General features: G+C 43.8%; 2 protein-coding genes and 1 non-coding gene across 4 annotated transcripts; 2 read left to right on the top strand and 1 right to left on the bottom strand.

The window, feature by feature from the left end:
* Positions 1-16,112: 16,112 nt before the first annotated feature.
* Positions 16,113-108,667, top strand: KAT2B (lysine acetyltransferase 2B). Its single transcript, XM_074371760.1, has 18 exons — positions 16,113-16,421; positions 48,973-49,099; positions 63,559-63,704; positions 68,160-68,252; positions 69,661-69,842; positions 75,621-75,812; positions 80,656-80,762; positions 84,892-85,017; positions 87,315-87,451; positions 90,115-90,323; positions 91,445-91,571; positions 97,547-97,657; positions 99,939-100,082; positions 104,541-104,655; positions 105,474-105,510; positions 105,759-105,822; positions 105,921-106,005; positions 106,588-108,667. Exons 1-18 carry the CDS (start codon positions 16,128-16,130, stop codon positions 106,779-106,781), a joined length of 2,490 nt encoding a protein of 829 aa, XP_074227861.1. The 5' UTR covers positions 16,113-16,127; the 3' UTR covers positions 106,782-108,667.
* LOC123618217 (U6 spliceosomal RNA) lies at positions 39,637-39,743 on the top strand. The gene has a single exon (XR_006726622.1). It is a non-coding gene; the product is annotated as a U6 spliceosomal RNA (small nuclear RNA).
* Positions 108,668-116,663: 7,996 nt separating the features above from the next.
* On the bottom strand, positions 116,664-129,859 carry SGO1 (shugoshin 1). Of its 2 annotated transcripts, none has more exons than XM_074371738.1 (8): positions 129,680-129,859; positions 127,377-127,525; positions 127,097-127,293; positions 123,212-123,288; positions 121,354-121,412; positions 120,019-120,834; positions 117,808-117,997; positions 116,664-117,616 (listed from the first exon to the last, which is right to left on the bottom strand). In XM_074371738.1, exons 2-8 carry the CDS (start codon positions 127,516-127,518, stop codon positions 117,499-117,501), a joined length of 1,599 nt encoding a protein of 532 aa, XP_074227839.1. In that variant the 5' UTR covers positions 127,519-127,525; positions 129,680-129,859; the 3' UTR covers positions 116,664-117,498. The 2 variants fall into 2 exon arrangements, with proteins under 2 accessions (XP_074227839.1, XP_010957890.2); XM_010959588.3 differs by lacking the exon at positions 129,680-129,859 and adding an exon at positions 129,375-129,662.
* Positions 129,860-132,648: the final 2,789 nt, after the last annotated feature.

The following is a 132,648-nucleotide window of genomic DNA, read 5'->3' as shown; positions in this document are numbered from 1 at the left end:
TTACCTGCACACACACACACATCTGTAAATACATATGCAGACACATACACAGGTTTAAAAAGCAACTTAAAGGAGAGAGTGGGCAGGAGACATGGTGTCAAGCTATTGAAGAGTCCAAAGCCTTTAATATTGCTGAGGTATCATTGTGTCCACAAAAATGATAACTTGTACTCAGTCTGCCCAAATAAGGAAAAAGAATGAAGTAACCTGATAAGGTGGAGGATTGCATAATGTACAAAAATTAATTTGAAATACAAAAGAAAACAGAATCCATTGGATATTACAAGAAAATAATTTAATTAGAAATAAACCCCAAAAAAGTATGAGGGAAAAACATTCATATGAAAAAATGTTTAAACTCTGCCAAGAATATTAAAGAAAACACGAATAAAGGTGAAGACTCATTTACGTTTTGGATTGGAAAACTCAATATTGTGTAAATGTCACCATAAAAAGGGGGAAAGCAAACCATCTCAGGGGAGAAGATATTTACAACACATGTAATTGACAAAGTACTTAAATCTAGAATATGTAAAAATATAAATAATATGAACAAATCGATAAGAGAAAGACAAACATTCCCTTCTGCCCCAAAGACATAAGACTTGAGGGACATGTCACAAGGGGAAATATAAGTAATGAACATGAAAAATTACCTCACCTCAGCACTTACCAAGAAGATGCAGGTTTAAATCATAATGAATTCATGCTTCACATCTACCACACTGGTGCAGTGCACTGCTCTCACCCTCCCATACAGGACCCTAGACAGAATCCTCACCATGACGGGCCCGTCGAGGACATGAAGCCACACCACAACTATGAGAAGCCTTGCTGAGGGCGACGGAGGGAAAGTTACTCACCTGCCGACGAGTCTACAACATGGAAATGGCTCCTCAGATCAACCTTTTTTTTTTAATTGAAGTACAGTCAGTTTACAATGTTGTGTCAATTTCTGGTGTACAGCACTTAATAGTTCAGTCATGCATACACATACATATATTCCTTTCCATATTCTTTTCCATTATAGGTTATTACAGGATATTGAATATAGTTTCCTGTGCTGTACAGTAGGACCTTGTTGTTTATCTATTTTATATATGGTAGTGTGTATCTGAAAATCTCGAACTCCTTTCCCCTTGGGTAATTCATCCCTTCCCACCCCCTTAGTTTGTTTTCTATGTCTGTGAGTCCGTTTCTGTTTTGCTTTTGCACCGCAAAGGAAATCGTAAACAAACCAAGAAGACAACCTATGGAATGGGAGGAAATATTTGCAAATGATGCAAGCAACCAGGGCTTAATTTCCAGAATATGCAAACAGCTCATACAACTCAATAACAAAAAACAACCCAAGCCAAAAATGGGCAGAAGACCCAAACAAGCAACTCTCTAATGAAGACATACAAGTGGCCGATAGGCACCTGGAAAAGTGCTCAATATCACTAATTATCAGAGAAATGCAGATCAAAACTACAGTGAGGTATCACCTCACACCAGTCAGAATGGCCGTCATTCAAAAGTCCACAAAAAAAGATCGACTTCTCGATGTGAAAGAATTTGGCAGCTCTTGGCAGGGATGCTGAGGCCGATGGAGAGAAGGCCCATATGAAAACCCTTTTCCAGTTGTCTCTGCCTCTTCTTCTTCCAACTCCATTTTCTCTTAACTTTCTTACAATAAACTCAATCACATATTTTTTTAAAAATGGATAAATTGAACTTCATCAAAATTAAACTCTGCTCTGCAAAAGATATTAACAGAATGAAAAGACAATCCACAATTTGGGAGAAAACATTTGCAAAATACTACATATCTGACAAATAATTGATATTTTAAACATATACGAAGAAGTCTTTAAAACTCAACAACAAAACCCCAGTCTAAAAATGAGCATAAGATCTAAACAGACACGTCACCAAAGAAAATATACATACAGCAATTGAGCATATGAAATGGTGCTCAGTATCATATGTCACTAGAGAACTGCAAATGGAAACAACAGTAAGATACCACTACCTACCTATTAGAATGGCCAGAGTCCAAAGACCAACAACGGCAAATGCTGGAGAAGGTGTGGAGCAACAGAACCCTCACTCATCGCTAGGGGGAATGCAAAATGGTACAGCCCTTTGGAAGATGGCTTGGCAGTTTCTTACAAAACTAAACATATATTTACCATACAACTCAGCCATTACGTTCCTCGATAGTTACCAAAATGAGCAGAAAATTTAACGTCCACACAAAAACCTGCACATGGATGTTTACAGCAGCTTTACTCGTAATTGTCAAAACTTGGAAGCAACCAAGATGTTCTTCAGTTGGTGAATGGATAAATAAACTTGGTCCATCCAGACAACGGAATATTATGCAGCGATTAAAAGAAATGAGCTATCAAGCCAGGAACGGACATGGGTGGATCTTAAATGCATATTACTAGGTGAAAGATGCCAGTCCAAAAAGGCTACATACGTAATGTGTGATCTGGCTACATAACATTCTGGAAAAGACAAAACTATGGAGATGCTAAAAGGATCAGTGGTTCCTAGGTGTTGGGGGGTGGGAGAGATAAATGAGGGAGTTTTGAAAGCAGTAAAGCTATCCTGCATGATGCTGTCATGGTGGATGCATGTCACTATACATTTGTCAGAGCTCACAGAATGCACAACAGAATGAACTTTAATGTAATCTGTGGGCTTAGTTAATAATAATGTATCAGTACCATCTCCTCCGTTGTAACAAATGTCCCACACTAGCGCAAGATGTCCATCCTGTAGAGGGAAGGGGGTGAAAGGGCATGTGGGAAATCTTTGTAATTTCTGCTCAGTTTTTCTGTAACCCTAAAACTACTTTAAAAATAAATTTTCTTAATTTAAAATATATGTGTGTGTGTACATAGAAACATTGTAGGAAAATGCCTTTCTGAAAGTGTGTCCAATGATTTTTATTTTCTGAATTTGTCTCTAAATCAACAGTAAAGCTTGTAGGAAATTAGAAGATTGACTCTCTCGGGAAGGGAGGGAAGAATTCCTTTACTATAAGATGCTACGTCAACTATTCATTTCATATGTTGAGCTCCTACAGGACAGAAAGGCCAGTGGTGGTTCTGTACACTTGAGGAGCTCAGTGTCACGGGGAAGAGACACGCAGATGCATTACTGGATAATAACCATGCCAGTGCTTATTTCTAAGCTTTCCATCCACCTTGTCTCACATCCACACAACCCTGCAAACAGGCACCAGTGACCCATTTTACAGACATGGGCCCTGAAGTTCTGGACGGTGAGTTACCTTGCCCGTGGACTGAGCAGCCGAGTTGGGAATCAAGGCAAGTGTGTCAACCAGCGAAACGGGTGACTTCTCTCTGATGCCAGTGACGGAGAGAACATCGAAGGAGAGGATGACAAGGGGTTCACTTTGTGCAGGATGTCGGTGTCTCAAGAGTTTGAAGTTCAAATACATTTGCAAGTCTTCTCTCCCACTTCCACTCTGCGTTTCTTGCCCTTCTCCCACTGGAGTAAATCCTTTGTCTTGTCACTCTCCCTTTTGAAGGCCGATGACTCCATGGAGCTCCATGGAAAGGTGGCCAGGAAAGAAAATACTGAAAGTCAACCTCTGTCTCTGCCCTGGTTCAGCGCCAACGGCCCGTCAAATTCAAGTTTCCTAGATGTTCCACGGCTCGGATCGTGAAAGTGGAGGCAGCAGGCACCCGCCTGTGCGCGAGAGAGTTATATTTAGCCGTCCTTTCGGAGCTGTCTCTTTGGATATCAGAGATTCTGGTACAGCCTGTTACTGTTTGTGGCCTCCCGGGCCCGAGGCAGAGAAAATGGGGTGGGTGGTTTGCTGACAGTTTTTATAAATACTCAGTATTTATTTAATGGCAGAAGCACACAGAGAGAGAACACACAGAGCATTAGGGGAAAAGAACACAGCTCAGCTCCATTCATCCGCTGGGCCCCGGACCAAGCCCTTCTCGTTTGCTGGGAGGCTGTGCCTCTGGAGTCAGCTGCAGCCCTGTGTCTGGGGAATCACCTGCCCGCCTGCCGGAGGAGGAAGGAAGGAAGGAAGGAAGGAAGGAAGGAAGAAAGGAAGGAAGGAAGGAAGGAACAGGGAACAATGAAGCCCTTGTTAAAAGCCAAGTTTTGGGGGGTTTGGTTTTATTTTTTTTAGCTGATTTTCTAAGCATGTCACTCCTCCGCTTAAACCCTTTCAGTCACTGGCCGCTGCTTTTAGGATAAAGGGCAAAAACCCTGATGCCACAGACGAGGCTCTGGGGAGCCAGTCAGCCCCAGACCCATCTCTCCCCACCGTCCCGCTTTAAAGATCCTCCAGCACGTCCGCCCTCTGCCCACCTGCAGCCTGTCCATGCCGTTCCCTCCACCTTGTGTGCTTTTCCTTCCTTGTCACTCAGTTAATTCTGACTCCCTTTTAGTGTCTCAGCTGAAACATCACTTCCACAAGCTGAACTTGAGCATCACTGGAAAAGTGCTTCCCAGTGCCTCACACAACTCCTCCATCCTTGTCAAACACCTTCACCACTCCTTGTACTTTCCCTCTGCTTGAGTTTCTAATGATCCATTTGTGGGATTATTTAATTAACATCTGTCTCTCCAGTCCTGCTGCCTTGTTTGCCATTTTAACCCCAGAGCCAAGGCCTAGACTTAGAATAACTCAATACGCCTGCCATCTGGGAAGGGTCCCATAAATATGTGTTAGAGAAATGAAAGAATGAAATAACTGTTTAAACACTTAAATATTTAGCTTTGTATAAAGGGAGTGAGAAAGACCCTGATTCTTTCCCTTCTTCCTCAGTCCAGGGCAGTGCCTCAGTCCAAAGATACGTGTCCCAAAGCTGACCCACAGAGGGGAGACTGCAGTAGCAGAAATTCTTAGATTCTGCTGGCAACGTGGCCACCAGGCAGCCTTCCCCTCTACAGCTGTGCCGTCCAGTACGGTAACCACTAACCGCATGTGCTATTCAAATTTAACAAGTTAAAGTGAAATAAAATTAAAATTTTAGTTCATCAGTGTCATCGGCCACGTTTTTACACGCTCAATGGCCGCATGTGGCCGGCTGCTACCATATTGGACGGTGCCAGTGCAGACCATGTTCATGATCACGGTGCTGCTCTGAAATAAAACACTCCCTCTTCTGCACAGACGAGATGAGGTCGGGGAGAGACTCTGCACCCGTTACTGTCATTGTGTGACACGCAATCTGGCTGAAGTACCTTCATCTATAGACGGGACTCCTAAGTGCTTCCCCTTAGGATTTCCAAAAAGACTAAAGTTGTTATAACACCTGTTCAGGCCCTAAGTCAGCTCGCAGTTAACAGTGGCCACCCTCGTCCTGGGCTGAAACTTAAAGTGGTTCAAAGCAGGAGAGACTCGGGTGCAAATTATTTAACTTCTCTGAGCCCCAAGGTCCTCACCTCTAAGCTGGGGATAAGAGCTTTAATATCCTGGTAAGGATTAGATAGGATATTTTGCAAAAAAAAAAAAAAAAAAAGGGTTAGCACGTTGCCTGGCATGTAGAAAGTACCCCCAGACTGTTCATTATTCCTGTTTTATTACTGTCGAGTGCTATGACAAATTTGATTTTCTCAGGCACCAACTCAGGAATTGGATTCCAGCTGTTAAAACACTCCAGGTGTGTGTCTAAAGACGTGCAGTCGTGGCCGGCAGTGCTAACTTCCTGAAGCTTTCATTTGGTTTGCTGAGGGCTGGCAGCCCAACCGGTAAGTCAAATTATTAGTAAGAGGCTGTTAGATTCCCTTTGGTCACATCCACATTTCTGAGATGCCCAAGGCTTCTGGGTAGGCCAAGAAGTGCCTGACATATGCTGTAGGTCAGAATTCTGCAAAAAGAATTGGTCATCTTAAACAACTGAGCTTTGATCTCATTTCTCTCTTCCTCAGCTGAATTCTTCTCTGTCAGTTCTGCTGGCTCTGTTTTCTTCCAAACTTTAGACTCGTTTCCATAAGGCAACCAAATTCCGAACAGGATCTGTATGTTTGTATTTACAAAGTGGAGGGTGGGAAAAGGAGCCAGGGAAAGGGTGCTGAATCTGGTATCAAGCTAAAACCAAGAGAGGAAAAGTGTGGGTGGCCGGAAAGGGGTCCCTAATATTTACTGAATACCCATCATTTGCCAGATAATGTTCTAAGCACATTTTTCTCCTGGACTTTCTTTTTTCTTCCTTTTTCTTTATTTTTTTTAATCCAAAATGATACACAACTACTTGGTCAAAATGTAATTGTTCTCAAAGTGTGCAAATTTTAAATGTATTTTCATCCCCAAAATGTGAATGACATGAATGTGATACAAATTTTTAAAATTCCGATTTCTTACATTTTTAAAAAGGTCATCTTTCTTCTACAATATACAAAACCTATCACAATTCAAAGGCAAAATGACATTGTAGTTAACTGCTAGCATAGTTTTAGTCAAAGATATTAAAATAAGCTGAATGTCTTATTAGCTTTTTAGAAAATTCAACGCCATCTTCCGAAATAATTTTATAAAACCATTCACGGTTTTCGCATTCAATGTGCACCTCTTTGCCAATGAAAAAAATCTATGTCGTGTTTCCCATATGCAGTGTTTAGATCTACATACACACAAATTTAAGGGAAAGATGAATCCTTTAATTTTACAAAATATTCCTCAAACATTGTGCAGTGTCAGTGAATACTGTGCTAATTTATGAGGCTCTTCAGAACCATGAATTGAAACACAAAGAGAAGCAAGGAACCGGCTGCCTGACACTCTGGGAAACAGTCCTTGGTTATGCAAGAATCTTTTGCATTCATGCTTAGAAGGAGGATTTGACAAGTTAATTAATTTGTCTTTTCTCTTACCTAAGCATTCCTGCCACTCAGATCCTTCCCGCCCTCCCAAACTGTGCCTCATTCACATGCAAAACCTCACGCTGCTCCAAGGCGGGTGCCTTCTGCTTCCAAGATCTAGGACAAGAGATGGGAGGAAATGAGTCTCCCGAGGGCTCCATCCTGTTAGGTAGAAGGTAAAGTCTAGGTTTACAGGTTTGCCCTGTCTGGAGCTCAGACCAAGTGACAAGTGACAGAGAAGTCCCCGCCCCCACTTTGCCACTGAGTGTTTGTGACAGGAGGGATTCTGTGGGGCCCAGAGTAGGGGCTCCTTTTGCCTGAGGCTAAGGGTTATCCTGCTTTAAGAACTAATTAAAGAGCACACACTCTTTAATGGGGTATAAGGCGGTTCTTTTAAACAATACTAGGGTGAACTCTCAGTAAAGATAAAAGAGCTGGAAGGTCATGCTATAAGGCACTCCTTCTGCTCCAAATATTTAACATAATAGTTTAGAAATAAAACACAAAGGGAAAGTTTAATAAGACCGTGCCCATGACCGCTGCTACCTGAACCTACACTCAGCAATTGATTGAATTGCAACAGAGACATCAACGTGAGAGATCAGAACAATAAAACTCAGCGCACAGGAGAGGATCTTTATAAACACGGTAGGCAAAGAGTTTTGAAGTGGGACACAAAAGCACTAAACACAAGACAAAACACTGACAAATCAGACCCATAAAAGTAAGAGCTTCTGTTCATCCGAGGACACTATTAAGAGAGTGAAAGGGGAAGCCACAGACGGAGAGAAGAGGTTTGCAACAGATACATCCATGGAAGAATTCAAATCCAACTCTATGTTAAAAATCTACCACGAGTCAATTTAAAAAAGACAAACTAATTTCGACACGGGTAAAAGACTTGAACAGACATCAGTTTCACAAATGAGGATATCCTAAACGCCAATACGCAAATGAAAATGTGCTCAACGTGATCACACGTGTTGTAAATGCTAGTTAAAACAACAAAGAAATACTGTGGGGGCGGGGACGGTACAGCTCAGTGGTAGAGCGCATGCCTAGTATGCGTGAGGTCCTGGGTTCCATCTCCAGTACCTCCATTAAAAAAAAAAAAACAGAACAGGCAAGACTAATCTAGGGTACTGACTGGAAGAGGGCAAAGGAAGCCTTCTTAGGTGTTCGGAATATTCTGTATCTCTATCTGCATGGTGGCTGGCCAAGTATTTGCATATATAAAAATACACTGAGCTAGACAATTAAAATTAGGGCATCTACTACACGCACTTACCTTAAAAAGAAAAAAAGTCTACTTAAAAAAACAGAATATTCCAAAACAGAAAGACAAATGGCTAGAAGCAGCTGAAGATACAAATGTGCTGGTCTCTCTTTCCCTTTTCATTCTTTCCTTCTTCCTTTTGATGTGGAAAAAAAATGCCAATGTTTAATTTTTAAAATTGACATCAAATACCATTTAAATGTAGAAGAGGTCATTTTTCTTTACAGGCTTTTAAAAAATATGAAATTCATCCTGACTAGATAGAACATATTTGTTTCAAATGTTTCACCTCCTAGAGATTTAAGGCCTTCCCTCAACAGAAGGTTGACTGAGTAGCGGTTTAGGTCCTCTTTGAGAGAACTGCTCAAAGGTATGTTCAGCAAGAAAAAAAGCAAATCTAGATTGAGGGAATACAGCTCAAGAAACAATGATCATGGGCGTTGTTAAAATATATTAGTGAAAATATGTGAAGTGTGTTAATTAACTATTCACTGCATGTTAGGGACTGAATCATACCCACTGCCCCCCTATGCTGAAGGCCTAAACCCCGTACCCCAGACGTGATCATACTTGGAGATCGGACCCTTAAAGAGGCAATTAGGTTAAATGAGGTCAGTTGGGTGGGCCTTCATCCCATCTGACTGGTGTCCTTATAAGAAAAGGAGATTAAGACGCAGACACAGAGGGAAGGCCACGTGAAGACGGCGGAGGGAAACGGCATCTACAAGCCAAGGAGCGAAGCCTCAGGAGCAGCCAGTCCTGTCCACACCTTGACCTTGGGCTTCCGGCCTTCGGAACTGTGAGGAAAGAGATTTCTGCGGCGTCAGCCTCCCAGTTTGTGGTGCTTTGTTATGGCAGCCTAGCAAACAGCAAATATTCAAGCAGTTACATAAGCTGCTCTTTGTCGTAAAAACGTAGATTGGATATTCTGGGCAACGGGAAGAAGAGGGATGGGGGTGTTCGGTGGGGAGAGCGTGAGAAGGTGCTCATGTCCTGCTTGGCTTCCAGCTGTGTCGGAGGAAGCAGTGCTCTTTCCCAGAACACTGAACCTTGGCGCAGGTGAGCAGGTGTGACGAGGCTGAAAATCCTTGAATATCTACACTCCGGCCCCTTACAGTAAAGTTTCCCCTAACGCTTCTCTGCGGGGTTTATTCCGTAAATGTTAAAAGAAAACATGAACAGGGAAGATACAGACTGCAGTTCTGGGGAGGCAGGCACTTGGCAAATGAGATAAGGAGAGTTAGGCGTGAGGAGCTTTTAAACTGATAATCTCTCTCTCTCTGGCAAATGAACACATGAAGGAAATGGGGTTCGTGAATAGACATTCAGTCACTCCCTGAATTTTTCTGTATGTCTGAAACATAACAAAATATTTTATAACATTGTATACATTTTTGTGCTTCGGAAGGATATCCTGTTACCATGCTTCACAACTTTTTTGTTTTGTTTTGTTTTGTTTTCACCCAAAATGGTTGCTGATGTATAACAACTATTTTATAAAGTGAAACACTCTGCTCTGGGCTTTTTATTCTTCTTACCATTGAAGTGTAGTTGATTTACAATGTCGTGTCATTCAGGTGGACAGCAGAGTGATTCAGCTCTACACACATTTATATATTCCTTGTCATAGTCTTCTTTATTATATTGTAGTTCAAACTACCGAACATAGTTCTCTGTGCTGTACAGTATAAAACATACTGAGTTTTGATTTTAGACCCAGAGGGTCAGCCACAGTGTGTTTGGCCAGCCAGGACTTAAGGTTAAGGAATTGAAGGAGCAGGTGTGCCCTTTGTAAAGAGACCCTAAACTAGAAAACTTGCCCTGATAAAATGTTTTCCTTAATCTGTGAAATTACGTGTATGACATTTTTATAAAGTTAGGGAATTAGAATCCCTCTTATGTTAATTTTTTTCTTTTTAGTATTTATTTTTTATTTGTTCTATGCACTTTATATATTTTTTTCTTTTTTGTTTTGTTTTCTCTTAGTTTATTTAATTTTTTTTATTTTTCATTTTATTAAAAATTTTTTTTAACACCTTTATGGTGGTATGATTCCTGTACAGTAAACTACACATATTTCAGATGTACAATTTGGTGAATTTTGATAGATGTATGCACCAGTGAAACCACCATCTGAAGTTTATTTTAAGCAGTTATATGGCACTAACAAGAGTAAAATTTATAATATTCAGATTGTCACAGAAAATCTAGGTCATACCAAAGTTTGGTTTTTTGGAAATTTCACTTTCTCATATAATTTTCAAGTGGCTTAAAGAGATAGATGCTCACATACTGCTTCAGAAAAGCAGTCAGCCATTTATCCCGCGTTCAGAAGAAGACTTTTTCTTTTACTTACTTTGTACCTTCCTTGTAAACGGTCCTTAGGCCTAAACAACAAGCATATGTGTTAGTAACTGTAAATAGAAAACAACAGAGAAAAGCTTTCTCTCTTTCCAAGGGCAGTGCTCAGCCAAACCCATTTAGACCTAATCATATTAGATATGAAAACTGTTATTAAGAACAACTAAAAATAAAAAAATGAACAAAATACCACTAATGGTATTTGGGGGCATAGTTCTAAAGCCTCACACTGGAAATCATAATTTAACTGCAAAAAAATGCTTGAAAACTAGGGAAGGAGAGTTTATGTCTCCCCATCCCAGGATTCATCTCATAATTGCTTTCCAGTACTTTTTCCTTAGAAGGCTAGATTTTATTTTAGAGGTTATTAAAATAAATGTCCAGTGAGCACAACCACTTTCTCTAGTGAGAAGCTAGCTCAAGGAGCTCCGCCCTAAGGCATCTGCCTCACCTGTCTTTATTTTATGCTTCCGTTGAGACGCTGTCTCTAAAAGCAGGTGGCTGTGCTGTGAAGGATGGCAGCCACTGACCACACGCTGGGCTAAGCCTGTTCTGATACCGCCTGGTCCAGCCTCGGTGCTGCGAGACTGGGCCCTCACTGGGGACACTTTCAATCCACCTGTGGGCTTCAGGGTGCCGGCACTTTACAGAAGCTGTGTAGGCTGGGTAGGAAGGAATAGGAAGGAATATGGCAAAACGGTACTGGATGTTGGAGTAGCAATAGATGGTCCCAAACTTTCCTTTCTTAGATGAGAAGGTATCACTGAGCAAGAGACACTTCATGAAACAGGGGCCAGCCATGCTGCTGAGGGGAGGGTGTCAGGCAAGACAGAAAATGCAAAGGCTGGTGCAGAAAAGAGCTTCCTGAGTTAGGCTGGAGTATACCACCCACCTGGGAGAAGGGCCCGAGAGGTGGGCCTGGCCAATCAGGTTATGGGGTTGAGATTTTTTTTTTTTTAATTGAAGTACCGTCAGTTACAATGTGTCAATTTCTGGTGTACAGCACAATGGCCCAGTCATGCAGATACAAGGTTATTACAAGATATTGAACATAGTTTCCTGTGCTATACGAAGAAACTTTTAAAAAAATCTATTTTTATATGTAATGGCTAACATTTGCAGATCTCAAACTCCCAAATTTATCCCTTCCCATCCCCTTACCCTGGTAACCCTAAGATTGTTTACTATGTCTACGAGTCTGTTTGTATTTTGTAGATGAGTTCATAGTGTCCTTTTTTTTTTTTTGTCCTTTTTTCTTCTCTTAGATTCCACGTATGAGTGATATCATATATTTTTCTTTCTCTTTCTGGCTTACTTCACTTAGAATGATGATTTCCAGGTCCATCCATGTTGCTGCAAATGGCATTATTTTATTCTTTTTTATGGCTGAATAGTAATCCATTGTATAAATATATCATGGAGATTATACTTTAAATGTTATGAGATGCCATTGAAGGGTTTTGAGCAGCGGGTTGTGGGATGAGGTTTGCATTTACAGTTTTAAAAGTCTGTATCATGGAGAGGGGATGGTGGCAGAGTGAGGGTGGAGCCCAGTTCGGAAGCTGTGGTTGGCAGCCTGGGCAAGAGGTGATGGCCATGGAGACAGATGTGAGCAGACTGAAGATGGAATTTACAGGTAGAAATGACTACTAGTATTTATTGAGAACTTTTTTTGAGGGAGGAATTGGGAATATAAAAATGAGAAAAGTAAGTCTGACTCTCAAGGGAGCCCAGTGAAAGGCAAGCACATTTAGGAGTTGGCTGTGTATCTTTCTACCTCTTTCTCTTGCTTTTGCTTCTTCTTTAAAATTGAAGTTTAGTTGATTTACAATGATGTGTTAGTTTCTGATGTACAGCATAGTGATTCTTTTTCAGTATAGGTTATTACAAGCTATTGAATATAGTTCCCTGTGCTATAAACTAGGACCTTGTTGTTCATTTATTTTATGTATAGTAGTGTGTATCTGCAAATCCCAAACTCCCAGTTTATCCCTTGCATGCTTTTGCATTTTATATGCACTGATTGAACATATACAAAATTGTGCTTATACGTCAGTGTGTGTTTGCTTTTAACACAGACAGTATTATACTGTATAGGGTTCATTCAACAGTATTTCCTGGAGACCTGCCTATGCTCTTACATTTGTGTAAAGGCCATTCTTTGTAGCAGCCTCATACTATTCTATAGCATTAATATGCCAGAAGTAACCTTGGTGGGGCAATGGGGAGCACACCTGCTCCCTCAGTCTCTACTCACCAAGACCTTTCTAATTGTGGTTTTCTTATTTCAGCAAGTGGTGTCAACCTGAATAAAGAACTAAAGTGAGGCAAGCTGGAACTACCAGAAATTGAGTTTATTCGGGAATAGCCTAGGAATTGCCATCTGGGGAAATGCGGACCACAGCAAGCTACAGGTAGGCGTGTTGAGGGTGTGTGTGGGCTGTATTCAGGGGCAGGGAGTGCAGACAAGGGGGGGGGGATCTGGCTGGAATCCAAGCAGTGAGTTCATTGGCTTGAGGATGGGGAGAGACTCCTGTCGGTTGTTCATGGGGCAGGAGGGAAGTCAGGGTCTTCTGTAAACCAGCCTTTACGACTAATTGGTCTCTCAGCTCTTCAGTTCCAAGTTCCGTTCTTCTCAGGGAATTTGCATGAGATTCTCTATTTCATATCCTCTGGTTCCATTTTTGATCACAGTTGTGAATACTCTGTCAGTGAAAACACTGCTTTTTATTTTCTTGATGTTCGCTTTGTAAAAGGACTGCGCACGAGAGCTTACTAAATGCTCACAGCAGTCTGATTGTGCAGAGGCAGCCAGCCTCCTGAATCCTTTGCCCTTGAAATGTCCCTGCCTGGTGCTCAGAACACACTTTGAATAGGCCTTGAAATGGTGGGCCTTCAGCCTAAGGCAGTATGTCATCTGGGTTCTCTGAGCAGGGAAATAATGAAAAATCATGCTCAGTTTATGTCACAAGCCATTCGCCATTCAGACAGTGATGGCTTTCAGGGCAGACTGAAATGAGGTTGTTTTCTTCTGCCTCAAAACATCCTGGAAATAGTCTGCCTCCTGAAATCCAGGGACAGCTTGGGAGACAGAGGTGATGGGTAGGTTAATATTGAAGCTGGGTTTCCCTCTGCCCCCATCATTTTATGCTCTGTTTTTGTTGTTGTTTGTTTGTTAGTTTTTAATGGAGGTACTGGGGATTGAACCCAAGACCTCATGCATCGTCTACCACTGAGCTATACCTTCCCTCCCCTATTTTATGATGAAAATTTCAAACATACAGAAAAATTTACAAACTGCACAGTAAACACTTCTATACCTGCTACCTAGATTCAATTATTAACATTTCACTCGAGTTGCTTTATAGTATATCTGTTCATCTGCCAATTTGCCTGTTCACAGCTGCATCAATTCATCTTTTTTTTTCTTTTTCTGCTCCAGGCACATTGCATATATCAGGACACGGCACCCTTAACCTTTCAGCATGAGCACCATCGACTAGATGTTACTATTTATATATTTTTTAATATATGAGGAAACTGACATCCAGTGAAATACACAAACCTCAAGGAGAGGATGAGTTTGACAAATGCCTGCACGTGGAACCCAAACCCCTATCTATATCTGCTGACATCATGTTGGACTTTGCTCATGGGATCTCAGCTGTTAAGACTCCCATTCTGCTTTAGTGAGAATTGCAAAAAAGAAAGAAAAAAAAAATTGGTAAACCCCTCGGTAGAGCCAGAGGGACTAAGGGTGATAAAGTGAAGCACATCAAGATAAGAAAGGAAGCCCCAAGTAACTGCCCGAAGGAAACTGAGAGTCTGTGATGGCGAACCTTGAAACTGGACTCAAGCTGGGAGAGGCTATTTCCTTGTATGCTAACGTCACTGTTGGGATCTACAAACTTAAACAAAAAAGTTCACTTTTACATACCATTCTGCATTAAAAGTCAAAAGAGGGGGGTGGGTGTAGCTCAGTAGTGGAGTGCATGCTTAGCATGCACAAGTTTCTGGGTTCAATCCCCAGTACCTCCATTAAAAAATAATGTAGATTTTAAAAAGTCAAAAGAACATAAGAGAATCTAGAAAAGGGATAGAGAAAATTAACCGGAACAAAATGGGACGGGAAGGGGAATGTTTTCAGAGAAAAGCACATTCCTGAGGGCATTTCTAGCCGGAGTTGAGGGTGAGCTAGACAGCATGCAAAAAATTTGATAATACGCACATTATGATCCATATTATGTAAAAATTATGACCCATATGACAAAAGCAGGGCACTTGTGAAGGGTCCTGAGATAGAGCGCTGGGCTGTAAAACCTGCTTTAGACAGGCAGATCAAAGGTGCACAACTTTCAAATGATAAACAGAGACGTGCCTTCTAAACACCCCCCTCCTCGTCATCAACAATGAAAAAGACAGTTTTCAACAGTTTCAACAAAGTTGAAAACGCTGAGTTGAGTTTTTTGTTTTGTTTTTAAGTTTGAGGCCAAAATCAACACATTCTTTTGGACGCGGCTTAATTTTTTTCATGGTTAATATGCATGCTGGTGATATCAATTTTGAAAACTATGGAACGTTATAGGAAAGAAAGAAGCAAGGTTGTAATTCCACCCTGCAGAGATGAGCCCGATGGACAAACTTTTACCACTGCGCGTAGTTTTCATTCTGACAGGGGTTTTCGGACAACCGTTCTTTTACCAGCCAGCACTTTCAAACAAATGACAAAAAATATTGATCAACAGTCTTTCCCTTTCTCTGGCAGATGGGATTCAGAAATTGCTTAGAGGGAGAAAGCGTTCTTAATTAAAAGAAAGACGTTGGACCGAAAAGTATCTAAAAAGAGAAACAGAAAACATCACGCCTTTATTTCGGCGAATTAGCAACAAAGAAAAGGATTAGCATGGACGGGTACTTTTCAAAAATATTTTTTTTTCCTCTGGCTCCCGCTAGGGTGGAGGAAGTTGTCTTGGTTCCAAGAGACGGTGGAATAGAGGGGGGAACCAATGATGGGAGCCTCGCCCCGCGCCCCGCGCCCCCACCCTCGGCGGGGTCGGCGTTGGGTGGGGGCTGCGGAGACGGAGGCGGCCAGCAGGTGCCTGGGCTCCGGCCCCTACCCCCACCCCTCCCCCTCCCTGTCCCCCTCCTCCCGGGCTTGGCCTCGCCCCCTGGCGGGCGAGCGCCGGGTGCTGGGCGCGGGGTGGGGGGCGCACGCCCCGCGGGCAGCGGGAAACAGCCGGGGTGGGGGGCCCAGCCCGGCCCCGGAGAGAGGCCGGCCCCCGCCGCCCGCACCCCGGGAACATGTCCGCGGCCCGGGCGCGGAGAGGGGCCCCGGGGAGCAGAGCCCGGGGAGGGCGGGTGCCGTGGCGGCGGCGGCCGCGGAGCCGCTAGTCCCCTCCCTCCTGGGGGAGCAGCTGCCGCCGCCGCCGCCGCCGCCGCCGCCGTCAGCGCGCGGGCCGCGGCCGGAGCGAGCCGGGCGGGCGGGCGGCGCGCGGGGGAGGGCGGGGGCGGGGAGGGGGGTGGGCGCAGGGGCGGGAGGGCGCGGGGGGAGGGTCTCGCGCTCCCGGCGACCAGAGCCCGAGAGGGAGACCCTGGCGGCGGCCGCGGCGCCTGACACTCGGCGCCTCCTGCCGTGCTCCGGGGCGGCATGTCCGAGGCTGGCGGGGCCGGGCCGGGCGGCGGCGGCGGCGCGGGGGCCGGGCTCGGGGCGCTGCCCCCACCGCCCCCCGCGCCGCCGCCCGCGCCCCCGCAGGGCTCCCCGGGCGCCGCGGCCGCCGGGGGCTCGGGCGCCTGCGGACCGGCTACGGCGGTGGCGGCGGCGGGCACGGCCGAAGGACCGGGAGGCGGCGGCTCGGCCCGGATCGCCGTGAAGAAGGCGCAGCTGCGCTCCGCTCCGCGGGCCAAGAAACTGGAGAAACTCGGAGTGTACTCTGCCTGCAAGGTACGCGCTCGGCGCCCGGACCGCCCGGGGGACCGCGGCCCGGCCCGCGGGACCCCCGCCCCCTCCCCCTTCCGCCCCCGCCTCCCGCCAGGGGCCCAGGCACCGCGGAAGTGCCGCTGTCGCCCGCGCCCAATTAGCTGCTCTCAGACCAGAGTCCTGCCGGGTGGGAAGAAGGGATCGCCAGGACCGAGAGCCTTTCATTCCTCCTCCTTGGAAGGAGTTGCCTCTGCGTCCGCGCTCCTAGGCTGCCCTGGGGCTTTGTTGCTCTGTAGGAGCTCGCCAGAGGCGCCTTCCAGGGAGCAGAGGTGGGCTCACTGAGTGGCGAGCGCCTCAGGGCCAAGGAAACGTCTTTTGGGGGACCTCAGCGCCCCCGTTCCGCCCTCCTCTCCCGGTGATCCATTGGGCAGATCTGGAAGGAGCGAGGCTGGACTAGGATCCCGGACTCCCGGCGCTTTGGGAGCGCGAGGGGGCGGAGCGCGCCGGGTGGGAGGGTGGGCGCAGCCCGAAGCAAGGGTCCTGGAGCTCCGGGCGCCCTCGTCTGTGGGCGGAGGCGTTTCGGCGCGCGGTGACGGCCCCGTCATTATTGTATTATTACTTGTTTAGTTACAACGCTGTCCCAGCCTCTCGGGGTGTAAACAGGATTTGGCAAGGTGACAGCCCAGCGCGGCGGGCACTCCTGCTCAGTTTGAGGACACTGGTTTCTTGCCATCCCCTCTCCATCCCAGTTCTGGGCACCCCGTCGCCTCTCAGCTGCAGCTCCAGATGTGGGCACCGTGCTGCCGGGGTGGGAGGATTGCCCGAGGCCGCGGGGCAGGCTGGCCCTGCGCTGTCAGCAGCGGCTTTGTTTTGACAGGGTGACAGCTGAGGGGGGCGGGGACTTGGCCTTGTCAGCTCCTGCGGCCTGTGGCTGAGGCGGGGAAGAGACACACTCACACACTCACACCCTCCCCTGTGTTCCTCCCGCCCGCCTGCCGCAAACAGGGTCAAGTTCCCAGATTCCAGATTCCCACAACCCAGCTGCAGTTGGCCACGTCTGAATTTTGGTGTAAAGATGATTAATCCTGCTAGAACCTCTCTCCCCGGTGATGCTGTTTTTAGTATTTACGTGAGCTTCTCAACCGCAGTGGAATGTCTGTACTTAACCTTTTCCCACCCCATTCACATCCTCTTGTGTCTGTGGAACACCTACTCTCTATCCTGCACTGGCTCAACAGACATTTGTGGAATGAACGTAGGATCTAGCCCAGTGCTTCTCAAACTTTCACGTGTTTGGGAATCATCTGGGGAGCTGGTTAAATGCTGATTCCGAACCAGTAGGTCTGGGAGGGGGCTGAGATTCTGCGTTTCTAACTAACTCTCAGGTGGTGTGATGCTAGTCCATTGACCACACTCTAAGTTGCAAGACCCTTGTTCAGATGTGGACGATATAGCGTTAAGGCTCCTTTGAATTCCACCAAGAAAACTGAAACTTTGCCATCCAGTTGCTGTTTCTGAAGAAAGAATGAAAAAATAAAGTGGGGATTGTGCTTCTAACCTAGCGCTTTGCATTGGGTCCCCATCATAAACAGCTTTTCTCCTTGCTGCCTGTTGCTGCCTTAAGGTGTGAAAACTTCCCTGAAGTTTTGGTCCTATCTGAAACTTTCCATGAGCGTTTGTGCCCTGAATTGATATTTCTGATCCTTTCAAATTTCCACTAGGGAAATGTAGCACCTTTTGTAAAGTCTGTGACTCCCTTATTAAAGGTCCGTCTTCCTGACCCGGGAGACTCTGAAAGTGTCAGTTTCTATTTCCTCATTCATTCAGTAAGTACTTAGAGGGGTCCCAACTGGGTACCAGGCACCGTGCTGGGTGCTGGGGCTGTGATGCCCAGAATCTGTCCCTCTGGGGCTACTGACCACAGGTGTGCATGCACTTGCATGCATGTGTTGAAGGCCTGGGGAGGTGGGCAGTGAACCGGTCACAATGAAGTTCAAAGAGACTGCTTTCTTAGTGTGGTTTTGGAACTCAGGACAGGGCATTCATGGGCTGGAGCACGGGTTGAGGGAGGAATGGCTTCCTGGAGGAAGTGTCAGTGGGTGCTAAGGATTCTCAGCCATGCAGGGTGGGGTGAGCTGGAGCTCCTTGTGGTGGAGAAACTGAAAGCAGTTATGAAAGCTTGGAGCTGCGCCAGCAGGAGCTAGAGTCCATTGGCTGAGGCCACTAGGATGGTGGTGGTGTGTGTGTGTGTGTGTGGTGTGACCCAGAGGAATCCAGGAATCTTAACAATATCTCAGATTTGCTTTTTTTTTTTTTTTGGGGGGGGGCTATACTTGATTGAGTATGAGCAGGTGCAGGAGAGCAGAATCTGTGTTTCCTTCTCAGCTCGTCTCTCCCCTTCACGTAAGAAAGCCCAGAAGGACAGATGCCTCTGCCTTTTGTCACTGACTGGCCACTCGGCCAGTTGGAGAGCACAGCAAGGTTACGGAGCGAGGAAAGAGTCGAGGTACTTTACTGGGGGCGATTGAGAGAAAACAGGTCCCAGACCTGAAAAAAGGCCTTTCAACTTCACAAACGAAACAGAACAAGAAGGGAGCCAGTTCACAGCCTGGGTGGTGCGCCACGCCCCGGAGAGAAGTTAAAAAAAAAAAAAAAGAAACAAACAAACTTGTTTTGCAGGATCCCAGGTAGAGCTCTTTGAACTCTGTTCTGGCAAAGGTTGCTTCAGTGTCACTTTGTTCCTGCGACACAGCCAGAGTGGTCATTAAAAATGTGGATCTGACGGTGTTAGGCCCCTGCTTGGGACCCTTCAGTTTTCTTTACAGGGGTCCACAAGTCCCTGCGTGGCCTGACCACTGCTGTCTCTGGCCCCTTTTCAGGGCCTTGCATGCTTGGTTCCCTTCTACCTCAGGGACTTTGCACATACACTTTGCATATTCACTAGGACTAAAAGCTCTCACTTCACTTTCAAATGAACTCAGATCTTCCTGCAAATCTCAGACTCCTTGCATTTCCTCTACAGCCCTGGCCAGCTTTCCCATGATAAATTCCCTGAACCTCTCTGTATCTGCTTTTTATTCTTGGTGCTTTTATCATGATTTTTAATTGTGTGATTATTTGATATGCATTTGTCACTCTGAGTTGGTTCTAGGTACTGTGGTTACTGACTGGATGGGTGAACTAGAGAAGAGAACACTGAAGAAAATGATTAACTGTCAGAATAGCAGTAGTGAAATTGTAGCCTGACCACTTCTTGACAACTGGGCAGAGGGGTTTATTTTTCCACACAGGGCATTTCCAGGTCTCATGCAGATGTGCCCGGGACTGGAGTTTTAGTGTTATAAAAGGAGCCCCGAGTGAGTTATGAGTAGCCTAAATTTGTATCTCCTTGCACTAAACCATTGACTGACTCTTCCTAGTGAAATAGGCCATTTCTACATGAGTCGGGGAGTAGCGGCCCCTTCTGAATCTGGACTAACCTGAGTTCATATTCAGGTTCAGCTGTGTGACCTTGGACAAGGACTTTACCTCAGCCTCCATTTCCTTGTCTGTAAAGTAGGACTGATGCCGCCCCCTGCCGCCTCCAGCTTAATGGTGAGGATTTTAAATGGGCGCCTGTGTACAAGGCATCCAGCGGGGTGTCTGGTCCCTGGCAAGTCCTCCCAGCAGCTCAGAGAAGGGGATGCACTGTCAACGTGGATGTCAGGAAAGGACACAGAGCTTAGTCTCCAATTCCAGCTCTGCCACCTGCGTGACCCGGGGCGGTAATCACTTAGTTTTTCCTCTGAGCCTTGACTACTTTATCTCTGAGATAGAGACTGTAACTTCACCCTTGACGTTAAAAGAGAAAAGGTCCCCTTAGAGTTCCTGGAACCTGAAAGTGTGGGGTGGATGCTGGTGAAACGAAATTGCCTGATGCTCTACTTGTCTGTCAGAGTCAGGGGCCACAGAGCATCCATGGGGAACCCGGTTGCTTCGATTCTGGGCTGAGTGCCATCCTTAGAGACTGAAAAGGGCAAAGGGCTACACAATTATTTAGAAAATAATGGTTTAGAGATAGACTCACAGACACAAGAAAACAAACTGTAGTTACTGGGAGGAAAGGTGAGGGAGGGATAGATTAGGAGTTTGGGATTAACAGATACACATTCCTATATATAAAACAGATAAACAACAAGGACCTATTATAGAGCACAGGGAACTATATCCAATAACTGGTTATAAACTCTAGTGGAAAAGAATCTGGAAAATTATACATACATATTTGTATATATATAGATACAGGAAACTATATTCAATTTCTTGTAATGAGCTGTAATGGAAAAGGATCTGAAGAAACATATCTATATATATGTATGTGCATGTATAACAATCAGTTTGCTGTACACCTGAAACTAACATTGTAAATCGGCTACACTTCAATAAAATGTAAGAATTAAAAAAAATAATGGTTTATAATCTCAAAGTGACACGTGGCTGTAGAATATGCAGAGCAGTGGCAGAGGCACCAATGCAAGAGGAAAAGTGACCGCCCTTGGCCGGAGGCTGGTGGATGGGGCACCCAAACAAGCCTTAAAGTGAGGGAGAGTCCCGAACGCCTTTGTTTGTATTTGTCAGTCTCTCCTCCGGGGAGAGCAGATTACTTTTCAACTATTAGCAGCGGGAAGAGCAGTGGCTCTTACTCAGGAGCTGTTTTGCCCCCCAGGGGATATTTGGCAATGTCTGAAGACATTCTTGGACATTGTAATTGGGGGGAGGGGGTGCTACCGGCAACTAGTGAATAGAAGCCAGGGATGCTGCTAAAACCGCCCCCTCCACCCCCGTGCACAGGACAGCCCCACACAACAAAGAATCATCTGGCCCCAGAAGACAATAGTGCCGAAGCTGAGAAACTGCCCTAGAGGAAAGTCGTATTGCCCCATAATACCGTAAATACATTCCAGCATAGGAAAAATGAATGCTTTTCCTGTTAGTTTGAATAACTCTCCAAAGCTGAAAAATCTTGCTTTGTTTTTAAAAACCTTTATTATGGTAAAATGGATAGATCATCAAACTCACTGTAAGTGTGCAGTCAGGTGCTGTTGAGTAAATGTATCAGTTCATAACCACAGTCCAGTTCTTCTTCCTTTTTTTTTTTTTTTAAAGTCCTGGGGATTGAACCAAAGACCTCATGCCTGCTAGGCACACACTCTACCACTGAGCTCTACCCTCCCCTCATCGCAGTCCAGTTTTATAACTTCCATCCCCACCAAAGACTGGTCGTTCCCACCCCCACCACCTTGGGCACTTTTACGGTGATAGTTTGTATCAACTGATTATTGGTTTGCAAATAGAAACCAATTAAAAGTATCTTTTTGGAAACTCTTTGATATAAGTAGTATTGTTACAGCAAAGCTTAACACGGAGAAGGGGGTAGATAAAATGTTTTTTAAAAATCAGACTCTAGCTGCATAAATCTATTGCATACAATGATTTCATGTGTGGTAACTTCTCAAAGGTGGTGTCATGGAGCCAAGCACACAGGAAAAATGATTCGTTTGGCAGGCACGGTACAAAAAGCTTGAGAGAAAGATGACCAAATTTAATTCTATTTCCTCCTAAACTTTCAAGGAAGATGGAAATCAAGCCTTCAGACTGCAATTTGCAGTTTGATGTAATTGAGAAAAGCAAGTTTATAGGGGAAACAGCACAGAATCTGTAGAGCACTGTTTTGTTTTGAGAAGCTTGTGCTTGCAAATTGCATTTTGTGATTCAGCGCTGGTGGGTTTTGGTTGTTGTGGCTGTTTTTGTTTGTTTGTTTTTTAACCACTCAGTATATTTAAACCTGGTTACCTGTCTGCACCGGCTGGATTTAATTGTGTCTATCAGGCAAAGCCAAAACTCTGACCCATCATAGAGGACATTGAGGGTAAAATACAGTTTCGTGAGAGGTACCTTGGAACAGTCAGAACATCTGCTTCTCAGATGAAAGCTCTGGATACTCAGGGCAGTGCCAATAAAACTTGCATTTCCAAGGCTCGGTGGCTTCTGTTTGAGTTGTTTGTTTCTCCGCCAGAGGAAGGCAGCAGTTTAGGAATGGTGTCAATGGTTTCCTGCTCGTGATGGTTTCCTCCTCATCTGATTCGAACAGATGCCACCTGCCACCCATGGCATGAGTGCAGGCCTGCTGACCACCTGGCACCTGGACAAAACCCTGGAAGATCATCCCCCACCACCACCCTGTGCCCCCGGGCAGCCCCTGAACTGCCTTGTCTTCCAGTTTCCTCACTGTGGAAGTGGGAGGCAAGGTCCCACCTCCCCTACGTGTTGTGAAGATGAACGCGTCTGGCATATGTGAGAGTTCTTAGAATGCAGGCATCACACAGACGGCGGTTTTAGTTTGAAACGCTTTCCACTGGCATCAGCAGTTCTGTTGCGGTGTTTTGCTACCAGTCATCTGAGTCTTCTACCTGGGGTAAGAGACAGGTGAGGAAGGTCATTTTCCTAGCAGGAAGCTGAGACCCAGAGAAGTTAAATTAAGCAGCTTCCTCCAGCTGCAGGGCTGACTCGGCGGAAGGTGCCCCCAGAGGCTCTGTCCCCAGTGCGCTGTTGGCACCCTCTTCCCGGACTTTCCCATGGGGTGGAAGGGACGCCGCTCTTCCAGATGCTTCACAGAGGGGACCTCGTTTGTCTCAGGCAGTCTTCTGCTCCCGTTTGATGTTTATGGTGCTCCTATTGAGAGGTATGTTCAAAGGCTTTTCTAGTTCACTGAAAACTGTGCAGGCCATAAAGCAAACAAAATAAGTGTGCTTTATGACTGGCCCAGGACAGACAGATGCATGCCCCTGATTGTTTTAAAGCTGACAATTGCGGATGGTCACTGTGCTGGCCCAACAGAATTCCCTGCTGAAAGGAGATGAAAGAGATACCTACTCAGGCTGTCCAAGGTGCCAGACGTACTAGAGATGTAAGGAATGGGCCCTCCTGGATGTTCAGGGGTCCCCACTCAGTTCTGTGTAAGACTACATACCCAACAGTATTTCAGCACAATCCAGAGGAAAGTCTTTTTAAAAAATCTTTTAATTGATGAGTTGTTTTTTTAATTTTATTTTTTATTGAAGTGTAGTTGATTTACAATGTTAGTTTCAGGTGTACAACAAAGTGATTCAGATACACACACACACACACACATATGTGTATATGTATACACACACATATATTTTCAGATTCTTTCCCATTATAGGTTATTCTAAGAAATTGAGTATAGTTCCCTGTGCTACACAGTAGGTCCTTGTTGTTTATCTATGTTATATATAGTAATGTCTGTCTGTTAATTCCAAACTCCTAATTTATCCCTCCCCTCTTTCCCCTTTGATAACCATGGTTTGTTTTCTGTGTCCATGAGTCTATTTCTGGTTTATAAATGAAAATTTGTATCTTTTTTTAGATTCCACATATAAGTGATATCATATGATACTTGTCTTTCTCAGTCTGACTTACTTAACTTGATATGGTCATCTCTAGGTCCATCCATGTTGCTTCAAATCACATTATTTCATTCCTTTTTGTGGCCGAGTAGTATTCCATTGCATAAATACACCACAGCTTCTTTATCCAGTCATCTGTTGGTGGACATTTAGGTTGTTTCCATGTCTTGGTTATTGTAAATAGTGCTGCTATGAACATTGAGGTGTATGTAAGTCATTTTTTTAAACTTTTAATTTTACTATGCAGATGGGAAATTGCTCATGTCATCAGTACATATGATGATTTTGGATGAGTTTTTACATATGCACACATCCCTGCAACGGCCATCCAGATAAAGCTATGGAGCGTTTCTGGCACCTCACAGGCCTCCTTGTGCCCCCTCCCCACCCCTGGTAACCCTCATTCTGATCTTTATTACTAGAGATTAGTGTTGCCTCTCTTAAACGTCACACAAATGCAGTCACATGGGATGAACGCCTTTCCCTCTGGTTTCTGTCGCTCTGTGGTGTCTGAGCTACACGTGTGTATTGCTGCAGATAGCTGCAGTTTGTAAACACACATTTTTAAAGACCTTTATTGTTGTGTAGTTCCTGTACAATAAACTACACATATTTTGAATGTACAATTTGATGAATTTTGGTAGATGTTTACACCCATGAAGCCACCACCACAATCAAGACAGCTAACATCTCCATCACTCCCCAAGAGATGCAAATTTCAAACTCCCAATTTATCCCTTCCCGCCCCTGTTACCCCTTGGTAACCATAAGTTTGTTCTCTATGTTTATGAGTCTGTTTCTGTTTTGTAGATAACTTCATTTGTGTCCTTTTTTTTAGATTTCATATGTAAGTGATATCATATGGTATCTTTCTTTCTCTTTCTGACTTACTTCACTTAGAATGACATTCTCCAGGTCCATCCATGTTGCTGCAAATGGTATTATTTTATTCTTTTTTTAATGGCTGAGTAGTATTCCATTGTATAAATATACCACAGCTTCTTTATCCAGTCATCCATCAGTGGACACTTAGGTTGCTTCCATGTCTTGGCTGTTGTAAATAGTGCTGCTGTGAACATTGGGGTGCATGTAAAGACACATGTTTTTAAGCGAAAACAACAAATTCAACATTGTTAACCATTTTCAGAATGGAAGTCATTGGTTGTGGACACCCTTCTAAGATGAATGTTAATTAGGCTTTTGAAAGAAAAGATGAAGATCTGATCTTCGGGTGTGCTGTGCAGGCACATGGGCAGGAAATCCAGGAGGTGTGCTGGCTGAGCTGGTAGAGGAGGTTTGGAATGGAGGAGAGGTGGGCTGTTGGGGGTCTGTGATGTCACAGCCACGGAATGGCCAGCCTGCATGGTTCCTTCTCCCCGGAGTCTGTCTCGGTGAGCCCTCACTGGTAAATATTCATGCTAAGTCCTGCTGGCACCCTCCCTTGGTTCTGGAAGATGACTTGAGTTATACAGTGTGTCCTGTAAGCCACGCAGAGCCGTGCATGGTGGGGGCTGTGGGGGGTCCCTGGAAGGCTGGCACGTGAAGCCCAGGTGCGCACCGGCACCTCTGTGTTATTGGCCCAGGGGATGGAGACATGGGACAAAGAATGCTCTGGTTCGTCTTCACACGATCTCTTCAACTGTGGGCTGAGGCCCCTATGGGCCACCTTCTCCCTAGGAGTGGCAGTGAGGGACACAGATTACTATGCAGCCTACAGTTTTTGCATGACAACTCATCCTTGAAAACTCATATTAAATATATAAGAGAAGCTTACTATTTAGTGCAGTCGTGTGGACCCTTCACTGAGAAAGCCATCGGTCCTGTGATTGATGGAGCTGGCGATGGGAGCTTCACCCGTTTTACTTGCGTGTGTGTGGGCATGGGGGGGGGGTCCTGTTATACCCCTGCCCTTTATTTATTCTCCTAACATTTGTTTCCACGGGGTGCTTTAGAAGGTTTCTGCTCTGATAGCTCCTGTCCAGACTCCATATGACAATTCATCGCCAGGTTATAGTTGAAATAGAATTGCATCCTTTATAATGTTGAATTGCTTTCTTTGCTGGCATCTGATTGCCTGTGGTGCCCCCGGCACTGCACACTTTTCTTCCCTGGGTATTGGTGTGGCTCGTTGTCAAAACCCATTCCCGTCTGTTCTCAAATGCCAGGTTCTCAGAGAAAAGCCTTCCCGACCCAGCCCCGCCCGGCCCTTTGCCCCAGTGAAAGTGACCGTCCCCCGTCGGTCTGTCATCTTCCCTGGTTTTGCTTTCTTTTACTGCAATTTATTTTCAAATTTCCTGTCAGTTTCCTTTATGACAAGAGAAGTTCTGTGAAGCAAGGAGTTTGGTCCATTCCGTATCCCCGGTCCGCGGACCACACCTCGCACATGGTAGAGTTGAGTGAATGGGTGATTTCACATTCACAGCCTTCGTGAGGTTGGAGGAGAGGAAATTTTGTTTTAAAGACAAGGAAACTGGGCCCCAGAGAGGTTTAGCAACTTGCCCACAGCCGTGCGGACGGCAGCAGGGCGGCCCCCATCAGGGCTGGAATGGCGTCTCCTGACACTCAGCTCACGGGCACCTGATGACACATGGTGTTTGTCTGATGGCCTGGACTTCAGCTCAAGACGGAGCAAGGAGAAGCCACACCCGCTTTTGATTCTCCTCTGAGTGGATGAGGTGAACTTCTCTGACCCCATTTCCTCTTCAGCAAATTTAAATTCACACAAGGGGGTTGTGAGTATTGGAAGACCAGTGGGGTTATGGAGGGGGAAAAGGCCCCTCCATATATTCTAAACATCCAGATTATGTTGGTGATCTAGAAGAGAAAAAAAAAATTCAATCGCCTGTAAAGTTCTGTTTTCTAACAAGTTTCTATTTTTTGTGGCTTTGCTGTGCACTTAAACAAAAGCTCCACTAGGCTTTATTTAATTTGTTCTTCTGTTTGTACCCTGAGGCCCAGACACGGGGCTTATTATTTTTTTAATCAGGAGACAAATGCATTTATTTTGGAAAAAAGTGTGAATAACATCTCCAGTGATCCACGTGGAAGGTACACCCCCTGACCTCAGCAGGGGCTCTTGGTCCCCTCTTCTGTGACCCCAGGGTGGGCCACCCCCCAACTGGGGACGTCTCCATCAGTTCTACACCATCCTAAGCGGTCCCCGTGCATTGCGAGCTCTCGGCCCAGCTTCGGTGTTGTGCAGGAGATTCCAGAAGTCCAGGGGTGCAACCTGACTAATGTCCTAGTGACTGATGGCGACCGCCCCAGCCTGCCTCTGCTCTAATGAGCTAGTGTTGAAACTGGCTGGCAGGATGCCAGGGAGGCCAAGGTCAGTGTCCTCTGAAACAGCGAAGTGAGTCACATCATCTAGGACCAGCACACACTCACAGGACCACCTGACTCAGCCCACCTCTGAGGGAAGGTGTCTGCTGGTGCTGGCTAGGTGCCTGTGCCCAGCTCTGTCCTCGGTGTGTGGCGAGTGACCAAAGGGCGTGACAGCCACCAGGAGCCCCTCATCTCGAGGGGGAGACAGACACAAAGGGAAAGAAAGATGAATGTGAATAATCAGGCACAGTTAGTCCGTGCGGAGAGAGAACCTATGCAAGTAAGTCCGTGCAAAGAGAAACCCATCCCAAGCTGGGGCGGGTGGGGCGGGGAGTGGGCCCAGCCCAGCTGGGGTGAGCAGGATGCAGTGGAGTGGAGAAGTGAGCAAGGCATGGGGTGGCTGGGAACGTGGACCCGGGCAGCACAGGACCCGCATCTGAATACGACGCGCCGCTTTCTTGCTGGGAGGCGGCGGGGACGCGGTGCCCTTCACCAGCCCCGGGTCCCGTGGCTGTGCAGTGGAGGGAGGAATGCTGCCAGCTCTCTTATTCATTCAACAAATTGTTCCTGCACGTGCCAAGCGTTGACTTAGATCTGGGGACACAGTGACAGATGGGCCCTCGCCCTGGTAGAGCTTGCTTCCCGGTAGCAGAAGCAGACAGCAGAAAGTGGTAGGTGCCACACGCACAGAGGATGAGGACAAAGCCACCAAGGAGGGGGTGCCTGGGGATCTCCTTCAGGTGCAGCCTGAGAGGGTCTCTGCAGAGGAGAGGCGTCCTGGGTGAGCGTCACGACAGGAGGCCAGCTGTGAGTGGGGAGCCGGGGGGAGAAGGGCAAAGACTCTGGGTCCAGAAAGGGCCACCTGGTGGCCCCGGTGGCTAGATGGTGAGGGTGGGAGACGAGTGAGTGTAGGTGAGGTAGGAGAGGTAGATGGGGCTAGGTGAAGTGATCCCGTCTCCACTTCTGGGCAGTTCAAACAAATGCCCATCAGGACCCAGAACATTTTCGTCACCCTAGAAACTTCCCTCCTGCTCCTTGCCATTCAAATCCGCCCTGCCGTCCCCCCCACCCCCGCCCCACGAGGCAACCACGGTTCTACTTTATGTCACCACGGGTTAGTTTTGATGTTCTAGAGTTTCTTATAAATGACACACAGTCTGCATGCTTCTGTTTTTTTTTTTTTTATTTGTAACTTTTTAATTTATTTTTTTAAAAATTGAAGTATAGTTGATTTACAGTATTAGTTTCAGGGGTACAGCATAGTGATTTAGTATTTTTGCAGACTATATTCCATTGTACGTTATTACAAGATAATGCCTATAATTCCCTGCACTATACTGTGAATCCTTGTTACTTATCTACTTTATACATGTAGTTTGTATCTGTTAATCCCATACCCCTAGTTTGCCCCTCCCCCTTCCCTCTCCACTTTTTTTAATCCACTTTTTTTTTTTTACTGAAGTGTAGTTGATTTACACTGTTGTGTTAATTTCTGGTGCACAGCGTAGTGATTCATTTATACGAGTGTGTGTATATATATTTATGTATTCCTTTTCATTATAGGTTATTACAAAGTATTGAATACAGTTCCCTGTACTGTATGGTAGGACCTTGTTGTTTATCTATTTTATATATAGTAGTGTGTATCCGCAAACCCCAAACCTTCTTCCCTTTGGTAACCACAAGTTTGTTTCCTATGTCTGTGCACACTGTTCTTTTTTCACTCATCTTGGTAATTTTGGGATCCATCCACGGCGTTGCATGCATCAGAAGTTTATTTCTTTTTATTACCGAGAAATACTCTGCTGTATGGCTGAACCACATTTTGTTTACCTGTCTACTTGTTGATGGGTACCTGGGCTGTTTCCAGTCGATTCAGAGAAGACCTGTATTTTCAAGCACCCCTTCTGGCTGCTCTGAGAGGAATAAAGTGGACAAGAAGAGGACCAGCTGAAGTGATTGCCGTGTAGATACGAGCGGATGGTGGCTTGGAGGAGGGTGTGTCAGGGGAGGGGGTGAGGAGGAGAGAGTATGACGAGTGCAGAGGCAGCGGGATTTGATTTTATTGCTGAGTTGGTGATTCCGGCATGTGAACAAAAGACACACGTGAACGTAATGTCTGGGTTGCTGGCCTGAGCAGCTGAAAGGATGGTCATTCCATTTACCAGGAGGGGCGAGACCCAGGGAGGAGCACACTGGGGTGGGTGGGAATCCCAAGTTCTTTTACAGATGTGTTAAATTAGGTACGTCTCTTAGTGGTCAGGTGCTGTCTTGATGATAAAGTGAGATAATCCATTTAGCAGTTGGGTAGGGAATCTGGAACATTCTACATGCTCGGTAAATGGTAGCAACCATTACACTTAAAAGCTGTGCTAAGCCATCATCGTTGGTCTTAAGAAAGAGACCAGCCAAACTGAAGAAGAAGGAAAAACGAGGAAATGATCATAGCAGGAAGTGGAATCGATCCACTGGGTAAAGAAGAAAACAGTTGTAGAAGGTCTTGAACTTCGGGTCGAAAACTTGGAACTGAATCCCACTTACTGACAGCGAGTCTCTGCGCTTCAGGAAGGAGGAGACACGCGGTGTCTCGGAGCGAGGAGTGTTAGGTTTTGGGCTTGAGTGCTTGCTCCTTGGCAGCTGGGTGAATTCGGACAAGCCACAGCCCTTCCCTGAGCGCTGAATCACGGGTCCTCTGGGTTATCGGGTGGGGAGACAGGGCGATGCAGGCGAACACTGCCTCAGAAAGTAGCCGGCAGAAATGTTTGACGGTGTTAAGCGGCAGTTCAGGGTCCAGCCCTGTGTGCGGTGGGTGTTACATGGAGGGTGGGGGTGGGAATGTATCAAAGGGGTGGGCTTCTAACTGGCTATTAAGGGCCTGGCCGAGGGCCTGGGCAGTGGGAAAGCAGAAGGTATGAATCTGGGAAAGACTTCGCAAGGAGAATCACATGGCCTCGGGTGAGGGCTTCAAAGGCAGATGGATGGATTGCGTTCGGGAGCTGGGGGACGGCTAACTAGCGCCGAGGTGACGAACAGGGCAGTTGAGAGGGGGTGTTCACCTTAATGTGAAACCTCCCGGGCTGAGATGCCCGGTGCAGACACTTGGAAACGTGGGCTGGACCTTCTGCTCTGCAGGTGGGGCTTGTTCCTTGGATCTGGGTGTCATCAGCCCAGATAATGACTGAGACCGGGAGCTTCCGAGGAAGCGGCTTATTTTGCTCATCCTGGTGGGGCCAAGACGGCAGGCGGAGGAGTGAGAGATTCCGTCGTCACCGGGTGGCCCGGCTGCTGGGGGCCAGCCAGCCAGCGTGAGGAATCTCTGCTGTGCTGGAGGCTGGGCCGAGGCTTTGGCAAGTTCACCAGTTTGGGGAGGTGGGGAGGTGTATGAAAAAATTCCAGGAATTGTCAGGGCTCCAGGGTTCTGGGCACCAGTTTCTTGCCTCTGGCGTCTCTCAGGACCTCTCGAGGCCCTTCCAGGGGTGATGCATGTTTGGGTTTGGGCCTGGAGAGGTGACTCAGACGTAATGACGGGTCTGGCCCAGCCCTGGGTCATTTGGTGGTGCTGGAGTCATTCTGGCACCTTCTGAGGTAATGCCTGAGGGACCTGGGCCTTGGGGTCAGCCAAACCTGATTATTAAGCGTGAAGAGCACAGTTCCTTATTCAAACCCAGCTCAGGCCCGGGGACGTCTTGCAGACCCGGGTGCCTCCTGCCCAGGGCTTTCTGTTGGTGTGGTGTTGGGGCGAGTCCTGGAGGGCCCGGGAGAGCCTTGTTTGAACCGGGTGTTTGCACCTGGTTGTCTCGCTCTGGGTCGCCCCTCATGGCGTGATTTCTGTTCCCCTGCACCCTCGACACTCTCTTCAGCATTTGATTTTGTGGTTCCTTGTGGCTTTCCCCACCAAAATGGGACTCTTAATTAAGGTCTTCAGAGCTGCTCCTGCTACTGAATTACCTCACCGGTTATCCATTCTCCGCTTCCAACCCAGTTTCCCTCTTGGCTCCAGGAGGATTTGGTCTCCTGAGGGAGGAATCCCCACTCCCACTTAATTCGTTTCACTGGTGCCCAAAATTCCCCAGTTCAAAACTCCCAGTGTCCGGTCAGAGCCCCATGGTGTCCGCTGGCCTTCCGTGGGCACCTGTGGAGCCAGGAGGATGGCCACACGGTGAAGAGAGCAAAATGGTTCATGTCCCAGAAAGGATTATTTTTTTCCTTCAGATCGTTGCGGCTCTGAGTGAGGTCCTCACCTGGGGACTTGTTAGAAATGCAGACTCTCAGGCCCCACCCCGGACCCACTGATTCTGAATCTGCACTTTAACAGGCTTTCCTCGGTCGTTCGGGAGCAGGTTAAAGTTGGAGCAGCGCTGCTCTGGTTCCTGGGAGCTTTACCCAGACTGCTTCCAAAGGGTTCACTGTCAGAGAGGAAATTTATAAGGACCACGGCTCAAAACAGCGGACTCCAGGTGTGGCTGCTGTTTGAAAATAGGATTAAAAGAATTTTTTTTTTCCAGAGTGACACAGGCATGCAGTTAAGAGCCAAATTCAGACAGCCCACAGTGGTAGCAAATAAGCTCTCACTCCTATCCCCTCCACCCCCTGTTTCACTCCTCCCTCCCCGGTAATCATTTCCAGAAAATTTTCATCCACCCCGAGGCTGCATCTTGGATTCTATACTAGAATTCAATCAGAGAGGGGGACTAGATTCACTACAAAAATCCATTTTCTTTTTTAAAAATTTATTTTCATTTTTCATTGTTTTTAGGGGGAGGTAATTAGGTTTATTTTTATTTATTTATTTAATGGAGGTACTGGGGATGGAACCTTGTGTGTGCTAAGCAGGCGCTCTCCCACTGAGCTATGCCCTCCCCTCCTCACCTGCCAAAAAAACCCATTTTTGATTCCGATTAGGCTTGAGTGGATTTGGGAGCCAGCCAGGCAGCTGCGTGTGAGCAGGTCAAGGTGTGAGTGAGGTTCCCCGAAAGGAGCACCAGCAGCACGGCTTTATTATTAGCAAGTTTTAATTGTTTCAAGCTCTCCACTAATTTTAAAAACAGGGCGACCCACTTAATGACCGACTTAGTTCTGTCACTTGCTGTTTCCCCTTTGCTGGGACAGATTCTGACAGTGGGGGTGCGGCCACCCAGGTGCTGCCACTTCTGTCGCTTTCTTGGGTCAGAAGGGGCAGAGATGGCGACACCCACGTGCTAGTCTTCCATTAGTTGTGATATAGCTTATTAAGCCTCTTTAATTTGTACTTGAGAAAATAAGCCTCCATTCTGGCACGTGCTGTGGGGAGACTTCGCAGAAGTTCCCTATTTGAAGTGATAATTTGCTGGCAAGGTCTTGCCCTTTTCAGAAACAATTTTATTGAGCTGTAATGTGCGTGCTGTAAATTCCTCTGGTTGTAAGTGTGCGATTCAGTGATTTTTAGGAAGCTGAGTTGTACGGTCATCACCAAGAACCCAATTTTAGGAGGCTTTTCATCACCCCAAAAGGGTCCTCATGTCTGTTTGTACTCAACCCTGTTTCACCCCCTGCCCCAGACCACGAATCTACTTTCTACGTCTATGAACTTGCCTTTTCTGGACATTTTTATAAAGAGATTATGCAATATGTGGTCTTTTATGACTAGCTTCTTACGCTTAATGATTTTGAGGTTCATCCACTTGGTAGCTTGTATCAGCATTTCGTTCTTTTTTTTTGCTGCCGAATAATATTCCAATCTATGGAAATGCCCCATTTTGTTTATGAATTCACCAGTTGATGGCCTTTTGGGTTCCTTCCACTTTTTGGCTACTATGAATAATGTTACGGTGGATATGTGCGTGCAAGTCTTTGTGAGATTTATGTTTTCATTTCTGTCAGGTAGATGCCTGGGAGTGGGTTTGTTGGGTCAGGTGGTAAACTGACGCTTAACTTTGAAAAAAAATTATTATTGTTTTGAGTGGTAGAATACGCATCACATGAAATGTATTATCTTAACCATCTTTCAGTGTGCAGGTCAGCGACACTGAGAAATTCATGTTTCGTGCAGCCATCACCGTGGTCTGCGGTCCTCTTTTCATTCTGCAAAACTGAAGCTCTACACCACGCACTGGATGACAACACTGCGTTCCTCCGTGCACTCAGCCCCTGCCAAACCTCTGTTCTTCTTTCTGTCTCTAAGATTTGGCTACTTTCCACTCTGTTGATTGTGTTTGTTGACGCACAGAAGTTTTAAATATTGCTGAAGTCCACTTTATGCATTTTTTGTTGTGGTTGCCTACGCTTTTGGTGTTCTACCCAGGAAATCATTGCCAAATCGAACGCCGTGAAGTTTCCCCCTACGTTTTCTTCTCAGAGTTTCGTAGTTTCAGGTTTTATGTTTAGGTCTTTGATCCAGTCGAAGTCAGTTTTTCTGTATGGTATGAGGTAAGGCTCCAACAGTTTCATTCAGCTGCATGTGAACATCCAGTTTTTCTAGCATTGTTTGTCGAAAGACTGCCTTTTCCCACTGGATGGTCTTGGCACCCCTGTTGAGAATCACTAGACCATATACGTGAGGCTTTATTTTTAGATTGTCTCTTGGTCTCTATTTAACTTCTTAAGAAACTGCCAAGCCATTTTCCAAAGTGAGTGCACTGTTTTACAGTCCCCTCCAAGGATATGTGCAGATTCCTGTTTCTTCATATCCTTGGCAGTGTTTATTATCTGCCTTTTTGATTACCGCCATCTGCGTGGGTGTGAAGTTATATCTCATTACGGTGTTAGATCCTGACCTTTAAACATTCTGCCTTTGTCCGGCCTGGAACAGAGAGGTGGTAAAACAGAGTGAGCCCCCTCCTCCACAGCCACAGGACCAGCTACCTGCCTGAACACACTCAGTGCTCCTGCAGGTAGACGGAATAAGCTCAGGCAAATGTCTGAACGTCTGGGAGCCTCAGTTTTCTGTGCTGAATAATGGGCGTAATCCCTTTCGCATACAGGGGGAGCTTGGAACATGTATACAAGCGCCTTTTTTGTTTTTGATGGTTAACGAGTGTTGGATTCACAGTTTTACTCCATACATTTCCCATCAGGGTTGTTTTTTTTGTTTGTTTGTTTGTTTTTTTGCCCTGGGGCATCCCTGTCACTGATTTAAGTTTTCCAGCCAATGTGACTTTCCAGCATTTTAAGCCCGACCGAATCCTGCTGGACAGCTTGGCTGTCTGTCTCCTGCTCCACTGAATGTCACCCAGATATCTTCACACCCATCTCACTTGTCAACACCGTGCGACCTGGGGGCACCCTGCTCCCCAGGCTGCCTGTCAGGTGGGTCACCATCCCTTGTTGATCCAGTTTTGCTTCCTTCTCATCCTCCATCCCGGCTTCTGTGGACTCTCACAAAATCTGATGTGTTCTCTTGACCTCTTACCCTGGATCCTATTGGGGCAAAACTATTTTTTTTTTTTTTAATTTTAGGGAGGAGGTAATTAGGTTTATTTATTTTTGGAGGAAGGGCTGGGGAGGGACAAAACTATTTTTATCCCAGGCCTGTTGAAACCAGAAGGTGGCCTTTTCTCTGTGGGCTCCCGCGAGGTGACCTCACCCTGCCCTAGGGGGCCGGCTGCTGTGGTAATTGGCCTGGCAGCGAGCTCCCTAAGAGGTTGTCCTTTAGCTGATACTTTGTTGAGGCTGCAAGCCAGCCCCCTTGGGATTTCCCTGAGCTAGCAGCCGTCTTGTCTAACTAAGGAGAGACATGGGCAAGGTGTCTGGAAAGGAGACCTCTTATCTCAAAGAGCAGTAACTGGGCCTGAACATCTGGAAGGCCCAGGCAGAGGGCGGGGGGTGGGGGGGAGTGGCAGCTCGGGACACTTGCCAGAAAATGCTTTGCTGGCCATCGAGGATAGCATTCGAGGGTTTTTTGAAAGGACTCAATGTGTCCTATTTAGTGAATCGGGCAGTACGTCCCATGCATATTAAAAATGTTGTGCACTTAAGTTTCCAAGTATCCCCCGATATTTGTACACACGTAGGAAGCACTTGTCATATTCTACCAGAATGAAAAGTCCTGAAACAAGTGAGCAAAAGTCAGGAGGCTTCCAGATCTTTCAATGGGGTATTGCTTTAATCAGTTAGAACCACTTAAGAAATATTGGGACTGTTCTGTGCCTAAGCTGTTAGGGTCCACAGTGAAGTCGTGGGTGTTAGGGGTGGATTCCCTTCAAAGTCTAGGGCAGCAATGTCCAACAGAAATAGAATGTGAACCCCCACATGTGACTTCCATTTCCTAATAGCCACATGTGTAAACTTCCTGGGGATGCTGTGAACAAATGGTCACACACAGGGTGGGTCCAGTGACAGGAAGTTCCTTTAGTTCTGTTTTGGAGGCCAGAGATCTGAAATCAAGGTGTCAGCAGAGCCATGCTCCCTCTGAAGGCTCTGTAAAGAATCCTTCCTTGCCTCTTCGTAGCATCCGGTGGCTCCTGGCATCCTTGGCGCCCCTGGTCTTGTTGATGCTCCGTATCTCCGCATACGTCTCCCTGTGTCATCTTCCGTGTGTCTGTCACTCCACATTCCCTCTCTCCTTTCTCTTACAGAAATACCTGTTACTGGTTTTAGGGCCCAGGCTAAACCAGGATAATTTCATTTCAAGATCCTGAAGTAGTCAGAGCTGTTTCCAAATAAGGCCCCACTGTGACGTTCCAGATGGGCATAAACTTTGGGGGACACTGCTCAGCCCACCGCGCTACACTAAACAAAATGAGAAAGACCAACAGCTAAATTTCTTCAGTTTAAATGTTCTAGTTAACCTCATATCCTAAAATATGATTATAGCATGTAATCGATATAAAATAATTCTTAATGAGATACATACATATTTTTTGATGGTTAGCTTTTTCTAGCAATAAATTTTTTTATGATTGTCTTTTTTATTGAAGTGTAGTTTTTTTTATAATTAGTTTTTTTTTTTTAATTTCTTTACTTTAATGGAGGCACTGGGGATTGAACCCAGGACCCCATGTATGCTAAGCACACGCTCTACCACTGAGCTCTACCCTACCCCCTACTGAAGTATTTAGTATCTGCTAATCCCAAACTCCCAATTTATCTCTCCCCCCCACCTCTTTGCCCTTTGGTAGCCATAGTTTGTTTTCTGTGTCTGTGAGTCTGTTTCTGGTTTGTAAATAAGATCATTTATATCCTTTTTTTTTTTTTTGGATTCCACATAAAAGTGATACCATTTGATATTTGTCTTTTTTGTCTGACTGACTTCACTTAATATGATCATCTCCAGATCCATCAGTTAATGAGATATTTTAACCTTTTTTTCCCCTTGGCACTAAGTCTTTGAAATTCAGCACACTTATGGCGCATCTCAGCCTGGACCCCCCGAAGGGCTGGGCAGCCCCCGCGGCTGACCTCCGCGTCCTGGCCCGCGCAGCCGGGGCGCTGTGCGGCGGGCTTCAGCGCTTCACCTTCTGTTTTCACCCTCTCCCCTTTCTTCTCTCCCTCCCTTCATCCTCCTCTTAGTTTCCATGGAATTTTCTGTTTATTTGGAAGAAGTCTCGGTCAGTTCTGAACAAAAGAAATACAAGCCTACTTTGTAGAAGCTCCTGGGTTCCCAGGACTCAGTGGGAGAGGCAGAGTTAGCCAGTTTCGAAAGAAAAGTCCTGTGCTCAGTTCCATTTTTAAGCATCAGGGTTTATCGGTGTACAGTTTATTAAGCGTTTCTGTCACAAGTGGCTTAAATACGTGTGGCTAATATTTGGGACACAGCATTTTTTATTGAGCAGGGGGCATAAGGGACTGTTATTACTCATCTCCCTGCCGGGAGATTTGTGACCCATCCATCTCTCAGCCCCCTGGGAACACGGCATTATGCTCCCATGTTAAGACAAGAAGAGGCATAAATTTTTCTTTCGGCCAATTGCTCTAAGCCCGTTGTGATAATGGAGGCAGGATTTATATCTCTCAAAATCAGTATTGTCTTCTCCAAGAATTGCAGGCTTGTTCTTTTTTGGCTTGGACTTCGGTGAGGGGAGGAGGCTGGTTTATAAGCAGCCCCACAGGGGACCAGTTTTGGCTCCTTGAGTTCTTAAGTGTGGTTTGTGATAAGGATGTGGTTTCCACCCTCCCTCCCCCAGCTGATGCGTGCTGAGCCTCTGTTACTGTCGTTGGAATTTCTCTGGAACTCTGTTTTCCCCAGTGAGGAATCAGCATTAGAGAGAATTAGCAAGCAACCCATGAATATGAGTACCAGAGAGGAAAACAAAGTTCAGAGTGAATGTCCCTTCCCTTCCCCAACTTTTGCACCGCCCTCCCATAAATGTATATCTATCTTGTTCCTCTGTACACCCACATTCATGTATATTTAAATTGATTATTCATTTATTTAAAAAAAATACATTCAATGATGCTAGGTATTATTCTATGGTTTGCCTTTTCTTCTATTCACCAGGACCTAGAGAGTTTCTGTGTCAGCACAGATAGTTGAGATTTGCAAAATACTAACTACTATATATAAAATAGATTTTTAAAAACCCCAGGTTTCTTTTGTATAGCACAGGGAACTATAGTAAATATCTTGCAACTTATAATGAAAAAGAATATGGAAACAAATATATGTATGTATCTGCACGACTGGGACATTGTGCTGTACACCAGAAATGGACACATTGTAACAGACTGTACTTCAATTAAAAAAAAAAGAGTGAAAAAAACCTCTTTTTTTTAATTGAAGTGTAATTGATGTACAGTGTTATGTAAGTTACAGGTGTACAATATAGTGATTCACAATTTTTCAGGTTATACTCTGTTTATAGTTATTGTAAAATATTGCCTGTATTGCTTGCACAATACATCCTTGTAGCTTATTTTATACCTAATAGTTTGTATCTCTTAATCCCCTACCCCTCTGTTGCCGCTCCCTGCTGGTAACCACTAGTTTGTTCTCTAAATCCGTGAGTCTGCTGCTTTTTATTATATTCACTAGTTTGTCATTCTTTTTTAGATTCCACATGTAAGTGATACCATACAGTATTTGTCTTTCTCTGCTTGACTTATTTGACTTAGCATAATAATCCATTCATGTTGCTGCAAATGGCAAAATTTCATTTTTTATGGCTGAGTGATATTCCATTGTCCTTATATACCACATCTTTATCCGTTTATCTGTTGACAGGCACTTAGGTTGCTTCCATATCTTGGCTATTGTAAGTTAGCCTGTAACAATCTATATAATTTAATAAGTTTCTTCTCTTGTGGATCAAATGTTAGATGACCTATGTATGTATTTGCTGTATATAAGATGACATATATATTTATATTTTGCTTTAATAAACAGCAGACAAATGTCATTGAGCACATGTGAATTATTTCTGTAAGAGAGTTTCCCAGTAGTGCATTCGGGCCAAAGGGCAGGAACATTTCAACTTGTCTTCTGAAAGGCTGCACCAGTGTCCCCTCCCATACGTGTGTACCAGTTGCATGCATGTTTCCTCACATCCTGGTTACTTTAGATATTAACAATGTCAACCTTTTATTTTTATTTTTTGCCATCATAATTACTGTGAGGAAATATCTCACAGGGCTTTTAATTTTTCATTTCTCCATTACCAGCTATGCTGACCACTTTGTATAGGTTTATTTGCTATTAACATATATTTTTCTTTCACTTAGGTTTGCTGTTTTCTTTCTGTCAAACCTTTTTATTGTTCTGTAGATGATCTTTTTATGTTCTGGATCTTAATACTTTGATAAATGCATTGTAAGTGTATATTCTCTCAACTGATCTGACTTAACAAAATTCATAGATTAATTGGAAGAGAATTGATATTTTTACAATATTGAGTCTTCCTTGAGAATTGATAGTTTTGCAATATTGAGTATTCCAAGAATAATGCATATTTCTTCATTTATTGGTCTTCAGTAGACAGTTGTAGTTTTCTGTTTATGGGTCTTACTCATCTTGAAGATTTATTCCTAAGTATTTGATGGCTCTTGCTATTAAGATTTTTTTCCTATTACATTTTCCAAGTGGTTATTTCTGATATAAAATCTGTGTGTTGTATGTTGATCTTATATCCAGCCAATTTATTGTTTTTTTTTTTTTTTAGTTTTGATAATCTCTAAGCATTGCCTGCCAATTTTCATGGTTTTTGTGTACTGATAGTACAGTGTTGAACTCTGGGCGTATTCAGGGCTTCCTTGTTTTGGTAACTTTAACAGGAACAGTTTCTTGTCTCTGTTCAGTATAATGTTTATTTTCAAGTTAAGATAATTTTCTTCTGGAGGGAGAGTGTAGCTCAAGTGGTAGAGTGCATGCTTAGCACACACAAGGTCCTAGGTTCAATCCCCAGTACCTCCTCTAAAAATAAATAAATAAATAAGTGAACCTGATTACCCCCCAAGAAAACTTTTTTTTAAAAATTAATTAAAAAAAGATAATTTTCTTCTGTGCCAAATTTGCTATTTAAAAAAAAACATCTGAAATTGTGCTTGCTTTGGCAGCACATATACTAAAATTGAAGCGATACAGAGAAGGTTAGCATGGCTCCTGCGCAAGGATGACATGCAAGTTTGTGAATCGTTCTGTATTTAAAAAAAAAAAAAAATCAGAAATTGATGCTGAGTATTATGAAAAGTTTTTTTGGGCATCAACTGTAATTCTTTCATCTTCCTTTAATTTCTTAACATAATCAATTTGTTTCAAATATCTATCTATGCATTCCTATAACAAGCTTTAGTTATTATGTACCAATCAAGATGCATGATTTTATTGGTGCAGCCACTATGGAGGACAGTATGGAGGTTCGTTAAAAAACTAAAAATAGACTTACCATGTGATCCAGCAATCCCACTCCTGGGCATATACCTGGAGAATAATACAATTCAAAAAGACACATACACCCCAATGTTCACAGCAGCACTATTTACAATAGTCAAGACATGGAAACAATCCAAATATCCATCAACAGATGACTGGATAAAGAAGACATGGTACATATATATGATAGAACACTACTCAGCCATAAAAAAGAACAAAATAATGCCATTTGCAGCAACATGGGTGGACCTGAAGATCGTCATTCTAAGTGAAGTGGGCTGGAAAAAGAAAGAAAAAAGCCATATATCACTTACAGGTGAAATCTAAAAAAAAAATAATAAAAATAAGGACACAAATGAATTACTTATTATTAATAACTTAGATGATTGATTTCTTGAATATGTGTAAGCACATCTAACTGTCCTTTATGATTGAATCCCCGCATTCTGTTGATTTTTATTTTGTGGTTGGCTTTATTCCTTTGGTAACTTATGTAAGTTTAAAAAGCTAAAGCTCTAATCTGTTCTTAGAAACAATGATCAGTACATATATATAAACTAAAAAAAAATGCAGTATATTGTACATATGTATTTACATACAATATATTGTACACGTGCAGTCAAATTGTAACAATTCTACCTAATAAAACTGGAAAAGAAAAAAAAAGATGCATGATTTTGATTGTGTACTGTTGAATTTGATTGACAAATATTTTATTTCTGTTTTTGTGAGGTTGAGCTGGTGACTTTTTCCATGCTTTTTGCTCTCTGTATGTTGTGTTAGTGTCAGGGTTATACTAAATTCATAGAATGATATGAGAGTTTTTAAAAAAATTCTTTTTCTAATGCGTTGCACTTTGGCACAGTCTACAATACATAGGAACGAACTGGTCTCCTGCTGGCTAATATGGTAGCCACTAGCCACAAATGACTTGAGCACCTGCCACCATTTGAATTGAGATGTACCATGTCAGACATCGCTTGGAGTTTTGAAGACTTAGCATAAAAAAAATTTGTAAAATGCCATATTCATAATGTTTTTATACCAATTCACATGTTGAGATGATAATATTTTAGACATTATAGGCAATATATATATTACTTAAATTAGTTTTACCTACTTCTTTTACTTTTTAAAATGTGGCTACTGGAAAATTTTAAATTTTTTCTGTGGTTCACATATTTATGTTGGACAGCCCTTGAGAGTAACTAGAACTTTCCCATAAAACCATCTGGACCTGGGTCCTTTTTTAGGAGTAGATCTTTGACTACTTTTTTCTTCTAGGGTTTTTAGAAAATTTACTACTTATTAAATCAGGGTTGATAATTTATGTTTTCCAAGGAACTCACTGGGTTTCCTCTAGTTTATCAAATTGATTGGCATAAAGTTCTACAGAGTACTTATTTAGCTATAAAATAAATCTGTAGTTTTATCTCCTTTTTTTTTTTTTTTTTTGCTATGCTCTCCCAACCTCCTTGATTAGACTTGCCAAGAGTTTGTTTAATGTTTTCTTTCAAAAACCAACCATGGTTATACTGGTTAGGTGTATGATTTTGCTCATTATTGATTTCCTTAAAAATTTTTTACCTTAATTTCTTTCATCTGTTTTCCTTGAGTGTGTTACTTTCCCCCCTAGATTATTGAGTTGAATGGTTAGTTTATTTATTTTTAATCTTTCTGTTTTTTCCACAAGTTCATTGAAGGATCTATGTTTTCCTTTAACTGTGGCCTTAACCATGTCCCATGGACTTTGATACACGGTGCTTTTGCTGAAGGATTGTGTACATGAAACCTGGCCATTTCTCTCTCTTCGCATCCAGTCAGTTATGAAAATGTCCCCTGCGATCACCCAGTGAGCATTTTGAGTAATTTCCATCATTCTCACGTATCGTGGGAATGGAGCTGATTTGTTCTGTGAGGAGCATGACTTTTCATTTGTAAACGGTCCAGTCTTGTTCAGTCAGAGCTGTGGCCAATTTCACAGTGACTGGGGCCAGTATCCTCTGGCTGCTTTCATTGGTTGCATACTCTTCAAGTCCTTGCTTTAAAGTATTAACCGTCATAGTTCATCATGGCTTATAAAGCTCTTGTCCCATCTCCTCCTTCACCCGACATGCACTCCTGGCATATTATCATCTTCTTTATTACCACCTCCATTCGTTCAGTGCCTCCTGCATTAATTACTTAGTGCCCCCAACAGTTTTGTGAGAGAGATATTTTTATACTCATTATATAGGTTTATACTCATTATATAGATTTTTATACTCATTATAGAGATTTTCTTTCATTTTTCAGTTTAATTAGGTAAAATTGATACAACTTGACCGCACATTTACAATATTGCATGTAAATACATATATACAATATACGGCACATATTTTTTAAAATGTACATATACGTACTGTTCGTTGTTTCTAAGAACAGTTTAGGGCTTTAGCTTTTTAAACTTAAGTAGCTATCAAAGGAATAAAGCCAACTAACACAATAAGAATCAACAGAATGCAGTCATCCAGGCATAAAGGACAGTCAGATGTGCTTACACATATTCAAGAAATCAGTCAGCTAAGTTATAAATATTAAGTAGTTCACTTGTGTCATTTTTTTAGATTCCACATGTGAGTGGTATCATGTGGCATTTTTCTCTTTCTAACTACATCGCTTAGAATGACGATCTTCAGGTCCATCCATGTTGCTGCAAATGGCATTATTTTATTCTGTATTTATTTATATATATACCACATTTTCTTTATCCAGTCATGTGTTGATGGACATTTGAGTTATTTCCATGTCTTGGCTATTGTCAGTAATGCTGCTATGAACACTGAGGTGCATGTCTTTTTGAACTTATTTTTCTCTGGTTATATGCCCAGGAGTGGGACTGATGGATCATATGGTAAGTCTGTTTTTAGTTTTTTAAGGAATCTCCATACTGTCCTCCTTAGTGGCTGCACCAATTTACATTCCCACCAACAGTGAAGGAGGGTTCCCTTTTCTCCACACCCTCTCCAGCATTTATCGTTTGTAGACTTTTTAATGATGGCCATTCTGGCTAGTGTGAGGTGATACCTCATTATATAGATACTATTATACTCATTATATATATAATCATTATAGAGAGTACATTTTATATTCTGTATTTTTGTACTCATATAGGTATTTCTATACTCATCATACTCATTATATTTTACTCATATAGTTATTTTATACTCATAGATTTTTTAATACCCATTATGCATTCATTATATTTTATACTTATTATATAGATATTTTTTCACATACTCATTTTATACTCATTATATTTTATACTCATGATATATTTTTATATTCCTCATATAGATTGGGAAGCTAAGGGAGATTAAGTGATTTGCCCCGGGTTCATACAGTTAGTAAATTTTGGAGCTAAGACTTGAAACCGCATTTATTCAACTGCAAGGCCCACCTCCGTGAGCACGACTTGATGCTGAGTACTGTCCCCTGCAGCCTTTCTCCCCACTTCCAGCTAAGACGAAACACTTTGCTGACAGTGAGTTGGCCTCCTTTCCTTCCCCCGTGGCTTCTGTGGGCTGATTCAGGGAAGGGTGCTGAGCAGTGGGAGAGGAAGGGAGCCTCCCTTGCAGGAGGCCGGACAGGACCCCTCCCCAGAGTCTCCGGCCAGCCTCTCGTGATGGAGGAGTGTGTCAACCCTCCGTCCCTGCCCCTGCGCCCTTCTCTCCATCCAGCTCTCTCCACGCCTGCAGAGTCTGAGGGAGGCAGTATATCCTGAAAGGACTTTCTAGTTCTCAGGCTTTGCTGCAGGAAGATCCAGTCTCTTCCTACCAGGTTATCTGAGGAAATTTCCAGGCATCTGTTTGCTCAGCAGATCTTGAGGAAGAATAGGTATGCGTTTCCTCTGTGATTCAGTCCCAAAGTCTTATCTGTTTTAGGCTAATGGATCTCAACCTTTTGTTTTTAATTTAGGTTTGAGTTTCAAGGTAAATATTATGACATAAGAAAAGTAAGGGTTCTATTTGTGATGTGTTTGTTTATGTTGGTAATTCTATTTTACTTTTTTATTTTTATTGTTTTTATTGAAGTATAGTTGATTTACAGTGCTGTGGTAGCTTCTGCTGTAACAGCACAATGATTCAGTTATACATAAATATGTATTTCATATTCTTTTTCATTATAGGTTATTACAAGATATTGAATATAGCTCCCTGTGCTATACAGTAGGTCCTTGTTGTTTATCTGTTTTATATACAGTAGTTTGTATCTGCTAATCCCAAACTCCTAATTTATCCCTCCCCACTCCCTTTCCCCCCTGGTAACCATAAATTTGTTTTCTGTGTCTCTGAGTCTGTTTCTGTTTTGTAAATAAGTTCATTTGTATCATTTTTTTAGATTCCGCATATAAGTAACATCATATGATGTTTGTCTTTCTCTTACTTACTTTACTTAGTATGATCATCTCTAGGTCCATCCATGTTTCTGCAAATGCTGGTGATTTTAGAATCTTAAACAATACACGTTCTTCTGTCCCCCTCACCGACATCCTAGAAAATTGTGACACGGAGGAGGAGTAGACCAACCCCCACCCCCCGTTCCGCCTCAGTCTCTCCGCATTGCTGCTCTCGTGCTGCATGAAAATGGTCTGGAGGAAGCAGGTACCTGTGTGTTTAACTGTACAGGAGGCGGGAGGTGAGAGGTGTGCTCAGAACAAGTGCACGTGCTATTTCCTCTTGACTGAGCTGCCCTCCCCTCCCCACTCGAAGGGCACATGTCTGCAGAGATCTCTCTGACGTGCCCCTATAAGCATTGTCTTTTCAATGGATCCATTACTAGTATCCCTTCCTTTGAGATCAGAGATGCTCTACCTCGGCTACACGTTGGAAACAGTTGCTAAAAGTACTGGTGTGTGGGTCTTATCCCCTGAGCTTCCGATTTCAGTGGTCTGGGCTCAGGGGTGGGCCTCAGGCTTCAAGGAGTTCTCCAGTCACGCCAGGTGCCTCTAAGGTTGAGGACCCCCGGGGTGGACTTTTCATTTCTGCAGAGGTTTCTTGTGTCCTCAGCATCCAGTCCCGTGAGTGACACGCAGCGGGGGCTCTGTGTCTGAGAGTGAGTAGACGGTGCCCCAGAGAGTGGGAAAGGCTGGCGTTTTATCTGCTCCTTCCCCTCTCCTCCCTGGGCTTTCTTCCACCCCCCCACCCCCGCCAGAGGCAGGGAAAACACACCTCATTCGCCTTGTCTTCTGAGATAATCCAGTCCTAACACCGTCTGTGTGAGAAGCCTCGGGGTGGTCCCGGCAGCCACACGTACCTCTGAACCGGACAGTGACGTTTCGTCCAGGTTGGTGGCTCTCTTAGGAGAAGTGGAGGATGCGGGCCAGCAATTGCTTTTGGATCGATTCTCAGCAAGCTGGCTTCCGAAGCTCCCTTGTAAGGAGGAACTTTGTGCTTAACTAGGTCACCGTCTCTCTGAGAATCTGGAGTGACAGATGCTGGCTCTGGTGGGTTTGATTCTGGTCCATGCAGAGTTCCTGCCAGTTTTGCTTCCTGCCCGGAGCCAGCCAGCCAGCCTGCCAAAGAAGGAGACTTGGGCTGCGGTTCCAAGTTTGCCCAGATGCAAAATCCATCCTGGTGGTCAGAAGCTAAAGTGTTTCCTGAGGCAAATGAGGACAGCCTCCCAAGTCACGCGGTTCCTTGGGGTTTTGAACCTCAGTCATTATCCAGCTGCCCCCAAGTTGTGGAGTAAATCTGGGTCCTTCTGAGGTTATGAAACCCTTGGCTAGACAACTTGGCAACTTTATGATAATTCAAGGAGCGCTCTCTGCGCTCTCGGTGGGCCTTGGTGGAGGTGTGGCATTCCTTTCCACCCAGGTGTCAGAGAGATGCATCCGTTCTGGGTTGTATTAATGATTGTGTTTCCCTGTGTACCAGAACACGTTGTGGTTCCTGGACTGGACGTTAAAAGGAGGAGGAAAAAGGATGATTTGCTCATGTAAATTAGAGACCGAAACCTGGATGGAATTTTTTTTCCTCAAAGATTGCTGTTAAAGAAAACAAGGAAGTAAGGGTGGTTTACCCTAATGCCTAAAGGAAAAAGTGAGAGAGAGAAAGGAATGAGTTTGGAGACATCCTGTCTTGCCCTGGTGATCTGTCTCTGTCCCTGTTTCAAGCCTGGGGGATCCTGTCTGAGAGGAGGAGGAGAGATCAGGGAACCAGGAGAAAGGCCTTATCATTGCCTGGCTGCCTTGTAGGATAGCCACCACTCCCATCCCCCCTCGCCTTCTCCAGCTCTTCCCCTTGCTCCCCGGGCTCTAGCCTCGCTGGCTGTGGCTCTCTGTGGAGCGCACCGGCCACGCCCTCACCGTTGTCTAGGCTGTTCCCTCTGCCTGGGATGCTCTTCCACCAGATCGCTAAGTGGTCCAGCCTTTGCTTTGATGCCGGCTTCTCAGAAAGGCCTGGTTAGAACTGCACGTTCGATCTCCCTCTCCCCCGAACTCCCCTGTGCCCGTCTCTCCATCTTGCTTTTCGGGTGCAGTCACCGCCTCGTGTACTGTATGATGTGCTTATTTGTGTTGCCTGTTTGCCCCGTCCCCGCCACCCCAGTGTCAGCTCCGCGAGGACAGACGGGATCTTGCTTCGTTTCCTTTTACACCCAGCAGAAGTCGCTGGCAGAGCGTGGCCCTCAGCACGTGCTGTGGCGTGAGTGACTCGGCGTGCGTAGTAATTCTTTGGCCGAGAATGTAGCTCTCCGAACTCGGAGTGTTCTGGCGGGCGCTGCTTTCTCCTTGGAGGTTGGGCCTGCTGTACTCGGCTGGGAATCTTCTGTTGTCACTTTCCTTTCTCTAACCAGAGGCCTCTTTGGAAAGGGTCTGCCCAACTGCTCAGGGCCGCTGGAGGCTGGGAGCTCTCCCACCGCCGGGAGAGGAGTGGCCCTCGCGGGCTGGTTCCCTCCACTCCTGCAGAGATGGTAGGGATGCTTTCTTGGGAGCGAGTCCTCAAGAACATGGCCTCTGAGGCCTTTCCAGTCTCTGAAGAGGTGGGTGACTCACTGCAGAGAATGTCAGGGCCCAGCTGAGCCTAGTAGCAGAGCAGTGGGGGTGGCAGCTGGTCCTGCCTGATGCCTGGCCACGCGAGAGGCTCACCGGAGCTACTCCGGGGGGCTGCTCTGCTGGGGTTGCTGACACGGGGCCCTTCCCCTGGCCCATCCGTGTCCATCTTGTGATGACATGTGAGGAGCAGTCAGGTGGGGCTTGCCAGAGTCACTGGGCCCGCTGAAAGGGTTTATGATCAAAAGCCTTCTTCCACCTTGACCTTTTCTTCTTTCACCTTCATCTTTGACCCTTCTTGCCTTGCCAATTATTCTTTCTTTTCTTTTCTTTCTTTTTTTTTTAAATTATTTTTTAATTGGAGGTACTGGGGATTGAACCCAGGACCTCGTGCATGCTAAGCATGTGCTCTACCACTGAGGTCTCCCCTCCCCACTATTCTTTCCTTTCTTACTCTCCTAGACATGTGTACCCTTCGGAAACTGTTCTGTCTTGGAGAATTGTCTGTATGATGTCAAGGCAGCAGGCATTCTGGAATTTTCTGTAAATCAGACTTCCATTAACTGCAGCCATCTGGTCCACGAGGACGTGGAGTGTGGGGACATCTAAAGCAGGGAGAAAAGATGTCTCAGGGAGAAAAAGACCGAATGCAAAGCTCAGGAACAAAAATCTATACAGTTTGTTTAAAGGCCAGTGCTGTCCAGTTGAAGTGTAATGGGAACCACGTGGGTAATTTTGAATGTCCTGGCAGCCACATTAAAAAAGGGAACAGAAACAGGTCCAATGAATTTTAGTGTCTTTTATTTAACTCCGTGTATCTAAAATATTGAGATTTCAACATGTAATGAATGTGAAAATTATTAATGAGATTTTTTTTTACACCAATCTAACTCTGGTGTGTGTTTTACACCTACCATGCATTTCAGTTTGCACAAACCATATTTCAGGTGCTCAATGGCCACATGTGACTTGTGACTCCCGTATTGGACAGTGTCCCTAGAAGTCTCTTACCGCGAATGAATCAGCCTGTGTTTCTTCTTATTCTAATGATTAATTTTATGGTTTTCCAGCCATAGCAGATTTGAAGCAGTATATAGATGGAGAGAGGGGTGGAGTGGTAAAGGATAGCAGGGTATGGGCAGAAGAATTCTAAGTGGCTGGAGTCACTCAGTGCAAGCCTGCTAGCCTCCCACCCCTGCTGACCCCCAAGTCCCCAGTATGGTAGCTTGGCAGGATCACTGGGAACAATTGATATCTTTCCATGCTTGTCCTCTACTTCATAACCCACGTCATCACAAAAAGGCTAGATTTGTATTCAAATTTGTGTTCTCTAAGAAGGTAGGGAAGTGTGAAGTATATGTGGAAAAAGTTAAGATTCTGTCAAGTGTTGGTAAAATAATAGTACTGGGAATTTGGGAGGTACACAGGGCTCCCAGACTGTGATGAGCTCTCTCCACTGCCACAGAGGGCTTGGAGGAGCCCCCAAGTGTGGGCTTCAACTCGGCTCAAGTCCCTGAGATTGCTGGCTTCTTCAGTTCCACGGGGCAGGGCTGCAGCTGGCGTCTTGGGGCCTGTGAGGCTCAGCTGTGACCTGGGCCCCAGCTCTGTTGCAGGGACTTCAGGGGTCTCGCTTGTCCCTTTGGGAAGCTTAATGGATGGGCTCCCTTGGGATCCACCACTCCATGGATGCTTGCTGGGGGCAGTGGTACCAAAGTGGGTGGGTCTGCTCTCTGTGCTGCCGTACGCAGCTTCCAGCCAGCAGAAAACAAACCAGTACCAAAACCCCAAATGCCCAAGTCGCACATCCGCTTTGCCTTTTGTCTGTGTTTGTTTCTCGTGGATGTGTAGAACACGGTTAATGCAGGAGCGGGGAGGGTAGCTGTCATGTAACTAGTGTGTACGGTTCGTGTGTAAAACATTCAGACCACTGCTGCCTATTACCTAATTCTCTTTCTCTCTTTGTTCATTTTGCAGGCTGAGGAATCTTGTAAGTGTAATGGCTGGAAAAACCCCAACCCGTCTCCCACGCCCCCCAGAGCTGATCTGCAGCAGATAATCGTCAGTCTGACGGAATCCTGCCGGAGCTGTAGCCATGCCCTGGGTGAGTTCCTAAACTTTCACGGAAACTCTATGTCCTTGTTGCCTGAAAATTGTAACTTACTGAATTCCATGGCTTGACCAAACTTGTGCGCTTTCCCTCTATATGAGGCCACAACAAAAGAGACTTTTTTTTTTCCTTTTTTAGGGGGCAGAGGGGAAAGTAATTAGGTTTGTTTACTTATTTAATTTATTTATTTATTCGTGTTTTTTTTTTTTTTAACGGAGGCACTGGGGATTGAACCCAGGACCTCTTGCATGCTCAACAAGAGCTCTACCACTGAGCCGTACCCTCCCCGCCAAGAGAGTCTCGTGACTTTGCCAGGAAGGCTTCACGTGAGAGGCAAAGCCTGCGCTGTTTGCATGGATTCCTCATCTGTCTCCTCCCCATTTTCCCCAAGAACGTGGTTGCGTGGGGCTGCGGGGAGAAGGAACTGCCTAATAAGATGCAGCGCGGCAACTGAGCTGGTCAGAGTAACACTGAACACGTCCTGATTCATTCTGAGTCTCGTTAGCATTATGAGTCTCTGATTCCCTGAACTTTCTGGGAGTGCTTCGTCTTATCTTCACATTTTTTTTTTTTTTTTAGTTTCCTGTGTCTGGTAGCTCTTGTCTTCCTTGGGGCTGTGTTTGGTAAATATTTACTTGTGTTTTCCCTTTCAGCTTTATCTGTCCCTGCTAGATAATCATTGTCAGCCTGGTGAGATAGACTCAGTGGGAAGGTGCTAGTGTGTTCTGTGTCCCAATACTCCCCTTAGGATAAAACATGTTTTTAAATTGTATTTTACTGGAGTGGATAAAAGTTACTGGGTAATTAGTGTTGCCTAGAAATGAAAATTCCAGGTCACGAGGGATCTTGGAACATTGTACTTCCTTTTTTTTTTTTTTTTTCTTTCCTGCCTTCAGTTATCCAGTCTGTAAATATGAAAAAACATGAAAGCAGGAAAGAATTCAAGAGCAAGCCATAGGAAAGTGAAAGCGAGTTTATTTAGGGAGACGCACATTCCCTCGGCAGAACACAGCCTGTCTGAGCAGGGAGAGCGGCCCCGGGGTGCGGGGGTGGTGGGTTTGCGGGCTGGGCAATTTCACAGGCAAGTGGGAGGATTATTTAGCTGTTTTGTGTAAGGGGCGGGGATTCCTAGGAATTGGGCCCCTACTCAGTTTTTGGCCTTTTATGGTCAGTCTGGGAGCTGTCAAGGCACCAGTGGGTGTGTCACCTAACAGCTAATGTACTGCAGTGAGCACATAATGAGGTTCAAGGTCCACTGAAGTCGAATCTTCCGCCATCTTGGGCCTACTTGGCTCTGACCCGTTTATGTCGTATCCTTGATGGCTGTGTCATTCTTCTGATGGCTGTGCCCTGCCCCCGCCCTCCTGTCTCACGTGAGCCTTGCCCACCGGCCCTTTGGAAGCGGGTGGCTTCTGTTAGCCATCGTCTCTCTCTCAGGCTTCCTGTGTGTATGAGAAGGTCGCAGCATCAGCCTCCCTTAGCCTGGTGCTCCGTCTAGTTTGAAGTGTTAATTCTGTCCTCAGCTGGAGAGGATTTCAGTACTTATAGAGCAAAAAAAAAGTAGGCAGTGTGATCTTCTCAGGAAGTTACTGCACTCGAGTGACCTTCCGAGAAAAGGAAATAGAGAACATTGATCTCACAAAAGAAATAAACACACCGATGATTACATCACTGTGTTGATTTGTCTGGTGTCTCAGCGAACGTCCGTTCTGATTTCTGAAGCTGCCAGAAGGAAAGGGCAAAGGAAAGATGCCAGAAGTCACAGAGCCATCTTTGCTCATAAGGTGCCTTTTCACAACTGGTCGCTGAGTGGTGCCCTTTAGAATTGCTTCGGGAAATATGACGTAATAAAGATCTGCTCCGACTGGGCTTGACCTGTGCTTGGTACGATTGGGAAATCCTATTATCCTATAGCAATTAACGTTGAAGAACAGAATCTTCTTCCTTAGTTAGCTGAGCAGATTGTCCCCATTCTGAGCTTGTAAACACACATGAATGCCCAAAGGCAGAAAAAGCCTTTCTCAAGGAAAAGCCAGCTTAGTTCCCTTTTAAATTTCTTAACAAGCTATGAATACAAATACCCTTATTTGACAATATATAACCAGGAATGGAAAGAAAAGGGACATATCCCTTGACCTGACGAATCTGAGCCACAAATTTCACCGAAATATAAATTAAGATGTGCCTTCAGTTTGAACTAAAAGGACAGCTATTATAGCCTTATGCATGATATTAAAAAACTAGAAAAAGCGGGGAGGGTATAGCTCAGTGGTGGAGTGCATGCTTAGCATGCACGAGGCCCTGGGTTCAATCCCCAGTACCTCCATTAAAAATAAATAATAAATAAACCTAATTATCCCCCCATCAAATAAAAAAAAATAAAAAACTAGAAGCAACCTAAATATCCCAGTGTAGGAGATAATTGGTTGAATTATGAAAACCTATACTATAATATTTAGTATGGCTATTAAAATGTATTTTCCATCATCTTAACATGGATAGAACGGAAAGACATTCTTAGCACATTATTAATGAAAAAAACCAGGTCAGAAAGCAGCTCAATCGGAGGTTTTATAATTTAGGACCAAATGACAAGATCCACCAGCCCATGTTCAAATCGCAGCCAGGAGCTGTGAGCTGGGGCTATTATTTAATATTATTGAATATATTAGATTAAATGTAATGTATTATTATTGGGGCATATTACTGAATCTGCCTGGACCTCCAGTTTTCCAGCTCTGAAATGGAGTTAATAGTAGTATTTACCTCACAGGAGTGCTGTGAGAATTAAATGAATTAAGGCAGATGAAAATTTTTGCCTTTTTCTTGGCCGATTAACTGCATCCTTATTAGCTCCTGTTAGCATAGCGTTCCAGGACTCTCAGGGTTCTTCACTTCCAATGACAGACGTGAGCTCTGCCTAATTTACGTGAGGAAACAGTGTTTCTGAGGGTCGTGGGAGCTTCCACAAGCTGCAAACGAAGGGAAACCCGGCATCAGCCTGGTCCTGGGATCCCGGTGGCAGGAGTTTGTAGACCTTCTGTCTAGGACACTGGGTGGTCCAGCTCCAGCTCCCTCGGTCCCTGGGAGTGTTGGCTCAGGATTTAAATCCTCACAGGAGGGGCCCTGATGAGCGCAGTTATCTGTCACTCGTCTGACCTTGAGTTTCCCTCTCCAAGAACCAGCTGGAGGGCTGCCAACACAGAAACGGCACCACACATGTAACCTCATTTCGTTGGTGCAGGTAATGAAACGTATGCTGTACTACATACGAACAGGAGAAGGTCTGGAAGGATGTATGCTGAGCTGCTGACGGGAATTTTCTCAGGATACTGGGGTTACGGGCACTTTCAAAATATTTCCCCCCTTTTCCTTCCTTCCTTCTCTGTCTTCAAGTCTGCTTCCTTAAAACTGAAATGTCTGCACATTTTCAAGTGATCTTAGGGTTATCGCCGGAATGCGATAGTTTATTTCTTGGTCTTAGTGTCAGGGCTCTAGGACACATTTTCCTGTGATTATGTCTCCCTCCTCTACCCTTAAAAAATAATTTTTTATTGTGGAAAATTTCACACATACATAAAGGTAGGAAGCATCGTTTAATAAACAGCCTTGTATCCACCACCCAGCCTTGACAATGGTTCACGTCTAATTTCCTTCCCCTGCTTTTTTTTTTTTTGCCCAAGTATTTTAAGCAAGTTTCAGACATCTTTTCTTATTCATACAGATTGCTGCTTAAATCTTACCAACAAAATAGAGGTTGGGGGAGTTCTGTTAAGCATCAGGCAAGCTTGGATTCTCAAAAACGTTTCAGTTTGTGGACTTTGTGCCTCCTCCCAGTCCCTGCTCCGAGCATGGTGATTTTAGTCTCCAGCGGTCATACACGTGTGTCAATCTATGTAACACGCCAGGACTTGTCAAAACAGAACATTCAGGCCTATCGATTGAGAATGGTGTCTGTTCTGTTGATTTGCCCTGGGTAGCCTTTGGCCCAGCCAGGCACAGTCTTTTGACAGTGAGCTCCGGTTTCACGTGGTCTCCTGACAGCTACTCCCATCTGGCTGTCCTTGGCCCGCCATCATTTGATACTCCTCTGTGTCTCCTGGTGTGAAACACAGGGCTGAGTGTCATCAAATGGAAAGAACATTCCGCTGCAAGCTGGGAGATAAGAATTCCAGGCCCGGCTCAGCGGTTTACAGGTCCCTTCACTGTTTTGCCGTCCATTCATATCTTCATCCGCAGAATGAAACTGTTCTCCTGGACCTCTGCTGTCCAATACCATAGCCACTCGCTGAGTTTGGTAATGAGCACTTGAATGGTAGTGAATCCAAACTGAGATGAGCTGTAGCTGTGAAATATAGGCCAGACTTTGAAAGCTTAGTGTGAAAAAAGAAGCTAGTGATTACATGTTGAAATGATACTCGGGGTGTATTGGGTTAATGAAATATTATTATTTTTTAAGTAATTATTTTTATTGAAGTACAGTCAGTTACAATGTATCAGTCTCTGGTGCACAGCATAACGTCCCAGTCTTGCATACACATACATATATTTGTTTTCATATTCTTTATGAAATATATTATTAAAATTAACTTTACACTGTTTCTTTTTTCAGTGTTGCTACTAGGAAGCTTAAAATTACGTGTGTGGCCTCCATTATATTTCTTTTCTTTTTTTTTGAATCACTATGTTCTTTTTTTTAAACTTTTTTTATTGAATTCTAGTCATTTTACAATGTGTCAAATTCCAATGTAGAGCACAGTTTTTCAGTTATACATGAACATACACATACATTCATTGTTACATTCTCTTTCACTGTGAGCCACCACGAGATCCTGTATATAGTTCCCTGTGCTACACAGTACAATCTTGTTTATCTGCTCTACATTTTGAAATCTAAGGCTGTCCCTTCCCACCTCCCCATCCCCCTGGCAACCACAAGTTTGTATTCTATGTCTATGAGTCTGTTTCTGTTTTGTATTTATGTTTGTTTTTTTTTTTTTTTTTAAGATTCTGCATATGAGCCATCTCATATGGTATTTTTCTTTCTCTTTCTGGCTTAACTTCACTTAGAATGACATTTTCCAGGAACATCCATGTTGCTGCAGATGGCATTATGTTGTTGGTTTTTGTGGCCGAATAGTATTCCATTGTATAAACATACCACCTCTTCTTTATCCAGTCATCTGTTGATGGACCTCCATTATATTTCTGTTGGAGCGTGCTGGCCCAGAATGTTCTAGTCCATTGTCTGAAATCATTTGATATTTGGCACTGGTATAATCGAGTTCAGTTTACAAAAATTTGACAAAATGTCCTGCAGTGGGCCCCACACACTCCTCCTTACTTTAGTTTTAATTAAAATTCCTTATTTGGGGACTGCTTGTTGGAATGGTGATCTGCTTCTGTGACCAGGACGGGAGGAAACACACCGTTGTGATCAAAACACAGTTGGAATTTTTGTTGTCATTTTGCCCCTGTTTTGAACTATGATGGAACATACTGATTATTAAATTTGAATAGTGAATATATATTTTTTTAGTTTGATGTAAGTTTCTGATTATTTTTCAGTGTCATCATTTTTTTTTTCCTGATACACACACCTATTTAAACATTACAGAAGTGGAAACTGGTGTTCCTTTATTACTATGGTTGCCTCCGCTTACCTACTTATTTACAGTAGAAATTTTCCAAGGAAAGTAAAGACCAGCATGAACAATGACCCCAGATCCCATGCTTAGCATGCACTGGTCCTAGGTTCAATCCCCGCACCTCCAAAAAAAAAAAAAAAATTAAACAATGACCCCAGTATGAAGTATGAAGGGCCTTACCAGTGCTTTTCTCACGGACAGCTGACCCAGCACCTCTCCTCCGGCCTTGGACACGTGCACAGCCCTCCCATAGTCCGTCACGCCTGGTCCCCATTTACACGTGTCCCCTGCAGATGCCACAGGCCGTAGCTCTGGGGCCGGCCAGCACGCGGGCACAGCCGCCTGGGTCAAGTCTGCGTATTCCTCTTGGCTGGGGGACCTGTGTCTTCCTCCATCTTTTCTACTCTGATGTCAGAGCCAGGAGCTGTGAGGCTGGGACATCAGAAATTAAGGGGATAAACCTGGTGGTATTTTTCCTGCTGACTTGGGGTAAATTCTTACATTTCCTTGCTCTCCTCGGGTCTTGAAGCCCTGTTGCTTTTCTCTGAGCGCACCTCCTGCTGGCACAGCCCGAATCAGGCCACTCCCCTGTGTGCTGTGGTACCCTGCAGCGGCACCTGGAGTCCCCATCCCCACTCGTGTGCACCTGGCTTCCCGAGAAGGTGCTTGTGGTCCAACCTGACCCTGTTCTCCTCTTCCACCCTCTGGGCATCTAATCATTCTCAGGACGGAGTCTGTCTTCAGCTGAGTGTGCGGGTGGCTCTGGCCTCTGTCCCTGGCCTTCCCCCCTCCGCCTGTGTTGCATTTTGCTCCCCGGGCTGCTCCAGCATCTCTGAGGGTCCCTCACACTTTCTCCCACCCCTGCCTTGGATATGGAGGCCACAGCTCCTGCAGGGCCTCTGCTGCTTTCCCCACGGGGGGAGCCCTGCCCACCCCCAAGGCCTGACCATGCCAGCCCGTGGTGCAGCGAATAAAGACCCCCTCGGAGCTGCGTCGCAGGGTTTCTGCTTGTATCATCTAGTTATTTGTATCCGCGTTGGTTTTCTGTACTGGACTGAGATGTAGGGCTGACTTTTCCTCTGGTTCCTAGTATGTCTGGCATCTTGGGCTTAATTGGATTGGGAGGTGTTCATTGAATTTGGTAACACTGACAAAACAGCTGGTTGCATTTATTTATTTGAAAGCTTTTGTGGTGTTCGATCGGGACCTCATGTAGGTGCCGTTGATGGTGTTCTGCCCAACATAGGCGCCACCGGCCATGTGTGACCGGCGAGCACACTGGAAGTGTGGCTGCACGAACTGAAATGCGTTGCCAGTGGAAAATGCATACTGCTCTTGAAGCCTTAATATAATGAAAGAAAGTAAAATATTGTTTATACTGAGTACATATTAAGTGACTGATCTGGTATATATTAGTTTAAATAAAATTAGTTAATTAAAATTAACTTCACCTACTTCGTTAACAATGTTTTTTATTGAGGTGTAGTCGGTTTATAATGTAGTGTTAGTTTCTGGTGTACAGCATAGTGGGTCAGTTATACATATATACACACATATATTCCTTTTCATGTTCTTTTTCGTTATAAGCTATTTCAAGCTATTACATATAGTTCCCTGTGCTGTACAGTAGGACCTTGTTTATCTGCTTTACATAGAGTAATGTGTATCTGCAAATCCTGATTCACCTGTTTCATTTTACCTTTTAAAAGTGGCTACTAGACTATTTAAATGTATCCATGTGGCTCACATTATATTTCTGTTGGACTGAACTCCCTGAAGGGTTCTTAATCTTAAACGACCCTTTCTCTCCAGTCCATGTCTCAGATCACTAACGATGAGACCGCTTATAAATGATCAGCCTTTTGCACATAATCAACTTAAAAGGTGTCATGGAGGGACTTCTTTTGACCTTTTCTGGCCTTGACCTCAAATTCCCATGAGCAGAGAATACTAAAAAGACAGCTGTAGGATTTGAACCGCATACAGACCCTTCTTGGCGGGGGGGCCCTTTGCTTCTTCCTGGTGTCTGTGGCCCACCCAGCTGCTGCCTGTTGGCCCGCGGGGCACAGAGGACCAGCCTGGAGCCGTGCAGCCAGAGCTCAGTGAGTGAAGGTCATGGCCCACAGAGACAGCGTGCCTCCTGTTCCCAGCGAGGCCGCCGCTGCGCCATGATTCTTGGCAGCAGGTGTTGGCAGGTCGCTCTGGCACCCTGGGTGTTTGCAGGTCTGACGCAGCACTGCTCAGTGGCAGGATCCGCCCCGCTGGAGATGTAGGCCAGCAGAGCCTCCCTGCCCTTGATGCACACCCGCCCCCCACCCCGTCCCCGCCCCGCTGTCCGCACGTGGTGGCTGACCCCCAGAAGTGTGCTTTTCCCGCAAGTCAGGGGTTGGCCATTCTCGGTAATTCTTTCAGTGCTTTGCACCAGGCTCTTGGAAGGTGATTTGAAGTGAAAGCAGAGTCCTTCACCTTTGATGATCAAATTCCAAGTGGAAAAAAGGTTTTTTAAAAGACTTTATTTGGACGTAATTTCTACCTTACGGAAAAGTCTTGAGGATAGTAACAAGGAACAGCCCGTGTGTCTTTTGCCCAAATGTACCAATTGGTAACATTTTGCCCTGTTTGCTTTGTTATTTATTCTCCTATGTGCCCCCCACCAGACTGATACCATATATGCGCGTCTGTGTGTGTATTTGTATGTGTTATACTTTTTTCCTGGACTGTATGAGAATCGGTTACATTTATGTTGTGGCTTTTCCCTCCTAAATACTTAAGTATTAACTTTTCTAAAAATAAGGATATTCTTTTACATAACCTCAGTCTAGTTACCGACTTCAGTACATTTTAACGTTGATGTAATGCTTAATCTGCTGTTTGTATTCCAGCTTTATTATTAGTTGACCTCAGAATGTCTTTTAGGGCATAGTTTCCTCTCCACTAAGCATCCAGTCTAGAGTCACATACGTATTTAATTGTCATATGAAAGGAAGACACAGTTTGTCTGCTCTCCTCACACCTACTGCTTCCAGACGCTTCTGACACCAGACGTGTGGAGTTTCCACACCGAGCAATCCTCCAGCTCTCCAGCGGACACCGACTGGGCGGCCTACGATTTAGCTCAAGTCTGCCACTATCTGCCTGTAGTTAGTGCAAACCCCACAGGGTGAGGGCTCGGTCTGCACCCTGCCCCCGCAATGCCAATTCCAAGTTCAAGTTATCATTCACACTTCTGATTGACTTGCTGCAAATCAGAGATTCCTATGACCCCTCCTTGGGTTAGATGATTTCCTACAGTGGCTCACGGAGCTCAGGAAAACAGGTAACATTCTAGACTTCGAGTTTGTTATAAAAGGATGCAGGTGACGAAAGGCCAGATGCGCGGAAGACATACGTAGAGTGGGGTTGGGGAGGAACATAGGGGCTTCTCTGCTCTCTCTGAGCAAGTCACCCTCCTGGTACCTCCAAGGGTTCACCAACCAGGAAGCTCTGCAAACCCCTTCAGTTAAGGTTTTTACGGAGGCCTCATTATGTAGGCATGGTGGTCAAATCATTGGCTGTTAGTGATCAGCTCCACCTCCAGACCTGCTCCCCTCCCAGGGGTGGAGAGGATGGACTCACCTGTTTGGTTTCCTTGGCAACCAGTCTCCATCCTCAGGGCTTTCCACGAGTCCATTCACTTAGGTGTGGTTGAAAGGGGCTTGTTGTGAGTAACAGCAGACACTCCTGTCACCTTTATTGCTGTCATTACTGATGAGATGCCAAAGGTTTTAGGGAGCATTGTGCTAGCAAAGGGGACGAAGGCCAAATACATGTTTCTTATAAATCACAGCACCACAGCATCATGGCAGGCCTCTGTAGTCTCCTCTGCTCTGGCACAATTCCTCTACCTTTTTGTTTTGTGTGTTTTTTTTCAGTCTTTTATGATATTGACGTTTTGGTGGAGGACTGTTTTATATTTTAAATGTTCCGGGAGAACATCCATTTTCGTCATCTTTTGGTTGTATGGGGAAGACCTCTTTGCAAGCCAGGCCTTGAAGAAATGCCAAACATAGATTCGGCTTTCTAAAAAATTTACAGGTCGCGTCTAACCAAACCCAAACCCCAGCAAACCAAAACCCCAGCAAAATCCAGGAGCATTTGCAAAGAGGAGGACAGACAGAGGTCTCTTTCAAGGCAGGAAGGAAAAGACCCACCTCCTAAAAAAGCAGGCAGAAGATGTGAATAGGCGGGGCACAAAAGAGCAAATGCAAGTGGACGGTAACGGGGAAAACAAACAACTCTAGGGTGTCCGGTGAATGCAGACTGAAACAGTGGGAACCCTGTTTAATTTCCAAAAGGCTGATTAAATGACTGAGTATGATTCTCTGCTGCTGGCGAGAGTGGGGAAGGAAGTCTTCTCTCGCAGGGCTGGTACTGTGGACACTGATGCAAACTTTATTGGAGCAGGCGGATTCGGGAGCATGTATCACAGCTTTAAATAGCACTGATTCAGTGTTTAGTGTTACGAGTCCTGTGGCAGGTTCACTGCTGTAGATTTGTGCTTTGGAGTTTACAGATTTTTATTTTATTTTCTTTAATAGTATGCCTCCCAGCTGGTAAATAATAGAGGCATATCTCTTCAAGAAAATATATTTTTAGTTAATTGAAGGGAACTTATTTGCATCAAAAAGATTTCTTTGGAAAAGATTAAGCAAATAATTTTTTTTTCAATAGTAAGTGGCTCTTTTGGGTTAAATATGAGTTCAGTAAATAGCTTTGCAGTTAGAGTGAAGTGTGTCTGCTTGTCAATGTATCTTGGGAAGGACTATGGGCTTCTGAGTGAGTCCTGTCTAATTCCCATCAGCCACCCCGAAGAGTCAGAAGTCATCTTGGGTTTGGTAGAAATGGGGTTGCTTGAGGAAAGTCGGGGGCTGTTTTGGTCTGAAGGCTTGAGATCCCGATGACCATAGTGGGAGCCGGGGGAGAGGGGTGACAATGAGGAAGCTCTGCTGAGTCCCGTGGCTGGCCCCCCATGGAGGGTGAAGGACAGTAAAGGAGTGAGTGGCTGGCTCCTTGGCAAGAGGAGGTCAAAATTTTGAGGATGGCCATGAGGATTGCAGTCTGCAAGTCAAATCTGCCATGAGGGTGGGGCTGCTGGTTGTTGGGGCGGGAGGCACTGAGGCTGGGTGTGGGGATGGCTTGAGCTGGAGGGGAGGTTGGCTGGTGATGTGGATTTGGTGAGAGGGGAAAGCTGAGCGCTGGGCGCTCAGAGGCTGAAAAGGAGTCTTGGTGAAGGGCCCAGAGTCGCAGAGTCGGAGAACATGGCAGGTCCGGGTGACAAGTGTGTTTACAGTGAGCACCACTGTCCTTGTCCCCTCTCATTTCAGGGGAGCTTCTCTGTCATGACAACCTGTCCAGACCTTCTCTTTTCCCTTCTCAAGCAGATAGTCCACTCTATTTTCATCCCATCTCCCCCCACCACCGATTCTGTCATTCATTCTAGGACGTTTAACCCTTTCCATGCAGTACCATCCTTCTGCCTCAGTGTACCCCCTTTCACCCCAGCCCCACCCGTCCTTTATTCTGGGGGAGATTCCTCCCCTCTTCTGCGGTAAGTCCTGCCCCATTTGTCCAGCAGAGCCTGACCCTTCCTCCCTCTGGGAAGGTGCTGCTTCATTTACACGCCCCCTCCAGCTCCTCGGTCCCCTGGACGCTGGGTCACACACAGAGCTTGGAGGAGAGAGGGCAGATTCCCTTATGGGCAGCATCAGAGGGAAACTAATCTCCTTAAGTCTCGTTTCTTAAGCATTTTAATTTTCACCTAGTCTCCTCTCCAGAATATGCCAGAAGATGGTTCTAAACACGGGTCTTCCAACCATGGAACCCCAGCCAGGGGAGGGGATGCTGGACCCCTGCCCCACCTCCACCACCCCATTCTGAAAATAGGAGCTTCCAACCTCTTTCTGGTTGAACACTCTGGTGTTTCAACCAGAGCAACTCTTTCTAATTCTGCTGACAGGATTCCTCTGGGCAAAGTGTTGGTGGCTTAAAGAAAGTGAACCACCAGTTTCAAAAATAAATCATGGCATGTGCTGGTGCAAATTAAAGACATTGTATGTTAGCACCTTAATTAACCTCTTTCACATTATGGAGAATCAGAAGGAATTTATACTCTGTTGTAGACTGATCGCTTTCATAGCTTATCACTGGAAAGAGATTAAAACATGGCAAGGCAAAAATAGTCTTAAATAAAATTGTTTCTGGAAATAACTGACATAAATATTTGTGACCAAGTTGTCTCCAGAATAAGGCCCATCTCCCAGAGGCTGCAGACTGACCTCACGAAATATTTTGTCTCCTTAAAAAAAAAGAAGGTGACTCTGCAAATGTTCCACCTAAAAGGGCATTTTTCAGAAAGTGATGGAGCCGTGGGTTGTGTAGCCAAGTAGAAAGTAGTAGCTCTGAATTACTTTTTGTATTTCTGTAATGTAACAATTCAGTGTGGGCATTGCCAAGTGGAGCTGTACCCACAGTGCCTAAGGCAGACCTCTCAGAGTCTCCTTCCCCTCCGTACCTTGTAGAAACGGCCTCTTGGGGTGCACGTGCATGCGCATCGCCAGTGGCCCATGACTTGGGCCCTTCCCCCTGCCTTTCCCTTACTTTTCTGCATTAGAAAAGGATGAAGCAGGGTAGGGGCTGCATATAGCTCAGTGGTAGAGTGTGTGCTTAGCATGCACGAGGTCCTGGGTTCAATCCATTAAATAAACAAGGGAACAAACCTAATCACCCCACCCAAAAAATACCAAAACAAAAAAATTTTTTTTAATAAAAAATTTTAAGGTAGGCATGAAAGGTGGGCGGCCTCTGCTCCTCTGACTTGACCCCTTTAGTCTGGCTTCCTGGTGGACACGTGGAAGGCCCACCCTCTTGGTATGTAATCCTCTTAACTCCCTGGAATGATGCGATGCCTTAGTGTGAGCTCCTACAGAAACAGAATCCAAGACAAGGATCTGGGTGCAAGTCCTGGTTCATTTGGGATGAAGGTAGGGGAGCGGAGAAGTGAGACAGGGAGGAGGAGGGGGCCAGTAAGGGGTGCGTTACTAAGCCAGTTCCCCCTGAGGGCGATGGGTGTGGAACTCTGCGGGGGGATATAGAGACTTACCCCAGAGTTACTCCCCTGAGAGGGGGATGAACTGGGGTCACGTCTTCCTTCCATCTTTGGTTGAAGGCTGTTCTTGACGGTGTGGCTGGCAGCAGATTACAGTGATGGGGGAGATGGAGCTGCTCGTGGGGGTGGAAGCAGCAGGTGTGCTCCCAGGTGGGGAGCGAAGGGGACCTGGGAGGGGACCGGCAGGGCTCTCTCTCCCAGGCCTTTGAGTGAGCTTCGTGGTTTGATGACAGAGGCACGGTGGTCTCTGGTGTGGACTGCCCCACGCCTGACACCTGGATTGTCCCTTGAGCACCTTTAGTTCCATCGCCCCTTAAAAAGGCAAGGGAAAGCCCGTCACCCTTCTCCCCAGTTTAGTCTTTGTTTAGAAACCGTCCCCAGCACCTCTCCCTGCAGGTGGTTTCAGCCCCCGCTCCGAGGGCCACCCCTGAGAGGCTCACTCTCGGAGCTGGCGCTGTCCCCGCACAGGAGCAGTGGTGAGAAACCAGGGCCGCGGCCCCGCCCAGGCGCAGGGCTCCTGGTTCGCTGTCGGGTGCCCCAGGCAGGGAGCCCTTAGTGGTGAGTCAGCTGATCATCCCGGACTTGTGGGTGTGGGCACCTTGGAATGCGGGTCAGGCGTTCTTTGCTTCCAGACCCGGCTCTGCCTTACTGGCTGGGTGGCACTAAAGGAAACAATGTTCCATCTCTCTGAGCCTCAGTTTCCTGAACATTAAAATGGGATTACTGAGACCTACTTCATGGCATTTGTTGAGGATAAAATGGGTTAACCTCGAAATGGACTGGAATTGGGTAGAAGAGGGGGTGGGGGAGTAGAAAGGAGGAGGCCGGTGGTGACGCCACCTACCCTCAGTGAGACCACAGGCTAAAGGGCGGAAGAGTAGGTTTGGGGGCGTGATTGTGGAGGATGTTGAATGTCAAACTCACACAGACCTCGGGGCTTTGCTGCAGAGACGGGGTGGTGTCCACACTGCGTCTCAGTAGGGCTGAGGAAAAGGGCTTCATTCAGTCTTGACTGATACGGGATGTTCTCAGCCGACGGGACCACTCCCAGGGCTTAGAACCACACCTTTGGGGGGCTTGATTTTTGTGTCCCTTTGAACCCCCAGCCCTCAAATCCTGACTGCACCTCGAGGACCCTCTTGGTGTGGTGGAGAATCAGCTTACATGGAAAGTTACTATAAGAATTTAACACTCTCATGTCTAGACATGGTGCCAACAAGTTCCAGATCTCAAAACCATACATTCGCCACTAGTGGTGGAGGCAGGCTTGTGCTTGACAAGGTGGTAGCCTCTTAGTCATGAGTCAATTTTGAGAGAACACCTCAGTCTTCCAGGGGTTCCACAAATTCCTCTATGTGCAATGAAATCCAGTGGATCACATTCCAGAAGGTTCCTGAGAGGGAACTTCCCATTTTTATTTTAATTAAAATTAAAAAAAAATCTTTTCGTGGTTTTTTTTTTTTTTTTTGGGAGGGGGGAAGGTAATTAGGTTTATTTATTTTAGCAGAGGTGCTGGGGATTGAACCCAGGACCTTGTGCATGCTAAGCATGCGCTCTACCACTGAGCTACACGCTCCCCCAAGAACCTCCCACTTTTATAACAGAGACTGTCCTTGGTGTCACCAGTTTCTCACATGTGTCCCTTCACTCTTTGTCTGCAGCGGCTCACGTTTCCCACCTGGAGAACGTGTCTGAGGAAGAAATGAACAGACTCCTGGGAATAGTGTTGGACGTGGAATATCTCTTCACCTGCGTCCACAAGGAAGAAGATGCGGATACCAAACAGGTGTATTTCTACCTATTCAAGGTGAGACCTGAACGTTCTGAAAGGCTCTCCTTCTTCCTCTCACGGTTCATCTGTGCGCATCTGCCGCCCGCCAGCTCAGGTGGGAAGGCGCTCAGCCTCAGGTTTGCTGAAGCGCGTGCTTCCTCGTGCAGGGCTCTCTACAAAGACCCACAGTCCTCTGAGCATGTCACTCTCCTTGAGAGCCTTCGTGCTTGTATGCTGAGTTGAGTATCTTTATTTGCGTGTGCTTATCGATTTCTTGGCAGCCAGCCATCCGTCCAAGGACCACCTACTGTGCACTTGCTCTGTGCATGGTGCTCGTGTAGGTGTGAGGGATGGATTGGGGGCAAGAGAGGGTCCTCGCCCTTGTGGAGTTAACATTTCAGTAGAAGAGGCAGACCATCAACAAGTCAATAGTATATTTGCAGATGGTGATAAGTGCCTTGAAGAGAAACAAAGTAGCATAAGTGGAGTCACAATGGCAGGCATGGGGGAGGGTGTGGCGACATGGTCACAGGAAGGACAGTTAGGGAAGGCCTCTCGGAGGAGGTGACAGTTAAGAGTCAGGAGCGGAAAGGGCTGGGGGAAGCGCCTTCCAGGCAGTAGGAAGAAGGAGCGTGCAGCTTGGGTGCTGAGTGAGCGGGACTGGTTGCAGGAGTGGTAGGGGGTCCCTCATGGGGGGCTGGGGCAGCAGGGGGGGCGCAGAGGGGACGTGATTGGAGGGGTGGCGCCAATGCCTGGGCTCTTCCACTTCCAGGGGCGGGATCAAGAATTTCCAAATTGGTTCTGGCGTCTCACCGCTGTTCTCTGTGTCTTGTTGACACCAGTCACCTTATCTTGCTGCCGTGGCCCCATCATGGCTCTGCCTCAGCTCTGTGTGCACCCGGCCCCTCCCTTCCAAAGACAGAGGTCTCCCCATGTTTCTGATTATGGCCAGGACGGACAGATGTTGGGGAGAAAAACAGGTGGTGGGGACAGATAGGAAAAATTCAGGTTGCCAAAAATACACTCATAAAAGAGACTGATAGATGGAATAATTAAAAAACAAAGCAAAATAAAATGAACACAACGTTGTAAATTAACTATACTTAAACAAACAAAAATAATCTACTTTTTAAGTTCAGATATGTCCCATGTAATATTTAGGACAAACTGGTGTAATATTAGGAGCATCTTACACTAACAATTATTTATCTGAAATTCAAATTTGCACTGTCTGTATTTTATCTGGAAACTCTATTTAGTGCATTCATCTATTAAAAAAACAACCCTGCTACTGAGGGCACAGTTGATTATGTTGTGTTGTGTGACCCCTATAAGGATCTTTAAAAACAAAAACAAAACCCAAAACCCTCCACTCAGGGCTTACAGCCAGGAGGAGCCTGCATCTCCAAATGGGTGCTGTGTTTCATCTTGTAATGATGAGGAGAGAGACATTTTCCTTTGTGTTTCCCCTTTTGCTTTGGCTGCTAGGAATCTCAGGGCAAATTTGATACGAATTCCTATAGCTTTTTTTTTTTGGTGGGGGGTTGGGTGGTCTGAATTGACTTGATAGATGATTTTCCCTTTTCCCCTTTTATTAACTTTTTTTTGTGTGTGTGCTAATGGGGGTTTTGGGGTTGATAGGGAACAGGAGTGGGAGAGAGAATACTGTTTTTAAATTTTGAGGTCATGGGGGGAAATTAACACTAAAATGGCAAATGGTGGGGGAGGGGAGAGAGAGAGGGGGAGAACACACAGCTGAGTCCCCCATGCCGTGAGCAGGCGCTCAGCTACTCCAGGTGACAACTTTTGACATGACTGTGGGGCCTGAGTCACCTGGATTAAACCCTGGCAGGTTCATAGTGTTTGGAGCTTCTTTGGGAAAAGATCTCAGTTGGAGAGAAGCAACATCTGCATGGCTGCAGCTTTTGTTTGTCTTGGAACCCCGCTCCCTGGCAGGCGGTCCCCCACCGCCCTGTTGGAAGGGAAGGTGGTACTAAGGTTTCCATCCTGTTGGCCTCCTCTCAGTCCTGTTTATAACCCAGCGGCAGGCCAGAAAACAGTGCTGCACTTTGAAGTTCATTTTCTCTCTCTCTGTCTCACTTCCCTCATATTTAACAATGCAAGTATATTTGCTCCCGGGGACAAAATCCAAAATATTCAGCCTTCTCCCCTCGCCTCCCCCTTCCAGAATCATTCTTCAGGGCAAATACATTCTCAATCATCTGTTTCTTAGCTTATGAAAAGCAGTTCCTGTGTCTCATGTCTCAGTGATGAAATTAAATGAAAATGTACTTACCCATTTTAGCGGCATTTTAGAAACTTCCTCTTTTGAGGTTGAAAGTAAACTCAGTGAAAAGCTGCTTGTTAAATAAAGGCTCCTGTGTCCTGGTGCTGAGCCCAGCTCTCTGGGTTCCAGTCCTGCCTTCAACACTGAGTGACTGTGACCTCGGGCAAGTCATTCTTTCTCAGTGTCCTTACCTGTGAAATACAGACAAGGATAGCAGCTTCCTCAAAAGGTCAGTAGGAGGATTAAGGAGATAAAGCGTATAAAGAACTGCCCAGGGTGGGAGGGGATAGCTCAGTGGTAGAATGTGTGCTTAGCATGTACGAGGTCCAGGATTCAAACCCCAGCACCTCCATTAAATAAATAAACAGCCTAATTACCTTCCCCCTACCCCCCAAAAAAGTAACAAAACAAAACAAAACAAAACTGCCCAGAGTGCCTGGCAAAAGTAAGGATGCACGTGCTTGCTGCTATTAACATTTTCGTTTACACCCACTTATCCCGGCTCCATCCTTGTAGATGAAGAAGCCGAGATTCAGCCTCTCCCCGGTCCACCCATTTAACCACCCCCAGCTGAAACCCACCTTGGGTCAAATTCCCAAATGGTCTTGTTTTAACCAGGCAAAGAAAGTAGGCAGCCAGAATTATTTGTGTCTAATTTTCTTTTGTTTTTGATGGAGGCACTGGGGATTGAACCCAGGACCTCGTGCCTGCTAAGCATGTGCTCCACCACTGAGCTATTTCCTCCCCCTGTATTTAAATTTTATGATCAATCTTTTCTTTATATGCACCTCTAGAAGGGACTGAGGCCCTTGTAAGACCTGGCCCTGTGGGGGACATGGGGTGATCCTCAACCTTGGGGTTCATCTGTTTCCATTAACTTTTGGGAGAAATGTTGCTGTGTTTTGTTCCTATTGACAAGGCAATCAGTGGAGAAAGGACGGAAAGATGTAATGAAATAAATGCACTGTTATATATCATAACTGGCCCACGTGTAAGGGTCACAGAAATTCATGCAAAGGTTGAAAGTAAAGAATTTCAGTTATCAGTCCATCAACAGATGACTTGATAGAGAACTGTGGTATATACACATACATGCAATGGAATACTACTCAGCCATAAAAAGAACAAAATAATGCCATTTGTGGCAACATGAATGAACCTGGAGATTATCATTCTGAGTGAAGTAAGTCAGAGAGAGAAAGGAAAATACCATATGATCTCACTTGTATATGGAATCTATAAAAAAGATGAATGAACTTATTTACCAAACAGAAACAGACTCAGACATAGAAAACAAACTTACAGTTACCAGAGGGTAGAGTGGGTGGGAAGGGATAAATTGGGAGTTTGAAATTTGCACCTCTTGGGGAGTGATGGAGATGTTAGCTGTCTTGATTGTGGTGGCTTCATGGGTATATGCATCTATCAAAGTTCATCAAATTGTACATCTGAAATATGTGTAGTTTACAGAAATTATACCACAATAAAGTTGTTTAAAAATTAAAAAAAAAGAATTTCAGCATCAAATTTATTTTCAAATCCGGTGTTGATCCGTGGTTCAGTGTTCCCTTTTCTTGCTGGTATTTGCTCTTTGAGGGCCTTACGTTCCAGTGGCAGGGACTAAGAGCAGTGTTTTATTTTGTGGGCACGGAGATGCCAGAAGGCTTGGCCTGCATTCTGTGATGGAGAGCCGATGGAAAAAGACCTCAGCAGCGAGTGTTGCCAGTTGAGAACCTTGCAGGATTCCTTCCTGGGCCCTGGATTACGCCCATGACACACAGCTGCGGCACAGGCAGCTCCCTGTCCCCCGGCCTTGTTTGTGCGGGATGGACCTTGGCCTTTCACGGGCTTCAGTAAGACCCTTCAGGGTGTGAGCACCCCGCGGCAGCCTGGATGGGCATGTTCAGAGCCTGCGCGGTGTCCCTGGGCCCCCGGCCCAGCCGAATCCTGGAACAGAGAGGACAAGGGAGAGTCCTTAGGAGAGAGGTGGCTGTGGCCACTGCTGGGTGCTCTGGGCTGCCCAGAACATGCGGGTGGCCGGCTCCTCACAGCTCTGGTTGTGGGCATGAAGGCCAGTTGGGTTATCTGATAGTCACCCATTTTACTGATTTAAGGATTTATTTCCTTGTAACTAAGATAAATAGAATGCAATGACTTTCCTTCAAGGCTCTGTGTGTGTGTGACACTGATTGATTTTTTTGCAGCTCTTGAGAAAGTCTATTTTACAAAGAGGAAAACCTGTGGTTGAAGGCTCTTTGGAGAAGAAGCCCCCGTTTGAAAAACCTAGTATTGAACAGGTAAAGAGATAAAAGAGCAGCCCCCCCCCACCTTTTTTTTCAATTACTTTAAGGCTGAACAAACCTCATCTTTCTTCCATCCTCCTCCGTGGCTTAGAGATGTTCATCACGTTGGTAGAAATTGTCTTGAACCCTTTGGATCAGAAGTAAATGCTTAATTTAATAGATGATCTAGCTTTTGTCTTGTCGGGTTGAAGAAAAAAAATTAAGAAGAACATGGAGTTCGTGAGAACACATGAAATGGGCTTTTTCTTGGTGTTGATGTTTTAAAATTAAGTCTTTGTCCCTTTCTTTGGCACTGTCTAAAAAAGTCTTTTGAGGTAAGGGAATTCAGTCGCAATGTGAAAAACGACACTGTAGGTCAAGCAAAAAAAGCACAAAAGAGAAATGAGATTTTGTATCCAGAAATTGACTCCCTGCCACAATATGATTCCTGGATGGAAGCCGAGATTTACGTGGGGAATCTGTTGACACGTGCAGACCTTTTCCATTTGGTGTTGTCAGTGTCTGATCAGTGTCACTTTTTGTCCAGTCACGATTCAGCTAAGTAAATCTCAGATATTCCTGATGGCATTTCTTGATGAGACTGATTACAGAAGACATGATATCAGAGTCCTTGCAAATACAAATAAATATATTTTACCGGTCAGTTTTTAGTAGAAGAAATTTTGTCTTCAAGCCCTACTAAATAAGAATTTATTTTTCCTTTATTTGAAAGTAAATAAAGATTAAATCAATCTACAGATTCTTATAAAAGCCCATGTTTTATTTTCTTTTCCTTTTCCTTTTTTTTTTAAGGGAGGTACCGGGGATTGAACCCATGAGCTCATGCACGCTAAGCATGTGCTCTACCACTGAGCTACACCCACCTCCAAAGCTCGTAATTTTGAATAAGATTTTTTTTTTATGTAAACTCGGTGAAACCGGAAGAGTGATAGGTAGTAAAGAGTTTAAATTCTATTGGTTTAGTTCGTTGAAAGATCTGCTACCAGCCTTTTGATTTGTTACTGTAAAAACATTATATTCATCCAAGAATCTTTATTATATGTGAGCTACTCTGTTGATAGCACAGCAGCAGTTATGCTGCAAAATAGCCATACTTTATTGTTTAAGGGGCACTGACCTTTTCAGCCTGCGATTTTGATTTTCTCTTTAGCGCGGCATGTTTGCACCAGGCATAGAATCACATCTCCCAGCCTCTCTGTCTTGTTGCTTTGCATCCACTGGGATCTGAGGCACGATTCCCTCTAGGCATTCCTGTTTTCTCATGGGGAAAAGGAAGAGATTGGTGTGAACAGAGAAATGTCTATTCTTTTGCTAACGACCACCAGTAGTGCTGACTGTGTGGCTGTTCAGAGCTGGGGCGATGGCACAGCTGTGTGAATAAATTGCCTTTGCTCCTTTTCAGGGTGTGAATAACTTTGTACAGTACAAATTCAGTCACCTGCCGTCCAAAGAGAGGCAAACGATTGTGGAGCTGGCAAAAATGTTCCTAAACCGTATCAATTATTGGCACCTGGAGGCACCATCCCAGCGAAGACTGCGATCTCCCAATGATGACATTTCCGGATACAAAGAGAACTACACCAGGTAAGCCGGTGGCCAGTGCCTTTTCTTTGGCGCATAAAGCATGTTTTGGACATAACATTTGCTGCTTGCATCTGCAAGTAAAGGGTTGCCCAGTTATCATGAGACTCCATCAATTCAGAGAGAATGTCTCTAATTTAACTCTCTAAATTAACTCTTCATTAATAACACGATGTTTTGTGGGGTAAGGGATCCAGATCATCTAGACCTGTGCTCTCAATATGATAGTTGCCAACAATATGTGTCCACTGAGCATCTGAAGTGTGGCTGGTAGGAACTGAGATTTCTGAAATTGTACCAAAAAAAGAATGTAAAGTGTTTCATTAATAGTTTTTTATACTGGTTGCATGTTGAAATGGTAATATTTTGAATATATTGAATTAAGTAAAATATATTAAGTTAATTTCAGCCATTTCTTTTGACTTTTTTGATGTGACTACTGGAAGATTTAAAATGACGTATGTGGCTTGCATTGTGTTTCTTTTGAGCACTGCTGACCTAGATAACTATTCTACACAGTTACACAAAATCTATGGGGTGCAGCAACGCAGTCCTAAGAGGGAAGTTCATAGTGATACAGGTGATACACAATGAAACTTTCTTCAAAAAACAAACAAGCAAAATCTCAAACAACCTAACCCACCACCTGAAAGAATTAGAAAAAGAACAACAAACAAAACCTAAAGTCAGCAGAAGGAAAGGATAAAGGTCAGAGAGGAAATAAATAAAACAGAGATTAAAAAAGCAATAGAGAGTGGGGAGGGTAGAGCTCAGTGGTGGAGCCTGCGCCTAGCATGCTGGAAGTCCTGGGTTCGGTTCCCAGTCCTCCATTAAAAGAAAATAAATAAGTAAACCCAATTACCTCCCCCCATAAAAAAAAAATGGAGAAAATCAATGAAACCAAGAGCTATTTTTCTGGAAGGGCAAACAAAACCAACAAACCGCTGGCCAGGTTCAGCAAGAAGAAAAGAGAGAGGAGCAAATAAATAACATAGGAGACGAAAGAGGAGAAATTACAGCTGATTCCACAGATATACGAAAAAAAAGAGGGAATACTGTGAATAATTACATGCCAACAAACTGGACCACCTAGAAGAAACGGACAAGTTTCTAGAAACATATAGTCCACCAAAACGGAGTCAAGAAGAAATGGATCATTTGGACAGACCAATCACTAGAAGTGGAATGGAATCTGTAATGAAAAAAAAAATTCCCTGCAAGCAGAAGTCCAGGGCCAGATGGCTTCACTGCAGACTTCTACCAAACACACGAAGGTGAACTTAGTCTGACCCTTCTCGAACACTCCCAAAGTCATTCTATGAAGCCACCATCACCCTCATATCAAAACAAGACAAAGACACTCCCCCCAAAATAAGTAACTATTCTATGACTCTGTAATTATGATATAGAGACCTCACTCATTAAAAAAACAAAGCAATCACCATGAATAGAATAGTGTTACATTTTTTTTTTTTTTTACAGAAGGAAAGACCACCATAGTCCCAACACCAAGATGAAACTAATCTCATTATACGTATTCTCTTATGGTCTTTGTCCCTTTAAATAAATATTGTATGTTAGTTAGAATAAAAGAAAACATAAAACTTGCATCCTTTTGTCCCCTATTCAAACATTTACTGATTGTATTATAGACCGTTGAGTTGATGGACCGTAATTTACTTAATTCTTCCCCTATTTGTGGGCATCAAACTCTGAAAATATTCTTGAATTGAGTGTATATTTTTTTCCCTAAAGTTGGAATTTATATTTATTACTTGTGAACTGCAGAATAATAGAATTGACTTTGGAAGTGAAAAAGCATGGTCATACAAGATAGAACGACCTACACTGGGTTTTACTTTCGAAAGAGTGACTTGGATTATCCATTCTATTCACTTTTTAAATATTTTCCATATTATACATATATAGAAGTACAGTTAGTTACAGTGTGTCATTTCTGGTGTGTAGCACAGTGTCCCAGTCATGCAGATACATACATATATCCGTTTTCATATTCTTTTTCATTGAATGTTATTACAAGATAGTGAATATAGTTCTCTGTGCTATATAGAAAAAAACTTTTTAAAATCTATTTTTTTATATAGCAGCATTTATGTTTTATAGGCACATCAAGCTTGCTTCAGGGGATATATTTTTTTTCTGATTTAAAATAGGCAGTGTTTTTTGACAGCCTGTAAAAACCACTTGCAGCCAGGGTTTTTTCTGTAACAGCTGGTGATAGTAGAAATGGGTGTAGTTGAAGATAAGTTTTCTCCTCTGATCACTGACCTGATTTGATGAGTAATACCCCTTTTTTTTTCTCTCTGTCCCCTTTTACAATATATACAATTTGAAGTATAAAGTATTTTCTCCTAATAATTGACTTTTATAGAAATTATAGATTTCTTCAAAATTGAGTTTTTCCATTAATATCTTCATTTTCCCTCTGTTTCAGAGTTTTACATTAGCAGTTGTTCCTATATTATTGTAACTCTTGTTTATAATGAGTTGAGGTACTAGAACCCTCAAAAATATCTCTTTTAACTCCATCACGAATGATGGATGAAACTGAGTATTTGTCAAAGCCAAACCCCTGAACGTATTCACTACTCTTAATAGAGGAAAAGTTGTTTCATCTGGAAGGAGAATTAAATGTGAAACAGCCCAGGAGTTAATGCTGTGTTTTAGAAAACAGAACAAAAATATTTTGTAGCCCTTGGGGATTACCAAGAAATGGGCGGCACTTACAGATACTTCAGGAATTGTGAAAACAGAAGTCGGGTTTTGGAATGAGCGAGGGGTTTCAATCCTGGCTCCATCCCCCCTCAGTTCTGTGCACGTTAGACCAGTCACTTGGCCTCCTTGACCCTCAGTTTCTTCCTCCGCCCAGCCCAGGGGTGTTGTGGGGTGTGGCACACAGCACGGCTGCTGGGAAGATGCTAGTCATGTTTTTCCTCCCACACACGTTCTCCAAAACCCAGTCACTGCCAGCGTGCGACTTTTAAGCTGGAGCGTGGACAAGGGGCTGAGAGTGTAATGATTTGAGCATCATGTTAGAAAGGAAGATAATGGCACAGAGACGGCGGCAGTCTTTCCTAGCCCAGCCTTCTGAGCCAGCAGCCCAAGGCAGAGGAGTGGAGACCGATGTGAATGAGTCTGTCCTGCGGAGTTCTGCAACCTGCTGATTTCTAGGCGAGATGGAGACCAAGAGCCTCTGAATAATAAATAAGGAAATGAAGGTAGACGACAGCCCCCCCCCCCCCGCCGCTCCCCCGTCGCCCGGTGGTGATGAAGAAAGCGAAGGAGAGGAACACCCTGTGACCACGATGGGAAGCAAGATGGGTTTCAGAGCAAAACCTCACTGTCACGACCACTTGGGAATTCAGAAACCTCGCGCCACGTGAGCCTGGTGTCTCACTGATTGCATCTTCTCAAAGATGGGTGCCGTTACAGCTGCAGGCACCGCGGGGCCTTATCTTGATGGTAAGGGAACCTCAGACCTGAGCTGCCTATTCAGCGTGTGATGTGCAGGAGTCGTGGCAGTTAGAACAAAGGGGCCGAGCACGTCCGGAGCACGCATCAGCACGAAGATGGGGAGGGGTAGGGTTGTCTGTGGAGAAGACTGGACTGAACGATGATTATAAGAGGAGGGTGTAGCTCAGTGGTAGAGTGCTTGCCTAGCATGCACGAGGTCCTGGTTCAATCCCCAGTACCTCCTCTAAGAAATAAATTAATAAGTAAAACCTAATTACCTCCCTCCACCAAAAAACAAAGCAAACAAGACAACAACAAAAAAATGATTATGTTGCTTAAGCCAGCCTGCTCAGATTTATCCAATAAATTAAATGCAAACTGAACAATGGGACTGCTTAAATTACTTATACTCTCTGTTCTGAATTAAGGGAAAATATAAATATTTTATATGTTATAAGTATCTGGTACATCAAGGTTAACATATACTTAACCTTAAAAATGTCTTATAAGTGTATACGGTGGGGCATGGTATAGCTCAGTTGGTAAAGTGTGTGTGCTTAGCATGCACGAGGTCCTGGGTTCAGTCCCCACTACCTCCATTAAATAAAGAAATATACCTAATTACCTACCGCACCCCAAAAATTAAAATAAAAAAAATTAAAAATATTATAAGTATATATGAAATAGATCTTTATATATCCTCCAGAAATCACTGTGGTTTTAGGAAAAAAAAAAAGCTGAACGAATATTTTGGAATTCCCTGAATTTCACAATGGTTTGCTTATATAATGCCAGGAGGAAATAACCTGAAATTAAGTGTCAGAGGAATAGGACTTCTGAGAATAGACCTGACCCACAGAGTACGCTAAGGGAAAGTGGCAAATAATTAGCTTTAGATTCTGAGTTGTGCAGAACTTCTCAAAATGAAAGGTCCTAGAGCAGGGTTTTAAGGTTAATCTCGAATCTAGGTGAACTAACACGGATGAAAGTTTTCTTCCCCAAAGATGAAACACCCGTCACCCCCCACTCAGAAGAACTATGAAGTAATATAGAATAAGATAAAAAATAAGTCCATAAGCCTGAGTGTAAGTTAACATTATCTACTCTTTCCTGAGGGGGTGGTGGTTCACTGGGGCATCCTCCCCACCTTAGAGCAGATCAGGAAGGCACACAGGGAGGCGAGGGTTTTACTGGGGGAAGGCGGTCCTGTCCTGGAAGAGGATGGGTTTGGATCTGCTGCTAAGGCACAGCGGCTGGGCAGTGATGCTCCGACCCCTCCCTGGTCTGTGCAGCCCTGCGGGCCCCACTCTGGGCCATGTCACTGGGTCCTGGGAATTGAAAGCCTTGCATTCGCTGGGAGACCAAAGAGAAGGCAGGTCGGTTGTGAATGGATGTTCATTTTCTAGCATCTCTTGGCCAAATGAGCTTTCTTTTCTTTTTCCTTCCCTTCCCTTCCTTTCCCTTTTAAAAAAAAATATTTTAATTGAAGTGTAGTCAGTTTACAACGTTGTGTCAATTTCTGGTGCATAGCATCATGTTTCAGTCATACTTACATATATTCCTTTTCAGATTCTTTTCCATTACAGGTTACTACAAGATATTGAATATAGTTCCCTGTGCTCCACAGAAGAAACTTACTGTTTATCTACTGTGTATATAGCAGTTAATATCTGCAAATCTCGAACTCCCAGGTTATCCCTCTCCATTCTGAGTCGTATGCCCTAGGTAGCCCGGGGGCCCCGGAGCTGTGGTCAGGGCTCAGGAAAGCTCTGCTTTCCCTTGGGGCCCCGGTACTCCTCCAGCCCTGTGCGATGAGTGTGTTTTTCGACTTTGAGTCTGAGTAATTGAAAATATACCCAAACAACAGATGGTGGAAGCTTATTACTTCCTGCTTTTTGACCGAGTTTTGCAGTCTGAAGATCTTTATCTTCCCACCAGAGCTCGGGGGTATGTGAGTACTGCCTTCATGAAGCCTGAAATTTCACTCAGAGGATTAGACGGTGGGGTTCTGATTCTTCCTCAGAAGGGGCTTCCTTGGTTCCCCTTGTAATTTCTCCTCCTCTCTAAAGGATGCTGCAGAATGGACTGATTGTAATAGAACTGGACCCAAGCGGTACACCAGCCTGATCCCCAGGTGTCACCAGCTGGTAGAGATGCTTCTGCTGGTCCCACAGACCTCGTTCCTCCCGCCGACCTCGTTCCTCCCACCGAGGTTACTGGGATAGAGTAACCGTACTTGGGTGTTTGGTGTCTGGGATGGCCTGGGGTTCACGGGATGCTGATGGCACGGGTCTCCTCTGGTTGCAGGTGGCTGTGTTACTGCAACGTGCCGCAGTTCTGTGACAGTCTGCCCCGGTATGAGACTGCCCAGGTGTTCGGGAGAACCCTGCTCCGCTCTGTCTTCACCGTCATGAGGCGGCAGCTCCTGGAACAGGCGAGACAGGAAAAAGACAAACTGCCGCTGGAGAAACGGACCCTAATCCTCACCCATTTCCCGAAGTAAGGGAGCATTCTTGTGGGTCTTTGACACCAGGGCTTGAGACTGAGGGATGAGTGGCAAAGCCCACATCGATGACGAGGTCAGGAGGGGTAGGAAGAGTGCCCGCCTCCTTCTCAGTGTCCCCCGGGGTCTCCTTGGGTGCTTCCAGCCCGGCTGAGAATAGCTTGACTCCGTGTCACTCGCCCCCCTCGCCCCCCCACCCCGACCCACCTGCGCCAGTGTCTCCGAGCCTCACAGGTGGGGCAGAGCTTGGTTGTGTGCATTCAGCTGCCAGGATGCGAGGGGGCACAGGGAGACTGCACAGAAGCAGTTTCCATCTCATCAGAAGCGGTGCAGGGCAACTCGGGGTCTGGTCCTCCCATCCCGGGTCTCCAGCCTGTCCTAAGCCGGGCTGATCTCTCCTGTCTCAGCCCAAGTGAACTAGGTCCCAGGAAGGGGAGCCTCCTTCAGAATGATCTCTGCACCTCCGCACCCAGATTCTTGTAGACCATGCACGCTCTTGCGTGCCGGAACCCCAACATACGAGTAATCATTTAAATATTTTTCCAATGTGGGAAATGTGTCACAGGCGTAGGAAGTCACAGGGCTGTGCCATTGGCCTTAGAAGTGCATTTTCACTGCAAAGAACCCCAAATTTAAGCTCAGAGTCTGGCTGCTGGTAAGAGGCTGAGGGTGCAGATGACAACGTGTCATGGAGCAGTGATGACAAGACACGAAGGAGACAGTCCATTCTGCCTGGAGTAGCACTGGATGGAGGAGGCGGAAACCGTCATTTGAAAAGGCTTCCTGGGTCTGACAGAGAATCGAGTGAGGGCTTGGAGACCAGAGGATAGAGCGGAAGAGAGGAGCTGTTAGAGTCTTTGAGCAAAAGATTGAGGAAATTCTGTTTTATTTGAGAAACTAGATTTTTTTATTACTGTAAGTATTACTGGATTACCCAGTGTGTGTCTCAGGAAAGGTGATGGTTTTAATTTGTAAAAATAAGTGAGGACCAAAACAACAACAAAAGTGGTTTTGCGATAGAGGTTAACCGCAGTTTTTTTTTCTTTTGTTTTTGCAGTTTAACACGAACCCTCAATCTTAGTTACAGAATGTGTCTAACGAGCTTTAGCTAAACGTCCAGTATTTGCACATAAATCCCAGCCTCTGATTTGTGGTATTTCCTTAAGGCCACCAGCACACAGGATTGAGGCCTGACAGGAACACTTTGATATCCTCCAGGGAGGAAGGTTCAGAAGCACTTAAACTGCAGTTTGCATTTTTTTTCCTTCTGTTGATAGAGGGAGATACAGGGGATGAAGCCCAGGACCTCGGGCGTGCTGAGCATGCGCTCTGCCAGTGAGCTCTGCCCTCCCCTGCTAAGCTGCAGCTGGGATGCTGCCCTAAACGGGTTGTGAGCCCTGGGTGTGCTCATGTGTTTCAGTGGCTGCCTTGTAACTGGTCTCAGCAACTTCCCTTAGAGATGAAAGCAGTTTTCTTATTTCTCTCTTACATTTGCCACATAAGCAGCATTTTGTGTTTGGATTATTGTTGTCATTTGGTCTCTAAGCCAAGGGACATAGAGGACCCGCCTTCCCTCACACCTTTTTTTATGGTGCTTCAAAAGAAATTTTAATTATCTTGCACGGTAACAATTTTTTTTCCCGTAGCAAATTCATTTTTCTAATTACAGTGCGTTGTTCCTTCAGCCCAGGGTCTGGCATGCTTTGGCTGCTCAGCCAAAAAATCAGTATCGCTTTTGTCCCTTCTCTGTTACTAATGGTAGGGTACAGCTACCACCCACTCCTCCGTTAAAATCTCTTTTCATTGAATATGACAACATATGAGGCTCCTAGGGGCTGATACCTGCAGGTTTGGCAGCAGAATCACATCTATTGAAGCCGGAGCTGCCACCTGGGTCTTGGACCCTGACTCTCAGTGACAGCTCCGGCCCCTCGCGGCACCCGGGGAGGTCGCCGGGAGTCCCAGCTGCACCTTCAGGGCTGCATCCTTACGATCGTGCTCCTCACGTGGCGCCTTGGCTTCCGCTTGGCTTTCCCCCCATCCACCTGCTGACACAGTTGTTGTTAAAAAAGAAACAACTTCAGTATTTGATTCTCAAAGTGATAAACAGACATGTTGATGAAAATTTGGAACCAACATGCAAGAGCCACAATAGCCCTGCCACCATGAGAGACTGTCAGTGCCTTTAGATCTGTTTTTTCTCCATGTGTTGCATTCTTTTATTCTACATACAGTTTTGTATGCTGTGTGTATACAAGCACTTCCTATGGCATTACATGAGATTGTTCTTTATTCTATTGAAATAACTATATATAACTATATATATATAGATGCGTATACGTATGTAATACACACATGATTATTTTCCTAATTTTTTTTAAATGGAGGTACTGGGGATTGAACCCAGGGCCTCATGCATGCTAAGCACACACTCTACCACTGAGCTATTCTCGCCCCCCACTGCCTCCATATTCCTAAGTTATTAATGGCATTCTTCTTTGGTGAGTCTCTGTAGGGCTTTGTGAAGTGTTCTGACTGTATAATTACTGATAAAGGAGGAGCCTGGGGAAGGAAAGAAAGTGGACTTCCGCGATGAAGGGCAGGCGGGGAAGTGCTGAGGGCTGTGGCGGGTACAGGCAGGGTCTGCTTAGGCAAAGGCGGAGGTCTTCCCTCTCACCTGCAAGATCAGAGCGAGATCTTAGGAAGGACTTTCCCTCCTGTTGCTGCTAGCCTTGCTGTGTCTGCTAAGACACATACTAAGTGTTTTAAGGCGTAAGCTGACTGTGGCTTGCTTAGCAAGAAGTGACACATGCTATGCTGTCTCTGAACCGTGGAGTACAGGTAGATAGGTGTTCATTCCCATGGTCCCTTGTTCTTAAATCCTCTGAGCATGAGCGGCAAGTTGGAAGACCCTCGTGACCTTTCCCAACCGGTTCTCACTTCCCAAACCCCAACTCCTCCCCTCTCTGAGACCTAAAGTCTTGTGGATTTGACTAATGAGCAGAGCAGTGGTACTCTCTCAGTAATAGTCACGGTGGTGGTGATGTTGTAGGTCCTTGATCAGTTATCCAAACCTCACAATTCAAGTTTGAAGGTGACTTGACACCTTTATGAAGGTAACACATGTTCTATATATATCATAGCTTTAGGGGTGGGGCAGTTTCCCCAAAGCAAATCCATCTGTAATTATAAAGACTGTGCTCTTATGTGCGTTCGGGTGAGAGTTTGTTGCCCAAATGGGTTAGGGAAAAAATATTTTTAATGGCTTTTGAATTTCAGAATTTCGGAGAAGGGATAGTGGACTTAGAAGAGCGGACCTTTATTATGTCATTGCAACGTCCGCTTCGCGAGGCCGGGCCCGGCTGTCTTCACTCTGTCCTCCAGCGCCTCCCGCAGCGCCTGGCACGTGGGGAGGCGGTCAGGCAGTGTTTGTTGAGTGAAGGAATGAGCACCTACCTGGGGTCGGCACCCCTTGAAGCCTGACGGTAGTGTCTTCCTTACTGCTTCCTTGTGCAGGAGTTACTGTCGATAGTCCTGTTATGAAAGGAGAACTGAAGAAGCAGAAAGTTAAGAATTTGTTCCAAGGTCACACAAATAACAAGGAGCTTAGCACCTGGATTTAGAACCCAGGCTCTTGGCGGTTCTCATTACGCTGCTCTCCTCCATGAGAAGTCATGCACCTTACAAAGAGGCTCGCAGGAAGGTCCTCCAGTGCTGGAAGCGCAGACCTGTGCTTTTACTTTCATCGTGGTTCTTCCATTTGAGAGTCTATACGAATTGTCTTCGGTATTTATCAAAAGTCTGTTGCCCTGGCCATGCTCACAGCCTCTGTTTCAGTAAACCTTGGTGGCGCATGGGTATCTGTATTCCTAACAAGGTACCCAGGTGATTTCTGTGGGTCCCCAAAACTTGAGGTCCCTTTGGTTTAAAACATGACAGGAAATATAATATAGTAATTAATCACATATTCTAATCTTGGCCCCTCAATTTACTGGTTGTAGGACTTCGTACCAGTTCTTGAGCCTCTCAGTGCCCTGAGTTTTTCCATCTGTAAAATGGGTACAATACTACATTCTGTCTCCTGGGGTTGTTATGAAGATCAAGTGAGTTAATAGACTTCAACTACTTAGACTGGTGTCTGTCACATAGTAGGAGCTGTGTGTGTGTGTTTGTGTGTGTGATAAATAAAAATAAGAAAGGTACGAGGGGAGGGTATAACTTAAGTGGTAGAGCGCATGCTTAGCATGCACGAGGTCCTGGGTTCAATCCTCAGTACCTCCTCCATAAAAATAAGAAAACCTAATTACCTCCCCCCACCAAAAAAAAAAAAAAAAAGTAAAAAAGAAAAAAATGTAGGAGCAAAAGAAAAGTACTGGGAACAAAAAAAAGAAAAAAAAGGTAACTCGCTGGCTTGTTGGAGAATTCAATAAATGTTCTTAGAACAGTGCGGGCACAGGGCCAGCACTCAATAAATATTAGCACCTTTGTGATGGTAATGACGGTGACAAGGACAACTCCGCAGAGGGCTGAAATCTTGTTTGGAGACTCGATGAGGGGGAGCCAGGGAAATGCATTTCCACCGCTCTGATGCTCTGTGTAGTCTGTGTTGTGTCTGTCTTTGCAGAGCCAGAAGAGAGTACCTTTGCAGAGATGCATTTCTGTATTTGAATATCCCAGGGCTGTCCAACTAAATCATCCTTTGAGTCGTCATTCCCTAGCGTGTTTCTGAATCGAAGAGGAGATACGGATGTGGTGGTGACTGCCGTGGATGGTGGGTGCTTTGTCCCTTTGGTAGGACAGTAGTTTTGATCTCACTGTTGCTTTCACTCTTGTGTCTAGGTTTCTGTCCATGTTAGAAGAAGAAGTTTATAATCAAAACTCTCCCATCTGGGATCAGGATTTTCTGTCTGCTTCTTCCCGAACCAGCCAGCTAGGAATCCAAACAGGTAAAAAAAAAAAATTTTTTTTTTTTTTTTTTGTGTTAATCAGAAAACAACCAGGGAGGTGTTTGTGTTTTTCATTTGCATTCATTTGTATTTTTCATCAAGACCTTGAAGGCTGGAGCCAGCAAGAAAGCAAACCCTTGGGCAGACGTTGCATCTCTATCTCTGTTAGTGAGGAGAGCCGCTGTGGCCAAAGTTAAAGCAACAGCCATCACTGCTCCTGCTGTGGGGTTCCCCTGCCCCGCACATCGCAGTTGTACGGGAGGTTTCAGGTCTGCAGGCAAATGCTGGCTCTTCCTAAAGACACTGACAGTCTCGGTCAAAGGCTGGATATGCCCAGGAATCAAATCTCAGCCTGGTGCCTGAATCTGTGAGGTCTGTTTTGTGCATCAAGTTGCTCTCGTGGATAATGGTAGGCTGGTGAGTGGAAGAGAGTGGTCTTGAGTCTCGGGACGTGAAGTCCTTCCCAGTGGGGCAGGGCACCCGCTGGCCTTGCCTTGGGTCAGCCAGTGGCCTCAGCTGCCATCTTGTGAGGAAGGAAGTCGTGTGACTTCTGGAGTCACACTGATCCTGGGGGAAGGATGTGCAGTCCTGCCTCAGATGCTAGGAAGACCTGGAGACGCTTGGCGAGAGATGGTGCCAAAGCAGCCATTTATATGTGGCTGTGGGGAAGGACAGAATGCGGAATTTCAGTGTCACGTTTTCGGTAGATCTAGTTCAATGTGTAATACGGGGGCTCATGAGTGTGATATCCAGCAAAGGTAATTTTATTCTTGCCATTTCCCCACCCCCCCCGTTTTTTTTTTATATTCAGTGAAAGTCACCCTTTTTAATATATGGTTCTGTGAATTTTGGCAAACACACATAGTTGTGTAACTATTACTGCCATCAAAATACAGAACACTTGCATCACCCCAGAAAACCCCCTATTCTTTTTTTTTTAATATTTATTTACTTATTTACTATTGTATCATTTTATTTTATTTTATCTTGCTGAGGAGAGGTAATTAGGTTTATTTATTTTTAGAGGAGGTACTGGAGATTGAACCCAGGACCTCAAGCTTGCCAAGCATGCGCTCTCCCACTGGAGCTATACCCTCCCCACCCCGTCTTCTCTGTAGTCCGTTCAGCGCTCTCACCCCATTGACTTGCTTTTTGCTCGTGTAGTGTTGCGTTTTCTAGAATGCCGTGTGAGTGGAACCATATAGCATGTAGCTTTTTGAGTCTGACTCCTTCCACTCAGCATCATGCATTGGAGGAGGTGATTATTATTTTTTTTTTTTCCATCTACAGCCCAAGTTTGGACCTAAATATAATTAAGTCCTACCAAGCAGAGTTACTTAGGGAAGGAGGTGTTTTGGTTTGGATCCAGCCCTTTTTGTCTGGATTCTTGTTGCTAAAAGCGTGTGAAAAACATCTTCTGTGTTGTTTTTTTTACCTTAGATCATAGAATATCGTTTCATGTGTCTCTGGTTCAAAACCTGCTGTGCTCTGGCCCTTCTGTGCATGACGGAGCCCCAGACCCACGTGTCAGCACTTCCTGGATGTGCTCTCTGTGGCGCCAGGGCAGACGTCCTGCCTTCCTCTCCCTGTCTCGTGCTGTTCACTTTCTCTCGGTCTTTCTCTCACCTAACTTTCAAATGGCCTCTCTCCCACAGACTCTTCCCCAGTGCTTCCCATGCCTGCCTTCCAGCAAGGGCTGGATCTCCTGTCTTCCAAACGTTCCTAGAACCTCGATTACATCCTATTCTTGGTTCTTTAACTTGGCTGCACCATGGCATCACTCGCGTGATTTAAAATAATACTGATTTCCGAGGTCCTCCTCTGGAGAGTGTGTGTGATGTCATTGGTGCAGGGTGTGCCCTGGACATCGAGACTTTTGAGAGCTCGCCAGGGGACTGTGACGCGCAACAGTCTGAGAACTCCCGTGTCACAGGGCGCCTACCCCGTGCTGTCCCAGCCGCCTCTCCCAGTACATCTCTTTCCTGAGAGCGTGACTCCTGCGCAGAGTCCACAGTCGTAGCGGACACGTCCAGGAAGTGCTTGCCCGTGAGGTTTGCTTCATGTCTTGAAGTCTTAGCACAAACCACGGGAAGTTGGTATGATTATCATGATGTGTATTTCATTATCTACCTCTTTATATGGATGGGAAATGAGAGCTCAGAGAGGAGCAACCAGTTGCCCCAAACCGGAGCCCGAGAGCGATGGAGCTGGTTCCACACCGGGCCTGTGCCTCCCTGCGGCGCTGCGTTAAGGGCCAGCGCTCTGACCACTGCTTTGCACGCTCCAGTGTCCTTTGCAAACGTGCAGGCAAAAGCTTGTGGAAGGAATGGGTGAGGAGCACAGGCAGGGGACGCAGAGCTCTCGGGTGGGGTCAACTTAGGGCTTGTGTGGAGGGTCCTCTGGAGAGGATTTGCCTCTGTGTGAAAACCCCCCTGGCCCCAGCCCGCTCACAATGTGCCCGGTCTGGCAAGCTGTCTGCCACCGCCCGGGATGGAGAAGGCAGGTTGTCTCCGACCCTCTGGGAATTTCAGGTTTATTTCTGTGGCTCAGGTTGTAACCCAGTTAAGCTGGAGGGGACTCTTCAGTGTCACCTGCCACCGTTGGAAGCAGGCTGTCTCCTCCTCTGATGTAACTGCGGCGTGTTCTCAGGGAGGGTGGGTTGGGGGGGAAAAGCACAGTCATCTACTTAATTGGCGTGTTTGCGCATCAGTGTGGCTGCCAGACATGACATTCGTAATGATGGCTCTGAAGTTCTGCGAGATACTGAGATGTCTTCTGAGTCACCAGAGCTTCCCCTCTGGGGAGAATTGCTCCGGCGTACTTTGAAGTTCAGAAAGCCTGTGTGCTGGAGGGACGACCACACGGCTCGGCACGTTAGCGTATTCTGAATCTTTGCGTACCATGGCGTCGTGTCTCTCTGTTGCTGGGATTACTTACTCCATCACTTTCTTGGCTGCTGGGAATGTCCCCTGTGGACCGAACTGTGGCTGCGTTGACTCCGAGATGAACACGCTTTCTGGGCACCTGTCTGCACTAGGTCTGTGACCAGTGTCACTGAGAATGTCCCTCATCAGCTACGGATGAGCAGCCCACTAGCAGACCACGTCCTGTTTCCTACAGTGGCTTTTTTGTTTTTTTAAAGCAAAACAAATAGTTTTTGTTTGGAAATACTCTCAAACTTACAGAAAAGTTACAAGTGTAGGATAGAGAAATCCTGTGTACTGTGTATCTTTCGCCCAGATTCACCAACTGATAACATTTTGTCACACTTGATTTATCAGTTCTGCCTCGCTCTGTCTCTCTCTCATAAATATATATGTATTTTTTTTCTTCTAAACTATTTGCAAGTTACAAATATCATGCCCCTTTTCTGACTTCAGCAGGTTATCTCCTAAGAACAGGAGTGTCCTCTTTTTTATCCACAGCATAGTTATCAAAGTAAGGAGTTTTAACCTTGATGCACTAGTATTATCAGATCTACACGCCGTTTTCCATTTTGGCTCTCAGTCACGCGGTTCGTAGCACTTTGGGGCCATATCAGGGGCCACACGGCTTTGGCCTCTCCCGTTGTTGCTGACGTCAAGTTCGATCCCTGGGTTAAGGCGGTGTTTATGATGTTTCTCCAAGGCAGTGTTACCATTTCTCCTTTTGTTTAAAAAATTTTTAAAAAAAAGTACTTTTATGGGGAGATGCTTTGAGACTATCTTGTCTTTATCAAAATTACATTCACGAGGTTTTTAGCCTGTACAGGTGATTCTTCCCTGAATCAATTATTATATACGGGGTGCTTGCCCCCACCCCCCACCCCAACCCCAAACTTACATCATTCCTTCCTTATTTATTGGTTGACATTCATTCTCCGGTAAGGAAGAACTTTACCTTCTCCCCACGGATTCATGTATGCGTTTATTTTATTTTATCAGTGTGGACTGAGATTATCTTGATTCTATCCAGTGGGTTACAATCCATCCCTGTCTTTTCATCATGCTCACAGGGTCCCCATAGCTCTTATTTTAAAGATGACTTCTGTGTGCAGCTGGGTGGGGATGAGATGGTCTCACGTGCACTTGGTTCTCCGTTGCCTAAGAAAGAAGTCATTTAATAGCTTCTTTTCCTTTTCCTGGGGCAGTTATCAATCCACCTCCTGTGGCCGGGACGATTTCCTACAATTCCAATGCATCTTCCCTGGAGCAGCCGAATGGGGGCGGCCCCAGTCCTTCCTGTAAAGGTGCTTCTGGGCTTGAGGCAAACCCAGGTAAGCTCTTGGAGGGCACAACCGAGGGCTGTGATTTGCCTTAGAAAGTCTGTCATCCCAGGAGTGCCAACTGTAGACTCAGACCAGCTGCAGATGGTACCTGTCCAGGCTTTTCATGGCTGGAACTCACTCTGAGCTGTATTGGTTAGTTCTTGCTGTGTAACAAACCAGCTCAAAATGCAGAGTCTTAAAACCATAATGGTCTGTTATCACAGCTCACTCATCTCGTGTGCTGCCTGGGAGGTGGCTGATCCCAGCTGGTCTCCTTCAGGCTGGGCTTGTGTGTGTCTGCCTACTGACTGGGGCCTCTGTTCTGGGCTCGGCGAGGACACTTAGGCTGGAGCATCTCTGTTCCGCATAGTTCTCATCCTCCTTCTAGGATTACTGGATTACTTTCCTTTCCTTGGGGCAGTGTATGTCCTCATGGCGGTGGCACAAGCACCAGAGAGTGAGAAGAAATACAATTTCTTGAAGTCCACTCTCGGAACTGGTATACCAGCCTCCCCTCTGCTTAGACTCATTTTTTGTCACGTCATTGAATCACATGGTCAGACTCAGAGTCAGGGAGTGGAGAAATACACTCTACTCCTTTTGTAGGAAGAGCTGCAGAATCACGTGGCAGGGTGTGGATACTGGCGGGGAGAGAACTCTGCCATGAATGGAAGCTGCCATGTGGGCAAAACCATCTCTTCATCCTAAAGGCATTTCACAGATGGAGAACGTTATGAAGGCAGCCAGCAAGCCAGTCTTGGGCACGGCCAGAGTTTGACATTAAAGACGTGGCATGAAAGGGGGAGAGAAGAGGTTTTCAGATGACGTGCTAAGCATTTAACATGCATGCCACCGCCCTCTTGCCCACTTCTAAGGGGAGACGTCACCAGTCAACCTGGAAGCTCTGCCAGGGAGCTTGGATGTGGCCTCAGATGCTTTCTTATTGCAACACTTAGCAATCTGCCCAGTTTGGGGCTTATTAGGTTTAAACCTCAGCTACAAAATAGATAGTTCACAACAGTATTCTTGGGGAATCGTGGGATTGGAAGGCTTGTTGGTCAAATGGTTAAAAATATTCTCACTCCCCTCCAGTAACAATGACTAAAAAGCTATAAAAACAAGAACTCGACAGAAGCTATTTAGTAAGTAACACGTACTGCCTGGGGGTGCGTCTTACGTAGAGAAGATAGTTCGCTCTGCTCCTTTCTAACTGAAGGTCATACTTACTGGGCTTCACACCTGAGGGACACATTAGATGCGAACACCTAGGGAATTTTAATTGTAAAAATAAATACGTTATGACAGAAGGGAGAACGAAAGGGAGAAACCAAACGTGACAGTAGAAAGGACAGAAAGCCACTGCGTCATCTAAGGAGGGAAGTGGGAGAAGGTTCTCCGTGCCTTTGCCTGGCCTTTCCCAGCTTGTGTCATGTTGACAGTGTCCCTGCTTCATCGGCCAGTGGCCCTGCTCACTTTGTGAGGCATCGTTTTAAGGCAGGAAAGCATTGTGAGAGATAATGAGGGTCATTTTGTAATGCACAAATTAAATTTCACTAGCAAAATAAAACAGTTCATGAGTATATGTCAAATAGATATAGACACATGTACATTGTATGCACCCACCCACACACACACATACAAACATATATGAAAGAGAATTAACAGAACTACAAGGAGAAATAATGAACTCAACCACTAGTTGAAGTCTTGAAGAAACATCTCTGGTTAATTCATTGATCAAGCAGACAAAACCGTGTGTAAGGACACAGAAGCTCTGCAAACACGATCAACAGGTTTCATCTAATACATGTAGAGATCACTAAAAATCTGAAAACATATGTTCGTTGCAAGAAGACGCTTAGTTTACAAATAATTAATGAACAAATAATGGGTCAAATCTTAGGCCATAAAGCAAGTTTCAAAAACTGTTGACCTTTGGTATCACATGGACCACATCCTCTGGCCACAAAGGGACTATTAACCTCCAAGTTGGACACTAACAACCAGGAGGAACTAGACTCACCCCTTAACGTGCAGATGTAGGAACTCACCCCTCAGTAACGTGTATATTGAGTTAAAAAGTTACCAGGGTAAATAGAAACTGTTTAGGGCAGATCTGTGGTTGGCGGGTCCTGGGACCACTTCCCTTCTCCCCACTTCCACTCCTGCCCTCCCCCGTCCAGGAGAGTTGACTTCCTGTTGACACCCAGCATTGCTACTAGAAAATTAGTTGGATTCACTGGCCTGTATTATTTGCTTTGTGTTTAAGATAACCCATCATTTGCTCTTTTATTTTGACTGTCAAGGAGAAAAGAGGAAAATGAATGACTCTCATGCTGCGGAGGAGGCCAAGAAACCCCGGGTGATGGGTGATATTCCCCTGGAATTGATCCACGAGGTCATGTCCACCATCACGGACCCCGCAGCGATGCTCGGGCCAGAGGTCAGCAGGGTGGACCTGGGCAGCCAGCTGGGGGACCCTTCTGCTCTCCGGGCCACCCCCGCTTTGGGGAATGGGGGTGGGGCTGCGGAGGGAGAGGGTGTTTATTCTACCTTGCTTTGCATTTTGCCTGGTGATCGGGTTGGGGAGGGCGTGGAAATCGATGCTATCACATTACAGGGAGACATCCTCATGATCGCACACAGCTGAAGGCGTTCGTCCTCCTTCAAATTTCCATCTTGAAAAATTTAAGCCCTCCTAACTATTGCAGAAATTCCCTGATAAAGATCTGCAGACTCTTTGTTTAGATTCCCCAGTTGTTAACATGCCCCATTCACTTTCCCTCTGTCTCTCTCTCTCTCCTGTGAACCATTTGGAGCCATTTCTAAATTACGTACAGAGGTCCTAACACTTCGCCCCTAACTATTTTTGCTTGTATCTCCTAAGACTGAGACTATTCATTTCCATGACCACAACGTGGTTATCACTACCAGAAAATTTAGCTATATTACCATATTATCTAATACATGGGTTGGCAGTCTACAGCCGGCAGGCCAAATCCAGCACACTTGCTGGTTTTGGAAATAAAGGCTTATTGAAGTATATTGTCTGTGTCTGCCTTGCACAAGAGCAGATCTGAATAATTAAGACGGGAGATGTGGTGGGGGAAGGCATAACTCAGTGGTAGAATGCACGCTTAGCATGCACAAGATCCTGGGTTCAATCCCCAGTACCTCCATTAAAATAAATAAATCAAAATCTAAAAAAAAAAAAAATCTAATTACCTATCTCCTCCTCACCACCAAATTTTTTTTTTAAACTTAAAAAAAAAAAAAAAAAGGCTGGGGATCTATGTTCCACAAAGCCTAAGATATTTGTTATGTGGCCCTTTATAGAAAAGTTCGCTTAGACAGAGTTACAGTAGACCCTTGGTCTGTATACAGCCCACATCCAAATTCCCTGTAGATCCAAATTCTGTCCTTGATAACGTGTGTGGCTGTTGCTGAAGGATCAGCCACGGATCACGCATTACATGTAGTTCTTATCTTTTCATCTCCTTGGCTCCTTGACTCTAGAACCGTTCCCTAGTCCTCTTTTGGTCTTTTGTGGCCCTGCTGTTTGTTGAAGAGTCCGAGTCATTGGCTTTGCATGACGTCCCTCTGTTTGGATTTGTCTGTTTACTCGCGATTAGACTCAAGTGAAGCATTTTCAGGAAACGTACTGCTGTTATTTCATTGTGTCACACCCAACAAAGCAGGTTAAGACATTTCTGACAGCTTCCGGGAAATGAAGAAACGGCTTGGAGATGATTTTGCATCTTTTAAAATCTTTTTAGTATGCTTCTGCCAGATTAAAGTACCAATTTTTAATTTGTCATGTTTCCTTAGAGATTTCTTTCATGCTATTGAGGATAATTCAGAGAACTGGAAAGTCATTAAGAGAAAGATCTTATAAAACTGCTCTTTCTGTTTCCTTTTAGAGAGCCAGCCCTGGGGACTTCAAACCACAGTACCTTTTGCATACTTGTCTTTCAGGGACTTAGTAACTTCACAGATTAGTTTAGCTCCGTTTTGTTCAGCCATAAAATGTGGGTGCAGTCACACATTTCAGAATTTGTTGGGTGTGTTTTGTAGGGTACTGGAATGGACTTGTACTGGTGTGCATGTGGCCGCTATTAGGTTTTCAGGGATTCTGGGAGCTGGCTGTTAAATACCTCGGTAGCTTGAAATCAACCACGACGGCATCTGGCCACCTGGGCAGCCGGCTGTAGACCAATGAAATGAGCAAATGCCACGAAGCGTTTGGGGAGATCACAGTATTATATGTGTACGTAGATGTTTGCAACAGATTAGGAGTCACCAAACTTTTTTTTTTTAAATAGGATTTTCTTTTCTTTCTTTCTTCCTCGGGGGTGCTGTATGTTGAACATATATCTGTGCAGCACTGAGCGGGTTAATAGGTTGTGCGGCCTGCTGTAGTTGAGAGTGGGTCCACAGGGGTCTTCTGCAAAGAATACTGTGCTCCGAAAAGAGGTACTGACAGGATAAACGTGACTGCCACTCTTGGGTCCAGAATGAGGATCTGTCACCCCGCGGGTGCTGTCAAGCTCAGCCAGGTGGGATTCCTCTAACTCAGGGTTTGGCAAAGTCAAGTGCGTAGGCCAAATCCAGTCTGCACCCCCAAGCCCCCACCCCACCTTTAAATAAAGTCTTACTGGAACTTCTTTCGCATTACAAGACTGTTGGCGGTTATCCAGAGACCTTATGACTTTCAAAGTCTAAAATATTAGCTATCTGGTCCTTTACAGGAAGTTTAGGGGGAGGGTATAGCTCAGTGGTAGAGGGTGTGCTTCGCGTGCACGAGGTCCTGGGTTCAGTCTGCAGCACCTCTGTTAAAAATAAATCAATAAAATTCTATTAAAAAAAATTTTGGTGGCCCCTGATCTACACCAGATATCCATGTACACATATGATGCTCTGATCTCTCAAAATGCTTTACCTGCCTGTCTCTTTGGTTTTCATAACTTGCATGTATTGTTTGGGACCCCGAAAATCCACAAACATGCATCTGATTGGGACAAAGACAAGAAATGTTTCTGTGTCCCAGCCCCTCGCCACCCTAAGAGAAGAGCTCTGTGTAATTCTCTCCCGTCTCCCGCACCCCAGACCAACTTTCTGTCAGCACACTCAGCGCGGGATGAGGCGGCCAGGCTGGAGGAGCGCAGGGGTGTGATTGAATTTCACGTGGTGGGCAACTCCCTGAACCAGAAGCCCAACAAGAAGATTCTGATGTGGCTGGTCGGGTTGCAGAACGTCTTCTCCCATCAGCTGCCCCGGATGCCAAAGGAGTACATCACACGGCTTGTCTTTGACCCGTAAGCCCTGCTTTGCTCTCCCTGCTTCCTTTTTCCCGTCTTAAACGAAAGAGGAACTACTCAGATAGCGAGAGTCTGCCTTCATCACCCGCCCCACCATGGATACACAGCGGCATGGCGGTAGTTGCCTTGGATACAAGCTTTTAGAGTAATTTCGCATCAAGTCATCAGTTTTTTGACCATGAAGCTTTGTATTTTAAGTTACTGGTGACTGTCCTGTGCTTCATTCATTATAGAAATGAAGGAATAAAGACTCAGAAGATGTCCCACTTTTTTCATAGTCTAAATGTTCTTGATTTTGGGATCTTAATCACGCGCCATTGTTGCCTGGGTCTGTGAGCAGGGGGAAGATTACTGGGGTATCAGAGAGGTTAACTCTGACCATCTGTTGCTTAAAAAAAAAAAACAACCTGCAAAAAACCACAAAAAAGTAAGCCTCCTTAATTGACTGTATTTTAACCTGAGAGCCTGGCACCCTGTGTGGACTGCGAGCCTTGCATGCGACTATCCAGAGAGCGAGCCTGGCAGGGGTCTGTAATGCAGGTTTTAGCAATTGTATGTGTGGACTTTGTTTTCTTTTCCATATTGTTTCTTGATATTTTTGAATGAGATAAAAACTCTTCAGAAATATAGCCACGTTTGGCTGTGACTCTGTGCTCTCCCGCTGGTCTCACCGTGGTTCTGTGGGAATCGGGGGTACCCTGTTCCACTCCCAGTGAGCACCTCCACACATGCTCTGTCACTTTTTTTTTTTTTTTAAATAATGGAGGTACTGGGGATTGAACCCAGGACCTCGTGCATGCTAAGTACGCACTCTACCACCGAGCTATACCCTCCCCCTGACACGTGCTCTGTTCTTTATAAACCTCAGACCCTGCTTTGGTGACTGGCATTTTGTCCTTGGGAGCTCTGATGAAGTCTTCTGCAGGCAAGCTTGCTTTAAAAAGTCCACATTAAAGACTGGTCTGGCAAGACGTTGGCTACATAAAGGAAGGTTTCCCTAGAAAATCAAGAAACCTCCCCCCAACCCCGACTTTCCCTGGTTGGTCAGTGAGGAGCACCCCAAACTGTATTTGCAGAACCAAGACAGAGGGAACATTGACATCATCTTATTCTTTCAGGAAACACAAAACCCTGGCTTTAATTAAAGATGGCCGTGTCATCGGTGGCATCTGTTTCCGGATGTTCCCATCCCAAGGGTTCACAGAGATCGTTTTCTGCGCTGTAACCTCAAATGAGCAAGTCAAGGTAAGGGCAGCCCAGGGCAGAGAAGAAATACAGGATGTGGTGCTTCTCACTGGCGATGCCGAGCTTGGTCTGGTCTCTCTGAGCCGTGTCCAGAGAGGGTTCCCAGTGGCGTCCAGGACTTTCCGAGGAGAGTACTCTCTCTGCAGGGGTGTGTGTGTGTGAGTGTGAATGTGAATGTGTAGGGCACACGCTTCCACAGACCAACAGCCAGGCTCTACTGGGCTGGGTTGGACTTTGGGGCAGGGTGCCGGGACACCACGCAGCCCCAGGTGCAACTCAGGAAGACTTTACAACAGGTGAAGGGATGCTTGAAAGTAAGTCTCAGTGCCGCTGATGGTTTACATGTGCACACATGCCTGGCGACACTACCCTCCGGAGTGGGAATGGTGCCCTGTGGATTAGGAGGATGATTTAGGAGGCTTACACTTCAGGAAGATTTCTTAGGACCTTGTGTCTGAAGGGGGACGAAGACTAAAGAAATTCTGTAAGGAAAGTCATGAAAAATTTGAATAAATTAATGACCGAGTTTCCGAAATATTCATGCAGGGTGTGGAACGTGGGTTTTTTGGAGTGTGTGTGTGTGTGTTCGTGCACGCGCGTGTTCATGTGTGTGTGGCTGGCCTGCCTGCCCACCTGGCCTTGGCTCAGGTCCTTTCCTCCTCTGGACCCAGAATGTCCGTCCCATCGATGCCGCAGTTGGCATTGCAGTCCGACTGGAATAAAGGAGTCTCTCAGTTGGCAGAAAGGTCTGGATTATGTTGTGTTCTCCTCTGCTGCTTTTATGAAAGTGGAACCAGAAATATGTCTTCAGACTATTATTCATCGGTATTTTCGGAGCCCTAAAATCACGAGCAAGCAGTAGAAAGATAAGCAGCTCAGAGTTGGATGACTGAAAAAAATGACTGGAAGGTATAAGGGCCCGTCGACCAGTGAACTACACTGTGATGTGCAAATGGGAGCCATGTGTGTGATTTTAAATTTTCTAGTAGCTAAGTCGAAAAAAAAAAACAAATGAAAATAGGCGATCACTTCTACAAATATATTTTATTTTTCTCAATATATCCATGGTGACAGGCACTCAGCGTCAGAGTTACTGAGACATTTTACACCCTTCGATTTGTCCTATGAGTGTATTTACATCCTTTGATCTGTGCTGAGTCTCTTGCACGCATCTCTGTATGGACTCGCCACGTTTCACGTGCGCCCTGGGCTTGGACAGTGAGGGTCCAAGGATGTTGTCGCCTTCTTCCACTACAGTGAAGCAGTGCTGTTTACAAGACCCAACAGTGAGCAGCTGGAAGGGCCCCTGCCTGGCGGGGGCTGCAGCCGGTGCGGTGGGTGTTGCGCCTTCATTAACAGCTCTTCTCTGTGCGCTTCCCAGTGCCAGTTACAGCGGCTGCGATTTATTCTCTCAGGGCACGGACGGGGCTTCTGTCTTTGACTCAGGGTACGAAGCATCAAAGGGCAAACAAAATCCATCCATCTCACATTCATCATTCTGACCGGGGAAGGTGAGGGCCGGACTTTGCTGGAAACTGGTGTCTGGCTCTCTTGCAAGGAATTTTGACAGCGTGTCTTTAGATGGGGCTGTTGCTGTGCGTACCGTGTTTTTCTCTCCTTCTCGCCCAAGTCAGAAACAATTCCAAGCGTCCAGGATTTAGGAACTTACTTAAGAGGAAAATTTTGTCTGGGTTTTCATAGGGAGAGGAGCTGGAAAATATGTCTTTGGTTTATAATTTCAGAAAAAGATGGCATAATTTTTGTTTGCAAAGCAAGCTACACCAAGCAGCTTGTTTGGAAAGGTTGGTTAAGGTTACCTTGGACACTTTGAGGATACCAGAGGGAAACTAAAGGTGTTTAATAATGAATTGGATGCTTTGTCTTATTACTTCCCAGAAGGGCAATTTATTTTTTTGCCCCCAAATTATGTAATTTTCTAAAGACTTGAAGAAAGGTGGCCAAACATCACAAACTGAGTAGGAAAAACTAAAAAAAGAGAAAAAAAACACTTTAAAAAAAAAGTGAGTTGAAACTGTAGTTTTAGAAAATGAAGATGAGTCTTTCAAAACTGAGTAGAATGGATGAGTCAGGGAAGCCAGTGCTGGGAGCACGTATTTGTGAAAACAGCAAGTTCATAAGTGGAGGTTTAAAATTTTTCTGTAATATAGTCAAAGTCTTGGCTAAATGATACTTTAACATTTGCATCCACTCATTTTGGAGAATTAAGCTTCTGTACAAATTCCTGTGAATGTTTTAAACAAGGTTTATTTGTGAATTTACCTTGGTCAGAGAACACACAGGATAACATTTGAGAATTTACTTTAAACTCACCTGGTTTTAGAATAGCTTGTCTAAGAACTATTTGGATTTGATATTACATGCAATACTACATACAATACATGCATAACTAATACCATAATAAATACTGTTATAACCATTGAAGTTACCAGGTGGATTTGGAAAGGAATCATTTCGGTGACAGTTAAAAATAAAAGCATAACAAATAAGGGAAATAGTTCTGGGGTGAAAATCTGAACATTTGCATATAACAGCTTAACGCTGTTAATATGTCTTTAACCGAGGAATGAATTGTTGATTGATTTAATTGAAGTATAGTTGATTTATAATGTTGTGTTAGTAGTTTCTGGCGTTCAGCATAGTGATTCGGTCATATATACGTATATATATATATACGTATATATGCACATTCTTTTTTTAACTTCATTTTTTTTTGAAGTGTAGCTGATTTACAGTGTTGGTTTCAGGTGCACAGCAAAGTGGCTCAGTTATACATATACATACATACATATATTTTCAGATTATTTTCCATTATAGCTTATTACAAGCTATTAAATATAGTTCCCTGTGCTACACAGTAGGACCTTGTTGATTATGTATATATAGTAGTGTGTATCTGCTAATCCTGAACTCCTAATTTATCCTTCCCTACCCCTTTCCCCTTTGGTCACCATAAGCTTGTTTTCTACATCTGTGAGTCTGTTTCTGTTTTGTAAATGAGTTCATCTGTCTGATTTTTTTTAAATTTCATATACGTGATACCACGTGATACTTGTCCTTCTCTGTCTGATTTACTTCACTTAGTACGATCATCTCTAGGCCCATCCATGTTGCCAGGGACATATTTGAGCATCCACTCCTGCCAGTCACAGTACTAGACACAGAGAGGGTTCGAGTGAAAAGACACAGCCCCTACTCGCATGCACCTGGAACCTGGAAACTGTCTTTGGAGAGGTGACGAGTTAGTGGCCACTGATGGAGAATCTCTTATGTAGGTTTTGGGAAGCTGTTTACTAAAGAACCGTTATTGTTCTTGAGGAAAATCTTTGGATTGTGGGTGAAGGGGAGAAAATGTATAGGTCTGTGAACTCCTTGCAGGGTGGTGTACACAGTGAAAGCCGAGCTCTCTTCATCAACCACATCTATGTTAAAGCGAGTTTCTTCAGAAGATGCATTTCTACTGTATATAAAATAGGTAAATGACAAGGTCCTAGTGTACAGCACAGGGAGCTATATTCTGTATCTTGTAATAACCTATAATGGAAAAGAATCTGAAACAGAATATATATATATAAACTGAATCACTATGCTGTACACCAGAAATTAACACAACACTGTAAATCAACTATACTTCAATTTTTTTTGAGGTGGGAGGAAGGGTAATTAGGTTTATTTATTTATTTTTAGAAGAGGTACTGGGGATTGAACCTAGGACCTCGTGCATGCTAAGTGTGCACTCTACTACTTGAGCTATATCCTCCCCCCACTGACTATACTGCAATTAAAAAAAAAAGAGGTGCATTTCTTACTGATTCCTAGACATTGCTATTCCCGTGCACAGATAGTTCCCTCAACTAGCCAACCCTTCTCTTTTCTTCAGTTTTTTTTTCTTTCACTTTTCTTTAAAAATAATGTTTAATGACATAGGTCATGCATAAGGACATTTTCAGATCAAGTAAAAATCCCTGTCGCCCATCTCTATGCCATCCAACCACTGTCAGCCTGGTGTGCATCCTTCCAGGTGGTTCTCTGCTGACTCACGTATGTGGATGAGTACCTGTGTGTAAGAGGTTACTGTGTGGTGTGCTGTTCACATAAACAGAATTCATCCTGTACCTAATTGGAAAAAAAAAACCCCAACACCTTTCCATTATATCTTAGGGGTCTTTCAGCTTTAGTGCATAAATGTGGTTATTTAAATTTATATTTAGATCAACAAAAATTAAACGCAATTAAAGTTTCAGTTTTTCAGTCACTCAGTACTCAGTAGCCACATGCAACTATGTTTCTTTTTTAGTTTAGTTTTTCTTTCTCTTTTTTTTGGGGGGGGGGCGGCCGGGTGGGGGAAGATAATTAGGTTTATTTATTTATTTTTAAATGGAAATGCTGGAATTGAACCTAGGACCTCATGCATACTAAGCATACGCTTTCCCACCGAGTTCTACCCTTCCCTACATGGGACGATGGCTGTCATTTTGGACGGCATAGATGAAGACTATTTCCATCTTTGCAGAAATCCCTTTTGAATGTGCTGATATAGAGCTCTTTTATTCTTTTTATATAAATTTGCATAATGCAGAAAGACCGTAATTTGTGCAATCATTCCCTATTGAAGGCATTCATGTTTATTTCCAGTTATTTTCTATCACAAACAGTGCTCTGTTTGGAAATGATTTCTAGACACCGAGAAGCAGCATTGTTACATGAATGAATATGGCCACAGTCTCGATTTTAAAAATTATGTCTAGATCACCCTTCTCAGTGGGTTTTCTAATTTACACTTGCCCCAGTGGTGGTGGAGAGTACCATTTTGCCTGTCCCACTGACACTGGGTATCATCAGCCTTAAAGAAATTTGCATACTGCTGAGTGAGATATTCCATCTCCTGATGGAGTGCCCTGATTACTACCGGGATCGAATATCTTTTTTATATTTATTGGTTATACTTATTGCTTGTTCCTTTGATGATTTATCTTATAGGCTGTCTCTCTCTTTTTGCAATGATCCTGTAGAAGATTCTTGATGTCTGTTTCTTGTATCTCTTACACCTGTACCCTCCCTGTTTGTCATGTGTCTTTTGTTTATGGTATCTTAGTTCGCTTATGAATTCTTTAGGTCTTAAACTTTGAAGTTGTCTCCTTAATAATCAGTCCTTTCCTTTATGCTTTTGCATTTTATATTTTCTTTAAGAAGTCTTTTTGTATCCCTAGGTTATAAACCCACTTTCTTGTTATCTTTTTAAAATACTTTTGTGTAGGTTAAGTTTTCCATACATAAATGTATGGTTTTCCAGTCCATCTTCTTACCTTGTTTTCCATTTGACAAAACTCCTTTAAGGCATAGCTTACCTTCTCCCTCTTAATTATCTGACACTATTGTTCGTTACTTCCTCATGTCTTCTGGCTCACTCAGAGGTTTGGGGCTTCTCAGATCTTGCTTGGAAAGGTCTGAGAAGACCAAGTGGAAAATCCTGTGCACATGATGGTACAGTTCTGTGGAAGGACGGCTGATTTGGAGTCTTTGCAGGAAAACACTTGAGTTAGTTAATATCCTAGTAGAGATCAGCACTTCTCACTTACGTGGATCTTTTCACCTCAGGTTCTCAAATACTTTGAAGATAAGCAGAAATTCATAATCAGTATTTACTCCAGAAGCCTCTTTATTTATCGATATCCAGCACGTAATCTCCAGGACCGAACCAGCAGCTTGTAGCCTCGGTGTGTTCTTCTCGAAGAGCCAGAAACTTGTTTTTGCAAATGATGACCGTAGTTCAGTTCAAGGAGTTAGAACATTTTGGTTCTGTATCTCGTTTTCAAAGTTGGGAAATGCAGCAGAGGGTGTTAGTACTATATTGGTAATAACAGTCTCTTAAATTTGCCAGTATTTTCCAGTGAAAATGTAGGGCTTTCTTTTCTCCAGAACCTAATACATTTGTCTGTATACTGACCTGCACACAGGGCTACGGAACGCACCTGATGAACCATTTGAAAGAATATCACATAAAACATGACATCTTGAACTTCCTCACCTATGCAGATGAATATGCGATTGGATATTTCAAGAAGCAGGTCGGTTGTGTGTTTTTTTTTTTTTTTTTTTTTACTGTGCAACTCTGTCTGTCATTCCTTTTCTTAATATGTACTCAGGGAGCTTTCATGCAAATAAGCCCCTCTCCCCTCCCTAGTGTTTTCTGCTTATAAGAAGGACATACATTTATTTTGCAAGCCTTCAGCCAGAGGTCAGCTTCAGACCAGATCAGAGGGTATGACCAGTACACTGTAAGTACTAAATAAATGTTGAGTGCAGGGGTGAATGCCATCTGTAAGTGAAGGGTGATACTGCACCCTGAAATTCTAAGATATGGTGTCCCCGGGCCAAGGAGACATTCCCATTGCTGGGGGATTGGAGTTCCCTGTGAGTGAGAGCAATCGACTTGGTCTCTGGGAGTCCTTCATTTCTGACAGCAGAGAGCAAATTCTAACGTTTGCAAAGGGCTGCTGGTTCCGCAGCACACAGAGGCCTAGGGGCTTAGTTCTTTTGGTCAGAAGTTCTCATCTTAGCTCTCTGAGGGTTGCTCTTTGCTACATTTTTTTTTTTTTTTAAATAGTGCTTTATAATTCCTAAACATGTCCGTTTACTTTTTAGACTACCAAAGTAATGTATAGTTACCGTAGAAATTTGGGGAAATGAAATAAAGGACAACGGGGGAAAAAAAAAAAAGAAAAACTGCTTATAATTCTACCACCCAGAGAAATTTACTGTTAATGTTTTGGTAAATAGCCTTCTAGTATTTTTTTTCTGTGTGTTTGTATAAATACAAAAGTTGGCTCATGCTGTATGTAATTTAATTACTTGCCTTTTTAACTTAATACAGTCTGATTTTTTAAAATATGATTTTTGATGGTTCTCGGAAGTTTTGTTGTGTAAATGGAAAATAATTTATTAAGCCAATACCGCATTTTGGGACATTTAGGCATTTTTTGTAAGTAAGTGTCCATATGTAAGTATATGCTTGCAGACATATTTAAGATTTTGTTATTCACTGCCAAATACTGTAACAACTTCTTTTCTTTAGCAGCATTTCAGGGGGCTCAGGAAAGGAGTTGATAACTGAAAAATATTTTTTTAACCCCTTTCCTAGTTAACAAATCATGCGTGTTTGTATTTATTTGAATATTGTGAGGTTTGACTTTTTTCCCTTGTTGACACTTTGTTCATTCCTTGTTCATTTTTTTTGAACTGCCACTTCATTGCATTTTGCCTCTTTTTCTATTGAAATGTATTAAATTCTTTTTTGTTTTTCATATAAGTCCTCATATGACTAGAAGGCTTTTCCTCCTCCAGTGTTGGATAGTTAACCTATTTATTTTCTTCTCGTTCTTCGGGGTGCATCTATGATTGTTACAATAAAACTCACTAGAGAGAGCTTGGGGGATTGTTCTACTGAGGGCTTGAGTGTCAGCTGTCCTAGGCTGGAACCGCATCGCAGAGATGAAGTCCCAGCCGTGCTTCTTAAATGACTTGTCTGCTGTCCCCTTTCAGGCCTATGGCAGTTATTGCTTGGAAAATAAGTTTTTGCTGAAAGAGGAGGCAGGACACTGAAGTCCAAGTCATTTTCTCCAAACTCTGAAATAGGCACTGTAAGGAAAATTGTTACAGATAAGTGACTATGTACCCTGTAGAGCTATGTAAACACAGCTTAAAGTATGTAAATGAATGTCCTGTGAAGCATTACTATCACTGAAACAGCCACAGTTGTGATGGTCTGGAAGTTTTTTGCCTGTCAAGTGGGTGTTTCATTTCCTCAACATCAGGGTTCTAATTGGTGTATGTATATATATATATATAGATATATATATAGATATATTTTTTTCTCCTCCTTTATGGCGGCACTGTGGATTGATCCCAGGACCTCAGGCATGCTAAGCGTGTGCTCTACCACTGAGCTATAACCCTGCCCCTAATTGCTCTATTTTTTGACAAACTTTTCTTTCAGAATTTAGATCCATGTCAGTTTTTGATTTGTTAGGACTTCTAGGGGCCCCCTCTCCACTTTGGGAGAAATTGTGTAGTTGGATGCAAAATTAAATGTTATTTTTACTTAATAGCCTCTTAAGAAACTTTTTAATCATATGTATGTTTTCCTAGGATTTTTTTTTTTTTATGTTGAATTGCTTCCCATTTGCACAGTGTGATTTTTGATGTTTCTGAGCTTCTTGGAAGGGTTTCATGCGAATCCTTCCCGGGATAGGAGAGCTTGGATGTGAGCTCGGCGTGAAGGCGTGCCCAGCGCGCACGACAGGTCTTTGAGATACAAGGCCCATCTGAATGAAGTTATTTGCCTTGCAGGGTTTCTCCAAAGAAATTAAAATCCCTAAAACCAAATATGTTGGCTACATCAAGGATTATGAAGGAGCCACTTTAATGGGATGTGAGCTAAATCCACGGATCCCATACACGGAATTTTCTGTCATCATTAAGAAGCAGAAGGAGGTAAGCTTGTGTGTCACTCACATTCCTGCCCCAGGCTCAGTCGGGGTGAAATGCACGTCACCCATTGCCGTGCGCCGTGTGTAGGGTCTGTGGATACCATTGCCTCGGTGCCGTGGTTTATCTAGGTTTCTTCTTTGAAGGTATCCTTCATCTCCTCTCTAAGTCACCACTTCTAAGAGGGTCAGCACATGCTAAATTGGTGTGAAATACAAGACTTGTAAACTATGATGCGCATCTTAATTTTGCCTTCAAGGCCTTTTACACTCTGGCCTTAAGCATCCTTTGCAAACTCACCTCTTTATTTCCCTTTCTCAACTCGTCTCCAAAGGCTGTTACTGATGCTTCAGCCCTCTTGCTTGGTGTCTTCATCCATCACTCACTTGCTCTCCCAGCACGCACGTGCGCGCGTGCACACACACACTGGACCACACACCTGCCTTCCTTTCCTCTTCGAACTTCTCAAGCACTAGGTGAGCCACGCATTTGAATTTCAGTTACTCATCACCTGACATTTACCTTAGTGCGCATCAGTCTCTCCTTTTGCGTTGCACGTTCCGAAAGCTTATCCTTCCTGATATTAAGCGATTTGTTATCTGATTCCTGGAGTGAGGTCTTTTATGCACATGAACTGAAAGAGAAGCAGTCAAGGGAACAATTGATAGAGAAATGTAGAAATTGCCACGTAGTCAAGACAGCAAAAAGAAACACAGAAAGTGCATAATTGGGGCGTGCACACTGGCTGTCTGTGAAACCAGTGAACTTCATGCCTTAAGCCCAGGACCACCCCCACCCCAGTTCTTTGGAATTCAAAACCTGGGAATTTGCCCTGTGGTCCCTCATCAGTTCTACTTTTTACTTCTGCTATTCATTCTCGTGGGCTTTTCTCTAGCCAGTGACCAAAAAGACATTTGCCTTCAGCCTGTCTGTGTCTTCTGGTTTCTGCTCATGTCCTTGATCCCATTTCTTAGTGGCTTGTCAGATGTCAGTGACGTCGCAGCCGTGAAGCTCCTTACGCCATGTCTGGTGCAGGGTAGGTGCTCCGTGAGGATTTTCCTTCTCCTTAAAGTAGTTCAGACTTGTTCTTACACTTCCCGCGGAAGTGAGCAAAGGGCTCTTGCTAAATTAGAAAATAAAAGCAGCCTGTGTTGTTTCTCGGTCAAAGATGTCAGCCTGAAACAGAATTCCACGTCAGGTGCTTGGAGAGTCAGTGGGAGCACTGCAGGCCCCTCTCCCTCCTTGTCTCTCAGGAAAGGCTCCCTTGCTCATTGTCCTCCAGGGGCTTAAGGAGCAGGTCTGAACTCACAGCCCGTTGTTCACATCTGGGGCTGCCGTCCAACCACAGCCGTCCCCGCTGCGCCCACTCCTCCGGCAGCCCCGGCCCATCTCCGCGGTAGAAGCTGAGAGCAGGATCCCCCGCAGGGTCTGCAGGTTCAGAGTCCACACCGCTGGCTCTTCCTGCATCGAGGGGGGCGCCTCCACATGAGCTGCGTTGGATGGCAGCGCCCAGTTTTTAGCAGGCAGCGCTCCGTCCCCTTCCCCGCTCTCTCGCCTTTTGGGTCTCTTCCCCATTCTCCCCTCTGTTCTTCTCTAACACACCCTAGAATGGATGATGCTGGCTTGCAGCTGTTAACCTAGTTCTTTTTTTTTTTTTTTTAAATCCAGTCATTTATTTTAAAGTATAAATTTCGGGCTTGCTGGACAAAATCCCACTACAGTTAACTTTTATACAGACACTACTCTACTGTGCAATTAAAAAAGAAAAGCCCACAGAAACCTTCAAAACCTAATTTTAAAAAAAGGGCAACTTGCTATAGCCCGGTTTATATTAGACATTAGGAAAGTCTTCTACTGTCTTCTTATTTACAGTTTCACCTGCAATAAAGAAAAGTCAGGAGGCAGTTTAATCTAGTTCTTTTAAAAGAACTCTGAAGCCACCATAATAAGATACGCGAGTTCACACATTGTTTTTTTCTCCAGAGTTCAGATGATTTTTACAGGTGTCGTTTATTCCAACTTTGGAAACGTGCCGGAGGAAGGTAGGGACCAATGGTGGTAGGAGACACACTGTAAATATAGGGAGGGCCTCCCCCGCCCTGAACGCGAACAAGAGCAGAGAGCTGTGCTTGTGGGGAGTGGAGGGGATCCGAGAGCAGGTGCCCCAGTAGAGCTGCTGGGGGAAGGCGGGTGGGGTGCTGTTGGTGCGCATGGCTCCAAGGAAAGGTGGGACTCCTGAGAAAGTGGGAACAGGCCGTGAGCAGCAGTGAGGGTGTATGTGCGGGGGCTGGGAGGCGGGGTAATTCTTAAATCTTAGTTCACGTGTGGGACCACAAGAGACTGGGTGTGAAGGAGCCAAAGTCAGGGTGAGGGAAAGCAGTGGGGGTTTTTTGTAGGACGACACGCTGAGGCTTGGTGACGTGTTAAAGGTGGGGGAGTCCCCCCAGTTTTCTGTTTGGGAAGACCAAGACTGACAGCAGTGGAATGAGAGGCGGATTTGAGGAGAGAAAGATGACATGATGACGAAGTAAAGACATTTTCTGGGGAGGTGAAGAGACTGGAACAGAAGTAAAATGTCTCTTTTCTCCAAAGTGATCCTTGGAGGCGCAGTGAGGTTGGAAGCCCCTGCTCCCATTACCAGTCACTTCCCAGGGGCTCTGGGAGGGGTAGGGAAGCCACCTGCTGGGTACTCACAGTAGAGAGCATCCTTGGTGAAGTGAAACAACCTTAAAAATTATATTTGAAACTGTATTTTCTGAAGGCGTCCATTTAAGAGGTTGCCATTGGGATTCTTTTTTGAGAAGACTTGGACTTTCAAATAAATGCAAATCACCCATCGAGATCTGTCCTGTCCAAAGTGGCAGCCGCTGGGGGGAGGGTGCAGCTCAGTGGTAGACTCTGTGCTTAGCATACACAGGGTCCTGGGTTCACTCCCCAGTACCTCCATTAAAAAAAAAGCAAAACACCTAATTACTGCCCCCCTCCAAAAAAAAAAAAAAAACCCAAAACAAAACAAAAACCAAAAACACACAGAAAAATACAGCGGCAGCTGCTAGCCACATGTGCTGGTTGAGTGCTTGATATGTGGCCAGTCGAAATTGAGATGCACCGTAAGTGTAAAAAGTACATTCCAATTTTGAAGATCTAGTATGAATAAAAGCATGCGAAATATTTCATAATTTTTTCTATTGATTATATGCAGAAATGATAATATTTTGGATATATTGGATTAAATACAAATATATTGCTAAAATCAACTTCTTAAAAAAAGGGGGAGAGGCTACTGGAAAATTTAAAATTACACGAGTGGTTTGTATTATATTTGGACAGCCCTGGGTAGATTTACCAGGAACGTACTTTTGCCGGTCCTATTCATTTTATTCAGTTCTTTGTTTAGTTGTTAGGATTGTGTATTCACATGGTAGCCTTTACCAGCCTTCTGTTTGAAATCAGGTAGTTAGGAGCTGGCATTTTTTGTTTTCCTTCATGAAGTCAATGAATGACTGCTACTGTTGTGGTTTTTTTTTTTTTTTTTCCAAAATTCAGTTGTGAGATGGTTAATTTCAGGATGGTGACTTCTGAGTATTTTTTTTTTCTTTCCCTTTATAAAGGTAAAACTGCACCATTCTGGAAACAGTTAACTCAGGACTTTAGGAATTATTTTTCAAAACAGTCACCTCTCAAAATTCCCTCACTGGTCCTGGCAGCTCACACCATGGCTGTGTTGCTCTTTAGAGCTGCGTTTTTGTTTTTGTTTTTATTGACGTGTAGTTGATTTACAATGTTGTGTTAGTTTCAGGGGTACAGCAGAGTGCTTCAGTTATATATATGTGTGTGTATGTGTGTGTGTGTGTGTGTATATATATTCTTTTTCAGATTCGTTCCCATTATAGGTCATTACAAAAAATTGAACATAGTCCCCAGTGCTGTACAGTAGGTCCCTGTTGCTTATCTGTTTTATATGCAGTGGTGCGTATCTGTTAATAAAGCTGCCTTTTGGGGCTCGGAGCCTTGGAACCCGTGATCACTAGTAAGGCCACCCTCCCAGGCTTCGGGGTCCTTCTGAGTTCCACCCCTCCAGGGTAAGGGGTGGCTCCTGTCCTGGGACGTGATGGTGCTTGGGCAGCTGGGCCGTGTCCTGCAGCCAGGGCCGGGGCTCCTCGGGGAGCAGGGCAGGGTAACTGGTGCTTATGCAGAAGAGGACGGTGGATCCTGGGGACAGTGTGTTCTCTCAATACTGCCTTTTTCTGGGTGGCAGGGGACAAGTATTTGGCAACAGCTGTGTGACGGACAAGAAATGTGCACGGTAGAGCAGCCTTTCGCGTCTTACTTCCCAGATAGCAGTCACCTTTTCCTTCCTTTTTGTTCTGAGAGACTTTATGTTGTTGGGAAGACGACTCCTTAGGAGGACTGACTGGGCACAGCCTTCTGCCACTGAACCTGTTTTCTTCTTGTGCTTTCCAGATCATCAAGAAGCTGATAGAAAGAAAACAAGCCCAGATTCGGAAGGTCTACCCTGGACTTTCCTGTTTTAAAGACGGAGTTCGGCAGATTCCAATAGAAAGCATCCCGGGAATTCGTATGTACCCATCTTCTTTTAAAAGCAAAACCTTTTGGTACTGAAGTGAGATGTGTTTGAAACAAGCTTTTTTGGTTTTATTTTTTTGGTGGGGGGTAGTTCGGTTTATTTATTTATTAATGGAAGTACTGGGGATTGAACCCAGGACCTCGTGCACGCTAAGCATGCGCTCTACCACTGAGCTCTAACCTTCCCCCATTTTTACACACATACACACAAAAGGAATCACAAAAGAAATCACATCACCTCAATTTTAGAGTTCTGTTTAATAGATCGGTAAACTGAGAGGCAAAGGTCGAATGACTTATTTAGAGTAAGTTAGCTTTTAAGGAGAGAACAAGAAATCAAGTCCAGGTCTGTTGGACTCCAGGCTGTGTCTTCTTTCTGCAACACTAAACCATCTTGCATTATAAGCAGGGTCTTCGCCAAATAAAATAGAAACCAGGACAGAGTTGGTTTCCAACCTAAAATAACAGCTTAACGCTTCAACATGGTGACTAGCAAAAAATGTGACTTAGGGTTTTAAAAATATCCATGCCCACAGTACCAGACGTGTGTTTTTTTAAGCTCTCCTCTGAAAGGTTGGAGTTCCTGCTTTAGAAAACACTACCAGAGCGTTGTCAGTCTTGGAAACGTTTCCTGTTGTTAGCTGTGTGAGGGAGTAAATGAAATGTAGTTCCTTCCATTCAGTCTCTTTTCAGAAATGGACTTGCCTTGAGTCATGGCTGTAATTCATTGCATTTTTGATAAATATTAACTGTGTTATTCTCTTGACTAAAAGCAGTTCTCATTCGTTGTTCAATTTCATTGATATATAGGAGAGACAGGCTGGAAACCGAGTGGAAAAGAGAAAAGGTAAGTATGTTCCTGGGCCAGAGGATATTAGTGGAAGTGGGTTTTTTTTGCCCCCCACCAGTGAACTGGAGAAAACAGGCAAACTGACTGTAATCACCATTACAACACGTCTTAGGTTTCAGTTTTCATAAAAATTTCTGGAATGGATCCAGATCTGTTTCTGTGAAAATGAGCTGGATGGGAATCCCCCAGCCACAGGGTAAAAAAACTAATCATTGCTTCTTCTTGTTTCCTCTTTTCCTTTCAAGTAAAGAGCCCAGAGACCCTGACCAGCTCTACAGCACCCTGAAGAGCATCCTCCAGCAGGTGAAGGTGGGTGTGTGCTTTCCCTTCACCTCACGCAAGTATTTTGCAGTGATTTCCCACGTGGAATTTCCAGATTAGATACCTTACTTTTTTCTTTACTCAAGAGCCATCAGAGCGCTTGGCCCTTCATGGAACCTGTGAAGAGAACAGAAGCTCCGGGATACTATGAAGTTATAAGGTTCCCCATGGGTAATGCCATTAACCTTTTCTAAGTATAGATTTAAAGCTCTCTGGATGGCGGTGTGGGGGACAAACGGTTGCTGAGGTTGGTTTGTGCTCGCCTGTGGTAGGGTAGGGTGCGTCTGGTGGGCAGTGGGATCCACGTGCCTACGGAGGGCCAGCGCGCCAGAGCAGGCTGACAAAGGAGCAGGGGGTGGCCGTGTTCATAGAGACGGCCTGCCCCTGTCCTGCCGAGCCCCGCACCACCAACCCTACATGCAGAAAGCCTGGGCTTGGGGGAACCTCAAAAGGGGAGAACTGTGGAATTTGCTGTTAAGTCTGCACCATGCTAAAATAGATGATTAATTGGCTCAATTGAGAAGCCCCAAATTGAACCAGTTTGCCATTGTGCAGACCATGCGGTTGAATTCCGAAGGGAAGGGTGACGTGGGATTCAGGATTTCCCACGGTGTGAAAAATGAGCCATGTCAGCCGGGCAGTAGTAGTGATGGCTCCTCCTCTTCCCACCTCTGCCGCCACACCCCCAACCTTGGTCAGCTGGTGTTTAAAGGGAGTCAGAGATGGCTAATGTTTTTGTTTTTTCCTGTGCAGATCTGAAAACCATGAGCGAACGCCTCAAGAACAGGTACTACGTGTCTAAGAAGTTATTCATGGCAGACTTACAGCGAGTCTTCACCAACTGCAAAGAGTACAACCCCCCTGAGAGTGAATACTACAAATGTGCCAACATCCTGGAGAAATTCTTCTTCAGTAAGATTAAGGAAGCTGGATTAATTGACAAGTGATATTTTCCCCCCTCTGCTTCTTAGAAACTCATCAAGCAGTGTGCCTAAAGCATGGTTTAGTTTTACAAAGAATTGGATGTAATGTGTTGAAGATACCTGTAAATGTAATAATTAGCACTTTTCAAACTACAAACAAAAAAGCCTCCTCTTAGCCTTTCAGATATGTATTTAAATTGGAGTCATAGAACATTTTTATTTTATGGAATAGATTTTAATCTATTTACTACTATTAATGTAAATTGTCTATGGCATGTCCATTAGCTGAATATTCCATCATAGATGATCAGGGGTTTCCTCAAAACTTGTATATGAGGAAATTGCACATAGTACCGAGATTTGGGGGAATGCAGAAAATTTTCAGACCGTGAATGTTTCCATTTTTTTCTAACAAAATGTGAGAGTTTATTTTTATTTTATTCTGAAGGACTTTAAGGAAGGGATACATGATAAAAAGCCCGCAGAAAGTGAAATATGTGACGTTCGAAGTCTCCTGGTAGACTTTTTATATATATTTTTAAACACTCATCTAGATGAGGTGCTTTGAGCAGTTCTGAAAAATACAGTTCCAGAAAAGCAACTGCTTTGATTCCTAAGGAAAAAATTCTAAATAATGCAAACTTTTTTATAAGCATCTGGGTTTTTGATAATTCTATCTACCTGCAACAAACTTGTGAGTGCATAACCACTATTTTAATAATTATTTCCTCTACACAAATGTGTAATATTATATTTGACTTTGCTTATGCAGGCCATAAGTTCCCAAAGGCAATTTCCCGGGCCACAAAAGCATACATTTGAAAACACTTGAGATTGAATCAACATGCTTTAATAGGAAAAAATGTATTATCTATATATATGTATCAAATTTAGTGAATCCTTGTTCTAATAAGGATTTTCCCTTTTCTGTGCTACACAACCCCACTGATAACGTATTTATGAACCTTTTTCCTTCTGCACCTCCAGATTACGTTCATTGTCTGAGGTCGATCAGATTACCACCCATATTTGCTGTCAGTATTTTAACACCTCCATTGGTATCTAGACCCAGGGTGATATCCCACAAAAATCCATCATACAGCCTTATTAACCTGACTTGGGGTTCCAGCTTAATGCTTGGATTTATTTCCTGATTAACACTACATTGAAAAGTGGGACGTCTGTCATCCCAGCTCTGGGAGAGAACCAACTCGTATAAAACAAACGAAGGCCATCTTGATGGTCTCGACACTAATTTTTATGATACAAATTTATAAACTGATTTTTGTAAAGGACTAGGTTTTAAAAGTGTATTTAACTTGATGTTTTCTATCACCATAAACGACTTAAAATGATCATTTAATAGTCATTAAACACAGTTGCCAGAGATAATCTGCTTGAAGGAAAAAAGAAAAAACCCTGCAGATGGCAGATGGCTGAAGCTGGAAGTATTGTTTCTCGTACGTAGGGGATATTCAGAATGCTCACAATGAGAAATGCCTCAACTTTTTTAAGTATAAGAAACCACCTTGAGTGGCATCTAGATTTCTAATGAAGAATGGTGATACAGTTTGGATTAAGTATCTTGGACTGGGTTTAAACAGTGCTTTGTACTGGGTCTCCCGAAGCATCTGTCCAGCTTGGTAATCCTGTGAAAGTTTGTTATTTTCTGGGTAGACATTCTTATAGAGTATTGTCTTTAAAATCAGATTGTCTCTTCTATATTGAAAGCATTTTTATGTTTTCTAATTTAAAAATTAATATTTTCTTATAGATATTGTGCAATAAAGCTGAAGTAGGCTGTGTGGTTTTTGCAAATGCTTTAACAGCAGATAAAATTTTACATTTGTAAAATTAATATATTGTACTGGTACAAAATAGTTTTAAATTATATTTTAAAAAGCTCTCAATCTGGTGGTGTGTTTTCTTCGCCTAGCAGATTAACAGGGCAGATGTACCATCTGGTTGATGACCAATAACTCCTTCCTTAAATCTTAGGCCTTAAGCATTTTGAGGAGGATGTTTAGAATTGCTGCATTTGCGGGAAGTTTCATAACAACTCCCAGCCCGTCAGTGAGAGATTTTCAAGAGGAGAGAGGAGACTTACTGTTTCTCCTGGGTGGTCCACTGCGTCTTGCCAGTTGTCACTCACTAAACAAAGAAAAAAAATTCAGCTAAAGAAGTCTTAAACGGGTTTTAGAAACTGAGCTTCCTACCCCCACCCCCACCTCAGATACTGTGCGTCTGAAACAGAGGGAGGAGGGGAGACCTGAACATACAGCTGATGTTCAGACATCTCCCGTGTGAGCTCCCGGTGTTACTCACAGTGCTGAGTGTAGGAAAGGATTCTGTCCTGTTAGGTGGGTGTGTACCCACTCAGGAGCATCCCTCTTCCTTTCTCAATTCTGAGCCAGCTAAGAAGTCAAAAGAGGAAGGCACACGATGGACAAAATACCCTTATTAGCAATAGAACGGGTATTGGAGAATGTGACTGACGGATCTGGAAAGTGGGCTTCCTAACGCTGAACCCCAGGATGCGACTGACTTGACTTGCCAGCTGCCAGCAGCTCTGCACCCCTGGGTCCCCCCTCCAAAGGCAGGGCCTTTGCCACGAAGCCTAGCGCACGGCCGAGGGCAGCGGAGCTCTCGGGAGGCAGGCCCACCCCAAAGAGGCACAGGAGAAGGAGCAGAACATGTAGGCCAGCTCCTTACCTAACTCATCAGTGAGGTGAGTCCCTCCCACGGGAGCAGGCAGCAGGCAGCAGGCAGCGGCTGGTGGGTGTCTTTCAGTGGGGGTGGAGGCCACGTCTCCCTCCCACCCCACCCCATTTCTATCCTCAGTCAGAAATCTTTATAAAAATAGTAGCTTTTGATGGCTCAGCACTGGTTGTTTTCACTAGAAGAGTGAAAAGACAACTTTGTGGTTTTCACGTCATGTCTTTTCACTCTTTTTTATTACACATACCTTCTTGCACAAATGCTCCTTCTTAGCACCCTTTCTGGATGAAGGACAGTGTACACTCCTTGGGAAGCCAGTTCACCTCACTGTGTCTATTCCCTTGTCAGACACACACATTTTGGCTCAAAGCTGTAGTGAGAATGTTTAAATAATATTTATGCAGATGTTTCAAAATCTGTGTGAAACATTATAGAATATTTACTACTACACATTTATGAATTAGAAAGGCCTTTTACCTAAAACAGTTTTTAAGTATTTTTAATAGAATGTGAAATTTAAAAATTCTGCACAGGTACTAAGCAGGTTTGAACTAGCAGAGTTCCGTGCGGATAAGTCAATCTGTGGCTGCTACTTGGATTCATATAATCAAGCAATGTCCTTGCTCAAGAATCTACCACTTATCAAGCACTGACTAGGTGTCAGTCACTCTTCTCTAAGCATTTTACTTAAGTATATTGTCATTAAATCCTGGCAACAATTTAATGAAAACACTGTGGTACAGAGAGGCAGTTTTCCTAAGAAGTCACATGCCAGGATTCTTGATTATGAGTCAGCGTTCTTAAACTCTGTGCGACACCAAGCACATCTACAGCTACAGTAACTGTCCTAGTGCGTTGCATAAAGTATCCAGATATTAACTGTAGTTCCAATTCCTTTTACACTATGAATTCTTATTTCACTCCACATTTCTTGAGCGTCTCTCATGTATAAAATGATAAGGCTACAAAGGTGAGTTGCCAGCACTGAAGACTAAAGTCAATTACTGGAGATGGAATGGAAACCAGGTGACGAGGTAATGTCTGTGAATTCAGAGGTGACATTAACGTGAAGTTGGGGTGATGGCTGCTGATGTGCTGTGGGGAGGGTCACACCTTGCAGGTTGGATGGGTCAGCAGACACCTTGCTAAGGAGGCTGTGCTTTAATAGTAGGCCCAGGAGAGCCGCTGAAACCTAGGGGGTGTGCAGGTACAAAACGAACAACGTTGTGATGACATATTCCTGAGCCGGTCAGACATTCGATAAGCAATTACAAGTGTCAAGGGAGCTACAGTGGGACGTGGAGCTTGCAGAGGTGGCACAAAGGGTGGCTTCATTCCACATACAAGTTAAATTAAAAAGGTACTTGTTGGAAGGGGTTCAAGATGGCAGAATACAAGGGCAAGGAGTGCTTCTCCTCCCACAAATACATCAAAAACACATCTGCCTAAGGAACAGTTCTCAAAGAACACCTGCTGAACTCTGGCAGAATATCTAACACAAGCAAAGCTACAAGATGACTCTCCAGGTGGCCAAGTAGGACCAAAAGCGAGGGGAAAAATATCAGGACGAGACCTGCACCTCAGGGGAGGAGCAGAGAAACAGGAAAAGTTCCCTGACCCTGGGAAGCCCCTTCACCTGCAGGGAGCCCAGCTGGGACAGAAAGGGAGCTTCAGAGGCTCAGAGGAGAGTGTAGCAGCCGCTTTGCATGGGCAGAAAGGAGAGAAACTGCGCAGAGGATCCATGCAGTCCCCATCCCAAAACGTGAGCCTTCAGAACGTTACATCCAAAAAACCCAGAATATACATTCAAGTGCCCGTGGAACATTCTCTAGGATAGACCACATACTTGGACATAAAACAAGCCTCAACAAATTTACGAGGATAGAAATTATTTCAAGCATCATTTCTGACTTCAATGGCATGAAACTAGAAATCAACCACGGAAAGAGAAACAAGAAAAACAATAACAACTACAAAATGACTGCATGGAGACTAAACAACATGCTACTAAAATACCAGTGGGTCAATGATGAAATCAAAAAGGAAATTTAAAAACACCTGGGACAAATGACAGTAAAAACAACCAACATAAAATCTGAGATGTAGCAAAAGTAGTCCTAAGAGGGAGGTTCAAAGAAATACAGGGCTTCCTCAAAAAATAAGAAAAATCTCAACTAAACAACCAAACCTACCATCTAAAAGAATTAGAAAAAGAAGAACAAACAAAACCTAAAGCCAGCAGAAGGAAGGAAATAATAAAGATCAGAAAGGAAATAAAAGACAGATTAAAAAAAAAAAAAGAAAAAGCCAATCAAACCAAGAGCTGGGCTTTTTTGAAAGAGTAAACAAAATTGACAAACCTCTGGCCAGGTTCACCAAGAAAAGAGAGAGGACCCAAATAAAATACGAAACGAAAGAGGAGGAATTGCAACCAACACTACAGAAATACAAAACACCATAAGAGAACACTATGAACAATTATATGCCAACAAATTGGACAACCTAGAAGAAATGGACAAGTGCCTATAAAATATGGTCCACCAAAGCTGAATCAAGAATAAATAGATAATTTGAACAGACTGATCACTAGAAGTGAAACAGAATCTATAATTAAAAAAAAAAAAACTCCTTGCAAACAAAAGTCCAGGGCAGGGATGGCTTCATTGGGACATTCTACCAAACATAAAAAGAACTTATACCAATCAATCCTTCTCAAACTCTTCCAAAAGATTGAAAAGGAGGGAACACTCCTAAACTCATTCCATGAAGACACCATCACCCTGATATCAAAACCAGATAATGATGCTACCAAAAAAGAAAAGTACAGGCCAATATCTTTAATGAATACAGATACAAAAACCTCCACAAAACATGAGCAAATCAAATCAAAAAACACATAAAAAAGATCATACACTATGATCAAGTTGGATTCATCCCAGGGACACAAGGATGGTTCAACATAGGCAAATCAATCAATGTGATACACCACAGCCACAAAAGGACAAAAGCCACATGATTATCTCAACAGATGCAGACAAATCCATTCATGATAAACTATTACCAAAATGGGTGTACAGAGAACATATCTCAACATTATAAAAGCTATTACGACAAACTCACAGCCAAAATACTTAATGGTAAAAAGTGTAAAGCCTTCCCCCTAAAATCTGGAACAAGACAAGGATGCCCATTCTCACCAACTCTCACCATTTGTTCAACATAGTGTTAGCAGTCCTAGCCATAGCAATCAGACAAGAAAAAGAAAAGGGATCCAAATTAGAAAGGAAGAAGTAGAATTATCACTGTATACAGATAACATTATTCTATATATAGAAAACCCTTAAGATTCCATGCAAAAACTACTAGAGCTGATACAAGACTAACATACAGAAATCTACTGAATTTCTTTACACTAACAAATATCAGAAAAGGAAATTAAACAATCACTTTTAAAATCACATCAAAAAAAAATTATGAATAAACCTGACCAAGGAGGTGAAAGACTTACATGCTGAGAGCTGTAAAACACTGATAATGGAAATAAGAAATGGAAAGATACCCATGCTTTTGGATTAGAAGAAATTAATATTGTTAAAATGGCTATACTACCCAAAGCAATCTACAGATTTAATGCAATCCCTATTAATACACCCAGGACATTTTTCACAGAATTAGAACAAATAATCCTAAAATTTATATGGAATAACAAAAGACCCAGAACTGCCAAAGCAATACTGAAGAACAAAACTGGAGACATAACCGTCCCAGATGTCAGACAATACTACAAAGCTATAGTAATCAAAAAACAGTGTGGAACTGGTACAAAAACAGTCATGTGGATCAATGGGACAGAATAGAGCCCAGAAATAAACTGGCCCACCTGCAGTCAATTAATCTTTGACAAAGGAGGCAAGAATATGCAATGGAGAAAGAAAATATCTTTGACAAGTGGTGTTGGGAAAGCTGGACAGCTGCATGTAAATCAGTGATGGTAGAACACACCCACACCATACAGAAAAATAAACTCAAAATGGCTGAAAAACTCAAACGTAAGACTGGACACCATAAATCTCCTAGAAGAAACTGTAGGCAAAACATTCTCTGACATAAATCTTAGCAATGTTCTCCTAGGGCAGTCTACCCAGGCAATAGAAACAAAAGCAAAAATTAACAAATGGGACCTAATTAAACTTACAAACTTTTGCACAGCAAAGGAAACCATAAGCAAAATGACAACCTATGGAATGGGAGAAAATATTTGCAAAAGATGAAACTGACAAGGGCTTGATTTCCAGAATATATACACAGCTCATACAATTTAATAAGAAAAAAAAAATGAATAACCCAATCCAAAAATGGACAGAAGACCTAAACAAGCAATTCTCTGATGAAGACATACGAATGACCAAAAGGCCTATGAAAAAATGCTCAGTATCACTAATTATCAGAGAAATGCAAATCAAAACTATGAGGTATCACCTCACACCAGTCAGAATGGCCATCATTCAAAAGCCCACAAATGATAAATGCTGGAGAGGCTGTGGAGAAAAGGGAACCCTCCTTCACTGCTTGTGGGAATGCAGTTTGGTGCAGCCCTTGTGGGAAAGAGTATGGAGATTCCTCAAAAGACTAAAAACAGACTTACCTTTTGACCCAGCAATCCCACTCCTGGGCATATATCCAGCGGGAACCCTAATTCAAAAAGACACGTGCACCCCAATGTTCATAGCAGCACTATTTACAATAGCCAAGACATGGAAACAGCCTAAATGTCCATTGACAGAAATGACTGGATGAAGAAGCTTTGGTATATTTATACAACAGAATACTACTTGGCCATAAAAAATGATAAAATAATGCTATTTTCAGCAACATGGATGGCCCCAGAGAATGTCATTCTAAGTGAAGCCAGAGAAGGAAACTACCATATGATATCACTTATATGTGGAATCTAAAAAATAGGGCAAATGAACATAAATATAAAATAGAAACTGACTCATAGACATAGAATACAAACTTGTGGTTGCCAGGGGAAAGGGGGGTGGGAAGGGATAAACTGGAAGTTCGAGATCTGCAGATACTGACTGGTATATATAAAATAAACAAGTTTATACTGTATAGCACAGGGAAATATATTCAATACCTTGTAGTAGCTTATGGTGAAAAAGAATATGAAAATGAATGTATGTATATTCATGTATGACTGAAGAACTGCGCTGTACACCAGGAATTGACACAACATTGTAAACTGACCAAGCGTCAATTAAAAAAAAAGTGTTATATTATACACAGAGGAATATTACTAAGTCATAAAACAGAATACCCTGCCATTTGCAGCAACACAAATGTACCTAGAGATCATACTAAGTTAAATAAGAGAAAGACAAATATCATGTATCATTTATATGTGGAACAAAAAAAAAAAGATACAAATGTACTTATATACAAATCGAAAATAGACTTGTAGTCATAGAAAACAAATTGGGTTACCAAAGGAGAAAGGAGATGGGGAGGGATAAATAAGGATAAATTAGGGATTAACAGATACACATTACTGTATATAAAATAGATGAACAACAAGGACCTACCGCATAGCACAGGGAAGTATAATCCACATCCTGTAATAACCTACAATGGAAAACAATCTGAAAAAGAATATACACACACACATATATATACACACACACACATATATAAAACTGAATCACTTTGGTACATACCTGAACCCACAGAACATTGTAAATCAACTATACTTCAATAAAAATTAAGAAATAATGTATTTAAATTTTAAAAACTGTTAGGAAAATGATATACTCCTTGTATCAGCAGAATTGATAACAACCACTTACAGAGCAATCCTACGTCCAGGTAGTAACTTCATGGAGACTTATTCACATGCATAAAGGAATGGAGAATATTACCTGCAGCACTAATATGTAACAATGAAAAAGTGGAAGCAAGTTTGTTTCTCAAAAGAATAAGTCTGGTTTATTTACAAAATACTGAGCATGGATGAAAATAATCTACATCTGCCAACGTGGATAAACCTAAGAAAACAATGTTGAGCCTAAAAAGTCAGTTGCAAAAAAGAGACGTACAACATAATATTCATGTAAAATGTTAAAATGCAAAACAATGAACTGTATATGGATAAATATTACAAGAACAATGAAATATTAAAAGTACAAAATTATAATAGTACAAAACCACCAAGTTTAGAAAAGTAATTGATTCTGGACAGAAGGGAAAGTGAGTATCAAAGCTAGATCCAAAAATGTCACAAAGGAAAATCTATAAAGTAAAAGTAAAGGCAGTCAATGGTCTAGAGCGGGAGTTGGCAAACTTTTTTGGCAAAGGGTTGGAGAGTAAGTATTTTAGGCTTTGTAGGCTAAGGGGCGAAATCAAGGACATTATGTAAGCACTCCATTGGGGTTTGGAGCTAGTGTTTTCTATCATCAAAATCAACAGCAAGTGTTGAAGAACCTAAAAACCATTTTTAGCTTGCAGACCGCACAAAAGCAGGCGAACAGCTGAGTCTAGCCTGCAGACTGTAGGTTGCACGCTGTGGGCCTAGAGCAAAATTGCCCAATAGAACTGTCTGCGGTGACAGAAACGTTCTCTGTACGCGTTGTCCCCAGCGTGGTAACCACCAGCCATGTGTGGCTATTGAGCGCTTGAAATGTAGCAATTGTGACTGAGAAATTAAACTTTAAATTGTATTTAATCTTAATTAAGATAGCCATTCTAGAACGTCCATGAATTTAAAGAACAGGTGTAAGGGGAGTGGTTGAACAAACTGGAAAAATAAGAGACTACGATGGGAAGGCAGGATGTATGCATCAGTGACTCCATCACGGAGAGCCAAATTCTGGCTGATGGAAAGGATGACGGCTGCTAAGGAATGCAGGAAGACGTGCAGACGCAACCAAGAAAGTGGGAGGTCCGGGTTGGAAGAGTCACCAGTGAAATAAGACGAGTTGATCGTGGACCTGGAGATTGCACAGTGAGCAGTGGGAGGAGGAAAAGTATGAGGAGGGGGTGTGCTGGGGCGGTGACTGCAGGGAAAACCAAGGTCCAGGAGAGAAACGTCCACGAGGGGTGAGACCAGTGAAGACTCAGAGTCAAGACCTCCACAACCAGAGGGATTCCACCTCTAATGTTTAAAGAACAGATGGAAAACACAAGCAATATCTTATACAAATTTTATTGCTCTTTAAAAATGAGTAACTAAAGTTTAAAGAGGAATATACAAGTACAGGCTTCAAACTCTCAGAACCAAACTAATTCCCTCTTACTAGTTCACCAAAAACACGAAAGAGTCCTTGGCATTTACACATTCCACATCTGGGATTTCTGACCAAATGAGGCGCCATCCTGAAAGGCCAGGACATCATCATTTGTGGTTTTGCTGAGGCACCAAGTACACGGAGAGCTGGCGGTTCAGAGCTAGTCACTTACCTGGTCCCTGAGCCTGAGAAACATTGACTCTCTAATCATGATTTACACGTTTTATCTGAAAAGTCAAATACAACGGCTGTATCCTACTGTGAATGCCAAGGGTTTATCTTATTCAAATATTACATAGGGAAGTGTCAAAAGATTCTCAGCCTGTCTTCAAAAATCATTCATTCAATTATAGTATTACCCACTTAAGGGAAAAAATAAAGATGCCTTATAATTAAAACATCTTAATTTGAATGAACATTATTAATTTCCAAATGTTGGTCTAAGATACATTTTGACTAAAATACAGTTTTAGGCAGTGTAAGAATTCTAAACTATTATAATGCTTAAGTCCAATTATTTATCTTTAAAAGGAAAAAAACACCAAACTTATTAAAGGCTGAAGGAAAAAAAATCACATCTGATGTACAGTTCTGAAGAAATGTTCATGATTGAAGAGTCTTGTCAAGAGATTACTCTACGGAAAGAGTTCCACCCACTTGAACGCTATCTTACAGATTCTCTTGTGGCGCCATAGAAGGGGGTGTAGGATGAATTTAAACAGCATCCAACAAATGGTTCATTGTATCTGCTTCGTACTTTTTTTTTTTGAACTGCGTCTGGAATCCCTTTTCTGCTTGAAAATAGGCGAATTCAGGAAACACAAATCTGTAAAAGGGTCTCCTCTTCTCAGTTTCCTGTAAGGGTGAAAAGAACCCTTAGGCCTAATTATAAGCTTCCCAATATTAACTTACTCTTCAGTATAAAGTTATTGGAAAGAATGCCATTGTGAATATTCCTACTTCAGTTTTTCATCAAAATGGTGTATTTCAAGTAAGACTCACAACCTTACTCCCCCCACACGTAACATTAAAAGTCAGATACTTACGAGGCGAGCGTGGGTTCCTTATAGTTCACAATGGCTGTGCACCTGCGCTTGCGCAGAGACACTGGTGGGCTTTCTATATTCTTTTTTGGAGAAAGAGAAAGTTTTCTGGCTTTCACTGCAGGATACAAGGGGACATTTGTGATATCCTTCAGGCTAAAATGAGGTGACCGGCGAGTCTCAGGTAGTGCACCTACAAGAACAACTTGTATTGAATATGGTTGCAAAAAAAACCAAAAACCAAAAAACAAAAAAACACAGGAATTAAAACTGTATGCAATTACACATCCTAAATGTATACACAATCCAGCATTTTATAATATAGATTTTTAAACACTTGTTCATCACTTTTTCATCCTAGACAATATTAATTACTGTGGATGTGAAGAACTGACTAAAAGTAACAGTTTACTGAAACTTAAAATTCTTAAAAATTAAAGAGAAATTACAATTCTCCTGGGATAGCCTGGGCACAAAGAATTAGTTTAAACTCTGCAATTTCATTTAGTCACACTTTGCTCTTCAGAATCATCAGGCCTCTATTTCAATTCCAAAGTTTATCATCAGATGGCTTCATATGGTCTTAAAAAGCCACTTGAACTCATTTACTAAATAAGTGAAAATTTGAAATCATAGTCTCTGCGTAAACCAGGAGAAAAGGGGTTCCCTCCAGTAAAGCTAGTAGGTTAAAAAGATTCCAATGGTTTTTTCTATCATAAACATCCAAATTATTCTACCTGGGAGCCACATCTATATTGGGAGACAGGTACCCAGTACACAGTAAGAACACTGCAAGACAATCTCTGAAAATTGCTTTAAAAAGCAAATCATTTCCCAAGAAAAACTACACTGGAACCATAAAATGACTTTATACTTAGTAACCATTCTCCAGGGTTATCTGGGTTTCAAATACTCTGTCTTTCTTGTCCCCACATAAGCATATTGTACTACACTAATTATTCCAACTTTCAGTTTGGAAAACATGGTTAAACAACAATCAGATCAGTTGCTATGTTCTGGAACAACGCTTCTAACACTTCAATGCATATATAAATCTTCTGGCGGAATCTGTTAAAAAGATGCAGATTCTGATTCAAGAATGTAGGGTACGGTCTGAGATTGTTTTTCTAAGAAGTTTTCAAAGTAATGTTGATACTGATGGTCTGAGGACCAAACTCTGAACAACACTATTTTAGAGTGTATTTTTTTTTCCTTTTAAAAACTTACTATGAAAAATTTCAAGTATACACAAAAATGGAGACAACAGTGTAATGAACCTCCAGCCACCCTGCTTCAATAATTATCAACATTTTGCCACTCTTGTTTGATTTACTGTAACATCATTACAGCACATTTTTCAAAAAGATATTTGCATGATACCATCACCTAACTGGTTGACCTTGGAAAGTCATTTAACTTTTTTCGGCCTTAGTTTTCCTTATAAACAAAACAAGCATGGCATCACGGACACTTCACAAAGTTGTTCTGAGGACCAAATGAACCAGCATCACAATATTTTGAGGATGATACAACCCATTTATGTTAGCTTTAGCACCATAAGGAAAAGTCCCAGATGAGAATCTGTGGGCAGGTGCAGGCTGTATCATCAGCATTTGAACCACGCCTATTTTTTGATCTAACTAATCAAAGCGAGATTTTCTAAGCCACAGTTTTTGCATGTCTTACAAATACCTTACAAAAGAATCCTAAGTCCATCAATTGAGGGAAAGTCTTTCTTGGTCTTATTAGTCAGCCTTCACTAAACAGAAAGTTACGTTAAATCACGGTCCTGTTGAATACCAAACAAGGCCATTAAAGTTACGGGTCACTGGATTCAAGTTTGATTTCATTTTCAAGGGGATGTTTCATGGGAATGTATAATAGATATTTTAATTCAACCCAATACCACCAAAGTTTTTTCCTCACCTTGGAAGGCTTCATTTACTGAAAGTAAAAATGTTTTCTCCAAAACAAGTAGTATTTGTTCTTAAAGAGGATTTAAATTAGCTTAAAGCAGGTCAAAGCAACACAACTGTGATTTCCACCCACCCCTCTATCCCCCACTATTTAATCAGACTGTAATTTCCTCCAAAGAGACAGATGGTAAGTCTCTAACCTCCCCCAGAGAAACAGATGGCAAGTATAGTACATAATACCAGGAGTGATCATTTATCATAAACATTAAAAACGCAAGCAAACAAGTAGATCACTTACTACTAGGAGTTTTTGTTGGCTCAGAGCCCGCTGTCTCCTCCTCACCGCTATGTTTCAGTGCTCTTTTAGATCGAGGCCGGGTGACTGGACTCTTATGTGACTCACTGGTGAGATCCTGACGGCTCCTGCACGTGGGCAAATAGAGGTCGTCAGAATCATCACCGGAGCTGCTGGATTCACAGATGCTCGCTTCAGATTCATTGCTGTTTTCTTCTCTTTTAGAATCTTCGCTCGTTTTTTGTCGGAAAGGAGTAAGATGAACACCCTCTTCCAAATTAAAATTGTAAGCATCCTTGCAGGTGACAGATTTACCCAACTTTTTTTTGGAAACGTTTTTTTTATCTTCACTTTTGCTCCCCTTATATTTTGATACAGGTTTTGATTTCCTCCTTCTGTTAGCTTTTTTTCTCTCTTTTCTTTTTCCTCCTAGTGCGTCTCTGTGCTTGTTTTCAGTTTGTTCAGATTTGTCCTGTAAAATGTCCTCTTTTGTTTCAGTAAAGTGTCCTGGGTGAATCTGCTTTGATGGTAAGTTAATTTGATCCTTGTTCCATCGATAAACATTCTGTTCTACATTTTCAGGTATGTGCATGTTTCCTGGTGGGTGTACACATCTAATTCTTTTCAGTTCAAAAGACTGCTCTGACAAATGACTGATTCCAAAATCATCCAAGCTACTGAACTCACATAGATTATTAACAGGTTTCTTCAGACTGCGACGGAGAGACACAGTTCTAGGTAAGACACTGTCAGCTGACTTCTCTTCACCTGAATCCAAATCAAATCCCAGTCTGTCTTGGGAAACAGTAGGTATTTGCTCTGATAATTTAAAAAACAAATGAGAAAAATAGTTTTACTTTATGGAAATTTTAATTTCAAGAATCTCAGAATTCAAAACTAAAAATGGAAAAATTGAAAGTCATTCTGTAGTTTCCCCACGTTTACTGTAAGTAAATACAAATCTGGGAACTTAACCTTTCCTCACTCCTTTGAGTTTATATAGAATGGGGCCGTGCCTGTACTCCAAGGCTGTTATGAGAGTTTAGTAAGATGATGTAAATAAAGTGCCTAACACAGAGCCTGACACACAGTAGGTTCAGTAAACTACAGGCATCCTTATAGCCAAGGTTCCTGATTATACATTTGGCAAAATAAATGGATGTATTTTAAAACTCTTACATTCTGTATAAATAAACAGATATTTGCTTTGAGCAGAATACCAGACAAGCAGATTTAAAAAGGTAACAAAATCAGACTTAGAGAAATTTAATTATGTTACTTGTTCTCAAATATCTTATCTTGACCTTAACAATATTTTTAGATTTTCATTTGAATCACCTTCTATTTGGGATGATTCTCCTTGTCCTGGAAAGTCAGCTTCCTGAAGAGGAACTTGCCTTGGAAAATACCAATAAAAAATTTATTTAACAATTATGCAATAAAAACAAATTTTAAGATTTTCTACAAATCAAGTTTCTTCCTTTTCTTTAGTATCATAATTCCCTTCTAAATCAGTACGTATGCTCTGTTATCAAAAGAAACCAAAAACACCTATCCTGAATACATGGAGGCTGATTTGTTACGGCTGACACTCAACTCTCACTGGAGGAACTAACATACCCCACTGGACAGTTCCTCCTGAAAACATGCTGTAACTTGTAATTTCATTTAGCTGGAGAAACAGCCAATCAGATTGGTCCATAAAACATATTAAAGAAATTCGATGTGATTATTCTTTAGGAGCCTGCTTTATCATTACCTGAGCTGTGATTTTTTCTGGTAATGCATACTTTTATGGTGCTTAACTACTGACTCCTCTGAATGTTCACTTTCTTCAAAAATCTTGTCTCCCTTTGGTTCATGGAACAAGAAATTTCCATTATTTATGCTTTAATATGGCTGTTTCATTCTAATTATCATTTTATTCTTTATGTTCTGTACAGAATTTCCCTCTGGACATCAAAACTTAAGTACAAGTGTAGGTAACAGAGTTATGGTAACCAACTAATAACAATTTCAGAAATCCTCTAAAAACTCAATTACCTCATTTTACTTTTTGGTCATGACATAAATATTTCATCAGATCTTAACATTCAACAGTTTAAAAACTATTCATGATTAAAACTAATGTGGAGGGGGTAGAGGATAGCTCAGTGGTAGAGCACGTGCTTAGCATGTATGAGGTCCTGGGTTCAATCCCCGGTACCTCCTCTAAAAATAAATAAACCTAATCACCCCACCCCCCAACAAACAAACACAAAAAAATAAAAAACTAATGTGGGGACATAAGTCGTATTAGTGATTACTTCTGCAAGGAGAGGGGCACAGACTTGAAAGGGACTTGAGGGAACGGTTTACGGCAGCAGCTCTCACCTGGGGACTGTTAACCTCCCCCCACCCAGGGGATACCTGGCGATGTCTGGGGGCACTTTTGATTCTCATAGCTGTGGGAGGCAGGGTGCTACTGGCATCTAGTGGGTAGTGGCCAAGGATGCTGGCAATATCCCACAATGCTTAGAACAGTGCCCACAACAAAGAATGATCTGGCCGCAAATGTCGGCAGTGCTAAGACTAAGAAACCCCGGGCCAGAGTGAGGGTAGTATCTTAAGTCTGTGTCTTAACTCAGGTTTTGGATCACAGGAGTGTACATTAGTCCAACTCACCGAACTGTGTACCTAAGATTTGTGCATTTTACTGTATGTAATTATATTTCAATAATTCATAAGCAAACAAATAAAGTGTGCTTAATCCTAGAAGAGAAGAGGGTGTTTGGGGTCTGATGGTATTTAAGAATCAGTTGGATTAGCCAAAGTGACAGCTGTGTTAAATATGGTATTTTATTAGATTTCTTTTCTAAATCAAACTATTTGTAGTACTGGCAAAACACCATCATTTGAATAACCAACCCTCCTTAGAATAAAGACATGATACCAGAAAAACATAATCAAAAGGAGTAGTTCAAAAACTCGAGAGAAACTTCTCACTTCTAGACATCAAAAAAGTAACTAAATATTAGAAAGCTTTGGCTTGGCTTTATAGAACAGAATTTCAACATACCAAGTTTTCTGAAATACATTCTTACAACTCAGACTCCAAATATAAGGGTCAGTATGATGCTAATTTCCTTTCATAAATGGATCACAGAATTAAATATTTCTTGGTATTAATAATCTTGATAATGAATTTGATACTAACGGTGAATCCTCCACAAGCAGATCCCCGGAGTTGGTGTCACTACTGCAGTCCATTCCAGAGGGACATACTTTCTGGTCCTGTTAATGTGTTAAAACAGAGAAAACACTGGTACGGCTGAAATATTCATAATGGAGTATTCATTTACTCAACAATAAATGCTTACTGACAGTCTACTGTGGTGCCAGAGACTGTTCCAGGAACTGAGTCCACAGCTAGAAACAGATTAAGGACCACCCTCTTAAAGCTTCCACTCTAGTGCAGGGAGAGAACACGGTAAAGAGAAAGGAAAGTTATAGTGATAAATGCAATGAAGGAAATACTCCGGTGAAATGACCGCGAGTAACTGATGTGGGAGGGGGGGCTCTCATCCAGAATTCTGAAGAATGCAAAGAACCAGCCATTGAAAGAGCAGGGGGAGGAGGAAGCAGTGGAAACAGCACATACAAAAGTCATGATGTAGGGGAAACCTTGCTGCATTTAGAAAAGAAAGGCCACTGGGGTCAGAACACAGTCGGTGAAAAGCACAGTAGGGGGTGGGCACACAGAGGCCAGATAATGCAGGGCCTTGAGAACCGTGAGTTTGGGTTTTAGACTAAGTGTGATGGGGAGTCACTTAAATGTTAAGTAGGGAAGTAAAATGATCTAAGTTTTAGAAAGATTGGTCTGGCCACTGTGTGAAACACGGACTGCAAGGAGTCAAGGGCAGGAGGAGTTAGGAAATCATCACAGTAAATCCAGCAAGACATAATACTAGCTTGCACGGGAAGGCTAGGGCTGTGGTGAGGGGGCCCAGCAGGTTTTGAGATAACAGAGTGTGCTCGCACTGACGGGGTCAGGGTAGGGTAGGGTGGGGGGGAGGTAGGGACAAGAAGGGAGAGGGGAGCCTCTGACTGTTCTGACTTGAGTAAATGGGGGTGGGGGTATAGCTCAGTGGTAGAGTGTGTGCTTAGCATGCACGAGGTCCTGGGTCCAAACCCAGTATCTCCATTAAAAAAAAAAAAATCTAATTACCTGCCCCCTCCAAAAAAAACAAAACAAAACAAATAACGACTTGAGTCTTGAGTAAATGCGTAGGTTGTTTTGTTGAGTTGATTTAAAACTTAGGAAGCAGAAGTATGCAATATCCTTGGGAGGTGGAAAATGAAGCTGCGCTTTGTACAAAGTATGCTTGAGATCCTTTATAAATACGTAAGTGGATATATCAGGTAGTAACTGTGTGTGTGTGTGTGTGTGTGTGTGTGTGTGTGTGTGTGTGTGTGTGTGTGTGTGTGTATCTTGTGCTACAAATTTGGAAGTCACTAGCAGGCAAACAATATTTAAATCTATGGGAGAGAATAAGATGGGTCTAGAACAATTGACGGTTACAAGCAAAGACGTGAGTAAAACAGAGGGACATGAACAGCCAGAAAGCTAAACAAGAGAGTAAGATGGTGAGAAAGCTAAGAGATCAAATTATTTTGAGTAGAGTAATCCCTGTGTTATAAAGTACTTCAAGGCCAACAAGAAAGAGATGTGACCACGGAAAGTGGTAACATGGAGGTTTTGGGGACCTTGACACACAGTGACAACAGAATGGTAGGGAAAAAAGCCTGATAAGAGTGAGTCCAAATGGAAGTGGAGACGTGAAGACAGGAAGTCCACTGTTCTCTCTGGCAACGTTCCGCTGTGAATGGAAGCAGAGACTGGGGAGACAGAGGGGACTGGGAGCAGGAGAGGATGCGTTTATTTTCTCCTCCTAAGGTGAGAGCCACTGAAGTGCATCTGTAGCAGCGAGAATGATTCAGCAGAGGGAGATACATCTTGGAAGCAGGTGCAGACTCCCAGGAGCAAAGTCCTAGAGGAGATGAGAGGAGGGAACCTAGTGCACAAGGGGAGGGTTGGCTTTCGACGGAAGCAGGGACACCTCTGCCAACAGAGCCAGAGGAAGGACGGGTACTCAGTGTAGACACGGGCAGACATGTGGAGCTGTGCTAGGAAGACCAGAGGTGCAGTCTAATTCCTTAAAAGCCATTCTAATTCAGTTCAGTTGCTTTTTGAAATTTGATGCACATATACTATGTAGACATTAGAAATAGGTTAGTACTGTTCAACAGAGACAAAACAACTAGATATTTAATGCTGTTAAAAGTTTTAAATTTAGAATCAATATAGCTAATGTTCTAAAACTATTACTATCACTGAAGGTAAATAAAGGAGAATAATTAATGATAGAGTGATACAAAAATTATTTAAAAGATCCATCATAAAATGAAGGGAACAAAAGGCTATTAGAAGTTACATTCTGATTAATCCTTATAAGTTAATTATTAGTAGGTAAGAAAAACATTTTTCTTATTAAAGCATTTTAAGCTTTTCCATCACTGCTAAATTGACTTGATAAACACAGACACACAACTGCTGAATGATGGTTGAGATTGTTTGACACACTCAACAGGAAGCAGAAAACACAATTAGATGTTTTAAATGCTAAGAACGCTTTCACCCAGCAACTAACACTTTATTTAATCAACACTCAAAAATCATTGATAAATGTCCAAATGCCGACAAAAACTGAATATTTTCACCAGTTTTTCTGATTATCTCATTGAGTACTCATGTCACACTATTCTGTGTGATTTCAGCAAAAATGTGAAAAGGGAGAAGATTCAAATGTCTTTGGGGAAATTTTTTTCCTCACTAGTTGACCAAACAATGAAAAAAAAATTAGGAAAGATTACATTCTGAAGGGGGAAAAGAAATTAAAAATAATCTGACCTTCACATGAAGTTAAAAAAAAAAATCACGTCTAATCTTAATAGACAATTCTCTACATTACATATGTATATATGGCATGTGTGTATTATATATGGGACTCCACACACATACATGCATTCTGTATATCATACAGAGAAACAGCACGGGATCACCTTAGTTACACGGAAGCAAAAAGTCTTTCACCGACTCCTCCTGTCCATGGAGAGGTGACTTGATTTCCTTTCTCGAGTCCACACCCTCTCCCTCATCACTATGCTCTGGCTTCCTTTCCTGGCCTAGGTGCCAACACAACGAATGGTCTGCACTGGCGTGGCGAACAGACGGACAGCCAGGAAGGAAGTAGACTGTCCAGGTAACGCCTGACACTCCCCACTGCTTCTTCCTTCCTCTGCTCCAGGCAGTGACCCTGGCAGTGGCTTCCGGGAAAAGGAGAGAGGGGACCCTGGCTCATCACTGCTCTCCCAGGGATTACATGCAACGAGACAAAGAGAAGACTGTAAATTAAACTATCTCCATGCCCATTATAGTTTGGCTGGCTGGTCTAGACATCCCTGGACACACAAAGAATAGACTGAAATGTGGATAGCAAAATGTTCAGGATATCCTTGTTTGGGGGTTAATGGAGAGCTGTCCTTATTTAGCAAACTGGGAGGTAACAGTGATTCTCTGCAAAGCACTTAAATACTTCCCATCTCCCCAAGAAGGCAGTCATTACAAAACCCCACTGGATGGAACAAAAGCTGCTCTCAGCTCTATAGCACTTCAGGACCAGTCTTGCTTCCACTACCGCTCTCAGACCTTCAGCTTAGCTGCCCTGCCTTTGACTCACTTCACTGACCACTCAAAGGGACCAACTGTGCAAAAGGCTAAGCTGCTTCTTCTGTACCCTGTCTTGCTGCCTGCTTTCAGAAGTGAGTTGTGCAAGTCCAAGCCTCCATCACCTCCTTGCCGGAAACCTTCCCAGCTGGCCACACACAACAACTGTGCTGGTGCCCTGGCGACAGATGTGCCGATGAAGTCACTGATAACAGAGCTGCCGATAATTAATTTAAAAAACACAATTGATCTAAACTACTAACTCATGGCTTTAACATTTTTTCCTAAGAACTTCAGCCCTTGTGATGAAAATACCTGGGCACGTTCTTCCGCTCCTTGTGAAGTCAGTTTTCCTCTCAACGTGTACAGCTCGCACGTGAGGTAGTAACACTCCCTCCGCAGCTGTAAGATGATATCCTGGGCTTCTCTCACTTTGCACTTCTCATTTTCCAAAGCTAAGACTAACATTCTGTTGTTGTCTTGGTAGTTTCTCAGCAGTGTAGAAGTGTTGGCTGAAAGAGGATAAAAAATGTTTTGTTAGTTATTAAATGTAACCATAAAAAGTGATGGAAAGGACAACACCAAGGCCTCTTACTGATGATCTGGCCTGGCGCGGCTATCAGAGACTTCCGTTTGCCAATCTCTGCCAAGTTTTTACTCCTTTTCTCCTTCATGCGTTTCTTTATGTCTTCAAGACTATCTTGAAAGGACTTTTTAAGGCATCTTTCCTTGGCCATCTTCTGCCTAGGAATTTAAAACAATAAAAATATTTAATTTTCCTACGAGATGATGTCATCAAATATAAAACATGATTGAAAACACACAGTGTTCATAAAAGTGGATTAAATAGAGACTTAGTAACTGTAGAATTAGCTCAAAGTAGACAGCTAACCTGGTCATTACCTAGACTTTGCAGCTTATAAATCTCATTAATATTTTTGGCATAATTTTATCCTCCTTGGGTACTTTACAGGGACGGTTTAATAAATACAGATTTCCAGCCCAAAGACTCTGTAATATGCCACTTAATTATTCTTTAACAGATACTCATTGGGGGCTTAGTATGTATGAGGCACTATGGAAATGCTTAATATATTTGATGTTTTCACTATGTTTCTGACGACAATACTTACGGCCCACTTTTAATGTTTATTATGCTTACAGTGTTAGTTCAGAGGCAATCATGTATCTGGGCTTTGCTTTCCAGTTACTTAACATAGGCACACTCTCAAGAGAGTCAGGTGATCTTCAGAGGTTTAGTCATACTATGTAGCACTATATACAATTTTACTAGGCTGTTATTAGCAATCATTGAGTTAGAAAAAGCAGGGACTGGGGCAGAGGAACATGCCAGTTTCTCAAAATTATTTCTAAACTCGGAGCAGCTAACTCCCAGTAAATCATGAGTACAGCAAACAAGACGCTGTATAAGTACTATTCTACATACAGTTCAAAGTACCAAACCTCACATCAGTGGACTATGCTATTGAGTATATTAATACCTAAGCATCCTTAAATCTTTCAATGCTGCAAATCACACGTGGGGTATTTTGCTACTAAGCATGTCAAACTACTTTTCATGAACATCTTTTTCTGTTAGATTGTACTTTGCAGATCTTAAAACTGCAAAAAAAAAAAAAAAATCTTGACATACATGTTTTTCACTATAAAGGATACCTTCATCTCCTCTAAGTTAGTCAAGTATTTTCCTGAACCTTACATTTTCTTGAAAACTTTCTCCAAGCCTTCCTTATTTTCCTCTGGGGTCTTAAATAGAGATGTTACAGATTTCACGTAAATATTTTCTTTCTGCCGATACAGATACAATATATACTGGGATGTTTCCAGTAGAGCAAGCACAACATTTTTTTAAAAAGCACTAACGTTAAAGGGGTTGCATAAAATATCCTACCACAATTAAGTTTTTGGAGTGCGAACCTGGAGATGTTTGAGAGCCAGACAGATTAGGTAACTGACCAAGTTAGTCTAGTTAAGGTATTTTATTTTTTAATATTTTATTTAGTTACTGTGTTATTTAATTGTTTCATTTTGGCGAGGGTGGTAGGCAATTAGGTTTTATTTATTTTTAGAGGAGGTACTGGGGATTGAATCCAGGACCTCCTGCATGCTAAACATGCACTCTACCACTTGAGCTATAACCTCGTTAAGGTATTTTAAAAGCAAAGCTTATCTAAAAAAAAACTTTCGTCATTACATGCGATCAAATTAAAACTACAAAAGAAATCTGCCGTATGAGAAGTTTCATTCCAGTCCAGGTCGATGGTGTTAAAAGGGGGTGTGACGGAGAGAACAAACGAAAACAGCGCGGGATGGCAGTCTCAACCAGTACAGCATTAGGGGAAGGGGTCTGGATTCAAAAGAACCTAGTATATTTGATCTCCGTCATAATTCTTTCAACATTCCTGGTGCTGAGGCAGCCAGGTAGGACAATGGCCCCTGCCAGCTTCTCCGGGGTAAGAGAAGCAGCAAAAGAAAAGGCCGTCAACGGTACCGCGCTGCACAAAAAACAGCTGCGGGTTTGCGTGCCCTCACGTCGAGCCTGGCTTTTAACTACCGCAAACGCTTTACTTACACATCACAAGTCACACAAGTCCGCAAGGCGGGAGGTGCGGGTCCCCACTTAGCAGAAAACTGGAGCAGCGGAAAGCGCAGGTCGGGCGGCTCAGCAGAGGGGGTCGACTCCGCAGCCTGAGCTTTTGGCCACCGAACTCAGCGCGACAGAGAGACCCGAGGGAAGGGGAACGCGGGTCACGACGCCCCGGTTCCACGTCCGAGAACCCTGCGGCCTCCTCTTTCTCCGAGACAGCGGAGCGGAGGGGCAGGGGCCGCCGGAAGAGGGTCGGAGACCCGCCTCCCGCGGGGACGTCCCCACCGTACCTCGGCCACCGCTTCTGCCACGGCTGTCGCCCTCCTCCTCACATCCCAAGGCTCCGCGAGGCAGTCCGGCCGTGCGCGCCCCGACCTCCGGGGCCTCGGGTTCGCAGGCACCGTGTCTGGCCGCCCGCCGACTGCCGCCGCCACATTCGAAATTCTCCACCGCGCTCTCCCATTGGCTGGCTCGGAGCGGTCACGTGGCGCGACGGTGCCGCCCCCGGACGGGCGCCTCACGTGACGCACTCTCACGGAGACTCCACATCCGGGCATCCGCCCCGCCCTCTGAGGGGCGGGGCTATTTGTCAGGCGGCGTCAAGCCCGCCGCCCTTCACCCGTGAGTCGGTGGTTTTTACGGGGTGGAGCCGCTCCAGCACCTGTAAGCGGGGAGTATTTGGGGGCGTTCAAACACTTCCTGTGTGTTTAGTCAGCCCGCTGGCAGCCTTCGAGCTTGTGCGCAAGGGCTCCCTCTTGTGAAAAGAATCTTCTTGGTTGGCTGCCCGCCCAGTCCACTTGCAGCACGGAAGCCGCTGAAGGGCTGTTCCAGCCAAAACAGGGGGCGGGTTTTGGATTAACGGGATTTTCTTAGGGAAGTTGCCGAGACCTGAAATAGTCAGCTCCAGGTTCTTTCTCTTTGCCCCGCTAGCTCTGGCTCTTTAACCCTCGGGAAGTGGCACCAGCATCCCTCCCATTACATGCCCAGAAACCTGGGGAATCTTCCATATTGATTCTTTATTCTCCCTTGGATTTTCCACGTCCAGTCAGTCACCTAGTCTTGTCAGTTCTACTAAGTATTTTTCAAATCCAAATCCCAGTATTTCCCTCACCGTCCCCAATCCAGGCAACTATCCAGTCTCGTTCTATGAACTGCACCGGTACCTACTCTTGACTACATACTCCACCCCCTGATGTTTTTTAGAGTGAGTTTGACAAAGCAAATATGATTGAATAGGAAGCTCTTAAATGGCTCCCTCTGCATTTAAAATGAAGTTCCAGATGCGCACTACTACATACTAAGCAGATAAACAAGGACCCACTGTATAGCACAGAGAACTATACTCAGTATCTTGTAATAATGTATAATGGAAAAGAATCCGAAAAAGAATATATACATTTATCTGAATCACTTTGTTTAATACACCTGAAACTAACACAGCATTGTAAATCATTTATACCTCAGTTAAGAAATGTATTATGAATTTAAAAAAAAAAAGACTGAAATTCACGCTCCTTTTAAGTGTTTGGCCCTTAAAGAACCCCATGATTCCTGGGTCCACCTCTTCTGAATTTGCTTTCATTTGCTTGCAATTCCTCCTGCTGTTTTTGGCCATGCAGAAGGGTAGGAACTATATCTGCCTGTTTATAGTTAAATCTTCAAGGTCTGTTTAGCGTTTTAAAGTAAGTCGATAAATATTCACTGGGACCATAAGAGAATGAATAAATGACACATGAATTTGAATTTAGGCATTCAATTTATTATGAAGTTTTTTGTTTTTTGTTTTTTTAAAGGGTACATTTACATCTCCCTAGACTAGGCCTCATTTCCCACCTTCCTGGTTTAAGTGGAAGAGATTAGAACAGCTGTCTCCAGCTAATAACAGCATTTTCCAAGTGTCACCCACCAGCTCCTCTCCATGAGTCCTCAGTTTACCGCCACCAGGCAGCATGGCTCATCTGTGCAGAAGCATTAAGAGGGAAGAAGAGAGGTTCTCTTATGGCTTGAGGCCAGAGGGTATGAAGTGGATGGTGACAGCAGGGCTGGCCACATGGACATGTGACCTGTGCTTAGAAAGTCCCTGCACTTGGTTTCATGCTCTGCTCTTGCCATCTTGAAATGCTTAATAATTTATCTTTGAGCTTGTGAATTGTAAGTGAAGTCTGATGAGACACATGGAATATATGTGTCCATCCATGTCTCTTGCTGCCCCATTGCCATACAGTGTTCAGGGTACTCACTAAATGGCTTCTGTGACACACTGTCCTTGTCCTCAGGGCCCCATACTCAGAAGGGCTTCATATTTGGTTTGATGCTCTGCTGCTGTCTTAAAAGTCTTACCAATTTTATCTTTGAACTTGTCTACTCACTTTGAATCTCACTGAACTTTCATGCTTCTTAGCCTAAAGACTTAAAAAAATCTAGTCTGGGATTCTTTATTACCAATTTTAAGAAACTGGAATTGACCCTTTGGAGCAAATAAGTCCCCTTGGATATTAGCGACACTTTAACTCAAATATTGTATTTTATTTTTATGAAGTTTAAAAAAATTTTTTGTTGAGGGTGGAGGTAATTAGGTTTATTTATTTAAGATAGAACAACATACACTCACACACATGCACTCAACAGATGAGTAGAACAAGAAAACTGAGGAAATCTCATTAAGAATGTTGGACTGTATCAATGTCAACATCCTGGATGTGATATTATCCTGCAGTTTTGCTAAATGTTACCATTGGGGTAAACTGGCCAAAATGTACGAGGGACTGCTGTATAATTTCTTACAACTACACAAGAATCTAAAATTTTCTCAATGCAAATTTCAATAAAAAATACTAATCTGTAGAAATTGCTGCTTTTTCCTTTCTTGCCCAATTAGTGGTAGTCAACTTTTAATTTTCTTTCCTTTTTGTATCTAAAAGAAGGGAACATAATAGCAATTATTGCCAGGTGAACTGAGAGCATTATCTGGGTATAGGTAATTCTTGTCTTTTTAAAACTAAGCAGTAGGCATATAAGAGTTTTAGTGTAATTTTACATACATTCCTGTTTCAACACGTAGTTTTTTTTTTTTTTTTTTGATTCTTTTTTTTTATTGAAGTGTAGTCAGTTTACAATGTGAGTTTCAGGTGTACAGCATAGTGATTCAGTTACACCATATACATACATACATATATTTTTTCAGATTCTTTCCCATTACAGCTCATTATGTAGTATTGATTTTGATTTCCACCAAATGCTTAATCATAATGACATAGGT

Source organism: Camelus bactrianus, chromosome 1, assembly GCF_048773025.1.
Source record: "Camelus bactrianus isolate YW-2024 breed Bactrian camel chromosome 1, ASM4877302v1, whole genome shotgun sequence".
NCBI lineage: Eukaryota > Metazoa > Chordata > Mammalia > Artiodactyla > Camelidae > Camelus > Camelus bactrianus.
Note: the sequence above shows the minus strand (reverse complement) of the source record. Positions and strands in the feature narration are given on the sequence as shown.

Coding starts and splice junctions, on each gene's coding strand:
- SGO1 (XM_074371738.1), bottom strand. CDS start 127,518: ATGGCCAAGGAAAGATGCCTTAAAAAGTCCTTTCAAGATAGTCTTGAA. Junction 121,413..123,211: donor CTGCTTGTGGAGGATTCACC/GTTAGTATCAAA, acceptor GTATTTTCCAAG/GCAAGTTCCTCTTCAGGAAG. Junction 117,617..117,807: donor AAGGAACCCACGCTCGCCTC/GTAAGTATCTGA, acceptor TCACCCTTACAG/GAAACTGAGAAGAGGAGACC.
- KAT2B (XM_074371760.1), top strand. CDS start 16,128: ATGTCCGAGGCTGGCGGGGCCGGGCCGGGCGGCGGCGGCGGCGCGGGG. Junction 75,813..80,655: donor ATCCTCACCCATTTCCCGAA/GTAAGGGAGCAT, acceptor TCTTGTGTCTAG/GTTTCTGTCCATGTTAGAAG. Junction 90,324..91,444: donor ACACGGCTTGTCTTTGACCC/GTAAGCCCTGCT, acceptor TTATTCTTTCAG/GAAACACAAAACCCTGGCTT.